The 134,619-nt window shown below is 49.6% G+C and overlaps 12 protein-coding genes across 18 annotated transcripts in view; 6 read left to right on the forward strand and 6 right to left on the reverse strand.

Moving 5' to 3' along the window:
* The window catches only part of SNX15 (sorting nexin 15), an 8,335-nt gene extending 2,300 nt beyond the window's left edge, over positions 1 to 6,035 (forward strand). The window contains exons 2-9 of one of the 2 annotated variants that reach the window (XM_059931955.1): positions 166 to 201; positions 420 to 540; positions 1,863 to 1,978; positions 2,081 to 2,249; positions 2,567 to 2,710; positions 3,582 to 3,668; positions 4,915 to 5,172; positions 5,466 to 6,035. In XM_059931955.1, the coding sequence (XP_059787938.1) occupies positions 166 to 201; positions 420 to 540; positions 1,863 to 1,978; positions 2,081 to 2,249; positions 2,567 to 2,710; positions 3,582 to 3,668; positions 4,915 to 5,172; positions 5,466 to 5,572 (1,038 nt within the window). In that variant the 3' untranslated portion in view covers positions 5,573 to 6,035. The remainder of the gene's footprint in view (positions 1 to 165; positions 202 to 419; positions 541 to 1,862; positions 1,979 to 2,080; positions 2,250 to 2,566; positions 2,711 to 3,581; positions 3,669 to 4,914; positions 5,173 to 5,465) is intronic. The other variant, XM_059931956.1, reaches the window with a different exon arrangement.
* Positions 6,036 to 6,436: 401 nt separating this feature from the next.
* Positions 6,437 to 9,401, forward strand: SAC3D1 (SAC3 domain containing 1). Of its 2 annotated transcripts, XM_059929801.1 has the most exons (3): positions 6,437 to 6,561; positions 6,689 to 7,328; positions 8,404 to 9,401. In XM_059929801.1, the coding sequence occupies exons 2-3, from the start codon at positions 6,755 to 6,757 to the stop codon at positions 8,904 to 8,906; spliced, it is 1,077 nt and encodes a 358-aa protein (XP_059785784.1). In that variant the 5' UTR covers positions 6,437 to 6,561; positions 6,689 to 6,754; the 3' UTR covers positions 8,907 to 9,401. The 2 variants fall into 2 exon arrangements, with proteins under 2 accessions (XP_059785784.1, XP_059785783.1); XM_059929800.1 differs by having other exon boundaries at positions 6,437 to 7,328.
* A 7-nt stretch (positions 9,402 to 9,408) lies between these two features.
* Positions 9,409 to 20,193, reverse strand: NAALADL1 (N-acetylated alpha-linked acidic dipeptidase like 1). Its single transcript, XM_059929799.1, has 18 exons — positions 19,994 to 20,193; positions 19,735 to 19,907; positions 19,531 to 19,652; positions 19,026 to 19,148; positions 16,903 to 17,186; positions 16,697 to 16,801; positions 15,905 to 15,990; positions 15,660 to 15,779; positions 12,656 to 12,741; positions 12,509 to 12,572; positions 12,356 to 12,423; positions 12,010 to 12,101; positions 11,838 to 11,928; positions 11,014 to 11,095; positions 10,756 to 10,929; positions 10,594 to 10,681; positions 10,391 to 10,483; positions 9,409 to 10,076 (listed from the first exon to the last, which is right to left on the reverse strand). The coding sequence occupies exons 1-18, from the start codon at positions 20,191 to 20,193 to the stop codon at positions 9,890 to 9,892; spliced, it is 2,238 nt and encodes a 745-aa protein (XP_059785782.1). The 3' UTR covers positions 9,409 to 9,889.
* A 20,234-nt stretch (positions 20,194 to 40,427) lies between these two features.
* On the reverse strand, positions 40,428 to 44,265 carry CDCA5 (cell division cycle associated 5). The gene is made up of 6 exons (XM_059929802.1): positions 44,130 to 44,265; positions 43,815 to 43,909; positions 43,668 to 43,733; positions 43,546 to 43,581; positions 40,749 to 41,186; positions 40,428 to 40,556 (listed from the first exon to the last, which is right to left on the reverse strand). The coding sequence occupies exons 1-6, from the start codon at positions 44,173 to 44,175 to the stop codon at positions 40,476 to 40,478; spliced, it is 762 nt and encodes a 253-aa protein (XP_059785785.1). The 5' UTR covers positions 44,176 to 44,265; the 3' UTR covers positions 40,428 to 40,475.
* A 111-nt stretch (positions 44,266 to 44,376) lies between these two features.
* ZFPL1 (zinc finger protein like 1) lies at positions 44,377 to 48,530 on the forward strand. 2 transcript variants are annotated; one of them, XM_059931958.1, is made up of 8 exons: positions 44,377 to 44,570; positions 44,888 to 44,997; positions 45,310 to 45,421; positions 46,627 to 46,820; positions 46,913 to 46,985; positions 47,060 to 47,206; positions 47,458 to 47,581; positions 48,071 to 48,530. In XM_059931958.1, exons 2-8 carry the CDS (start codon positions 44,896 to 44,898, stop codon positions 48,255 to 48,257), a joined length of 939 nt encoding a protein of 312 aa, XP_059787941.1. In that variant the 5' UTR covers positions 44,377 to 44,570; positions 44,888 to 44,895; the 3' UTR covers positions 48,258 to 48,530. The 2 variants fall into 2 exon arrangements, with proteins under 2 accessions (XP_059787941.1, XP_059787942.1); XM_059931959.1 differs by lacking the exon at positions 44,377 to 44,570 and adding an exon at positions 44,643 to 44,664.
* TMEM262 (transmembrane protein 262) lies at positions 48,503 to 54,228 on the reverse strand. Of its 2 annotated transcripts, none has more exons than XM_059931961.1 (4): positions 53,944 to 54,228; positions 48,963 to 49,243; positions 48,757 to 48,856; positions 48,503 to 48,656 (listed from the first exon to the last, which is right to left on the reverse strand). In XM_059931961.1, the coding sequence occupies exons 2-4, from the start codon at positions 49,134 to 49,136 to the stop codon at positions 48,580 to 48,582; spliced, it is 351 nt and encodes a 116-aa protein (XP_059787944.1). In that variant the 5' UTR covers positions 49,137 to 49,243; positions 53,944 to 54,228; the 3' UTR covers positions 48,503 to 48,579. The 2 variants fall into 2 exon arrangements, with proteins under 2 accessions (XP_059787944.1, XP_059787943.1); XM_059931960.1 differs by having other exon boundaries at positions 48,963 to 49,253.
* Positions 54,229 to 54,253: 25 nt separating this feature from the next.
* On the forward strand, positions 54,254 to 78,694 carry VPS51 (VPS51 subunit of GARP complex). Its single transcript, XM_059931957.1, has 10 exons — positions 54,254 to 54,524; positions 55,013 to 55,142; positions 74,650 to 74,796; positions 74,878 to 75,097; positions 75,204 to 75,921; positions 76,305 to 76,520; positions 76,718 to 76,936; positions 77,386 to 77,507; positions 77,599 to 77,686; positions 78,322 to 78,694. The coding sequence occupies exons 1-10, from the start codon at positions 54,300 to 54,302 to the stop codon at positions 78,580 to 78,582; spliced, it is 2,346 nt and encodes a 781-aa protein (XP_059787940.1). The 5' UTR covers positions 54,254 to 54,299; the 3' UTR covers positions 78,583 to 78,694.
* A 180-nt stretch (positions 78,695 to 78,874) lies between these two features.
* Positions 78,875 to 83,782, forward strand: TM7SF2 (transmembrane 7 superfamily member 2). Of its 2 annotated transcripts, XM_059931962.1 has the most exons (10): positions 78,875 to 79,076; positions 79,479 to 79,675; positions 79,777 to 79,831; positions 80,201 to 80,395; positions 80,475 to 80,578; positions 82,112 to 82,231; positions 82,318 to 82,486; positions 82,692 to 82,772; positions 82,861 to 82,983; positions 83,508 to 83,782. In XM_059931962.1, exons 1-10 carry the CDS (start codon positions 79,028 to 79,030, stop codon positions 83,666 to 83,668), a joined length of 1,254 nt encoding a protein of 417 aa, XP_059787945.1. In that variant the 5' UTR covers positions 78,875 to 79,027; the 3' UTR covers positions 83,669 to 83,782. The 2 variants fall into 2 exon arrangements, with proteins under 2 accessions (XP_059787945.1, XP_059787946.1); XM_059931963.1 differs by lacking the exon at positions 80,201 to 80,395.
* Positions 83,783 to 84,044: 262 nt separating this feature from the next.
* Positions 84,045 to 85,420, reverse strand: ZNHIT2 (zinc finger HIT-type containing 2). Its single transcript, XM_059931964.1, has one exon. The coding sequence runs from the start codon at positions 85,290 to 85,292 to the stop codon at positions 84,093 to 84,095; it is 1,200 nt and encodes a 399-aa protein (XP_059787947.1). The 5' UTR covers positions 85,293 to 85,420; the 3' UTR covers positions 84,045 to 84,092.
* A 2,248-nt stretch (positions 85,421 to 87,668) lies between these two features.
* On the reverse strand, positions 87,669 to 89,198 carry FAU (FAU ubiquitin like and ribosomal protein S30 fusion). The gene is made up of 5 exons (XM_059929805.1): positions 89,089 to 89,198; positions 88,738 to 88,820; positions 88,507 to 88,651; positions 88,008 to 88,063; positions 87,669 to 87,842 (listed from the first exon to the last, which is right to left on the reverse strand). The coding sequence occupies exons 2-5, from the start codon at positions 88,810 to 88,812 to the stop codon at positions 87,717 to 87,719; spliced, it is 402 nt and encodes a 133-aa protein (XP_059785788.1). The 5' UTR covers positions 88,813 to 88,820; positions 89,089 to 89,198; the 3' UTR covers positions 87,669 to 87,716.
* Positions 89,199 to 89,314: 116 nt separating this feature from the next.
* Positions 89,315 to 93,074, forward strand: MRPL49 (mitochondrial ribosomal protein L49). The gene is made up of 4 exons (XM_059931968.1): positions 89,315 to 89,436; positions 90,455 to 90,599; positions 91,421 to 91,545; positions 91,655 to 93,074. The coding sequence occupies exons 1-4, from the start codon at positions 89,359 to 89,361 to the stop codon at positions 91,799 to 91,801; spliced, it is 495 nt and encodes a 164-aa protein (XP_059787951.1). The 5' UTR covers positions 89,315 to 89,358; the 3' UTR covers positions 91,802 to 93,074.
* A 950-nt stretch (positions 93,075 to 94,024) lies between these two features.
* Positions 94,025 to 100,131, reverse strand: SYVN1 (synoviolin 1). 2 transcript variants are annotated; one of them, XM_059931965.1, is made up of 16 exons: positions 100,047 to 100,131; positions 99,061 to 99,209; positions 98,743 to 98,835; positions 98,501 to 98,653; positions 98,322 to 98,370; positions 97,803 to 97,906; positions 97,028 to 97,154; positions 96,831 to 96,930; positions 96,688 to 96,753; positions 96,476 to 96,592; positions 96,218 to 96,381; positions 95,803 to 95,931; positions 95,549 to 95,701; positions 95,275 to 95,461; positions 94,294 to 94,445; positions 94,025 to 94,217 (listed from the first exon to the last, which is right to left on the reverse strand). In XM_059931965.1, exons 2-16 carry the CDS (start codon positions 99,190 to 99,192, stop codon positions 94,111 to 94,113), a joined length of 1,833 nt encoding a protein of 610 aa, XP_059787948.1. In that variant the 5' UTR covers positions 99,193 to 99,209; positions 100,047 to 100,131; the 3' UTR covers positions 94,025 to 94,110. The 2 variants fall into 2 exon arrangements, with proteins under 2 accessions (XP_059787948.1, XP_059787950.1); XM_059931967.1 differs by lacking the exon at positions 100,047 to 100,131 and adding an exon at positions 99,848 to 100,013.
* Between the last annotated feature and the right edge of the window lie 34,488 nt (positions 100,132 to 134,619).

The following is a 134,619-nucleotide window of genomic DNA, read 5'->3' on the forward strand; positions in this document are numbered from 1 at the left end:
GCTAAAAGTTACACTCAAAGCCTTAAAGCCAGGACACCTTGATACCACTGGCCAAAGCGCTCTGCCCCTCTGAAGGTGGCTAGGAGGTGGCTCCGATTTTACAGGGTGATGGGGTGTCTGCAATGTCAATCTCTGGTCTCACTGGTTCTTAACTTTCTTCCTCAGTTCATCTCAAAGAGGGACCCGGAGGATGTCAAAGAGGTGAGCCTCCTGGGAGGAAGGGACCATTTCGCAATTCCAGATCTGGAAACAGTAAAGGGACGGGGGTAACTCTGCCAGGAGACCAGCCCCCTTCCTCTCTGGCCCTGGGAGGAGGGGGTGCTGTGCCCTAATGCACACACAGTGTGGGGCCAGGCTGGGGGTGGGGAAGGCCGCTTCCTACCGTTGTTCAGCCCTGTCAAGTCACGTGTCCCTCTTAGGTGGTGGTCTGGAAGCGGTACAGTGACTTTCGAAAGCTGCATGGAGACCTGGCCTATACCCACCGCAACCTCTTCCGCCGCCTGGAGGAGTTCCCTGCCTTCCCCCGCGCCCAGGTGTTTGGTGAGTCTTGATCCCAGCTTTCAGGCCAAAGATGGAGAGGGCATTGAGCAAAGGGGACCCCTGCTGGTGAGGGCTGGATAGAGGGACTCTGAAACTCCTGGCAAAGACGTGTTTCAGACAGCTGGAAGGGCCCTTAGAGATAGATGGCCTCATTTGACAGATGGGGAAACTGCTCTGCCCTTATTGTGTGTCGAGCCCTTTAACATTCCTGTTCTCATTAGCCCCATTTTCAAGGTGAGGAAACTGAGGCTCAGGGAGATGAAGGGGCTTGACCTGTAAGTGGCAGAACCTGAACTACAAGCCACAAGCCAGTGTTTCCTCTAGACCTGCGCTTGTCCAGAAATAGCAGCCACGGACCACCTGTGGTTGAGGAGCACCAGAGATGTGGCTAGTCTGAACTGAGATGTGCTGTCTGGTCAAATACACACTGAAAAAAGAATGTAAACTATCTCAGTAATTTACATATTGATTACATGTTCAAATGAGAATATTTTGGATATACTGGGTTAAATAGAGTGTATAATTAAAATGAACCTGTTTCTTTTTACTTTTGTAAAATGTGGCTTCTCGGGAATTCCCTGGTGGTCCAGTGGTTAGGACTTGGCACTTTCACTGCTGTGGTCCCGGGTTCGAGCCCTGGTCGGGGAACTAAGATCCCACAAGCTGGTGCAGCACGGCCAAAAAAAAGAAAATAGGTGGCTTCTAGAAAATAGTAAATTATATGTGAGGCTCATATTCCTTGTTACGTGTATCTCTAGACTCACAGGAGATGTTCTTTTGTAGCAAGGTGAAAGCTCGTTCCTGGCAGATTATGCCAGGTAATGGGAAGTACAGCAGGCTACCCACCCTGACAGCATGATAACTAGCCCAGAGTTAAATAACTCTGCATGATACCTAGACCAGAACAGTGAAACTGTAAAAATGGGGCCACTTGCTGTGTGACCTTGGGTGAGTCACCTCCCCTCTCTAAGTCTTACTTTCCTCCCTAATACATCAAAACCACCTGTAATTATTTGTTTCCTGTTGGTTGCCCGCTTCCCCCTGTCTAGGATGTGATATGCATGAGGGCAGAGACCTTGCTTCTCTCTCATTTACCTTCTGAACCTAGCACATAGTAGGTGCTCAACAAACATCTGGTAAACGGATGAATAGGGAGATTGGTCACTCCTTGCAAGACCCTCACCCCAGACTGAGCCAAGGAAGATTCCTAGGAGAATGGGAAGGGGGGCAGTGGGCTCCTCAGAACCAGGAAAAGTGGCCTGGGGGCCAGAAGCCCTTGTGGGTCACTGTTCTCTCCCTGCCCCTTGTCCTGGCGGGTGCAGGCCGGTTTGAAGCCTCGGTGATCGAGGAGCGGCGGAAGGGGGCCGAGGACTTGCTTCGCTTTACTGTGCACATCCCCGCACTCAACAACAGCCCCCAACTCAAGGAGTTCTTCCGGGTATGTGTACCTGCTCTTCGCCCGTCCCCCGCACCTGGGAAGCTTACCTGCCCACCAGGCTGCACCCTGTGACTCCCCCTGGCTGGTCTTTCTCTCCTGAAGGGTGGGGAGGTGACACGGCCCTCCGAGATGTCCAGAGACGTGCATATCCTGCCACCCCCTCTGATCCCCACACCGCCCCCTGATGAACCCCGGGTGCAGCCTCATGAGCCCTGGTTGCCCCAGCCGCTCCCCGCAGAGAGGAGGGGCCTCGAGGAGTTGGAGGTGCCAGGTACATGGGGTGGGAGAAGAAGCCAGGGCTGGAGGGCCCAGAGCATGTGTATATGGGGGGTGGGGACCACTCCCTCCTCAGTGAAAAGCCTGGGGTGTTTCCCAGCTCCTCTACCACCATCCTGCTGAGGAACTCTGCACAGGTCATTTTCCTTCTCTGGGCTTTAGCTTCTTAATCTGTAAAATGGGCACAAACCCTAAGAACGGGCTTATCTATGCCTGTGGTTGCTGGAAGGATACAGTGAGAGGGTAATTACATTTTGAAAGCTGGGAAATAATAAAAGCAGGCATGAATGTCCCCAATGATCTGTTCCTCAGTGGACCCCCTGCCATCCAGCCCTGCCCAGGAGGCCCTGGATCTCCTCTTTAACTGTGGGAGCATCGAGGAGGCGTCCAGTTCCCCCGGCCGAGGCCCCCTCACCGAGGCTGAGCTTGCCCTCTTTGACCCCTTCTCCAAGGAAGGTAACAAGTTGGGACAAGTGAGGGGTGGGGCGAGGGGGGGAGCTGGGCAGGAGGTCCTTAGGGGCAGGGAGGCAGAGGCGGGCACAGCCACTGGCTGGCCTGCGCCTTGCCCGTGTAAATCTGAGAAAGGCGGCCCCTGTGGGCGAAAGGCAGCCTTGGTGAGAATTAGAAGCAGTGCCCTTTCCCCCGCGCTGGCAAGCTGGATGGTCCTGTACAGTGAGCAACCACGGAGGAAGTGAGCCACTTCCCACCGTGGCATCTTCTCCCTGAGAAAGCTGTGGAACCAGCAGGGTGTCACCGTGCCCCGGGAGGGTTTCAGTTCCTTTGCTGGAAGCCCGAGGTGGGGATTCCTGGCTAGCTCGGGGTCTGGCTGTAGATCTTCTGCCAAGAGGCCCTGTTGGTCAAGGGAGGGGAGGTCTGGGCTCAGAGAACAGCAGAGGAGGCCCCTGGAGCAGCCACTGACATGTGAGGGCACCAGAGATGGAAGACCCCCCATGGAGGCCCTGGTCCTGAGCTCCTTGTCAGATCAGGGACTTGACCATGCCAGGCTCTGAGACACGGGGTCTTTCCGTTTTAAAATTCTCCAAGTTTATGCTGTTACTACGACTGGGGTATTGAAGTGGCTGATTGCACTTCCGGATCATCATGCAGCAGTTTCATTTTGAATTCCGCAGCAGTCTTTTTAAGCCCATTTTGTTGGCTTCCCTTGGTGACCTCTTGGGCAGGCCCTTAGCTTTCTGGGGTCCGATCCAAATCAGGACCTCAGTCTCCCATCCACGTTCCCACCAGCTCAGGCCTGACTGCCCTTGGCCATGGTGACAAGGGTGTGAGGACTGTCCTTTTACTCTTCTTGTTCTTCTTCCCCCCCCAGCCCCGCTCCCAGGGCTGGGGAAGGGAAAGAAGGGACTGGAGGGGAAAGGCAAGAGTGGTGTCACCATGGCTGATGAACCGGCCACAGGTAAGCGGGCATCCAGATACTCTGCCTTGCCCCAGCCAAGCCCCCTGGGGTACCCAGTGCCCAGATGCTTGGGCAGGAGCCTGTCAAGACTCCTCAAAGGCAGCTCCCATAAGACATTCCCTTGGCCCACGGACAAACTCCTAAATCCTTGCCCACACCAGGCCTGGAAGTGCACTTCACTCAGATGCTGCCTCCTACCCTTGCCCCACTTTGTGGGCACCTCCAGCCAGCCTTTCACCATCGGAATTCTCCAGGCGAGGAGCCGGAGCTCGTCTCTCTCTCTTCAGCACGTACACCAGGCTCTTGAGCTCAAGTACTAGGGCGTCCCAAGAACTCTTCCGTCTTCTGCTCCATTAGCAACACAGGGAGGGCTGTAGTCCAACTGGGAAGTGAGATGTCACCTCCCCTTCCTGTAAGAGGCCCCTGGTCTCCACATGGAGTCCCTTGGATAGGGTTGGAGAGAGGCCCACCCTTCCCTCTCCAGGCCGGTGGTGTGCAGTGGTGGTTCCTAGTCCTGCACCTTCCCTTCAAAGGCCCTTTCATCAAAGATTCACCAAATCTCTAGCCTTCTTTTGTGTAAGCTATGGAGGGCATCTTTAACCATCTCTTTGCCAGTCCTAGAGGATATAAGAGCCCTTCTCTCTGGAATGTGCGAATACCTACCACCCACTGTCTTCACATTTGGGGGCCTCAGCTGAAATTGTAAGACCTTAAAAAAGCCTTGAGATTTTCTGGATCCATTATTCTAAGATTACAAGGCTTGGAGCATTTCTACCCTTGACCTGGCATAGTTGGTCTAGCATCCTTCAGTTAAACTTTATGGAGGAAATTCTTGGATTTATAGGTCAAGCGTAGTCAGGACGGAAGTAGAACCAGTGACCCAGAGCTTGCAAACTAATGTTAATGTGTACCTAAAGAAAGAATTAGGCTACATTGTACATCTGAAACTTACATAATATTGTAAATCAATTATACCTTGAAAGAAAGAAAGAAAGGAGGAAAGAAAGAAAAAGAAAGAAGGAAAGGGAAACAATGAATTAGGGAGGTATGGCTGTTTTTACCAAAGTACACGAACTCCACCAATCAAATAGATCATGGCTAGTGTGCTATGTACAAGTGGCTTTTGGATTGCTCAGGCACTGAAGAACCCAGGACAGGTTGGTGGGCAAGAGAGGTCTGGGGATGGGCAGCAGGCCCTGGGAATAGGAGGTCCAGTCTGTCTTGAGTCCTCCATATCTGATTGCAGAAGGCGTAGGCCCCAGTCCTACCCACATGGGTGAGCTGGCAGCATTGGAGGCAGAATCTGAAAGACTGGACCAGGAACCCTGGGAGCCAGGAGGGCAGGCGGAGGAAGAGGACGAGGAAGGAGGACCCACCCCTGCCTATCTGAGCGAAGCCACAGAGCTCATTACCCAGGCCCTACGGGATGAGAAGGCAGGCGCCTACCCTGCAGCTTTGCAGGGCTACCGGGATGGTGTGCACATCCTGCTTCAGGGAGTTCCTGGTGAGCGGGACTGGAGGGTGGAGGGTCAGGCCTGGGGTACTGGATGGTGCAGTGAAGGGAGAGGAAAGTAAAAAACAAGCAAGTCAAGAATCAGAATTGCTCCTCACTGACCAATTGTATAACCTTGGGCTGTTTCTTTACCTCTTGTGGCCTCAGTTTTATTTGTAAAATGGGGAGAATATATCTGCCTCCCAGGGAGCAGGGAAAGACACATGGTGATGCTTTGAACTGTAAGGGGCTAGACCAGGGGTTCTGAACCCAGGTGCCTCCGCTGAGCCATTCTGTCTTCACAGGTGACCCATCACCTGCCCGCCGGGAGGGTGTGAAGAAGAAGGCGGCTGAGTACCTGAAGCGGGCAGAGGAAATCCTGCACCTGCATCTGTCCCAGCTCCCACCCTGAGACGGGAGAGGACCCTTTCCCAGGACTCTAGCTCCAGCACTGCCAGCCACCCTCTTCTCCTCTCCCTGGTGCCTGGCCTGATCTCCTGGTCTTGTAACTCCAGAGGCCATTTCTGTGTGTAACTGGACCAAGAATGAGACAAATAATGAATTCTCAGCTCCATGACCACACCTGCCACCTTGGAATCAGGGACTCACACGTCTGATCCTGCCTGTCTCTATCTTGATATGTGAGCAGCAGCTCTGGTCCCTAGGCTCTTTGTTTGTCCATCTAGAACCGGGGTCTACAAACTACGCCCCGCAGCCAAATATGGCCCACTGCCTTTTTTTTGTAAGGCCCACAAGCTAGAAGAGTTTTTACTTTTTTTTAATAGTTGAAAAAATTCAAAAGAATAATATTCTGTGGCAGGTGAAAATTACATGAAATGTAAGTAACTAAAAAATAAAAGTTTATTGGAACACAACCAGGCTCGTTTGTTTACGTGTTGTCTATGGTTGCTTTTTCACTACACCAGCAGAGTTGAATAGTTGCAGAGTTGACAGGTTACGACCTGTAAATCCCAGAACATTTACTGCTCTGGCCCTTTGCAGAAAAAGTTTGCTGACCCCTGATCTAGAAAATAGGGAGAAGAGTCTCCAGAGAAAGATAAGAGAATGACAGCAAGGCCCCTTGAGCCCGGTTATTGGGTGAAGAGGAACCAAAGCGGGTGCACGCACTTCAAGCCCAGTGGTTCAAAGCCAAACCGTGATGATTCAGAGGGCTGGAGCCTGGGAAGGCGTGGCCCCACTCCTGCCCCGCCTCTCCTACAAAGCGATTGGTTGCGGAAGGGACTACAAACCGGTGCATCATGGGAGTGCCCCAGACCGCAGAGTTGCATGATGTGCGGGCTTTAGCTGGGCCTGAGCGTGAGGAACAGTGTTGACCCTGAACTACAACGCAGAGCATCTCGGGAGGCCTGCTCGAAGATCTGTGGGAAGCGACAGGACTCGGTGAGAGAACGGCGGTGCCAAACGGGCGACGGGGATGCTTAGACCAGGGCGGGGAGGCGGGCCCGTCGGGGTCGGCCCCGCCCCGCCTCCCCTGAGCCTCCGCCGGCCTTGGCGTGCTCTCCCGCAGGATGGGGCGAGTGGCCGCACCTGTCCACCGGATGCTGAGCGCCCATCCTTCCCCCCGAGCCCACCCATGCCCGGCTACGAGCTGCCCGTGGGCACGTGCGTGGACATGTGTCCGGCCGCTGAGCGCGCCCAGCGCGAGAAAGAGCGCCGCCTGCACCGCTTCGAGGTAGCGCCGGGGTGTCGCGGGCACAGGCCCCGAGCCGATCCGCAGCGCACAGTGAAGGAGTACAGCCGGCCGGCCGCCGGGAAGATCCGGCCCCCACCGAGTCTGCTGCGTCCGCCGTCCGTGCTGCTGGCCACCGTGCGCTACCTGGCCAGCGAGGTGGTGGAGCGCACCGACGCGTCCCGCGCGGAGGTAGCCAGCTTCGTGGCGGACCGCTTGCGCGCCGTGCGGCTGGACCTGGCCCTGCAGGGCGCGGGCGACGTCGAGGCGGCGTTGGTGCTGGAAGCGGCGCTGGCAGTGCTGCTGGCAGTGGTGGCGCGGCTCGGACCCAGCACAGCGCACGGGCCGGCGGACCCGATGTTGCTGCAGGCCCAGGTGCAGGAGGGCTTTGGTTCTCTGCGGCGCTGCTATGCGCTGGGCGCCGGGCCCCACCCCCGCCAGGCCACCTTCCAGAGCCTCTTTCTGCTCTATAACCTAGGTGAGTCGGGGTCCCCGCGATAGAACAAGGGGCAGGCGGCCCTCTGTGAGGACAGTGGAGGCCGGGAAAGGAAGGAGAAGCTTTAAAACCTCACCAGTAGCTCCCTTTCCATCCCTGCCTCCTAAATGTGTATCTCAGCCAATGCACAAGATGCACGGAGCCCCTACTTGGACCTTCTGGCCTGTCTCTTCCCATTTTTGGGTCTCAGTTTTCTCGTTACAAAAGTGGAGGGGATGGGGTTAGAATGGGACAGTTGACCTAGATAGTGGTTTTCAAGCTTTTTTTTAAACCTCCAGTTCAGTCAGTGTTACAAAGCAGCCAAGAACACATATGCTAACAAACGTATCTGAAACAAAAGGTTCAAGACTAGATCTTTTCTATGGATGGATGGTTCATTTTAATAAATTCTATTTAATTGTAATAAAATGCTGTTGACTTCACAACCCACTAATGGGTCAGAAGCCTCAGTTTACAAAAAGTGACCCAAGTTTCCAGTGTCGTGATTCTCCTTGGAAGAGGAGCAGAGGCAGAATTTGAAAAAATAATTGCCTCACCAGGCGGACAGAGGAAGGTGTGGCAGAAGCAACTCCCAAACCTTGGGGCAGCTAGGGCAGTGGAGAAAGGACTGGGCTGGAAGTCAGAAAACTCAGATTTGGTTGGGTCAAGTTCTACTACATACAAACTCTAAGGCAGTCTGAGGCAAGTCATTAAATTATCTGGGCCTGTTTCCTTCCTCGGTAGACACTGCCTCACTTTATTATGAGGACCCAGACTATTTGAAGGGGTTCTGGAACCTCTGGCAACAAATTCTGATATGGCTTAGGAAGGAGCCAAGGGGGAAAGGGGGAGGGAGGGTGGGCTTGGCCTGGGGGAGGGGCGTGGCCAGACTGGGAGGTGGGGGTGGGGTGGGGAGTGAGGTAGGGTGATGAGCTCAGTGGAGGGCCCGAGGACGTGGCGTGCCTGAAGACCCGAGCAGGTGGGAGGGGAGATAGGGGGAGACCTAAGGGGATGGCACGGAAGGCGGGCCTGCTCCAGAAGGAATCAGCGTCCTCATTCAGGCTTCCCGCCCTCACAGGCTCGGTGGAGGCCCTTCACGAGATTCTGCAGCTGCCCACTGCCCTGCGTTCCTGCCCGGCCCTGCGCACTGCCCTGGCAGTCGACTCTGCCTTCCGCGAAGGCAACGCTGCACGCCTGTTTCGCCTGCTCCGGACCCTGCCCTACCTGCAGAGCTGCGCCGTGCAGTGCCATGTGGGCCGTGCCCGCCGGGGAGCCCTGGCCCGCCTCGCTCGTGCCCTGAGCACCCCCAAAGGCCAGACCTTGCCCCTGGGCTTCATGGTCCACCTGCTGGCCCTGGATGGGCCCAAGGAGGCACGGGACCTGTGCCAGGCCCATGGACTGCCCTTAGATGGACAGGAGAGAGTTGTGTTCCTGAGGGGTCGCTACACTGAGGAGGGGCTGCCACCTGCCGGGACCTGCCAAGTACTGGTGGGGAACAAGCTTGGAGGGCGTACCCTGGAAGAGGTGGTCACGGCAGAGGAGGAAGATGAGGCTGTGGACAGACCCAAGTCTGCGGCATGAGGAGGGCTGTGCAGTCTCCCAGAGCCCCAGGACTGGGGGCTGAAGTGCTCAGGTTTCTTTTTTCATGATTCCCACACAGTAAAAGGAACTCGTTGGGCATCCCTAGTGGCGCAGAGGTTAAGAATCCACCTGCCAACGCAGGGGACACGGGTTCGAGCCCTGGTCAGGGAAGATCCCACGTGCTGCGGAGCAACTAATCCCGTGCGCCACAACTACTGAGCCTGTGCTCTAGAGCCCGCGAACCACAACTACTGAGCCTGTGAGCCACAACTACTGAGCCCGAGCGCCACAACTACTGAAGCCCGTGCGCCTAGAGCCCATGCTCTGCAACAAGAGAAGCCACCGCAATGAGAAGCCCACGCACCACAACGAAGAGTAGCCCCCGTTCGCCGCAACTAGAGAAAGCCTGCACACAGCAACAAAGACCCAACGTGGCCAAAAATAAATAAATAAAATAAGTCTAAAAATAAATAAATAAATGAAAGGAACTTGTCTTGCAGGGACAACAGCTAGGCTCAATTTATTTGGGAAGGGCAGGGAGGAGTTGAGACATGCTAGGGGCGTGGGGGGAGAGGAACCCAAATTGGGTAATGCCCTATCCACCCTGGCCTCAGTTTCCCCACTGGTCGCTGAGGAGTAGCTCTGGTGGTCTCTGAGTTGACATCTAAGGTTGGCATTATGCGTCCCATGCTCACCCACCCACCACCAAGAGCAGTTGGTGGTTTTGCCATCCCCACCATCCCTATCTCCTGTTCACCCGCTGCCAACCAAGAGCCAGGAAGAGGGAAAGTTTCATCTGGGGCTTGTCACTCCCTTCAAGTGTCTGCACTGGTGGGGCCCTGAACTGTTGCCTCAGAAGTTTGAGAGGGTCCTGTGGTTGTGCCCTTTCCTAGCATCAGGAGAGACGGGGACACACTCAAAACTGGAGTGGGAGAGGGTTAGGATAAAGGGTGGGGATGGGAGCTGAAGAATGAGGGCTAGGGTCAGAGGTCAGCCACAGGCCTCAGGGTGGCTGCTGCGCCCTCCAGGGCCACCACCAGGATGCTGAGCTGCCTCTTCACCTCAGCCCAGGCTGCAGAGCCGGGGCCTGTGTTCATGGCCTTGGAGCAGGCATTGGACAGGCCCGGGAACGTGGCTGCAGAGCCGGTGCGGGGTGCCCAGAGCACATGGCTGACAGGAGAAATGGGGGAGGATCAGGACCATTCAGGGACCAGGAGAGAGGGGAGCTTCAGCCTGGAAGAGCTCCTGTATACAGCTAGGCACAAAAGCCCCTCTCCACTGGGGGTGCGAAGAGATGTAGGTTCTAGTCCCAGGGTGACCTTCACCGATTTGCCTCCCATCCTTTGAGCCTGACTCTCCAACTGTCTCAAGGGACGGGGTTGTGCTCTAAAGGCCAGCAAAACTGACATTTTCCTCCCTCCGGCGGGTGCCCATTACCCAGCCTCATCTCACTGCACCTCCCAAGAGCTTCAGGATAGGCTCACCTGTAGTAGCGTTCCTCTGGGAAGGCTCGCGAATTCAGGAAAGCCCGTTCCAAGAGCATCAGCTGGTCATTGAGCATCCGCACCTGCAGGGGGCTGGAGGTGACAGGGCCCTCTGGTCACCCTACAGCCAGCAGCCCAGCTGCCAGCCTGCATCCTGCCCTGGATGCCGCCCTCCCAGACAGCTGCTTGCAGCCCTTGCTCACTCGGGGGTGCCCTTCTGCAGTGCTGATATGTGTTGGCCCAACACCGTGGCTGCCTCCTCAAACTTCTCCACTGCGGTCACCAGAGGTCCTGTGGGGAACAGCCAGCATCTTAGCCCTGGGGGTGCAGGGCTCCCCATGCCCCAGTGTTGGGGGGCTCCGTACCCAGGCTGATGTTGTGCTGCTCCAACAGGCCACCAAGGTCCTGCTGGGCAGCCTGCAGAAAGCTGCGGAGGGTCTCGCTGTAGTCACTGACATTAAGAGGCAGGAAGAGGCTGTCACTGAGCCGGAGAAGCACACTACCCGCGGTCTGGGCCACGGCCTGATGGCTGCTGAAACCTTGCAGGAGGGGCGACAAGGCCAGGGCTCAGTCTTCAGCCCATCCTCCTCCAGCCTCAGGATGCCCCTTGCCCTCGTCCTCACCAGGGTCCACAAACTTGTCCACGTAATCAAAGGTGTCAAAGGCTGTGTGGTAGGTAGGGTAGATCCGGGCTGAGGTCTTGCTCTGGGGGAACAAGACCCAGAGGTGACAAGCTTGGGATGGGAAGTGGAAGGAAGTGTACAATGTAGAGACGTTATTTCAATTCAATTGTCACCACATCTGTGAGGAAGGTTCTAGGATTCCTACTTTACAGAGGTGGAAGCAGGCTCAGAGAGGTTAAGTAACCTTCCTGACATCACACAGCTAATAAGTGGCAAAGCTGGGTCAGGTGCCAGTTTCCCCTTTCAGATGAAGGAGAAGAACCTGGGGTTTGCAGTCAGACAAGAGGATTCAAATCCCAACTCCACCACTCAAGAGTGGTGTAGCCATGGAGGGGAGAAAGGGCCTTTTGGAGCATCAAACAGGGAGACAGGCTGGGCACTCTGCATCCCTTATCTCATTTTACCCTCAGACCACCCCTGTTTTATACTGTTATTTAATCTATTCTGAGATAAACATTTTAAGATCTCTGGAATCAGGATGCTTCTTACAGTCAGTGTCATCCTGCAACTAACTGACAGTGCTTTTTTTCCCTCCTGAATAGTGCATATCATAACAGTGCATCTTATACTCAGTTGTATCTTAAATTTGATAAAATAACATAGATGAGAGTGAACATGCTCAAGAGAGGTAAAGAAACTTGGCTGAGGTAGCACAGCTACTGAGTGATGGAGCCGGATGCAGTTTGCACTGGAGCAGCCCGAAGGAGAGGAGGGGGCTGGTGGAGCAAGGAACCGGGCTGGGGGATGGAGGGGTGTCCGCTTACCCGGTCATAGGTGTAGGCGATGTCCATGGAGGAGATGCCCAGGAAGTGAATGAAGGGTGCGTAGTCGCTGCCCGCACCCAGAGTGCCCAGGCTGCGGGAAGGAAGATGGTCAGGCTGCAGGGCGCTGGGCCCGCTCACCAGCCCGGAGTCCCCATCCCGGCCCTGGGCTCACCTGGGGACCAGGCCGTACACCGGGCTGCTACGGTTGGAATATCGGATCCAGTTGTCATAGATGCTGAGACTGCTGGGGCCTGGTGCGGGGATCTGAGGGGAGGGGGATCCAGTCTCGGGGCTGGCCCCTCCGCAGGCCCAACGATCAGGCTGGTCCTCCGCTCTGCCCACCCGAGTTTCCAGCCCACGCACAGTCCTGCGTGTCCTACAAGGCCCACCCCGCAGCCTCAGTCCCACCCCCAGCCCCTCTAATAAGTTACCAGCTCCAGCTCCGCCTACCCCGTGTAGCCCCGCCCCGCCCCGACCGTCCTCCTCCCGGCCCAGCTCCCAGCCCCTCCCATTTCCACCTGTTTGGTTGCAGAGAAGATGACGCTTTGGACCGGGGGCGTCCCCTGCGCCCTCAGGGTGGCATTGGCTGTGAGGGGATCCGAGAAAGACTCTATTCGGGCCCCGCCCTTTCGTTTCCCTCCTCCCCGAGTAAGCCCAGCCGCCCCTCATACCAAACACCGAGATGTCCACGTTGATGTAGGCTACGGCGCGCTCCTGCAGCTTGCTGAAGAGCTCCTGCAGGTGGATGGGACCCCGTCAGCCCCGCGCTGCCCTGCCCCGGAAATCCCCTCGAGCGCCGAGCTGCGGGGCTCGCTCACCTCCGTGAACTCTGTGGAGCCGATGAGCCCAAACTCCTCTGCCCCCCAGCTCGCAAACACGATTGATCTTCGGGGACGCCAGGTGCCTGGGGAGGGGGATAAAGGGCTGGAGGGCAAGATCCCTCGGATCCTGGGGTGGCTTAGGGGGAAGGTTGAGGATGTGGAGGGGAGGGAGGGCTGGAATGGGCGGGGCACAGGCGACTGGAGGTAGGTCCTGGCACCTCCCTGGCCAAGCCTTCCCTGAGGCTCCATCCTCCTTTTACCAGCGCCCCTCCTCTGCTGTGAAACCCCCCCCCCCCAACATTGTCGCCAACACCGATCTGCCTCCGTCAGGTGGTCCCTTCTGCCAGAATGCCCTATCCCCCTCTTCTCTCTGGCCGTGCTGATTAGAGGTCCCCCAACTCTCCTCCGTGCATCCTATGCAAAACTCTCCCCTAATCGTCTTCACTTGGTGATGATACGTTCACATTCTCCTTAGAGCGTTATCCATACTGAGCCAAATCCTTACAACACGTTGTGAGGGACAGACTATGACTGTCTCCATTGAGGAAACTGAGCCATAGAGAAGTTTAATGACTTGCCAGGATTACACAGCTGGTAGGCAGCAGAGCCAGGGTTCAAATCCAAGGCCTGGCTCCAGAGTCCAGGGGCTTAACCAATGCCCCACATTGCTTCTCATAGCTTCCCGCAGCCTGGCTTCCATCTCCAGTCTCTGTGCCCTCGCTGCTCTTGCCACAGGCCTCAGCCACCTCCCGGAAGCCTCCGAGGTCCTTGCTTGCCCCCTCACCTCCTTCAGACTCCCCCTCCCCCTCCACGGCACTATGGGCTCCTGGCTGTGCTCCCATCTCTGGATGCAACTCGGTCCCCTTTGATCATTCCTCATCTTTTTGTTTTAAACCAAAAATTTTTAAGTATAGGGACTTCCCTGGTGGCCCAGTGGTTAAGACTCCGCGCTTCTAATGCAGGGGGCCTGGGTTCGATACCTGGTCAGGGAACTAGATCCCTCATGCCGCAACTAAAAGATACTGAGTGCCACAACTAAGACCCGGTGCAGCCAAATAAATAAAATTAAAAAAAAATTTTTAGGGCTTCCCTGGTGGTGCAGTGGTTGAGAATCCGCCTGCCAATACAGGGGACACGGGTTCGAGCCCTGGTCTGGGAAGATCCCACATGCCGCAGAGCAACTGGGCCCGTGAGCCACAATTACTGAGCCTGCGCGTCTGGAGCCTGTGCTCCGCAGCAAGAGAGGCCGCGATAGTGAGAGGTCCGTGCACCGCGATGAAGAGTGGGCCCTGCTCGCTGCAACTAGAGAAAGCCCTGGCACAGAAACGAAGACCCAACACAGCCAAAAATAAATAAATTAATTAATTAATTTTAAAAAAATTTTTTAAATTTTATTTATTTATTTTTGGCTGTGTTGTGTCTTCATTGCTGCGCACAGTCTTTCTCTAGTTGCAGCGAGCAGAGGCTACTCTTCGTTGCAGTGTGCAGGCTTCTCATTGAAGTGACTTCTCTTGCTGCAGAGCACGGGCTCTAGGTGCGCGGGCTCGAGAGCGCAGGCTCAGTAGTTGTGACGCACGGGCTTAGTTGCTCCGTGGCCTGTGGGATCTTCCCGGACCAGGGCTCCAACCTGTGTGCCCTGCATTGGCAGGCAGATTCTTAACCACTGTGCCACCAGGGAAGCCCTAAAAAAAATTTTTAAGTATAAAATGATACATGCTTGCAATGAAAAATTCCCATTTTTTTCTGCCAAAAATGCATAAGATGAATCTAATCAGACAAACCCAAATTGAGGGACAGTCAACAAATTAAATATCAGGATCATGAAAGAAAGAACAGCTAAGAAACTATTACAAACGACCCATGCAACTACTACATGTGCAACGTGTGATCCTGGATTTGTTCTTGGACCAGAAATTTCTTTTGCTCTAAAAGTTATTGGAACAGGGGCTTCCGTGGTGGCGCAGTGGTTAAGAATCCGCCTGCCAATGCAGGGGTTCGAGCCCTGGTCCGGGAAGATCCCACATGCCGCGGAGCAACTAAGCCCGTGCGCCACGACTACTGAGCCTGCGCTCTAGAGCCCGCGAGCCACAACTACTGAGCCCATGCACCACAACTACCGAAGCCCGCACGCGTAGAGTCCGTGCTCCGCAACAAGAGAAGCCACCGCAATGAGAAGCCCGCGCACCGCAACAAAGAGTAGCCCCCCCTCGCCTCAACTAGACAAAGCCCGCGTGCTACAACGAAGACCCAATGCAGCCAAAAAAGTAAATAAAATAAAGTACTTTGCCCATTTAAAAACAAATAAAACAAAAGTTTTCAGAACAATTGGCAAAATTGTTAATTTCCTGATTCTGAGCATTGCACTGTGGTTAGGAAAGAAAATGTCCTCATTTTTAGGAAATATACAGCTCTGCCACCTGGTCCAGCTGCTGCTTCCCACATGCTGTGCCCTCCACCTGGATCTCCACCCCTACCGCTCCCAGAACTGCTGCCTCCCTGAGCTCTGGCTTGCATCTGGAAAGCCTGGTAGATATTTTTCCTTATAGCACGTTTCACAGTTGTCATTACAGCATGAACTCTGGTGTTCACTGGGGGATGTCCAGTGCCTAGAACTGACCTGGCACATAGTAGCCATGGGGGACATATGTGTTGAGTTGACGATTGTCTGTCACCCCTGCCTCAACTGGGCTGAGACTCCCTGAGGGCAGAGCCTGGGCACTGCCTCGCTCGAGGCCACATCTGGCCTCGCTTCATTGGAGAGGCCCAGGAAACCCTCAGAAGGTATTGCACAAGTTCCCTGTACCACACTGGGCTACTCGAGCGAGGCCAGGGCTGGTGTCCATGCACGTCTGCCCCCAGGGCCCTCAAGCTTCGCCCAAGTGGGCACTGGAGAATGAGAGAGAGGAGGGGGGACAGGACGCCCAAAAGCTCAGGGAGGACTGGGCTGGAGGTGACCTCCTGGGGAGAGAGTCCCTGGACCAGGGGAGCAGGATCCGCTCACCCTTCTTCAGCAGAGTCCCCAGGACGCGGGAGAGCTCCAGGAGGACAGCAGTGCCACTGCTGGGGTCCACGGCCCCGTGAACCCAGCTGTCCCGGTGGTTTCCATACAGCACGTAGCGGTCTGGCGGGAGGAGCAGAGTCAGACACCCAAGAGGAGGAGCCAGGGTGGGTAGAGGGGGTGTGGTCAGGGGCGCTCAGAGCAGGGCCGGGTCCTGGGGGCGCAGGCAGCAGTGAGGAGGCGCTCACCAGGCTCCACGGCCCCGCGGATGATCCCCAGGACGTTGGAGGAGTTCCGCAGCTCCAGGCGGTTGTAGACACTCACGTTCACCTGGCTGGGGGAGTGTAGGGATGTTAGGAGTCTTCCCCTCCACCAGTGTGGGAGAAACTGAGGCCCAGAGCAGGAAAGAGACCTGGCAAGGTCACTTGCCCAGAAATACCGGGAGAGACAGCGAGGCTAGAGCCCAGCTCTGCTGATTCCAATTCTCCTTTGTAGTCACTCACTTATTGGATACCTAGTGTATGCCAGTAGCGTACCAGGCTCTGGGCGATGACTGAGACAGACATGGACCCCACCCTCGTGGGGCCTCCCTCTCCTGAGGGAGGCAGACCCCAAGGAAGTGAACAACTGCAGGCAGTGAAGGGGCTCGGGAGGACACTGACAGGTATCTGGTGGCAGGTGGGGAGGTTAGTGCTGGCCAGGAATGACAGAGCGTGGGGAAGGATGTTCCCATCAGCAGGAACAGCAAGTGCAGAGGCCCTGATGTGGGAAGGAGCTTGGTGTGTTCAAGAGAGGGGGCGGCTGGAGAATGGAGGTCCAAGATGAGGTGGTGGGGGGACCCCACAGGGCCTTGTGGGGCACGCAGCTGTTTCACAGGCTTCCCCAAAGACAAGACAGATATTCTGGAATCAAGGAGGGGTTGGGAGACAGGAGAAAGGGAAAGGCCAGGCCTTGAAGTGAGCAGAGAGGAAACCAGGGGCAAGGAAGCATAACAAGGGAAGAGAAGGGGAGCGTTGGGGGAGGAGGGGGCCCCATCTCACCTGCCTGCTGGGAAGATACCATCAGAACGGAAGCCGGGCCCCAGCTTGTAGTCACAGCCCAGGGCTCCCTGCCAGGCAGCCGGGGCTGAGGTTCCCTGGAGGTTGCTGGGGAGGAGGGGGAGGCCCATCAGAGCAAATATGGGTGCGGGGGTTGAAGTTAGGGGGCCACTGGAGAGTGGGCAGGAGACCCCAGGGCAAAAGCTCACCAGAGAAGGACTTCTGCATCCTTGAAGCCAATGGGCTGAGTGGGAATTGGGGGAAATCCTGAGGCATTGTCAGAGTCCAGGCGGAAGGAGGAGGGGTTGGCTGGAAGGTAAGGAGTCAGGGGGTCCCCAAAATACTCAAAGTAGGAGCCTCGCTCCACCCCCGAGGGAGGAAGTCCCCAGGAGTGCGGGAAGGTCTCGTTCGGCAAGCTTTTCCCGTCGTTGATATCTGCAGGGTCCGTGTACACCAGCACCCCAGCCACCCCATACTTGGCAGCATTCACAGCCTGCAGAAGGCAGAGGAGACTGTGTTTAGGGGAGGGGCGAGAAGGGGGCACATCTTGTTCCTCTTCCTCCCTCCCTCACTGTGGAAGCCAGGACAGATCTGTCTTCCCACCGGCAAGATGATACACAAGTCATTTGTTGCTGTGCTGCTTGAGACAGCAAAAGACTGTTGAGCCTAGGCAATGGCTCATCAATCGGGTCATTAAATAAACTGAGGTACCCTACAGTGGAGTACTATGCAGCTGTATAAAAGAAGGAGGATGTGCTCCTAAACCCATGTTCATATGAGCCCTGTTCATAGTAGCCAAAAGGTGGAAACAACCCAACTGTCCATCACTGATGAATGGATAAGAAAAACCTAGTATATAACGTGCAAAGGAATATTACTCAGTCTTAAAAAGGAGTGAAGTTCTGATACATCAATGAACTTTGAAAACATTATGCTAAGTGAAATAAGCCAGACACAAAAGGACAAATATCACATGATTCCTCTTATGTGAGGTACCTAGATGAGGCAAATTCATAGAGACAGAAAGTCAAATAGAGGTTACCAGGGGCTGCAGAGGGAGAATAAGGGAGTTAGTGTTTAATGGGTACAGAGTTTCATTTGGAACCATGAAAGCATTCTGGAAATGGATAGTAGTGATGGTTGCACAATATTGTGAATATCCTTAATGCCATTGCATTGTACATTTTAAAAATGGTTAACCTGGTAAACTGGTAAAATATATGTTATATATATTTTAGGACAGTAAAAACAAAAAAGTACATTAAAAAGAAAAAAAATCAAGGACAGAGTTTATGTACCAATTGAGAATGATCTTCAGGATGTATTAAGGTGAAAAAAGCATAGCTCAGAGCAGTATTGTATGCTACTTTTATATAAAAGGAGAAGTAAGTAAGAATATATCTTCATATGTTCTTCTTCCCAAAGAAACTCTGGATACATATCCCATAAACAAACAAACAAGCTACCTTTTGGGAGGATGGCATTATGAGAAAACTTTTTCACTCTGTACTTTTTTTTTTTTTTTAACTGGAAGTTTCATAATCTGTATAATTCCACCACGCCTGTTCCCCTTTCTTTTCTTCTCTTTTCTTTCCATTTTTTTACCTCCAGCTCTTATCATGGGCACATCTTTTATTTATGTATTTATTTTACTTCTTTTTAAATTGTGATAAAGTACGCATAACATGAAATTTACTATCTTAACCATTTTAAAGCATACAGTTCAGTGGCATTAAGTATATTCCTACTATTGTGCTACCATCACCTCCATTCACCTCCAGAACTCTCTTCATTTTGCAGATTTGAAACTCTGGACCCACTAAAGACTAACTCCCTAGTCCCTGCTCCCACTCTATACCTCTTTATATTTAAAATAAATAAGTAAGTAAACATTTAAAAAAACACAGACATGTAACCCTCAGTCAAAATTTTGTGTTGAAAAGAAGCAAGTTGTTGAGGAGGGGACAGCAGGAGGGATTTAAGTCGAATGTTCAGAAGAACTACTTCACAGGAGGACTTAGACTTCCAGAATATCAAAGCTGAAAAATTTGCCCAATTCCTTTATTTCCCAAGGCTCAGGGAGGTTAGGGGAGATATCCAAGGTCACACAGCACCTAAGTGTTCTTTGGGCCAATCAATGGGCTAGAGCCTGGCTGGGCAGAGTGCCAAAGCAGGCCATTGGTGGGTGGAAGGAGTCCTTCACCCTCTCCTGCCCCGAGCCCAGGGCTGGCCTACCCCTCAGCCCTGCTCCATCCCCTTCCCTCGCACATCCTCCTGCCCACTGCCAGCCCCCCTCCCCACCCAGCCCCTTGCACTGGGGGCTGCTGCTTACCTTAGCCCTGCGCCCTACACCCCCATAGCGGGTCAGGACGATGCTATCTTGGAGTTTGATGCCCTGATGGTATAGCTCCATGAAGTCTTCTTCCGAGCCCCGGTTGGCATAGACGAGGAGGCCCTGTTCCCCAGAGAAGGTGACCCTTAGAGCCAGGCCCAGGAAAGAAGGGGAAAGGCTGAGTGGCAGGAGGAAGGATTTAGATTCTGTCCCCCAACCTCGCCTAGAGCTTATAAGCTCCCCAAGACAAAGTCACACCTGGTTTGCTCTGTGTCCAGGTACCCTGTATCAGGTCTGGCTTTGAGCAGGGCCCATTAGTGTTTGTTGAATAAGTGATGGGCAAAAGGAGTCGTAGTGGAGTGTGGAAGCAAGTAAATTCTGGGTGGGGCTGAGCCCCAGTTGAGGCGCTTTTCTTCAACTGCCCCTGGGTCAGGATGGGAGCAGCTGGGGTAGGAGCCAGCGGGAGCTGGGCCATGGCAGCAGGGAGGGGGTGTCCCAGGCCCACCTGCGGGGTTCCGGGGGGAGCATAGGCAGCATACGGTGGCACCACATTGGGGTCCCCCTGCTCCCCAGTCAGGTTCTCTTCACTTCGTTGGGAGGAGAAGAGGATGTCCCCAGCAGGACCCACTGTGGAGAGAGGGCAGTGTCCGGGTTGGGCCCGGCGGCTCCCCCGGCCCACAGGCCTCCCCAGGCCAGAGCAGGACCTCACCAACATCCGCACGGTTGGGCTGCTCCTGGCTGGGGAAGGACAGCAGCACTTCGTACTCAGAGGTCCCGGCTGAGTCCAGGCCTGACTCCGGGTCCTGCCAGCGCCGCAGTAGCAGCTGCACCAGTGCCTCATCCCGGGGGCTGGTGGCCAGGTGCGGCTCCTTGGAGAGTTCCCTGCAGGGTGGGCAGAGGGAAGGGTGGGCCCAGGGTCAGGGAGGAGCCTCTGGCAAACAGGAGGGGCACACGGGCAGGCCTCTCACCTAAGGTTCTCCCGGATCCTGTTGGCATCGAGCTGTCCCATGACAGCCTCAAGGATCTCCAGGTCCAGGTCCTGGGAGGCTGAGGCACTGGGGGCTGGCAGGTCAGTCCCCTTGGGGATGGCAAAGTGGCCCAGGATGATCCCCAGCCCCAAGAGGGCAGCGGCCCCCAGCACCCCTCCTAGCACCTTCACGCACTGCATCCTGCGGAGTCTTGGCCAGCTGCTGTGGCTCCTTATAGATGGGGTGTCAGGTCCAGTTAACCATTACCTAATAGGTGGCCCTGCCCTTTGGCCACTAGCTGGCAGGGAAAGTAAGGGAGTGTCCTGCAGGAAGGGCCAAGAGCTCTTCACATCCAGCTCGATTTCTGCAACATTCAGTTGGAAGAGACCTCCAAGGGGCATCAAACCCATACGTGGACGCTGAGGCTTGGAGAGGGACAAAGTTTCACCCACGGTCTCCCAGTAGGAGAGGCCAAGGTAGGACTAGAACTCAGCCCCTGTCTCCAGAGCGGGGCTGGGCCTGCTGCCCACCATCCCTGCCCCTGTTTCCCTGGTGTCATTCCATCTCCAGCACATCCAGCCCTGGCTACTTGACTGGGTTTTAAGTTCAAATCCCATCCTCTGCTAGACGTAAGTTGTGTGACCTTAGGCAATTCACTTAACTTCTCTGAGCCTGTTTTCTTAGCTGTAAAATGGGATAATAGAACCTATTTCACAAAACTGTGGTGCTGTTTTCATTAAACAAGGCCACATCTGTAAAAATGTCTAGCGTGGTGTTGGGCCCGTAGTAGGAACTCAGTACATTTTAGCCACTCCTGCCTCATCTGACCCCTTAAAATGCTAAGCCTAGAGCTAAGGGAAGAAGAGGGACTCAGAAGAATTCTCTGTAACTATCCTGCAGGGGTTCCAGTTTATGGGAGGAAGTGGGACTCTTAGAAAAGGAGACTGGGGACTTCCCTGGTGGTGCAGTGGTTAAGAGTCCGCCTGCCAACACAGGGGACACGGGTTCGAGCCCTGGTCCAGGAATGTCCCACATGCCACAGAGCGACTAAGCTTGCGAGCCCCCACTACTGAAGCCCGTGTGCCTGGAGCCCCTGCTCCGCAACAAGAGAAGCCACCGCAATGAGAGGCCCACGCACTGCAACGAAAAGTAGCCGCCAGTCGCTGCAACTAGATAAAGCCCGCGTGCAGCCACAAAGACACAACGCAGCCAAAAAGTAAATTAAATTAAAAAAAAAAAGGAAGACTGTTCTAGAGGACAGAGCCGGAGAAGCACACTTTCTTGACAAGCTGACCTCCATCCCCTGACCCTACCAGGAATCCATCCATCTATTCATCCATCCATCTATTCATTCATCCATCCATTCATTCATCCATCCATTCATTTATTCACTCCTTCACTCATACCTGAAAGCATCTTTCAGTTATTCAGCCCTATGCCACATCCATGCCAGGCCCTGGGGAAGCCAAGGTGCCCAGGAACTCAAGTCTAGCAAGGGAGTCAGATAGGCTTTGGGTTCAACCATGTGGTAAGCGCCCCTATAGAGGGAGGACCGACATGCTCCCAGTGGAGAGAATGACAAATTCTGTCCAGAAGGGAACACTTGAGGGGAATCTTCCAAGGATGAGAAGGTATTCAGCATGCAGAGAAGGCAAGTGGCAGGCCATCCTTACAGATGGCCTGGCATGTATAAGGGCTGAGAGGGAGAGAGAGCCACCAAGTACTCGGTATAAGCCTCTTTCAGACTTCATAGACAGCCAGACCGGGCTGGGAAGGTCTCTGGGGCTCAAGTGTGACTCCTTCCACCTGCCATGGCCTATCCTGCCTTGGGATTCTGCCCAGCCAGCCTGCAACACATTGGAGTTTTTTTGTTTGTTTGTTGTTTAAATATTTATTTATTTATTTATTTGGCTACATTGGGTCCTAGTTGCGGCGCATAGGCTTCCCCAGTTGCGGCACGCCGGCTTCTCTCTAGTTGTGGCACGCGGGCTCTCTAGTGGTGGTGCGTGGGCTCCAGAGTGCGCGGGCTCAGTAGTTGCAGCGTGCGGGCTTAGTTGCCCCTCAGAATGTGGGCTCTTAGTTCCCCAACCAGGGATAGAACCCGCATCCCCTGCATTAGAAAGCGGATTCTTAGCCACTGGACCACCAGGGACGTCCCCAGGCTGCAACCCATTGTTTGGCCCAAAGATGCCTGGAAATCTGGGGGAGCTGGGCATGGTAGACTTTGTGTGTGCACGTGTGTGTGTGTGTGTGTGATTTCACAGCACCCTCTCAGAGCAGCCCCCTTCCTACTGCTTGCAGCCCCATTCACCTGCACCACCGTACCCACGTCCCCTTGTGCTGGTTGGGAGGGTTAGCATGTTAGCGTGGCAGGACTAGGGGTAGGGTATAGTGTGATCAGGGACTTCAGGAAGGTGCACCAGAAAGCCACAGTCCTTGCAGAGCTGATTATCGGCACCCAGGGTATAATCTTATCAGAAGGCCATCGGTGTGGGGAGCACACACATTCCTTACGAGGGCACAGGAGGACACCCACAAGCAGGCAGCCAGCCAGACACCGAGCTCAGCTGATAAGCTGAGGAGCAGACATGGTGATGACACCATGAGGCAGCAGCTCCATGGTCCTGCCCCACCCTCTCCTGGAAGGAACATGTGAAGCCACAGACATGACATCTGGACAAGAGCATGTGACATCTGAGTGGGTGACACCGGAGAACTCTGGCTCAGGCTGTTGGAATCAGCTGATGTCTATGCTGCTGTAGGCACCAGACAATAACTTGATCAATCTTTTGTCCCCTTCTTGGCTGGGAAGATCGTACGGCCCCTCCCTGAACGTTTTGGCCTGTGAGTGTTGATGGAAATCCCTTCAGGGAGCTAACGCATTTGATTTCCTTTTTGTCTTCCCACCTCGCTCCCTCCATCACTCGGACTTGGAGAGTTCTTCCACCCCTACAGACAGCCGGTCCTTTGGTGCTAGCTCCTTTCCACTCTCCCTCACCTCCCACGTGTGCTTTCCTCCCTCCTCGCCCAGCCTGAGTCCCTTGCAAACCCTCTCCACCCCCTTGATCCTCTCTGTTTTGGTCACATTCACTGCAAAACCCCCGACCTGGTTACATCTGCCCCTCCACCTACTCTGCACCTGCACCCTTGACCCTGAATATGCCTGTGGAGTCAGATGACCTCACTCATCTCGCTTTAAGTTTACGATCCTAGACCTCGAACAGGCCCTCAGTACTGCCCGACAGTCCTACCGTCCTTCCCCGGTCCACGCTCCCTCCCGCACTTCTAGATGGCGGTTGCACATCCCCTCCTCTCTTCTCAAGCCTCCAACACATTCTCCTCCACCCTCACGCTCCGCTGATGACCGTGCTTCCTACTTCACTGAGAAAATCAGAGGGAACGTCACCGTGATGTGTGATCCACACGCCTGTCCGAGGCAGCCTCTCCCCTGTGCAGAGCCCACACCCTCGCTGCACAAGTCTCCCTGCCTTTAGTGGATCACTTCCATCCACCTAAAGCACCTGTTTATGGTGTTTAATACCATCTTTTAAAAAAATCTCTCAATTCCACTCGCTCCTCTAGGAACCGTCCCATTTTTCTGTCCCCTTTTATGATAAAACTCCTCGGAAGAGTGGACCATGCTGGTCTCCAGATCCTCTCCTCCTGTTCTTTTTTTTTTTTTTAATTAATTTATTAATTTATTTATTTTTGGCTGTGTTGGGTCTTCATTGCTGCGCGCGGGCTTTCTCTAGTTGCGGCGAGTGCGGGCTACTCTTTGTTGTGGTGCACGGGCTTCTCACTGCGGTGGCTTCTCTTGTTGCGGAGCATGGGCTCTAGATGCACAGGCTTCAGTAGTTGTGGCTCGCGGGCTCTAGAGTGCAGCCTCAGTAGTTGTGACGCACGGGCTTAGTTGCTCCGTGGCATGTGGGATCTTCCCGGACCAGGGCTCGAACCCGTGTCCCCTGCATTGGCAGGCGGATTCTTAACCACTGTGCCACCAGGGAAGCCCTCCCGTTCTTTCTTGAGGCTGCTCCATTCAGGCTTTACTCCACTAAAATTACTCTTGAAAACGTCCACTTTGCTCCATGTTGCTGGATCCAGTGGTCAGTTCTGTCCTCTCTTCTTACTTGATCCGGCAGCAGTGCTGGTCACAGCTGATCAAGAGTCCTTGGATCGCTTCTCTAGCTACACCCATTTCCCAAGCGATCTCCTGACTGTAAATTCCACTGTGGCCCCTCCCTCAGGTCCTCCATATCTCTGCTCAAATGTCACTTCTGCACGAGTGCCACTTTCTCTAAATTGTGTTCCTTCACCTCCCTCAGGCTTCCTCTCCGTCTCCCGCTTCATTTTTCTCCATTGCATCTATCACTATCTGACATTAATTATTCCTTATCTCCCCTCCTAGAATGTAAGTTCTACTGGGGCCTGGATCTTTGTTTTATTCATCGCTGAATCTCCAGAGCCAAGAGCAGTGCCTGGCACGTAGGAGGCACTCAACAAGTGCTTGTAGAATGGATGAAAAACTGACCCAAACGAGCTCAGTTCCTCCACCCTGGGCATTCGTACAGCTGTCTGATATTTAAGGAGTGTCCAGGGCAACCACAAGGGATACAAAAGGTGGGCACAGAACTCCTGGGAAACAGACCCCATCAGAACAAGCCTCAACAGGATTGCTGAGCCAGCCATGGGTGGGAGCCTGCATAGCACAGGGACTGTGGGATTTAACAGACCTCTAGGGCAGGATCTTTCTGAAGGATGATTCCCCGGGACGGAGGGTGACGCTGCCAGGCTGCAGGACAGGGGCCACCTTCTTGGGCAGGAATAGCTGGACCTTTAGGCTGGGCAGGAGTGGGGAGCCTGCTGGGAGCCTCTAGAAGTACCCCAACCCACTTCCACTGGGCCTCCGAAGCCAGTCGGAGGTTTGGGTAGATCCACTGGAGGTTGGCTTCAGAAGAGAGATGGGACCATGCGGACACAAGAGGCTGATTTGCCAACCTGGCCCCGGCGCCTTGATGGCATAGAGGCTGGAAGATCTGGCACAGCTTGTGACGGGACACAGTAGCCAGCTTTGACTAGTAGTTCTGGGGGAAATGTGTGTCTGAGTAATGCCCTGAGGCCCACACAGCTTTGCCTTGGGACTTCCCCTTGAGAAGGGCTTCCTGACTGGGCTGCAGAATTGCAGGGACGTGGCATCAACAAGAGTGGTTGTAGGGACTGAGCTCGGGGCAATGCTGGGGCCCTGGGCTGCTGGGCTGTGGCCAGGATGCATTTGGGACATCTGTCAGCACTTCTGTGGTTTAGACATAACTGGGGAGGGGGCTCTGTAACCGTCTCCATTTCCTGCAGCCAAGCAGCGTGGATGTCGCCACATGTGCCTGCTTTCCCAGGCTGAGATGCTGGAGGCTTTCAGAAAAAACTCTTTTTTTAAAAAAAATAAATCGTGGATTATTTATACAGCAATAAAAGAACAAACTACATTTACATACTCTCACCTGTAGCAACATGGATGAATCTCACAAACGTAAAGATGAGCAAATGAAGCCCGACACAAAAGATAATATATTGTAGAATTCCATTTATATGAAGATTCAACTCATATGAATTTATATGAAGTATATTAGTTATAGACTGTTGGAGGAGGTCATTGAGAGGACGTGACCGCCAGTTGACCCGTGAGCTGGACCGGGGCAACTGGGGGCTCCTCGCCCCTCCCCTGTCTTCAGAATGTCAGCTCTGCCCCACAGTTCCCACACTAGGAGCTGTTTTAAGGACGCAGCCTTGAGAGAGTAAGGTGGTGTTGAGACCGTCTGGACTGAATACCTGACCAAACCCAGTTAAAGCCTCTATATAAATTTTCAGGATTCTGGCAGGTGGATGCAGGGATCTACTCGTCTTTTGGAGTCCAAGACAAGCCTTGTATATAAGTTCCTTTGCTTATCAAAGCTGCCACCTATCTTGCCAAGGGTGGGGGGGCAGGTGGAGAAGGGATGGATTGGGAGTATGGGATTAGCAGATGCAAATTATTATTATATATAGAGTGGATAAACAACAAGGTCCTACTCTATAGCACAGGAACTATATTCAATATCCTGTGATAAAACCAGCCTAAGGCAGACACTCCCCACTGTCCAGGTTATAATCTGGTGCCAGCAGAGACTTCACAAGGAAGACAGAGCTGTTCCAATTATGTATGTCTTCTGTAGAGGGGATTACTGAGACAGGGAAGAAAAGTGCAAGAATTGGTCGCTGGTGCTACATGGTGGCAGCTTTGACATTTCTCTGGCTTCTACTTTACTTTTTAATTTTTTAAAAAAATTTATTTATTTTATTTTATTTATTTTTGGCTGCATCGGTTGCTGTGCGCGGGCTTTCTCTAGTTGCGGCGAGTGGAGGCTACTCTTCGTTGTGGTGCGTGGGCTTCTCATTGCGGTGGCTTCTCTTGTTGCAGAACACGGGCTCTAGGTGCATGGGCTTCAGTAGCTGCGGCACATGGGCTCAGTAGTTGTGGCTTGCGGGCTCTAGAGCGCAGGCTCAGTAGTTGTGGCACATGGGCTTAGTTGCTCCACGGCATGTGGGATCTTCCCAGACAAGGGATTGAACCCATGTCCCCTGCATTGGCAGGCAGATTCTTAACCACTGCGCCATCAGGGAAGTCCCTCCTTTATTTTTTAAATATTTACGATTCTCACCTGCCCTAATCCAATATTTATAAAAGAGGAAGTCTAGAGAAAAAAAAAAATATATATATATATATATATATATATCTCTTGTAATAAACCATATGGAAAAGAATATGAAAAAGAATATATATATGTATAACTGAATCACTTTGTTGTATAGAAATTAATACATTGTAAAACAACTATACTTCAATAAAATAAAAATTTAAAAACCTGCCACCTATCAAATGGGACCATGCTGATGACTGTATCTTGGTGATAGAAGCCCTTAAGTGCTTAAATTGATTTAATCATTTAGCTGCTGGTCCAGCTATCGCCCTCAATCTCAGTATCAGATGATTACCTTCAGGAAAATAGCAAGATGGCTGTACAGCTGGGTCACTGGTTGGCTAGGCCACTGGTGAAGAACCAATCAGGGAGAGGCCTGGGAGCCCTGGAGCCATCCAGGGGAGGAGGGTAGGGTCTTGGGAGAGGAGGAGAGCTCAGCTCAGCCTAAAGCTGTGACCAACTCAAACCTTCACTAATCAAGTGTGTCATCAGTTTTTGGCCTGGGCAAGGTCCCACGGGTCTGGTGTAAGTCAAACCCAGTCTGACAAGGGACCACAAACCTGGATTTCCATCCTCTTGGCTAGTGTCCCCCCTGTAGCGGGTATAAGGCAGAAAGATGGTCACAGTTCTTTCCATGTCATATTAGAGGATTCTGCCCAGTAAATAATACCACCCTGAGGGTTAATGGGGCTTTGCAAAAAATTGCCCTATAGCATATTGACTGATTTTGTATCTGATTTAGCAATCTTATTTCAGGTTTCCTTCCCTTTTTCCCCCTTGAATATATATATATATATAAAAATATGTGTGTGCCACTTTCTTGTATCCTCCTTTAAAGTGGATTTGTCATCTTGCTGGCTCTGTCATCTCCCTCATTAGGGGGTTAAAAAAAAAATCTAAAGCACATTCCTTGTCTAGTTGTATGGGAATTATTTCTAAGTTTTTGAATAGTCTACCTATACATTCTCTGTGTGTCTCTGTCTCTCTGTCTCTCTGTCTCTCTGTCTCTCTGTCTCTCTCTCTCTCTCTCTCTCGTTACATCAGTAATCAGGGGATGCTTAGAAAGGCTCCCTGGGGCTGGACAGAGTCTGAGGGCAGCAAGGCTGATGGGCACAAGCCTTGAGGGCCTGTCGGTGGCCAGGGCACAGTGACCACAGCTGGATACTCAGGCCTATGGATGGGGTGGGGGTGGGATCTATGACCCAGGACAGGGAGAGCCCCATTGGTGAAGGGAAGCAGGTCTCAAGGGAGGCCCCAGGAGGCCCTGGCTGCAGGTGGGAGCGGGAATTCAAATTCCAGAAGCACCTCCAGGCCTGAAGCATGTTGCGTGTTGGGCCCTTGGGAAGTTCTCACTACCCCCCCCCACCCATGACTTGACTGACAAGGAGGAAGAGACTTATCCAAGGCCACAGTGTGGAAAGTGGCTCTTCCCACCCCTCCCTAGTCTTCTGCCCTTTGGAATTAGACCTGGGGCTTCTGTCCTCCCAGGAGAGGGTGTGGCCCCCTTCCAGTTCCACCCCAGGGCTTATCACAGGGGCATTGATCTTGAGGCTGATAAGAGCCAGACCTGGAGCCTCCTGGGGGCGGGGGGCAGCTCAGGGCTGAGGGAGGTGGTGGATGTCAGAGGACCGCCTAGGGCCCAAGCTGGGAGCCCGTGGCCTCCTGCTCCACCTGATTCCCAGGGCCCACAGACTGGCAGGGGAGCCATGGATCAGCTGCGGAAACGTTTACTGCTGGGACTTGGAGAGGAGCGGCCAGAATGGTTTCCCAAGGAGATGTCCTATCTCAAGCCTTGGGCCTGGTTAGGGCTGACCATTGGTTTCCATTGTCACGGGCAGGGTCAGGCTGCAGGATGACCAGTTCTGCCTTCTGGGAGCCGGCTTGCTGCAGGCAAGGGGAGCCGGGTGAGCAATGCTGGGCAAATGTGTCCTCTCTCCCCACCCACGAGTGGGTGGAGGCCTGGGTACCTGGAACAGTGCCCCGTCTTGGGCGGCCTGGGCTCCCTCCTGGACGGCCTTCCCTTCCTCCAGGATGGCCTTCTCTCCCTTCAGGATGGCCTTTGCTTCCTCCTTCAGGCTCTCATACAAGGAGTTGGGCTGGAACGAAGGATTGCGGGGAACAGAGGTGGGTAGCTGACCCCAGGCAGGACTGCCTGCCACGTGCCCGCACGGGAGCTGGGCTGGGAGGCAGGGAGGAGGCACAGCCAAGGAAGGGGGTCCCGGGCTGAGGTCTCACCAGGTCTTGCAGCTTCTCCCCCAGCGCCAGGTTGTCTGCCTGGATAGTGCTCAGAGACTCCCGAAGCCTAGGGTTGGAAGAGAGACCCCCGTCAGGCCCCAGACTCTTGTCCTATGCAATGCTCCACACCCACAAAACACAGCTCTTGCATGAGCTGCGTGATCTGGCACAGCCAGGAGCCCAGGGTTTCACCAGGAGCCCCGTCTCACTCTGGCAAAGCTACAGGCAGGCAGGGAGGGAATTGTTCTCCCCATGTGACTTGCAGCAGGGGACTCAGACAAAGACGAATTGTGCTTTTCCTCTTCTTTAGCGAGGGAAAACCAGGCTGCTTCATCGCGTTTGCTAGGCTGCAAATCCTCTAAGGCAGCGTCGGGCTAGCCGCCCATCCCTCTGGGCTGCAGTGGGGGCAGTGGCAGGGCTCTGTGTGGAACTAGCCCTGCCTGAGCGCCCGGGTCAGCTGCGTACGAATAAAAGCGCTGACCACTCAGATCCATGGCTCTGGGAGCCACATGCAGCCCTGGGGAAAGGACTGTCACACTCCCCCCACTCCAAGACCTCTGTCTCCAGGTGGAGATCGGACCCCGGCATTGCCACTGACAGACATCGGCCATGGGACTCTGCAGACCTAAGCTCCAGAGCCAGACATCCAGAGAACAGACCCCCCCACCCCCCTTCTCCACAGACCAAACTACCCCTCAAGTCCTTGGACAATTAAAGATGGTGGTCCTGGGACTTCCCTGGTGGTCCAGTGGTTAAGAACCCACCTGCCAATGCAGGGGACATGGGTTCGATCCCTGGTCCGGGAAGATCCCACATGCTGTGGAGCAACTAAGCCCGTGCGCCACAACTACTGAGCCTGCGCTCTAGAGCCCACGAGCCACAACTACTGAGCCCATGTGCTGCAACTACTGAAGCCCACGCGCCTAGAGCCTGTGCTCCGCAACGAAGAGTAGCCCCCGCTCGCTGCAACTAGAGAAAGCCCGCGTGCAGCAACGAAGACCCAACACAGCCATAAATAAATAAATTAATTAATTAAAAAAAAAACAACCAATACCTATTAAAACAAAAAAGAGAGATGGCCGTCCCTTATAGGCAGCTGCATAGACTGCCCACTAACCAGGCATGTAGGCACATTGATGGGAAAGACCTGTGGCCCCCACTCCCGTGGGGCAGGTCCTGCTCACATACAAGGACACTGATGCTTGGGAGGGAAGGGACCTATTGGCCAGCAAGGGGGTCACCCAGAGTAGAACAGAGAGAAGGCAAGGGAAGGAAGAGGGCCAAGTGAAGGTGCCAACCCACAGCTGTCAAGCTCCAGGCCCTGACCTCCATCGGGGAAGGCCCTGTCACCCTCCTGTCCCCACCTGCCTCTGCCGGGCTCACCTCATGCAAACATTGTGCAAACAGCTCATTTCCTTGGAGGTCCGCTGGGGGCCCCAGTCTTCCTTATCCAGGAACTGGCACTCCTGGATCTCCAAGTCCCTGGGTGGGTGCATAATGAGGGTTGGACCAGAATCTGGAGGCTGGGGAGAGTGGGGTGGGCAGAGAGGGGAACCAAGCCCGAGGCCCAGGCTTCTTCAGTCCTGTCTGGGCCACACCCCCTGAACCCCGCCCCGGGCTGAGTCCCAGCCCAGGTCTGAATGCTGATGGCGGGGGAGCAGTACACTTTGCCCGCCTCCCCTCCGCAGCCTCACGCACGTTCACACGGCCTCACTCTGCAGGGTCTTTGGTGGGCTCTGTTGTGCTCAGGAGCGTAAACAGGAACGTGACGGTGGCTTCCTGTTGCAGGCCCAGCTTCTGCTCTGAAGAATCTGAAGAAGGTGGCTTTGGCAGAGAGGGTGCCCTGGTGACTGAAGTGGCATGAGGCTGGCAGCCCAAGAACCGGGGTCCTCCCACACCCAACAGCAAGACGGTGGAGTGCAATGGCTGGGTGTTCAGATCTCCATCCAGGCAGGAGAAGAATTTCTCTAGCCCTCCTGCCACCCCTGCCCTCTGCCTTGGGAGGTCCTGTCACCTCTGGGCCCTGCTCCCTGGAGACCTGAGGGTCTTCTGGCTTCTGCTCCCCAGCAGGCTTCTCCTCGGGCTCGGAGTGGGCTCTTTGTCCACCCCCGGGAGACTGAGGGAGACGGAAACTTGGCTGGTGAGCCATGTCCACCATCCCGCTGGCCTCCCCTTTCCAGACTCCCCTGGTTTTCTTGGGGCGGCCTCCAGCCTCGAGGACCTCCACCACCAGCTCTGTCCAGTAAACCAGATCCTTTAAAGTTTGGGTTGCCAGATTTAGCAAGTCAAAATAGGACACCCAGTGAAATGTGAATTTCAGAATAAATAGTGAGTCATATTTTTTAAGCATAAGTATATCCCAAACATTGCACAGACCATACTTATACTTTAAAAAGTTTGTTTTCCATCTGAAATTAAAATTTCACTGGGGTGTCCTGTGTTGTGTTTTCTTTTTTTTTTTTTTTTTTTGGTCACACCGTGTAGCTTGTGGGATCTTATTTCCCTGACCAGGGACTGAACCCAGGCCCTTGGCAGTGAAAGCGTCCAGTCCTAACCACTGGACCACCAGGGAATTCCCTGGGGTGTCCTGTGTCTTATCTGGCAACCCTACTAAAGCTACATGTTAACAGTATTTTGTAAAATGAATTTCTGCAAATGCAAGGTGTCAGGGTAGGGGGTGGGGGATAGAATGGCACTATTTAAAGGGATCCTATAGAAGCTTATAGGAAAGTGGGGACTCCCTCCCATTTTTGCTGCAGAAATCATCTACCAGTTGGGCACTGAGAAGCAAATAGTGTGGCATTCAAGACCCTGAACTATGGACACCCTTGTTTGTAACCCACCTACTATTCCACCGTCCTTGAACAAGCCTCTGCTCAGACGTGGCCAGGAGCTTCCCTTCCCAACACCACCCCAAATGTCCCCACCACCGTGCTCTCACCCACACTGTTCCCCCCCTCCCATTCCCTCCTGCCTTGGCAATCTGAACCTGGTCCACTCTTTTCTCTGCTGAGCAAAGATGGCACCTCCCCCGGGACCCCCTTAGATCCGTGGTGGAGCCGGAGCTGGGCTGAGCCTGAGGATGCTTCTGTCTCCACGAGGTGGTGTAAGATGTCCCACCAAGCAGGCTTGGAATAGCAGCTTCTCCCCAAGTCACAGAAAGCCGTAAGTCAACAAATGGAATCGTCACCATTTTTCGCTCTCCAATTTTTCAGAATCTTGTACACTTGCTGGCCAAAAGGTGAAGGACAATCCAACTGGAGAACAAATAGTGACCTCAGACGCGTCTTTCTTTACACTGAGCTCCACCTGGGCTTCGGAAAGTCCTGTGGGTTGTGGCAGGAATTCTATGCCATGTGCTCTCTGCATTACATCGAACCTTTCCAGATGGCGCCTGAAATACCACAGTCCTGTGCATGTGATGTAAACAGAATCTCATTGGCTGGCAGTGCCCGCAGAGGGCCTGTTACCCTGGGGACTCGCTGTGCCTCAGGGTAGACTGATTCTTGGAAGCAGGGAGCTCTGCCACCGGGTTTGATCTTTCCCAAAGGGATGCCGGCAACGTACAAGATCTACAAAACTAGCCAGACCCTTGCCCTGGTAACTTTGCTTTGGAAACTAGGCCTAAAGAAACAACTCCAAAGGAAATAAAAATAATTCACATGGAGGTCCACGGTAGCCGATTTACACCATGAAGAAAAACTGGAACCTGCCTAAAGGGCCCAAATGTAAGAAAAGGTAAGTAAACGATGACTTATGAACATGATAGAATACAATCCACTCTGAAGTTAATGGTCCCCAGTAAACACTGGTGGACCAACCACTGTCTGTGGGACAAGACTCGGGCTGGGCCCTGAGAACACACTGATAGATGATTGTGACCCGGTTCTGCCCAGGAGAAGCCCCCAGGGATGAAGGGGTGGCCCAGGCTCCTAGGTGACCACAGGGCAAGGACATGTGCCATCCAGAGGCCTGTACAGAAAACCTTGACCAAGAGAGGAGGGAGCCACTTGGCTTAGGAGCACCAGAAAGGCTCCACCGAGGGAGTCTTTGATCTGCTTGATCTACGAGTCGAGTCGGTATCTTGGCCGGAGAAGGAAGAAGGGCAAGTCAGAAGAGGGAATGGTTTGGGCAGGACGGTGCCAACAGGCATGGTGCGTCCAGGCGTGGGGTGCTCCCGCTAACTCCCAGGGTGAGCAGGCCTGGGCTGTGGCCCCCCAGGTGACAAGGAGGCATGGGAGGCCTTTGAGTGTTTGTCTGTGTGGGTTGTTTGGGCCGTAGCTGAGAGGATGGATGGGAGGAGGAGACCCTGGTGGCGGAAGCCCAGGGCCCTGGGGGTGAAGGAGAGGGGCACGCACAACTGCTGCCCATGACAAGTGTCTACACTGTGTTAGTACCAGGGATGGCGAGCATGGTCTGTACGTGCTACGTACCAATGCACCACACAGGGTTGCCAAATAAAATACAGGATGCCTGGTTAAATCTGAGTGCCATATAAACAGTGAGATTTATTTTAGTATGATCATGTCCCAAACATCGCATGGCAGGCACTTGTACTGCAAAATTACTCCTTGTTTATCGGAGTTTTGCTTATGCTAAACAAAAATTCGTTTATCTGACATTCAAATTTAACCAGGCATCCTGTATATTTTTATTTGTTACATCTGGCAACTCTAACACCATGCCCACCTGTTGGTACCCATCAGAGGAAACTGGGAGGCACGAACAGCTTCCTGGTTACCAGTTAGTAACCAGGAAGGATTGGAGAGGTGGATGACTAGAGATCTAGGTGTGTATCTGAACAATTAGAGATACAGGAAGTTGTAATAAGATAGGGAGTCGAGGGTCACTAGTTCTTTGACTTCCCTCTGTGCCCCCACCGGCCTTCAGCCTGGCGGTCTACCAGCTGACTGTATGCAAGCTCTCTCCCCGCAGTCCATGGAGCTCTTCCCCAGAGAATGCCTGGGGTTCCCTTGGTGCCCCCTCAGGGTCCCACTGGCCAAGCTCAGACAGGTGCTTAATTCAGATTTAGAGAGAAGACAGCTCGGAGCTGAAAATCCATAAACCCGGGTTCAAGTCCTGCTCTGCCGTTCAAAGGTGGGGCAGCCCCAGACACTCAGGCTCAGGTTCCTAGCCTGTAAAATGGGTATTCAACTCCACAAATATTTACAGAGCCCTGATTTTGTTCAAGGCCCTGCTCTGAATGTGGGGAGGATACAAAAAGGAATTTCCTCCTTTAAGGAGTCAGTCATGGACTGAGTACAAGAATACTAGCAGTCAGTTATTACACTCTACCAGGTGCTATGCATGTGACCATCAACCTGGAAAACAATCCCCAGAGCAATTCTGTAATAGAGGTAGAATTAGCCCCACTTGGGACTTCCCTGGTGGCGCAGTGATTAAGAATCCACCTGTCAATGCAGGGGACATGGGTTTGATCCCTTGTCCAGGAAGATCCCACATGCCGCGGAGCAACTAATCCCGTGCGCCACAGCTGCTGAGCCTGCGTTCTAGAGCCTGCGAGCCACAACTACTGAGCCCACGCGCCACAACTACTGAAGTCCACGCGCCTAGGGCCCGTGCTCTGGAACAAGAGAAGCCACCGCAATGAGAAGCCCACGCACCACAAGGAAGACCCAATGCAGCCAAAACGAAAGAAAGAAAGAAAGAAAATTAGCCCCACTTTTCATAAGAGAAAAGTGAGGCTTGAAGAAGCTAAGTGACTTGCCTATAATCTCAGAAGACTCAAAGCCAGGGTTCAGACCCAGGGCTACCCGAGTCTCAACCTGATGGCTGTCAGAGAGTTTGACAACTTGCCAGCCAGGAGATGGAAATACTTGAGGGGAAGGCAGCCTGCTTGAAGCCCATATGTTGGGAGGACCACCCGGGCCTTGGGCCAAGTCCTCACCTGAAGGTTGGCGGTTGCAGAGGCTCAGGACTCAGGGTGAGGAGGTGAGGGCCATGGGCCGGGTAGGGAGCTGTCCTGTGGAAGAGGGAGGGTGCAGCCCACTCCCAGGGCCATGGGGGTCAGTGTGAGCCCTGGGGCTGGAGCCAGGATTCATGCTGGGGGAGGCAGAGGCCCCATACCCGAGCGCAGGCCACCCAGGGGCCACTGCTCCTGACTCCACCTGCACCTCTCTCTCCTCCAGGGCACCCAGAAGCTCTCAGCCCCCAGCTCCTACAGGAGGGTGTGAGCTGCTGTGGACCAGGCTGGAGGGAAACCACCATCCCTATTCATCCATGACGCGCCCGGATGCTGGGGGGACAGAGACAAATACAATTCTGCCTCCACCCTCGGAGCTAAGACTACCGTGTAAATGTGTGTGCCCAACAGACAGACTCAAGCTTACAGGAGCTGTGAGAGAGGTCTGGGAGTTAGAAAGGAGGGAGTGGTCAGGTTTCCCTGAAAACAACTATTGTCCACTGAGCACATATCACGTACTAAGCACTTTACCTGTATCGTTCCCTCTCTCACCGAAACCCCATGAGGTGGGGACAGGTATCCCCCACTTTTCCAAAGTTCACTTTATGCCAGTCACTTTTACAAAAGACCTAACATTAGCACCTGTTTTTGCTAATCGAAAGAAATCTGAAGACAATTTTCATTTTTAGGAAAAAAGCGAAAATAGCATCCAGCATCAGTTTTGCAGCGTGCCGGTACAGAGGCAGCTCACATCCTGAGCAGCCAGAGTGGCCCCGCCAAGCTCTTCCACCGGGAACTGCACTTGACATCTCAGCATTGTGAACATCTGTGCTTTAACCTCGATTTATTTTGTGTATCCGATAGCAAGCTGTTGTGACCTAAGGTAAATTGCGTCTTTGCTTACGCCATTTCGGCTTACAAAAGGTTCACAGGAATGCTCTACTTTCAGATAGCGGGGAAACCTGTACTATTATTGTTCCCATTTTACAGATAAGGAAACTGAGGCGCAGAGAAATTAATTAAATTGCCTGGGGTCTCACATCTAGAAACTGGCAGCGCCAGGATCCAAACTCCATTGAACTCTGGAATCTGTGCTGTTACCCATCATGCTGTCACTGCAGAAGGGACAGGCAGGTAGGAAAGACTGAGCAGAGGTGACGCTTGAGCCAAAGCCAAACCTAATCTAGTCAGGACTCAGCAGGTGAGACAGGATTGGGAAGAGTAAGTGAGGCAGACAGCAGTCTGAGCAAAGGCTGGGAGGCGAGGACCTTACAGCAGCTCAGGGTCTGCACTGGTTCTGTGGGCCTTAGACTGGAGACGTGGCCACCAGCCTCACTCTGGAGTCCTCATGAGCCCTGCCAAGCAGTCTGGAGCAACAGGGCTCTGGGTTGCAAACAAGAGAAAACAACATTGGTTAATTTGAGCAAAAAAGGACTTTATTGGAAGGATACTAGGGAGTCGCGGAACTCATAGAACAGACTCAAAGGGCAGGAAGTATGGGATGCTGGCTGCCAGGACCACGTGAGGACCCTGCCACAGGAGCCAACTGTAGTGTTCTGCCATCTCCACACTGGACGGCAGAGGCCCAGGGCTGCCGCTGGACACGTGAGGCCACCACCTCGCTGAATCCTCAATTATCCTTCCCTGTCTTCCTGGTCCTCGTTCCAGGTCCTCATGAAAAATCTGATTGGCTGAGCTCAGGTGAGATGCCTATGTCCTGGTTGCTGGGATCAGGGGGAGCAAGTGTCTGGCCTCTTCATGTCCATGGAGGGAAGTGGCGTCTTGCAGTCAGCGCATTTGTAGAGGTTGAGACTGGGCAGCCAAAACCCAATAACCATCCATTACATGACTGCATGGACAATGCGAAGTCACCAAAGGGTTGTTTTTTTTTTTTTGCTTTATTGCGGCAAGGTACATAAAGTTTACTGTTTTAAGTGTACAGCTCAGTAGCATTCAGCACACTCGCATTGCTGTGCAACCATCACCATCATCCACCTCCAGAACTTTTTCATCTTCCCAAAGTGAAACTCTGTCCCTGTTAAACAAGAACTCCCCATTCCCCCCTGCCCCAGTCCCTGGCACCTACCATCCTACTTTCTGTCTTTATGAATTTGACTGTTTTAGGTATCTCATATAAATGGAGTCATACAATATTTGGCCTTTTGTGTCTCATTTCACTTAGCATGTTTTCAAGGTTCATCCATGTTGTAGCACGTGGCAGAACATCATTCCTTTTGAAGGCTGAATATTCTATTGTACCTCTATATTGCATTTTGTTTATCCATTCATCCATTGATGGATATTTGTGTTATTTCCACCTTTTGGCAATTGTAAATAATGCTGCTATGAACATGGGTGTACAAATATCTTAAGACCCTGCTTTCAATTCTTTTGGGTATCGTACCCAGAAATGAATTGTATCAAAGCGTTTTAAGTAGGGGAGAAACAGCATCATATTTTTGTCTCCTAGAAAACTCATTCTGGCCGCAGTGTGGACAGTTTGGAGAGGTGAGAGTAAAGGGAAGAAGACCCACTAGGCCAGAGCAACTGTCCAGTGGCCATGGGGATGGAGGGATGTTGAGAGTGGGGCTGATGGGATGGGGTAAAGGAGAGGGTAGGGCTGCAGAGGCCCCCCAGTTTCCTGGCTTGTGCGACTCAGGTCAGCTGGTGGTGTTGCTAACATCAGGGGGAGCACAGGAAAAGGCAAGCTGGTGGATGAGCTGAATTTGCGATGACTTCTGAACTGAGATACAATTTTTTGTTTTTTTTTTTTAACATCTTTTGAGATACAGTTTTAGAAGACAGTTCTAGATTCCAGTTTGAAGCCCAGGAGAGGTATGGTTTGGAGATAGACTAGCAAGTCTTGAGCAAGGAGGCGGCCCAGAGAGAGCAAGCAGATTGGAAAGAGGGTCCAGGACTGGACCTGGGTGTCCTGATATTTCAGGGGAATCCAAGAAAGAGGGGCCAGCAATGCCATGGCCCCAAGAAAGTGTTCTCCGCCAAGGCTACAGAGGCCCGAGTCTTTAGCACTGGGCATTAGGGGGTCACTGGTTACTTCTGCCCAAGCAGTAAATGGAGTGATGAGGGCACCCAAAGCAAATGAAACAGAAGCAGAAAGCAACTTTTGAACATTTTTCAAGGAGCTTAACCTTGAAAGGCATAATAGTAGCTGAAAACAGATGCTGGACAAAACTTTTTGGTTAGGATTAGGGTGGTTGTTTTTAACAATAAAATGAACATAAGCCTGTTTAAGACTTGTAGGAGAAAGAGGAACAAGGTCTCAGAGATGAGGGAATTGGATCAAAAGCCAAAATGCGAAGCTTGGCCTTGAAAAGAGAAGCCTGCTCTCCTCTGGGTAAGGGAAGGAGGTAGAAGTGGGGAGGTTTAGGGAGAATTAAAAGAACTTAAAGGCTTTAATTTGTTCTAAGGACTAGGAGGCAAGGACAAGCGTAGGAAGGATGAGGGGAAGGACAGTGGTTGTGACACCTGCATCAAGGTGCACATATGTCCCTGGGCCTCCTCTGGCCAAGTGCGGTAATTCCTGGGAATCGCACCTTTGACTAGCTCCCCAGGGGGTTCCGCACCCACTGCTGTAGAGCACCCCGGTTGGGCCAGTGTGTGAGGAACTGGCTCCTTCACGGGAGTCTGTCAGGGAGAGGGGGCGGGGAATAAGAGCCGGACTCAGGGTGGGCTGGAGGGTTGGTTCCCAGGCACTAAGCGAAGCTCTTAGCAGCCTCACCCCAGACCGACTTCTTTCCTCCTGGGACAGGCGGGTACGGGGCTCCCCTTCTTAGAGGAGTGGGTGAGTGACTGGACAGAAAAAACAGACCTGGGGGTGGGGTGGGGGTGGGAGTGATCTACCACAGGCTACTGGAGGCCAGGCTGGCGGCCCCCCGTACAAAGGGACAACCCTGGTGACACAGCCCAAAGAAGGCACGGCTTCCTGGGCCCCACACCTTCAGCTCTGCCTTTGACCCAACAAAAGAAACAGTGTATGAACAGGCAGAAACTCTTTAATTGTTGTTTTCTTTAAAAAACAAACCCCAGTTTTTCCTTAAACTCCATTCTTAGTTTTTCAGGGACAGAGAGAAGTTTGCAGTCATGACATCAACTCAACATCATTTGGCTACTCCCGATTCTGCAGGACTAAGACATTTCCCAGGAGTTGTCCCGCCAGCCAGCGAGGACGAGACTCTTCAGGACTCCTAGGCCTTGCAAAGAGTTTAACTAGCACCCACCAGGCCTGTGCCATTTCAGGACCCTAACCAAGCAAGCGCTCATCTTCCCTGATATTCTCTGCTATCCACTAGCCTCTCCACACTCCTCTTATCCCCTACTTCCGTGAACCTGTAAACATCAAAAGGCACAAAGGCCTGGGCTATGGCGGAAGTTGTGGTTGGGCAGCCTTTGAAAGCTCACCTTTTAACAATATTGAGAAAAGAGAAACAGGGGCTAGGGGAGTGGGGATCCCCAGAGACAATGAGATGACCCCACCCTCCCCCTAGTTCAACTCCTAGCACCTACCTCAGGCAGTGTCCTCCTGTGAGAGCACACTAAGGAAGCTGAAAGTTAAAACTGCTATCAACCCTGGCCCCTTTCTGGCACATGAGAAAAGCTTCCTAGAACTTTACGAAATGCTAATGTCACCAGGACCATTCAACTCCTAAGTTCTTCTTCTAGAGCTAAGTAGACGCTGTACACTTTGTTTTGTATAAAACAGGTATGAGTGATAAGAGGGGGCGCCTCCTGCCATGGGCCCCTTCCTGCCCTCTGCAGTTATCAGCCCAGATGCCCTGAGCCTCAGGTTCTGGGGGGTCTGGGGACACCTCCTCTCCCCAAGCAGCCACTGCTCCATCAGCCTGCATTTAACCGAACATCTCAGCAACAGCACACGGAACTATAAAACACAGCTTCTGTGCAGCAGACATTTACGATCTGAGACCCAACCAAGGCTTCCCTCCCTCCTTCAAAACTTAAGACTATAGGCTGAATATTCTGCCTCTTCCTCACAGATAGAATTGTCTCCAATCCATGGCGACAGTCCTCCCGGACCATCTACAGAATCTAAGAGGAAACCCAAGCCTCGTTACCTAGATGCGCTCATGGCTGGGAACCAAGCCCCAGCAGAGGCAACTCAGTAGAGAAAGCCCGAGGCTGGCTGTGGCCCTCGGCATCCATCTCTGCTGGGGCTGCTGCAGGGCGGCCACATTTCCCCACAAGAGCAGAGGTGCTCTCTCTCACCCCCAGCCCCCAGCCCTTTAACCTCTTCTGGCTGGGCCAGTGATTCCTACTCCCTAGTCTGAGGCCCGACTGGAAACCGGCTGGGATACTCTGGGACGTAGTGGGGAAAGGATGGTAGGTGACTGACTACAGACAGGACACCAGTGCGGGCCTGGGCCAGGCGGGCCCCGTTTCCTCAAGCTGAAACGGCTGCTGCCGCTGTGCCAGCCCTCAGAGGACAGGCCTCATGTGCAGCAACAGCGCGTGCACAGGTAACAAGACCAGGGGAGGGGACCCCAAGTGTCTTCTCCACAGGGAGAGGGGACTATGTACAGGGGGAAAAGGGGAGTCTGGCCAGGGACACCCCCACTTCATCTCATTCAACCAGGAGATCAAACTGCTCAGCAGCTTCAAACTCAGCATTCATGGCCGCGGCCCACTCATCCAGCTCCGATTTCTGGGGGAAGAGAAATGGGGGCAGGTGAGTGGAGAAGCGGGCACGTTGGCTGGAGCATTTCCACCCATACCCTGCAGGCGCCGCCTTTCCCCCGTGACAGCCAGGGCCGAGCCCCGGCCCTGCACGTGTCCCAGTGCGTCTCCCCGTGTGTCTGGCGTGATGGCAGAGGAAGGCCCCCTGCCCCTCACTCACCAAGATCTCCGGCACCTTCCTCTTCTTTCGTTTCTCTTTCACGGCCGGGGGAGAGATTCCAGGGAGAGTTGTGTCTGGGGCCCAGGGCTTCACAGGGACCCTGGAGACCTCAGTTAACTTTGAACCCACCACAGGTGAGACTCCAGCCAAGTCTTCTGTCGCCAGCAGCCCCTCAAAGCCAAAGCAGGACCGGCGGCCTGGGGTGGAGGTGGCGGCAGAGCCAAGAGTCTCCAGGCGGCTGTAGGATCGCCTGACTTTCTTTGACATTTCCAAGTCTCTGGCGTCCAGGTCTCCTTCCCCGGAGTCGGACTCAACATTCAGGGAGCACAGCACAGGAGTGGAAGCGGAGGTGACAGGGACACTGCATGTCTGGAAGAGGTCCTCCCGAGTAGGCTCCTTGCTAGGAGGGTTGTTTTCTTTCTCCAAAAAAACAGCGATCTGTACCAGGACAGAAGAGAGAACGCCTCCCTGTTACTTGGCTGTGTTACTTACTTCAAGAAAGGCCCAAGGAGATTTAGGGCAGAAGGAAAGACCCACAGGACCTAAAATGTCCATCCAGTCAATACATCCTTATTGGTCACCTGCCAGGCACCGGCAGTACAGCAGGGAAGAAAACAAAGAAGACCCCCGTCTCCACAGTGCTTCCACTCTGGTGGGGAAATAGAGGATAGGGAGAATCATGTCGCATGTTAAGCACTTTGGAAAAAAACAACAGGATTGAGCATACTGGGTGGGGGAGGGGTTTGGAATTTTAAGTAGGTGTAGGTCAGTGTAGGCCTCACTGAGGCAGCATTTGAGCTATGACTTGAAGGAGATGAGGGAGTAAGTCATCTGGAGGAGAAATGTTCTAGGCAGAGAGAACAGAAGGTGCAAAAGTCCTGAGGTGAAAGTGTGCCAGTCAGGGTCAAGGAACAATAGGGCTAGTGTGGCTGAAGTGAGAGGGAGTGAGGCGAGGAACTGAGCATGGGGTTTGAGAGGTAATGGGGGCGTTACAGGGCATTTTGCTGGCCACTGTCAGGGGAGACCCATGGAGACCCTTGCTCCGAGACCCAGGAAGCCATGGCAAGGTTCTGAACAGGAAAGCACTTAATCTGACATGTGTATTAAGAGGTTCACACACTGGCTTCTCATAGTTCCAATCTCAGCTGAAACACTGCCTCCTCAGGGAGACCAGCCCCTCCTGACCTCTGCTAGTCACCCTCTGTCACAATGACCTCTTTCCCGCACAGTGAGCCTCACTATCTGCTTGTGGCTGTTCGCTGGGTGACTGTGACGCCAACTAGAATGTGCGTGTCACGTGTGAGCGTCTTCATCTGTCTGGTCGACCTTGCCTGTGCCCAACACCTGCAGCAGGGCCCTGCATGGAGCCGGTGTTCCATAAATAATCACTGAATTAACTTCCACAAACTTGACACTGAGCTTTGTGACAGCCAAGACAAGGTGAGAAACAAGACAAATTTAGGGACCCTTGTGGTTTAATAGAATTATATTGATGATCAAGAGAGACATTTCCTGGCTACAGATTCTGGGGAATCTGCCCCATGAGTCTTAGTAAAAGGGATGCTGAACAAAATGGGAGTCACCCAGACGACTTCTTCTTCAATCCCTACAGCCAAGCAGTCATCGAAGTCCTGGCGCATTCTTTGTTCAATATCTCATGAATCTATCATTCAACCAAAAAGAAAGAGTGGCCACCACAGGGGAGACAGAAGTCCCTGCCCCTAAGACAACAAACATGCAAACAAAATACTCTCGGCTATTCATAAAGCCTATGGAGGAATACATCAGGAAGGCTTCGGGGAGGAAGTGTCCTGTGAGCTGAGTCCTGTGTGACGGGTGGTCACGCGGTGAGCCAGGGGAAGGAGGAGCACTCTGCCTTTACCTAACTTCAGGCTCCCACCATCTCACTTCGGGATTCCTTTCATGCCCGCCCACCTGGTCTGGGGGTCCCCAGAAGGCTTTCTGCAATCCATTCTCCACCCAGACCCTAAAGAGATCTTTCTAAAACACCCAAGCCTGCCTCAGTCACTACCTTAAGACTCTCCAAAGCTGCCCACAGAACAAAGGATGAAGTCGAAGCTCATCCTCATGCCTCATCAGGATCTGCTCTGGCTTGGCACACTCCCTCCCCTGACAAGGTCTGGGGCAGACACACCAAAGCTGCTGTTCCCCAAACCTCATGCTTTTCCTTGTGGACTCCAGGCATCTGCAAACACAGCTTCCATTGCCTAGAACACTCCTAACTTGTCTTCAAAGACTCAGTTTAAACACTTCTTCTGCGAAACATTCCCTGAGCTACCTGGTCTGGGTTAGGTGCCTTTACAGCATCTAGTACTTTCTTTATTGCGGTCCTCAGCACACTGTGTTATCACTTATTTGTCTTTCTCCCCACTTGACTGTAAGCCCCGTGAGCCACTCAAAGGCAGTTGGTATTTCTCATTCATTATATCTTCAGGTACAATCTTCTTCTAATGAGACATCCTTAACAATAACTTCTGCTAAAACAGTTAAGGACATTATACTACACTGAGAACAACAGACGAGGAAGAAGAAAGTAGTTAAGACACAGCTCAACTTTTAAAGGAAAATGGTAGAGAATACAGGGCATCTATAGCTAAACGCACCAAGTGTGCAGGAAGTAAGCAAGACTGGTGACACGTGTAGGTGTCCAAAGGCAAATTGTTTCAAATACAGCAAATAGCTCCCTGGGCAGACGTGAGCAGCCATTATATTCCGCCCCAGCTCTAGACTGTCTGTCCTGGATTCCCCTTAACTAAGAAAATGAAAATGAACTTACCCGGGGGCTCCTTCGAGGCGAGTGAACAGACGGGATCTGTGGAGACAACACTAGTTGATCACATCAACACTAGTTGATCCCAGTTCTGGCTCCCCACCTACAATCCCTCTCTCTGCCCTCACCTCTACGGTGTGGGCCACGATCTTCTTCAAGACGATGGGCTTTCTGACTGGAGCCTCCTGGGGTGCCTGGAGAAGAGGGGTGAACTTGAGCTCTACATTAGCCCAGGGGCCTCCGGGGCAGGAGGAACTGAGGAACCCGGGGCTCACCTTAGGCCAGATTTCCGGGAGGATGCTTGGGAGATCAGAGCCTGATTTCCGCTGGGACCTCCGCAGAGACTGGGTGGGAGTTGGGGCGCTGGGCCCTGGAAAGAGAAAAATTTAGCAGGTAGGGGAGGACTCTAGACCCCAGAGTCTAGAGAACAGGTGCTGAAGAGAGCGAGAGAAGGTTCCCAAACAGGCCCCTTGGGGGCGCCTTCTCGGGCTGGGGACGAGCCTCCTAGGGCGGTGGAGGGAGGGCCTTCCTCACCGAACTGCGTCCCACAAACGGCTCAGCCCCATCTCTCCCGCGCGCCCTCCGCTCACCGGAGCACTGGGCGGCCCCTCCGGACCGGGTTCGCCTCTCAGACATGTCTAGCCTTGGTCTCGATATCTACTGCCGCAGCCGCCGCCGCCGCCGCCGCCGCCAGGGCTCGCGCCAACGCGAAGTGCAAACGTTCGAATTACCCGCCTTACCCGGGAGGAAGCGGAAGTGACGTAAGGCGGGAGGGCCGCGGAGCTCTGGTCACCCCTTTTCCACCCGCCTCCACGTCTAGCGTCTGCAGGGGCGGGGCCAGAGGCGCGCAGTGTCATCAGCGCGCGCCGCACCCGGAAGAGACGTGGCAGTGGAGGGATAATCGGAGGGTTCTGAGCTGGAGGGAGCTGAGCGAGAACTCGACTGAGTGCTGTGTGACCTTCCGCGCCTCGGACCGGCGCTCGCGCCCGTGGGGACGGGTGCCGCAGCCGATTAGTAACACAGAGAGTGGGGTCTGTGGGGAAGGTGGGGGCGGGGCTTGGAGGGGGTGGGGCTCGGGAGGGGCCCCTGGGGGCGGGGCCGGTGGTATCGGAGAGACTGATGGAGGTGCCTGGCCAGGGTTGGGATGCGGGAGGAATCTGGGGTCTCCGGAGGCGGGATTTATGCAGGGGGCGTGGCCGGAATTGAGAGGGACGGTGGGCAGGAGTTTGGGGTTGGGGCGAGTACGAGAGGTGTCTAGGGCAGGTAAGAGTGGAAACAACTGGGCTGGTGAGTGCGTTGTGGCGGCCACCAGAACCTGGCTCCCTGCCAACTCAGACCCCTTCCTCAGGGTCGACTATGGGGCTTTGCAAGTGCCCCAAGAGGAAGGTGACCAACCTATTCTGCTTCGAACACCGGGTCAACGTCTGCGAGCACTGCCTGGTAGCCAATCACGCCAAGGTGGGTGTTCAGGGGAGCGGCTGAGCAGGGCACTAGCTGGGCAGGTAGTATTGACTTCCTCCAAATCCATGAAGGGCCTGGCCCTAGAATGGAAGCTCCACAAGGACAAGGACTTAGTTTATTTTGTTCACTGTTGTATCCCCAGTGCTTAAGTCAGAGTCTGGCACAGGGTGTGTGCTCAATAAATGTTTATTGATTGGTCAAACAGAAGGATGAATCTCCTCTGTGATGAGAGGAAAAAAGGCATCTGGGCTTTGGGGAGATGGGCTGTGGAGTTCTTGCTCCAGTTGTGACCTCTTTCTCCCACTTCAGTGCATCGTCCAGTCCTACCTGCAGTGGCTCCAAGATAGCGATTACAACCCCAATTGCCGCCTCTGCAACATACCCCTGGCCGCCCGGGAGACGACCCGCCTGGTCTGTTATGGTGAGGCCTGGGCACCTTATGGGGGGATCAGGACAGGCCCAGCGTGACCAGCTTCCAGGCACTCCCCAGGCAGCAGGACAGTGACCTCTCAAGCCTGGGAGGCTAGAGCCCCAGATTCTGGTCCAGCTAGGTTACTTACCTGCTGTGTGAGCTCAGGCAAGTCATTTCCCCTTTCGAGGCCTTAGTGTTTTTCCCTAAAAATTAAAGCTCCTAGCTTCTTCCCTGCCAATCTCTAGGGTTGAGCGAGAGCCAGTCAAACTTGTGGGTGTGGTTGTAGCTGTGAGCAGTAGCATACCAGCAGTGAGCTGAAAGCATGGGGCTTTCAGACATTCAGGATCCATTTCTGATTCCAAGATTAAACAGAGAGGAACTGCATTCCTCACAGTAAGGTCAGCTAAAAGAAGTCAGCAGGGGCATGTGTCATGACCTTGACCTGACTCTGGTGTAAGAGCCTTAGCTCCACTTTTTGAAGGAACTAGTGTAAAAGAGTGCGCTCCATGTATGTGTTTCTCACTGTGAGTGTGTTTATATGTGCATGAATTGAACGTGCATTGTGTCTTTACGTAAGTGTTAGTGTATTCATTAGTACTATGGGTGAATGAATGGGTAACTGTTGTATGTGAACATATAAGCACAGGTGTGTTGTGGGGTTGCAGGAGAATTCCTGGGTGAGGGTGCTTGAGTGTTAGCAAACGTGAGTGTATAGATGTGTGAGAGTTAGTGTGCCCGTATGTGTGGATGTAGGGGATGGCACCTGTGTTTGACTACATGTATATAAACACGTGTATATCTGTGCCCATGGATGTGTACACCCATACGTGTGCCTGTGTCTATGTCTAGTAACCTTTTCTGAAACTGTTCTTGATGAGCTGTTAGCCCAATGAGCTTGTGATGAGTGCAAGTCCAGAGAGGACTCATGGAAAGGGTCGGTGGCATCTTCTCCCCACCCCCACCCCCACCCCCTAGTGGGCTGGGAAGCTTGGTAGCATCTGCCTTGACTTAGTCAGATAGTGGTGGCCAGGAAGGCCAAAGTCTTAGGGAATACTGATGAAGTGGACTTGGGGTGGGGATGGGCAGGAGAAGGCCCTGGGCTTACACTTATGTGTGCATGTTATCTCTGCAGCAGGCTGGGGGCTCTTGCTGGGCTAGGGGTCCTAAGTGTCTTCTTCTTCATATCTTTCCTCCACTACTTCATGGGCCCTCAGATCTCTTCCACTGGGCCTGCCTCAATGAACGTGCTGCCCAGCTACCCCAAAACACAGCACCTGCTGGCTACCAGTGCCCCAGCTGCAGTGGCCCCATCTTCCCTCCAACCAACCTGGCCGGCCCCGTGGCCTCCGCACTGAGAGAGAAGCTGGCCACAGTCAACTGGGCCCGGGCAGGACTGGGTCTTCCTCTGGTGAGAGCCTGTCTCCCCTGGGTCCCACCTGGGCCAGGTGGGTGGGTGGGGACAGCACTGGGCAGGCTGGTGACATCTGTTCTTTCCTCCAGATTGACGAGGTGGTGAGCCCAGAGCCTGAGCCCCTCAACACTTCCGACTTCTCTGACTGGTCCAGCTTTAATGGTAAGTGGTGGTCTCCACCTGCTATTGGGGCCCTTGCCTCCCTGTTCTGCTGACAGCTCTCTTCCTGCCCATAGCCAGTGGTAGCGCCAAACAAGAGGAGATAGCCAGCGCTTCTGCTGCCCCAGCCTTCTACAGCCAAGTCCCCCGGCCCCCCGCTTCCCCGAGCCGACCCGAGCAGCACACGGTGATCCACATGAGCAATCCCGAGTCTTTGACTCACGGTGAGCCGGGGAATTGTCCAGGCCAGAGGAGGAGAGAACGGGAGTGGGGTGCTTTGCGTGGAGGGAGCTCGGGGGTCTGGACACCCACCCACAGGGACCCTTCCTCACTCCATCACAGACGTTACCTCCCCACAATTCCGAGATGCTCTGTTAGGCTGAGAAGGGCCGGGATCTCCTGCCCTCCCCTCTCCCCACCACGCTATGGGCCCGTTTTCCTGAGCCTGTGGATGCCGGTGGCTCTGCCCCTGCAGCCTCAGCCCCAAGGAAGGTGTATGACACGCGGGATGATGACCGGGCACCAGGCCTCCATGGGGATTGTGACGATGACAAGTACCGTCGCCGGCCTGCCCTGGGCTGGCTGGCCCAGCTGCTCAGGTACATGGGGTCAGGTGGGGCAGGATGCCAGGAAGGGGGAGGAGGGGAAGTGAGAGCCAGAGACCCTGGCAGGACGATTTCATGACAAAAGGGGCTTGTTCTGGGTAATAATGGGACCTGGTATAGGGGCTGTGCACTGAAGCCTGGGCTTGGGTCTGCCCCCCTCAGAGTGTTCCCTTGCGCGCTACGTATGAGATTCGGACTCGGGCTCTTTGAGGCCCCTTCCTGCTCTGACACCCCCCGATCTTTGTGACTCTCCTTATGCCCGACACATTCCAGTTTCAGAACACAGTTGTTGCCTCAGCTGGTTTGAGCTGCACAGTCAGCCTGGTAGTGGGCAGGCGCAGGGATGACCACCCTTGAGGAAACCAGGCTCAGGGATGGTGGCGCTGGGGCCGGAAGACGAGCGTCATGGCTGGGGCTCCTCTCCCGGCTGCAGGGGCCGCCAGGGACTGGAGGCCTGACCTGACTTCCCCCTCGTCCCCCCAGGAGCCGGGCTGGGTCTCGTAAGCGGCCGCTGACCCTGCTCCAGCGGGCAGGGCTGCTGCTGCTCCTGGGGCTGCTGGGCTTCCTGGCCCTCCTCGTGCTCATGTCTCGCCTGGGCCGGGCTGCGGCTGACAGCGATCCCAACCTGGACCCGCTCATGAACCCTCACATCCGTGTGGGTCCCTCCTGAGCCCTTGCTTATGGCTGGGCCAGCCTAGGAGCTGGGGGGCCTGAGGGTGGGTAGGGGAGGAGGTCCGGGGGCCCTTCTCTGCTCCTCTTCCTCAAGGCTGAGACAGTAAGATCCCAGGCCCAAAGCCAAGTCCACCAGAGTGGCTGCAGGCTAGGCCTGGGGTTCCTGCAGACTAAACATTTGTCTTGACCTGCTCCTCCTGGGTCTCCAGCTTTCCCTCTCCCTCCCCCAAAGGAGCTGACAGGTGGAAATAAATGACAGACTTTATTAAAACACCCGAAGCAGGCTTTTCCTTCCCCCTTCTCAGCCTGGGCCCCAGGCCTCAGTGGTTCTCTTCCCGGTACTGAATGGCCAGAAACTCCAGGGACAGGCGGTTGAAAAACATGGCTCCGTTGAGCACTGGGCAGAGGAGAGAGCCCCCATCAGCCTTCCCTGCCCCCTCCTTGCTGCATCTCAGGGTTCCAGAGCTCCCCCCTCCCCCTGCGTACACCCTACTCACTCAGGATGGTCAGTGAAAAGCATCGACGAAACTTGTCCTGTGTCATCTCAGCGTAGAGTGACCCCACGGCGGCCCAGCAGATGCCGATCACCTGGGAGAACTGTAGGCCCCATCCCGTGGGAGAGTGGCCCCCTGACACAACAGGGGGGTTTCCATCAGCCCCTGGGCCTCCCCTGACCAGCCCTCGAGCCCCTGCCCTGGCCTACCATCAGGACAACTGTGTAGCGGAAGCTCATGCGGTCATAGTGGTGGGTGACGCAGAAGTTGTGCACGTCGCTGGCGAAGACGGCCAGGTGTATGAAGAAGAGCATCAGTGCAGCCATGGTGAGAATCATGCCTTGTGGGAAGAAGAGCACGGCCACGCGGTCCCGCCACCGCATCCTGGCGGCAGCACAGACTCAAGGCAGATGGTACAGCTTGAACAAGCGGACACTGCCCAGGAGGAGCAGCCGACTCCTCCGGTTCTGAAGCGCACAGTCTGGAATAGCTGTAGGATTCTAGAATCAGGAGGACGTAGAGAACAAGATTCTAGAGCACAGGCTGTTTCCAGCCAATACAAGAGTGTTTCATGGGTGGCCAGGGCAGCTCTGAATTGTCGAGGGGGGCTGGGCTAAAGGTACAGAGCAGCAGGGCCCTAGCGTGTTGAGGGAGGGACAGCGTACCTCACCATCCCAGCCCACACACTTTGTGTTCTTGGGCGAATCTTCTCACTAAGTCCTCAACAGTTCCACACAGGAGGTAGTGTGGGCACATTCTGCACATGAAGAACTGGGGCTCAGAAAAGCGAAGGGGGGACTTCCCTGGTGGTGCAGTGGTTAAGAATCTGCCTGCCAATGCAGGGGACACAGGTTTGAGCCCTGGTCCAGGGAGATCCCACATGCCATGGAGCAACTAAGCCCGTGTGCCACAACTACTGAGCCTGTGCTCTAGAGCCCGTAAGCCACAGCTATTGAAGCCCACGTGCCTAGAGCCCATGCTCCACAACAAGAGAAGCCATCAGAATGAGAAGCACGCGCACCACAACGAAGAGTAGCCCCCGCTCGCCGCAACTAGAGAAGGCCCGCGCACAACAACGAAGACCCAACGCAGCCAAAAAAAAAAAAAAAAAAAAGTGAAGGGGCATGTAGGTCCTCAGCAAGTCTTAGGCAGATGAGAGGTCAGGTGTAATCTCTCCTAATGAGATCTCTCCAGTAGAACTGGAGGATATAACCAGGTGAGGGCAGGCCTGGGCTGGATCACAAGCTCCAAGTATTTGTTCCAACCCCTAATGGGGAGGAAGTAAGGGAAGGGACAACAGATTCTCCATAGCTGTCCCAGGACCTTCCCACATCCTCCCCAGGTGGGCCCTGGAGAGCAACTGGCTTTTCCATCTTCTCCCCAGATGTTCTTCCAACACATGATGCTGACCAGCTCTCCCCTCTGCTGCCTTCCAGCACTCAGCATCTTAACACTCATTGTCTCTACCATTCCAAGAGTCCCATGAGAAAGCTGGGACTGGTGGCACAAATCCTATTTTACACACAAGACTGGGGCACAGAGAGGGATTGTCAGCTCAAGTTTTCGCAGCCAGTGAGTGAGGGAATCAGTACTAAGACTAATATCCACTTCTACCCGAGGCTGTGGAATGGGCAGGGACAATTAGATGCCAAGAAAAAAACATTTCCTCTGTACATGTGAGAGGTGAGAACTCCAGGACTGTCAACAAAATAAGTCAGAAAACTGGCCAGAAATGGTGTGGAGGGACAAGCAAACTCCCAGGAACTAAAGTACTGTAGAAGAAGAGTTGATGTTGAACTTGGCCAGCCCCATTGCCTCCTGCTTGACTGTCTGCCCCAGAAGTCAGGTCCCAGGTCAGGTCAAGACCGGAAGTCTCCTGCCTGGAAGCAGTAAGGTTGAATAAAGCCTGACACCAGCATCCATTATTGCTGCCCAGTGTCATTAATCACAAGAGACCCTCAGACCCCCATCTTAACACATTGAAGGGGTGATGCCCGATGCCCAGCTGTGTTCACACTATTGAAACAATTGTTTGCACTTTAGTTCTCATTTGAATACAAACGAACTTTTTTTTTTTTTTTTTTTGGAGTCAGGAAGGCCTGTAGAGGGAGCTTTCTTTTTTTTTTAATTAATTAACTTATTTATTTACTTATTTTTGGCTGTGTTGGGTCTTCGTTTCTGTGCGAGGGCTTTCTCTAGTTGTGGCAAGTGGGGGCCACTCTTCATCGCGGTGCGTGGGCCTCTCACTATCGCGGCCTCTCTTGTTGCGGAGCACAGGCTCCAGACGCGCAGGCTCAGTAATTGTGGCTCACGGGCTTAGTTGCTCCACAGCATGTGGGATCTTCCCAGACCAGGGCTCGAACCCGTGTCCCCTGCATTGGCAGGCAGATTCTCAACCACTGCGCCACCAGGGAAGCCCCAAACGAACGTTTTTATGTTAGGGCTCCTACCTCAATGTCATTTAAAAGAATTACCCCCGTAGTGTATGAATATGTTCTTGTAAAAGATTTGCATCATACACAGGCATACAGAGGAGAATGTACCAGTCTCCCCCCTCCACCCCCACACCTACAGAGGTAACCCCTTCAACAGTTCGGTGAGTGGGCATCTTTTGAGTGCCTTCTTTTTAAAAAAAATTTTTTATAAATTTATCATTATTATTATTTTTAATTTATTTGTTTTATTTATTTATTTTTGGCTGCGTTGGATCTTCGTTGCTGCGGGCGGGCTTTCTCTAGCTGCCGCGAGTGGGGGCTACTCGTTGCGGTGTGCAGGCTTCTCATTGTAGTGGCTTCTCTTGTTGCGGAGCACGGGCTCCAGGCACATGGGCTTCAGTAGTTGTGGCACGCGGGCTCTAGAGCGCAGGCTCAGTAGTTGTGGCGCATGGGCTTAGTTGCTCTGCGGCATGTGGGATCTTCCTGTACCAGGACTTGAACCCGTGTCCCCTGCATTGGCAGGCGGATTCTTAGCCACTGTGCCACCAGTGAAGCCCTGAGTCCCTTCTTGATGTAAATTCATACACCTACGTGTACATCTACATGCATAATTTAAAAAACAAAATCACACCATATGTACTGTCAAAGTATAATTTTCAGAAAGTTAAAAACATGATATCTAAATAAAGAATAAGCATGTAACTAAGATGTATTAACTCATCGGAGAAGGGGTTCCCCCTCAGTAAGGTAGTAATGCATCTTGAGGAGCTGGATATTGATAGGCATTTAAAGAGGAGTATTAGAACATGATTACTAGGTTAGATACAAAATTGGCAGGTGTGCTACAGGGCAAACAAACCAAATTTTGAGGTTGTTTTTCCATTGGATATAGATGTTTTGCATCTCTTTGGGACAATATCTAAATAGCAAGATCAAACAAATGTACACTCCTATAGGTAATTAAATAATCCTTGGGCAGGCTTGTGAAACAATGCCCCAGTATGATATTGGAAGGTCATGCTACTGTCTGTATTCCAAATTTTGGATAATTTTTCTTAACAGTATTCTGCAACTTTTTTTTTTGAAGTTTATAGATTTCTTGGAGTAGATCTACATCTTTATACTCTTTTTAAAGAATATATTTATTTATTCAGGCTGCGCTGGGGCTTAGTTGCGGCATGCAGGATCTTCGTTGCAGCATGTTTAGTTTCGGCATGTGGGATCTTTAGTTGTGGCACGCGGACTTCTTAGTTGCGGCATGAGAACTCTTAGTTGCAGCAGGCATGTGGGATCTAGTTCCCTGACCAGGGATCGAACCCGGGCCCCCTGCATTGGGAGCGCAGAATCCCACCCACTGGACCACCAGGGAAGCCCCTAAATCTTTATACTCTTTTCTTCATTTTTCTTAAGATTATAGCTTGATAAGCTTAAATCTTCATGTATATTTTTTATACAGCCTCTGAGTATCCCATAGAGTCAGGGGTCAGCAAACTTCTGTGAAAAACAAGATAGTACATGTTACAGGTTTTGCCAGCCGTACGTCTCTGTTGCAATGACTCAACTCTGCTGTTGGAGTTAAAAGTAGGCATAGGGCTTCCCTGGTGGTGCAGTGGTTAAGAATCTGCCTGCCAATGCAGGGGACGTGTTTGAGCCCTGGTCTGGGAAGATCCCACATGCCGCGGAGCAACTACACCCGTGTGCCACAACTACTGAGCGTGCACTCTAGAGCCCGCGAGCTACAACTACTGAGCCCACGTGCCACAACTACTGGAGCCTGCGTGCCACAACTACTGGAGCCCACGTGCCACAACTACTGAAGCCCGCATGCCTAGAGCCCGTGCTCCGCAACAAGAGAAGCCACCGCAATGAGAAGCCCGTGCACCACAATGAAGAGTAGCCCCCACTCGCCGCAACTAGAGAAAGCCCATGTGCAGCAATGAAGACCCAAGGCAGCCAAAAATAAATAAATTAAAAAACAAAAAGTAGGCATAGATAATATGTAAATGCATGGGCATGGACGTGTTCCCATGGACACTGAAATATGAATTTCATATGATTTTCACATCATTAAATGCCATTATTTTTTTTCAACCATTCAAAAATGAAAAATAAAAAAGCTTACAGGCCATATGGAAACAGGTGGTGGGCTGTGTTTGGCTGGCAGGACCCCTGCCAAAGAATAAAGTGGTTTCCATTCCATCCCTGGCCCCCCAGCCCATCATAAGTGATGTTTCAAGGACCACATTGACACAGTCTTTTTCTCCTTTTCATCCATTCAAACTCAGCGTGTCTCAATTTGAACTGCAAGTCTTTCCCTATCTTCAGCTCTTCACCTGGGTGAACAGCTGTACCTTTGTCCCAATTGGAAACCTGATAATTATCCTCAACATCTCCACCTAACCCCTCAGTCAGCACATCCCATCAGTCACTTAAGATGTGCCAACTGTGTCTTCTAAGCAGCGTATAATAGGAGTTCTCAAGTTCAAGTGCACCAGAATTACTTGACTTAAAAAAAATAAGCTAGGTCTGAGGGGAGCCCAGAGTCTTTGCAACGCACGTCAAGTAATTCTGAAGGCAATTCTGATGCACGTCAGAGGACCAGGCCTTGAGAAACACTGCGCTAGAGGCACTGTGCAGCACTGTACATGCATTTAATCCTCACAGCCCCCTTGTGAAATATGTACCCCAATATTAGGAATAGGGGAAACTGAGCTGCTACCCCCGTAACAAGGCAGTGGCAGGATGCCAGACATACCCTCTCTGGCTCCACGGCCCGCGCTCCGTCCACTGCATCTAGGGACATATTCCGCAGGCCCTTGTCTGCGGGGGTGCAGGGCTGGAAGCCACGACTCGTCCTCCTTCTGGGAGGACAGCGACTCGACCAGTTCCACAAAATCCTTCCTGCGAAGCTGGGGGAACCCAGGGCTCTGGCGGAACCTCTTCGCTCAGGGAGGAAAGGTGCGGGGGAACTCCAGTCTCGAAGGACCCAGGGCTTCAGGGGGACGTTTCACCTGAAGGACTGCCTTGTTTCAACAACAACTTTATGGCTCCCGGAAGTACCTCCTCCCTAGCCCCTGCCCAGCCTCACGCCCGTGGGCGGCACTTGGAGCCATGGCGGCGGCAGCCGCAGGACGTGGCCCGGGCTCTGGACCTGGGGACTCCCCAGAGGGACCCGAAGCGGAGGCTCCGGAGCGTCGGCGGAAGGCGCACGGGATGCTGAAGCTTTACTACGGCCTCTCGGAGGTGGAGGCGGCGGGGCGCCCCGCGGGGCCGGACCCCTTGGACCCTATAGATCTTAATGGGGCGCACTTCGACCCGGAAGTGTATCTGGACAAGGTGTGTGTATAGGGAGGGGGAACAGGCCCCCGATATATTGTACCCCACATCACGCCTGCGACTTTGTTGGGGGGGAGGGTGGGGCGAGGGAAGAGGGGTTCGTAAAAGCAGGATGACCCTGGGCCGGGCAATAGGGGCAGAGCTGGAAGATAAGGGGTCGTGGGCAGACTTGGACTGGCCTGAGATGGTGCGAAGTCTGAGGTCTCCTGGGCTGATGTTCTGATAGACCCGCTGTAGGGGGCGTGGCCCAGGCGCTGACAGGCATAGGACTGGGCCTTGGTTGAATCTGAGGATTTCAAATGCCGACAAACCCCAAATAGGGTCTGACCTGGTAACTCCTGAGCTATGCCACTTATAGGTTCTTTGTCTGAGATTCCTGACAGGGGTGGGATCAGGGTTTTCTTGCACCAAAAGCCTACCAGTTAGGGGCAAGGCTGGGGGACATGAGTGCCCCCTGTCCTGGATACTAACCACCTAATTTCCTCCAGCTGCGAAGAGAGTGCCCACTGGCCCAGCTGATGGACAGTGAGACGGACATGGTGCGGCAGATCCGGGCTCTAGACAGCGACATGCAGACCCTGGTCTATGAGAACTACAACAAGTTCATCTCAGCCACAGGTGATTCCTACTGGGGAGCACTCCTCACAGTCCCACATCCGCCAGTTTCTCCTGTGTTGGGGAAGCCAGCAGAGGATTTAGACAGAGCAGACCCAGATTCTAGTCCTGCCCTGACACTAATCCACTCTCATCTTTCTCTCTCAGAGCTTTCATGGTTTGATGACTACTGAGGTGATAAGTGTTCTCAGAGGGTTGTTTTGAGGACCAAAGGGGAGAAAAGGACAAAATGAAATTTTAAAAAGAAATGAATTTACCTGAAGCACTTAGAATCTCTGACACTAAGGATGCCTCAGTAATGGTTAGTTTCTCTCGTTAGTGGTAGCTTTCTTCTCTGGTTCAGGTCTATCTCGAGAATGGGCTTCTCTCTCTCTCTTTCACTCTCTCTTTTTTTTTTTCTTTCTTTTCTTCCTTTCTCTCTCCTTCTTTCCTTCCTTCCTTCCCCTTTCCCCTTTTCCCCTTTCCCCTTCCCCCTTCTCCCCTTCCTTTCTCTCTTTTTAAATGAAGCAGAGATAGAGAAAATGTATGACATTAAGGGACAAACGTCATATAAAGGTGTTTTTTTTTCCCTTCTGTCCTCTTTATTCTCTATTCAAGATGGTACTAGACAATGTTCAGTATCATCCACACTAGCTTCTGTCCTGTGTTGGTGAAATGCACTGTTCAGATTTTTGGGACCGACATGTACTTAGTCCTAGAGGCAGATCCTGCAGGTCTACCTGCAGTCTATGGGAATGTCTGTACTCTGAGTGAAATGAAATGAACAGAAGAATGGGGTGACCTGACTGTTGTTTTAAAAGGACCCCTCTGTCCACTTTGTTGAGAGTGGACTATAGGGAGGCAAGGATGGCAGAGACACCCATTAGGAGGCTATTATAACAGTCCAGGCAAGATGCTGGTTGTATGGACCAGGGTGGTAACCGTGGAAAAGTAGAATGGCTCAATATTCTTAAAAATTTGTTAGTTGAGGGATCTGGAATTCAGAGAAGGCTGGAACTTGAGGTACATGGAACAAGATGAGATCTCCTGGGGGGAGTGTACAGAAAGAAGAGGTCTGAGGACAGAAGCCTGGGGCATCCTAACATTTCAGAAGTCATGAAAAGAAGGAAAATCTCACAAATCTTCTTTCTCAAAGAAACAAACATTTGGGAAAGTTTGAGAACAACCCAGACCATGGGTGTCTTAGAAGATAAATGAAGAAGGCATTCCAAGAAATGGAATTGATAAGCTTGACCAATACATTAGCTCATGGAGTGCTCATCAGTGGTGCAAGAGAGGGAAAAACTGCAGAAGCAAAGTCCTCAGGAAAGAGGGAGGGGATTGAGCAGTGCACATTGGAGAGGCTGGCCTTAACAGAAGGTCAAGAGCTCATCTACTGTAGCAGGAGGGAAAGCAGACTGTGGGCAGAGCCAGTCAGGCGGATAGGTGTGGTAGAGTTTAACTGGAGACCTTTCAGAATGCATTAAGGAATTTTCCATTTATCTAAAGAGTACTTAGCTAATCAAAGTGTTTAGACAAATGAGTGATGTGATTTGTGTTTTGAAAAGATCCCTCTTGTCCCTACCTACATTGAAAGGAATAGATTGGAGAGGTGGCTGGAGTGAGGCCATTTCAGTAGTCCAGATCAGAGATTCTGGGCGCTAACACCAGGATGATAATGGTAGAGATGGACACTGAGGAGTAAATTAAGAAGTGTTAGGGGGCAGCATTGACAGGACATGGTGTTGAGGAGCTTTGGGTGTACAGAATGACCCAAGTTTCAACTTGAACACTGGATGGTGGATATGGTACCCAAGAAACTGCAAGAAGATCAGGTGTAGGAAAAGGAACATAATGAGCTAGGCTTGGTTTTGTTTTGTTTTTTTAAGGAGAGCAAGGCATGAAATAAACCTGGATGAGCCTGTGGGGCCAGATCATGAAGGCCTTTGTAGACAAAATAAGAAGGATTTTGGTCTTAATCATAAGAACTCTAGAGATCCATGTCAGATAATCACAGCACCTCAGTATGGAAGGAAGCTTGAGGGGGTCTAGTCCAATCCACCTCTTCTTTCCTCAGAGTATCTCTAAGGAGTAGCCTTCTGACTCATGCTAGAAGTGGGGAACCTTTACCTAGTGGTGAGAACTCATACCTCTGAGGCTAAGGGAGCTAGGTTTTGAGGTTTTGGAGCTGTGCATAAGGAGCTAACAAGAAGGCAGATGCATATGTGGCTCTGGAGCTCAGAAGAGAGATCTGAGCTGGAGGAATAAGCCTTGGAGGCAGCTGTGAAGAGGAGGAGAGTTTAAAGGGAAGTGTGGGCAGGGTTGCTCCAGAATGGGATAGAGCCTGAGAAAAGGAGAGAGCCCAGGACAGAGCTTGGAGGAACGCCTCCGTTTGATGGCCATGGGGAGGAGGAGGGTGAGCCTGCGATGGAGACAGGAGTGGTCATAGAGGGAGAGTGGTGTCAGTATGAATATACGTTAATTCAGCTGATTCATTCATTTATTCAATCGCTTGTCAAATATTTGCCTGTATGCCAAGTACTATTCTAGGCACCAGGGATATAGCAGTAAATAAGACAGTTTCTCAGCTGTCACAGAACATACGTTCTAGAGAAAGAGACAGATAATGAAGAAAGAAAATTAGATCAGTTCACTTCAACAAGAGCTCTGGAGAAAATGAAACAGGATAATATATTAGAGAGTGGGTGGTTGGGACTGATATAGAGAGAGTGGCAGAGAAAGGCTTTTCTAAAGAGTCACAGTTAAGGTGAATGATGAAAAGTTGACGATGGGAGGATTTGAGGGCAGAGTGGCCCAGGCTGAGGAAACAACTTGTGCAAAGGCCCTGGAAACTCTACGACCAGAGCAGGGAAAGCAAGAGTGTGGGGGTGAAGGGAGCGAGGTCTGACTGCATAGGATATACAACAGGGGTGGTGAGGTTTTTCTTTTCTTTTCTTTTCTTCTTTTTTTTTAGGTTTTTCTGAAAAGACCAAAAAGTAAATATTTTAGGGTTTGTGGGCCATCTGGTTTCTGTCACAACTACTCATCTCTGCCATTATCATGAAAGCAACTACAGACAGTATAAATGAATGAGCATGGCTGTATTCCAGCAAAACTCATTTACAAAAACAGCCCTGGCATCCAGAGTGACATCAGCAAAAATAGTGGAGTAAGTGCATTTGAAAATATCCCCTCCATAAAAGCAACCCTAAAACTGGCCACAGTGGTTAGAATAAGCTTTCTTAGAACTCTGGAAAGTAACCAAAGGTGTGCAGCAATCAGAGGAGCATTTATTCAAAAAAAAGAGCTGAATCGTGGTAAAAATAATGAATCCTATGGTATTTTAGCTTGTCCTAGCCCCACCATTTCCTCTCCAGCTTAGCAGTAGCCTTGAAAAATAGCCCATACTCCTAATAGTAGAGGGAGCAGAACAAAGCTGGAGTTCTTTCAAAGCCTCATGCCCAAAGAATTGTCATTATTTAACCTGTCTGGTGGTTTCCTAAAACAGTCCACCTCATAGGTTTGTCTTGACCTGGAGGTCACCCAGTGCTAAAAGTCTCTCACCAGAGTTGTTTGTCAAAAACAATTACAGGCAAATGTTGTGTCTGTCTGAAGTGATAGATAACACTTGGGCAAACAGTAGTACTAACCCAAAAGCTTAAAAGGAAAAGCTGAGGAATGAGATGTCCCTAGGGGCTTTGACAAGCTCTGACACATTATTAGGAATCTTGAAGGCCACAAATGTGTAGGGTAGTACACATACTTAAGAAAGACCTGAGGGACTTCCCTGGTGGCGCAGTGGTTAAGAATCCACCTGTCAGGGCTTCCCTGGCAGCGCGGTGGTTAAGAATCCGCCTGCCAATGCAGGAGACACAGGTTTGAGCCCTGATCCAGGAAGATCCCACATGCTGCAGAGCAACTAAGCCCGTGTGCCACAACTACTGAGCCTGCACTCTAGAGCCCACGAGCCACAACTACTGAGCCCGCATGCCACCACTACTGAAGCCCACATGCCTAGAGCCCGTGCTCCCAACAAGAAAAGCCACCACAATGAGAAGCCTGTGCACCGCAACGAAGAGTAGCCCCCGCTCGCCACAACCAGAGAAAAGCCTGCATACAGCAACAAAGACCCAACACAGCCAAAAAAAAAAAAAAAACACCTGCCAGTGCAGGGGACACGGGTTCGAGCCCTGGTCTGGGAAGATCCCACATGCCACGGAGCAGCTAAGCCAGTGTACCCCAACTACTGAGCCTGCGCTCTAGAGCCTGCGAGCCACAGCTACTGTGCCCGCACACCCTGGAGCCTGTGCTCAGCAACAAAGAGAAGCCACCTCAATGAGAAGCCCGCGCACCACAACAAAGAGTAGCTCCCACTCGCTGCAACTAGAGAAAGCCTGTGCACAGCAATGAAGACCCAACACAGCCAAAAATAAATAAATAAAATAAATTTATTGAAAAAAAAAAAAGAAAAGAAAGAAAGAAAGACCTGAGAAAGTCCTAAGCTCTCACTTCCGGCTTACTTCAGGCTCAGTGCAAGCAGGAAGTGAAGGTTAAGGGAGAGTTGTAAACCTCCTGGCTCAGTGTTTAAGGTATGCCCCAACACACACACACACACACACACACACACACACAGCTTCTCAGTAAATACTAGGAGATGTATTAGTTCTAGATATTTAAGGAGATCCTTGTCCAGTCCTTAGCTAATCACTAAGCTAACCAAGTAAAGGTTTCAGTGGCTATACACAACAAAGAATATAAACTTTACAGAGTTGGTTCAGAAACTAATTAGTACAGGTTTAGTAACTCTGAAAAATAATTAGACAAACAATAGCAACAAGCAGCAACAACAAACCCTGGGGAGGAGAGAGGATCTGATTTCTAGAGTTGCCATGTTATATCAGTATTATCTAACATGTCTGTTTTTTCAATAAAAATTTATGAGACATGCAAATAAAGTAGAAAATCTGACCCATACACAAGAAAAAGCAGTAGAAACTGTCCCTGAAGGAGCCCAGACGTTGAATTTACAATGTAAAGATTTAAATCCACTATTTTAAATATGTTCAAAGACCTACAGGAAGCTGTATCTAAAGAACTAAAGGAAGGCATAAGAATGTTTCACCAAATACAGAATATCAAAGAGAAGAAATTATTTAACAAAAGAACCAACTAGAAATGATGAAGTACCGCAATGAAAATGAGAAATTCACTAGAGGGTCTCTATAACAGATTTGAACAAGCAGAGAAAGAATCAGCAAACTTCAAGATAGGTCAGTTGAAATTATTCAGTGTGAGGAATAGAAAGAAAAAAGGATGAAGAAAATTGAACAGAGCCTTAGAGACATGTGGGACACCAAGTGTACCCACATATGCATAATGGGAAGAGTGAGAGGAGAGAGAAAATAGCAGAAGGAATATATGAAGAAATAATGGCCCAAACCTACCCAAATTTACTGAAAAACATTAATCTACACATCCAAGAAGCACAGCAATCTCCAAGTGGGATAAATGCAGGAAGATTCACACCTAGGCATATCACATTGAAACTGTCAAAAAAAAAAAAAGACAGACAGAAACTTGAAAGCATCAAGAGAAAAGTGACTCATCACATACAAGTGATACTCAATAAGATTAACAGCTGATTTCCCGTCAGAAACCGTGGAGGTCAGAAGACAGTGGATTCACATTTCAAAGTGCTGAATGAAAAAAATGTCAACCAAGAATTCTATACCCAGTAAAAATATCCGGTAAAAAAGAAAGAGAGGGACTTCCTTGGTGGCACAGTGGATAAGACTCTGCGCTCCCAATACAGGGGGCCCCGGTTCGATCCCTGGTCAGGGAACTAGATCCCACATGCATGCCACAACTAAGAGTTTGCATGCCACAACTAAGGAGCCCATGTGCCTCAACAAAGGAGCTGGTGAGCCGCAACTAAAGGAGCCTTGAAGCCGCAACTTAGGAGCCCACCTGCCGCAACTAAGGAGCCCACGTGCTGCAACTAAGACCCGGTGCAACTAACTAACTAACTAACAATAAATAAATATTTTTTAAAAAAAGAAAGAAATTAAGACATTCGCAGATAAGTAAAAACCAAGAGAGTTCATTATTAGCAGATCTTTACAAGTAAAACTAATTTATTAATAATTATATATAATAGCAAGTTTAACTGGTTAATACTAGGCAATATTTATTGAGTGTTTAATATAAAACTACACTGATCAAACTGCTTACATATATTAATTAATTTAATTCTTACACATCTATGAAGTAGTTAACTATATCTCCATTTTACAGATAGGGAAACTGAGGTAATGAGATGCTAAATAACTTGGTCAAAATTTTATAGATAAGACATAATGTTTAATGCCTTGTTTCAAACAAGTCAAAAACAAGTCCAAAAATAACTTTAAAAAGTCAGATTTTTTTGTTCTAGTACCTGTAGTAGCTTTTGAAAGAACTGCATTTCTATAAAAGACAAACATTATACGTAATAAATAAATCCCTAAATGAATAATTTTTATGTTAGACTATTGTTTAACCAGTGAAAAATAAAATCATAACAATCAGAGAGTAGACAAATAGACTAAAATAAAATCATAACAATCAGAGAGTAGACAAATAGACTAAAAAAATACTGCCATAAAGGAGAAATAATAATTCAAGAAAATCTAATAACCTGGGACCACTTGGTGTTGGGACCACTTGGTGTAGGAACCAACAGCTCTATCAACATCTACAGTCACTGGCAAATCATTATCTTTGCAAAAAGTTTATAAAGTTTATCCAGAGTTAAGAAAACAGTCTAAATTACATCCACAATATTATATTTAAGAAAATAGAGGCAAGGTTTATATAGTCAAAACATATTTAATGAAAACCCCTGCCACTCACTTCCTACAGGGGAAAAAAATCCTTAGTATTTGTGTGAGTGTCCTATGGTTGCTATAACAAACTGTCACAATTTTGGTGGCTTAAAATAACAGAAAATTAAAAAAAAATAACAAATTATGGTCTCATAGTTCTGGAGGCCAGAAGTTCAAAATCAAGTTGTCAGCAGGGCTGCACTCCCTTCAAAGGCTGTAGGGGAGAATCTTTCATGCCTCTTCCAGGTTCTGGTTGACTTCAAACATTTCTTGCAGTTGCACCACTCTAATCTCTGCCTCTGTCTCCACATGGCCTTCTCCTGTGTCTGTGTCTTTATTTCTTTAATGTCAGGTGACAGTGAGGTGGCTAGATGATAGGTCAGATTTTGCCCTCTAGTCCCATTAGTTGTGGCTGGGAGTGAAGAGGTGGCAGTCGATGACTTTATGGTATAAAACCTTTCTATTGCAGAAGAGAGACTTGTGGATCAGGAATTGGAATATGGCTGGGGCAGGTAACAGTGCTTTGACACTTGCTAGTATTGGAGGGTCTCCTGCTAAGGTGGGAGCCGGCTTTGGCTCACTGTAGGGACAAGGACACTGGCAGTGGCAGTTCTTACTGGCGTGAGCCCTCGTGAAGGCTGCCATTTTCTCACCAATATCTGGCCCCACATAACAGCCTGTAGGCTTCTGTCAATTGAGTAGAATTGAGTCCATAAATAAACCTGTACATCTGTGGTCAGTTAATTTTTTTATAAGGGTGCCACAGTTATTCAACAGAGAGAATAGGTTTTTCAACACATGGTTGGGATACCTGGATAGCCATATCAAAAGATTGAAATTGGATCCCTACCTCACACGCTATACAAAAATTGACTCAAAATGGATCATAGACCTAAATATAACAGCTAAAACTAAACACTCTTAGAAGAAAACATGGGTGTAAATCTTCATGTCCTTGGATTAGACAAGAGTTTGTTAGATATGACACTGTGATTTGTGATTTATAATAAGAAATATACATTTGGTCTTTGTCCACCATCCCTGGCATAGCTCCTAACCCCTTGTAATTTCCTATATAAGAGCCTTGTTAACAACATTTAGTTTTGTTCCCAGTTGCTGAAATAGCTCTAGTGAAATAAAGTGACATGGATGTCTTTTGGTATTTATATAACAAGCCCTTTTCAACCACACCTGAGTTTACGTTAATGAGGTGATCTTTGGAAAACTCCTAGATAACCCAAGGATGGGGGCAGGTTGCCAGCAGAACCAACCATGTGATTAGAGGGTTGGAACTTTCAGCCCCACCCCCCAGACCTCCAGGAAGGGGAGAGGGGCTGGGGATTGAATTCAGTCACCAATGGCTCATGGTTTAATCAATTATGTCTATGTAGTGAAGTCTCCATAAACACCCAAAAGGATGGGTTGGTGAACCATGTGGAGGTGTTGGGAAAGTAGCATGCCCAGAGAGGACATGGAAACTCTATACCCCTTCCCACATACCTTGCCCTATACATCTCTCCCATCTAGCTGTTCCTGAGTTGTTTCCTTTTGTAATAAACCAGTAATCTAGTAAGTAAACTGTTTCCCTGAGTTTGCTGAGCTGCTCTAACAAATTAATTGAACCTGAGGAGGGGGTCATGGGAACCTCCAATTTAGAGCCAATCAGTCAGAATCATAGCTGACAGCCTGGACTTGTGATTGAAATCTAAAGTGAGGGAGGATAGTTTTGTGGGACTGAGTCCTTAACCTATGAGATCTGATGCTAACTCCCGGTAGATGGTGTCAGAATTAAGTTAGATGGTGTCAGAATTAAGTTAAGTCATAGGATGCCCAGCTGATGTCACAGAATTCCTTGATAAGTGGAAAACCCACACATCTGGTGAAGGATGTGAAGTAGTGTTGAGAGTAGAGACACACAGGAGTGGGTTTTTACTTTATAGACACCAAAAGCACAAGTAATCAAAGGAAAAAAATCGGATAAATTGAACTTAATCAAAATTAAAATCTTGTGCTTCAAAGGACACTATAGAGAAAGTGAAAGGACAGTTCACAGAACGGGAGAAAATATTTGCAAATCATATAGCTAATAAGGGTCTAATGTCCAGAATATGTAAAGAACTTTGATTAAGTCAGCACTAAAAAGACAAATAACCCTGTTTAAAAATGGGCATGGGCTTCCCTGGTGGCGCAGTTGTTAAGAGTCTGCCTGCCAATGCAGGGGACATGGGTTCGAGCCCTGGTCTGGGAAGATCCCACATGCCTCAGAGCAACTAAGCCCATGCACCACAACCACTGAGCCTGCGCTCTAGAGCCCGCGAGCCGCAACTACTGAGCCCACATGCTACAACTACTGAAGCCCACGCGCCTAGAGCCCGTGCTTCGCAACAAGAGAAGCCACCGCAATGAGAAGCCTGTGCACCACAACAAAGAGTAGTCCCCACTCACCGCAACTAGAGAAAGCCCGCACGCAGCAATGAAGACTCAATGCAGCCGAAAATAAATAAATAAAATAAATAAATTTTTTTTAAAATGGGCAAAAAATTTGAATAGACATTTCTCCAAAGAAGATATACAGATGACCAACTAGCACATGTAGAGGTGCTCAACATCATTAGTTATTAGGGAAATGCAAATCAAAACCACAATGAGATACCACTGCACACCCACTAGGTTTTCCAGAAAATGGAATAAAACAAATGTTGGTGAAGATGTGGAGGATTTGGAACCCTCTACATTCCTGGTGGGAATGCAAAATGGTGTACCCGAAAACAGTTTGGCCATTCTTCAAAAGGCTAAGCATGGAGTTATCATGAGGCCCAGCAGTTCCACTCCTAGGAATATACCAAAGAGAACTGAAAACATATGTTTACAAAAACACATACACAATTGTTCATAGCAGCTTTATTCATAACAGCCAAAGAGTGAAAGTAGTCCAAATGGCCACCAATTGATGAATGGAAAACAGGTGTGGTCTATCCATACAAGGAAATATTATTCTGCCATAAAAAACTATGATGTGGGCTTCCCTGGTGGCGCAGTGGTTGAGAGTCTGCCTGCCAGTGCAGGGGACACGGGTTCGAGCCCTGGTCTGGGAGGATCCCACATGCCGCGGAGCGGCTGGGCCCGTGAGCCACAACTGCTGAGCTTGCACGTCTGGAGCCTGTGCTCCACAACAAGAGAGGCCGCGATAGTGAGAGGCCCGCGCACCGCGATGAAGAGTGGCCCCCACTTGCCGCAACAAGCGAGGGCCCTCGCACAGAAACGAAGACCCAACACAGCCGTAAATAAATAAATAAATAAAAATTATTAAAAAAAAAAAGAAAAAAGAAAAATATCCCCCAGGAATATGAAAACAAAAGACTAGATTCCAGAATAATTACTGTGAATGTACAGGGAGCATATCTCTTTAAAAAAAAAAAAAAAAAAGTATGATGTACCGATACATGCTACAACTTAGATGAGCCTTGAAAACATGCTAAGTGAAAGAAGCCAGACACAAAAGGCCGCATACTGTATGTAATTCCATTTATTTTATTTTTTGGTATTATTATTTATTTATTTAACTTATTTTTGACTTCGTCGGGTCTTAGTTGTGGCATGTGGGATTTTTGTTGAGGCGTGCACGATTTTTCGTCATGGCGTGCGGGCTCTTCCTTATGGTGCGTGGGCTTCTCTCTAGTTGTGGCGTGCGACTTTTCTCTTCTCTAGTTGTGGTGCGCAGACTCCAGGGCGGGTGGGCTCTGTAGTTGTGGTGCGTGGGTTCCAGAGCACGTGGGCTCTGTAGTTTGTGGCACGTGGGCTTAGTTGCCCCACGGCATGTGGGATCTTAGTTCCCTGACCAGGGATCGAACCCACCTCCCCTGCATTGTAAGGCAGATCCTTTACCATTGGACCACCAGGGAAGTCCCTAATTCCATGTATTTTAAATGTACAGAATAGGCAAATCCATGGAGACAGAAAACAGATGAATGGTTGCCAGGGACAGAGGTGAGAAACAGGGAGTGACTACTAAGGGATACAAGGTTTCTTTTTGGGGTGATGAAATATTATTGAATTGGATAGTAATATTGGTTGTGCAATCTTGTGAATATAATAAATATACTAAGAACCACTGAATTTTATGCTATGTCAATTATAGCCCAGTTGAAAATCAAAAAGCCAAACAGCTATCAAGCCAGGTTGGACCCGCAGGGTATATACTTTGCCAACCTTTGGCCTAGACACTGCATTTGTTTATGCAATAATGCGTTTATCTGTTCCAAAACTGGAAAGGTCCCAAAGGTTGTATAGTGAAAAGCCTCTTCCCATTCCTTTCCCCAGGTAAAGACAAAGCAATCTTTAACGGTACACTTTATTGAAGATTACCAGAAAAGCGCACAGGTCGTAGTGGCCAGCGCCGGGAATTTCACAGATGGAACACTTCTGCGCAGTCAGCACCCACGTCAGTCAACAGCATGACCAACAAGGCCCCCTCCAGCCGCCTACCAGTTACCACCCACGCTCCTCCCAAGGAGAGTTTGCCCTGGTTGCAAACTGCTTATCTTAGCAAGCTTGAAAGAGTTCAGGGACGTACAGTGTAGTCTTTATTACTCAGTGGTGTGGATGTTTTTTGTTTTGCCGTGCTGCAACTTTTATTTCCATTTCAATGGCTCTGTGGCTGTGCATTCAACAGCAATGCCACCAGTACTAGGTTTTCTTTTATTCTGTTTTAATGACAACTTAGCTTTTGGATTTTTTTTTTCCCTTTGAAAGTCAGATTCAAGTTTCCTTTCTGATGTAGTACCTAAATGTCATGGTCCCAAACACCCACTCCAAAACGAATCTGCTCCTCTGATGGTAGCATTTGACAGACCTGGAAGGAGGTTGTGTCATAGGTTAGATGGTTTGTAAGCAAAAACAAGAATTCACTGGGGGGAAGACGAAACGCCTCATGAACTTCCAAGCCTCTTCATGATCGTCAGCCCGTGAGCCTTCTGGTACCTGAGCTTCCATCTTCTGCCTTTGCTCTGCTTTTATTCAGTTGTTTTTTTTTTGTTGTTGTTTTTTTGGCTGCGTTGGGTCTTCGTTGCTGTGCCTGGGCTTTCTCTAGTTGGCAGCAAGTGGGGGCTACTCTTAGTTGCGGTGTCCGGGCTTCTCATTGTGGTGGCTTCTCTTGTTGCAGAGCACAGGCTCTAGGCGCACAGGCTTCCGTAGTTGTGGCTCGAGAGCTCTTGAGCACAGGCTCAGTAGTTGTGGTGCACAGGCTTAGTTGCTCCAAGGCATGTGGGATCTTCCCAGACCAGGGATCGAACCTGTGTCCCCTGTGTTGGCAGGCAGATTCTTAACCACTGCGTCACCAGGGAAGTCCCTTTTATTCAGTTTTTAACTGCAGGCACTGTCCGTGCTATGTCCATTAATTCATTGTTTGTGAATTGGCAACCCAGTCACCATTTTCCAAAAAAATATAAGCAACTCCAACCAGTAGCCCCAAAGAGTAGTACAGATGTTTCATATTATGCGACTTTATTTTTTTAGTTACCTTCCTCTCTGTGGGATCTAAGAAGGGTGAATGGTCTTGTCCCGTAGACTGTGTTGCTAACATCAGAAGTTCATTTTGTGATTCTTGGTCTACCTCTTCATGTAATTTTTTTTTTAATCTCTTAATTGTTCTGCAGGTGTTAGCTCTGTGAGTTCTTCTTGTGCATTTTTTTTGTTTGTTTTTTTCAGCTATTTTTTCCCTGCATATTTTATGTCTGTTCCTTTTTATTGTCATTGTCATTGATGTTTTTCTCCTCACTTTGCCCAAGTTGGGTTGCTGCCCCAATCCTGCTAGAGAACATTCCCACAGTCCAGGAGCCACACACAGGCCAGGTGTGGGTGTGCGAAGGCTCACAAGTGACTGCTGTTAGATATTGCCATATTCTTTTCCACAAAAAATGACCTGTTTGCACAACCACCAGCAAATAGGAGAACAGCTCTTTCCATACACCCTGGCCAACACTAAGTTACCAAAATTTTCAATCTTTGACAATCTGAAAAGTAGTATCTCTGTAGTTTTTTTTTAATAAGATTTTTTTTTACATATTTATTTATTTGGTTGCACCAGGTCTTAGTTGCTGCACGTGGGCTCCTTAGTTGCGGCAGGCGGGCTCCTTAGTTGCGGCAGGCAGTCTCCTTAGTTGCAGCTCATCAGCTCCTTAGTTGCGGCATGCGGGCTTCTTAGTTGTGGCATGCGAACTCTTAGTTGTGGCATGCATGTGGGATCTAATTCCCTGATCAGGAATGGAACCTGGGCCCCTTGCATTGGGAGCACAGAGTCTTATCCACTGTGCCACCAGGGAAGTCCCTCTGTGTAGTTTTAATTTAATTTCTCTTGTGAGGTTGAACATTCTTTGTATGCTTAAGAGCTGTTTGATATCCTTGTCTGTGATGTCCTTTTCCTATTTTTCTATAGAGTTGTTTCCTTCTTCTTTTTTTTGACTGTGCTGCGCAGTTTGTGGGATCTTAGTTCCCCAACCAGGGGTTGAACCCAGGCCCCAGCAGTGAAAGTGCCAAGTCCTAACCACTAGACCTCCAAGGAACTCCTGAATTGTTCTTTTTCATAATGATTTGTAAGAGTTCTTCACATATTAGGGAAAAGTAGCCCTGTATGGTATGATTTGCAGTTCTTTTAAAGTTTGTTTTGATTTAACTCATGGTGGTTTTTGTTGATCAAACAATTTTATTAATCTCTTCTTTTTTTTTTTTTAATTTATTTATTTTATTTATCTTTGGCCATGTTGGGTCTTCATTTCTGTGTGAGGGCTTTCTCTAGTTGTGGCAAGTGGGGGCCACTCTTCATCGCGGTGCGCGGGCCTCTCACTATTGCGGCCTCTCTTGTTGCGGAGCACAGGCTCCAGACGTGCAGGCTCAGTAATTGTGGCTCACGGGCCTAGTTGCTCCACGGCATGTGGGATCTTCCCAGACCAGGGCTCGAACCCGTGTCCCCTGCATTGGCAGGCAGATTCTCAACCACTGCACCACCAGGGAAACCCTAATCTCTTCTGAGTTTGAGGTGTTTCTAAGCAAGACCTTTTCCATTCCTAATATTATTTTTAAATTCTCCCTGACTTTCTTCATGTACTTTTGTGATTACATTTTAAAATCACATTTAAACTTTGATCCCTCTGCTCTGTGTGTGTGTATAAGGTGTGAGGTCTGAGTCCAACTATATTTTTATTTCAAATGGCTTTCCAGTTGTCCCAACACTATTTAATAATTCATCTTTTCCGCACTGACTTGAAATGTTACCTTTATCATAATAGTAAATTTCTTTATGTTTCTGGATTTTTGAAAAACCTTCTGTTTTGTTCAATTTATCTCTAATTGTTCATGTACCAGTGCCACACACTTTAAGTTACTGTAGCTATAAAACTGCACGTTTTAAATTCTAGTAAGGCTAGTTACTTCTTACTCTTTTTCGCTTCCAAATTTTAGTTCCCCCTTCTTATTTTCCCACCTGTTCATCAAATTATACTTTAAAAAAAAAAGGAGGGGGGTCTCTTAAAATTTTACTGGATCAAGTTAAATTTCTAGGGAGAATCAACATCTTAGGTTTGGGGGCTTCCTGTACAAGAATGTGGTATGTCTTTACACTTCTTCAGGCCTTCTAGTATGTTCCTCAGTTAGCTTATAAAGGTTTCTTTATGTAAATGTTGAACATTTCTTAAATTTATTTCTAGATACTTTGATCTTTTAAAATTGCTATTTTAAATGGGTCATTTTCTACTGTATCTTCTTATTAGTATGTGTGAATGTTGTTGCTTAATTCTATAGATTTTTTATATTAATTTCACGTTCAGTCACCTTACTAAATTCTCTTTTGTTTGTAGTAGTATTTTCAGTGATTTTTTTTTAGAGTTTTCAATTTATGCAATTATATCATCTGCAAATAGTGATAATTTTACCTCCTTTGCAATTTTTGTATCTCTGTAATATATTACCTGAGTCTAATTGTGGTGGCTTAGTACCCCAGAGCAACGTTAGACAGCAGTGGTGATCGTGACCCTCCTTGCCATGTTTCTGATTTTAGTGGGAATTGCTTCTAGCATTGCCTCATTAAACCCGATGCTGGTGTTTGGAGGTTAGGGAAATATTCAGCTGTTCATATTTTATTGAGAGTTTTTACAAAAATCAAGAATAGATGTTGAATTGTCTTTCTTTCATCTCTTAATGTGGTGAATTATTATCAAGGTCCTCTCATATTGAGCTGTCCTTGCATTCCTGAAATAAAAACCATTTGGACATATTTGTCAATTATTCTTTTAATACATTGCTGGATTCTGTTTGTTAATTTATATGTGTATCTCCATTTATTTAATTTATGTAATTAATGTATCTATGCATCTCAATTCATAAGATATGAATGTGTCACTTTCATTTTTGAGCTATTTTTGTCACATTTTTGTATCAGTGTTATGTTTCTTCCACAAAGTTAATGTGAACGCTTTTCTAATTTTCTCTGCTTGAGTACTGCTTACACAGAGCTTTGGAATGAGCTGTCCTTCAGAGCTATGGCAGCACCCCCATGACATCCTCTGGCACCTTTGTGTGGGGGGGAAGGAGAATCTTTCTTTTTGTTTTTTTTTTTTAATTTTTAAATTTTTGGCTGCATTGGGTCTTCATTGCTGCACGTGGGCTTTCTCTAGTTGCGGTGAGCGGGGGCTACTCTGTTGCGGTGCGCGGGCTTCTCATTGCGGTGGCTTCTCTTGTTGCGGAGCATGGGCTCTAGGTGTGCGGGCTTCAGTAGTTGCAGCATGTGGGCTCAGTAGTTGTGGCTCACGGCTCTAGAGCGCAGGCTCAGTAGTTGTGGCACACGGGCTTAGTTGCTCCATGGCATCTGGGATCTTTCCAGACCAGGGCTTGAACTCGTGTCCCCTGCATTGGCAGGCAGATTCTTAACCACTGCACCACCAAGGAAGTCCTGGAGAATCTTTCTTTGACAACATTCTCAATTCTCTCTGTTCATGTGTTCTTGCTTTTCTGGAATCCATTTAGGTAAATTATGTTTTTTTGTGGCAAATTATCCATTTCATCTAGGTTTTCAATTTCTTTACACGGAATTGAGCTAAGTTGTATCTTGTGATTTTTAAAATATCTGTGTATTTGTGATTGTTTCTCCCCTTATTTCTTATTTTGTGTATGTTTTTTTCCCCATTTAAAGATTAGGGTAGCTTGCATTTTATGTATTTTGTTTTTCATTTTTTTTCAGTGACCCTGATCTTTGATCTATTTATTAGTTCTCCCATTTAAAAAAATAAATTAATTTCTGCTTTTACCTTTATTAATTCCTTCTCTCTGCTTTCTTTTTTATTTTTCTGCTTTCTTTTTCTGGTTTCTTTTGTAGTGCTTTTTCTAACTTCTTGAGTTGAATGTTTATTCTAATTAGTACTATAAGAATTTAAGACTGGTTTCCTCTGAACATTGCTTCAGCTATATCCTATAGGTTCTTATAGTGTTTTCATTGTTATTTTTTACATATACAGAAATTTCAGTTTTGATTTCCTTTTTGATCCAGTAGTTGATAATAATGAGGTTTTCTCTAAATAGTGGGATCTCTTTATTTTCTAGTTTTGTTATTAATCTCTAATTTCATTGCATTGTGATCAGGGAATGCTTTCTGTACCATTTAGTTTCTTTTCTTCTGTAAATTTATTGAGATTTTCTTTATGACCTAATATGTGGTAAGGTTTTGGTGTATTTTATGGAATCTTGAAAAGAATGAAAATCAAATACGTCTTCCATATTAATGATATTATTTAGGACTTCTGTAGCTTCATTTGGTTTTTGTCCTTTTGGTCTGTCATGGATTGACAGAAGTGGATTAAAGTCTCCTACAATACATATGTTTCTGCTTCATCCTCATTGCTTTCCTTTATGCATATTGATGGTGAGTTCCAGAGTGGAATTAGGGAAATTAGTTGGGAAATGTTAGTAGTAGTTGGACAAGAGATGATGGTGGCTTGGAAAGAAAATGTTGGAGGTAAACCTTATGCAACTTGCCAATGGACTGAATGTAAGGTAAAGGAGAGATAAGAATCAAAGATGACTCTTAAGAAATGGCCAGGAGGGCTTCCCTGGTGGCACAGTGGTTAAGAATCCGCCTGCCAATGCAGGGGACACAGGTTCGAGCCCTGGTCCGGGAAGATCCCACATGCCATGGAGCAACTAAGCCTGCAAGCCACAACTACTGAGCCTGAGCTCTAGAGCCTGTGAGCCACAACTACTGAGCCCGTGTGCCACAACTACTGAAGCCTGCATGCCTGGAGCCTGTGCTCCGCAACAAGAGAAGCCACTGCAATGAGAGGCCTGCGCACCACAACCAAGAGTGACCCCCGCTCGCCGCAACTAGAGAAAAGCCGGCGTGCAGCAACGAAGACCCAATGCAGCCAAAAATAAATAAATAAAATTAATTAATTTTCAAAAATAAGTAAAGAAATAAATGAACAGGAGCCAAAATGGAAAAGGTTAGTGGAGGGACAGGTTTGGGGAAAGTCAAGAATTCTGTTTTGTGTATGGACACCAAGGGGGGAAGTGGTGGGGAGGGGTGGTGGTGGGACGAACTGGGGGATTGGGATTGACATATATACACTAATATGTATAAAATACATAACTAATAAGAACCTGCTGTATAAAAATAAATAAAATGAAATTCAAAAATTCAAAAAAAAATTCTGTTTTCGACATATCATATTTGAGGTGCCTGTTTGCCATTCACATCAGGGTATTAAGTAAGTTGTTAGGCAGGGCTTTGGTCAGGACTGGAGGCAGAAATGTCCAAGTCATCACAGCCGTGGGACAGGATGAGACTCCCTCAGGGATCTATTCACTCTGCAGGTTTGGAAGGAGTTGATGTTTGCCTGTATTTTCTCTGTGAAGTGTGAATCAAGGTCACCATTTGAGAAATGGGGGCACGTATTGGCGTTTTGAGGACTGAGGACAAAATGTTATTTTGGAAAATGGAAACACAGACTCACTAGAAAGTTTGGAAGGACAGCTGACCAGTATGCAGTGCTGCTTTGGGACTTAAAGTCCTAACTTTAAAGGGAGGCCAGTTGGTATGATTTTGTGGCTCATTTTCAGCTGTCATTCTTAGGGAGTGGGTTGGTAATTGGGCTTAACCTGTGGTAGGGTTCTGCCGACAAATAATGGGGGCCGGGGGGCAAGAGATGCAAGGGGGCTTGCAAATGGGTGCTGATGCTCGTGGAGGACCACAGATTCTAAGAGGAGTGAGGAAGGAAGTGCAGCCATGAGAGGTATTGCAAACAGTGACCAAGTGGTAGGGCCACTGGGTCTGGAGTTACTGAAAAGGCCAAAGGATTGTTAGAGTGGGGTCAACAGGGTGAATGATCAGAATTACAGAAGGTGGTGAGGCTTGAAGTTAAGGTTTTAGAGGATGCAGTTCTTAGCAAGGGCAGGGAGAGGGTGGCACAGATGAGGCAGATGCAAGAATGCATGGAGTAGGGACTCCTCTGGTGGCGAAGTGGTTGGGAATCCGCCTGCTAATGCAGGGGACACGGGTTCAATCCCTGGTCTGGGAAGATCCCACATGCCGCGGAGCAACTAAGCCCGTGCGCCACAGCTACTGAGCCTGCGCTGTAGAGCCCGCGAGCCACAATTACTGAGCCCATGCGCCACAACTACTGAAGCCCGTGCGCCTAGAGCCCATGCTCGGCAACAAGAGAAGCCACTGCAATGAGAAGCCCGCACACTGCAACGAAGAGTAGCCCCCGCTCTCTGCAACTAGAGAAAGCCCGTGCACAGCAACGTAGACCCAACGCAGCCAAAAATAAATACATAAAATAAATAAATTTATTTAAAAAAAAAAAAAAAAGAATGGATGGATGGAGTTGAGGAGGTCAGCAAACGGAGAGTCAAGAATGTCCAAAGGCTCATCCTTGTGTATGCTGATGTCCACAAGGAGGTGTGGCCGTGATCTGGAACTGAGGGGCGTGGCAAAGAGGACAGTAGGGATGGCAACAGGAAGGGGTGTAGTTTGATGTCATGGTCTTCAAAGAAGCTGGGGTCTCAAAGGGAGGAGGAGTAGAAGCTATCTAGAAGTGTTAAGGGGCCAGGCCCTGAGGCACCTGGGTTGAAAGGAAGAACGGCCTCCTTAGGCAGGTTTCTGTCAGGACAAAAGGGAAAGAACCCTTCAGAGAAGGTCAACCATGTTCCAGAAGGCAGAGTGAAAGGGTTAGGGAGGTCTGGGAAAGAGGTAAGATTGAACAAGTATTTACTGTCTGCGCCATGGCAGGCAGGGTGCTGGGCATGGAGGATGCCCTTGGGAATGAGCAGCAGGTCCCTGCCAAGTGCCCTGTGCCCTCCTTTGGATCTGGGCATCTTCTGAGATCAAGGACTGCGGCTTCATGGGCATCTCCCCACTGCACTGGGACTAGGGGCACACATGGGGTGCTCAGAAAACGTCTGCTGCACTGACATAATGACACCTCACCCCCATTTATAGTGACCAAGCACCACTGCAGTCCTTTTCAAGCACCTAATCATCAATGTGACCCTCGAGGAGTGAGCTCAGGCGCGTTTGGGGAGGGGGCACCTGTGTGTGAGGGCATTTGGACTACCTCTCAAGCTGAGTGTTCTGTCTGCACCCCTAGTCATCCTCCTTTCCCTCTCCTGCGCCCTTGTCCTCCTAGACACCATCCGGAAGATGAAGAACGATTTCCGGAAGATGGAGGATGAGATGGACCGGTTGGCCACCAACATGGCAGTGATCACGGACTTCAGCGCGCGCATCAGTGCCACGCTGCAGGACCGCCACGAGCGCATCACCAAGCTGGCAGGTGCGGCCCGCCCCAGAGCTGGTGCTAAAGTGGGCCACCCCCAGGGCGTTGGGGCTAACACCACCTCCCCCTGTCCCCCAGGGGTCCACGCGCTGCTACGAAAGCTGCAGTTCCTCTTCGAGCTGCCCTCGCGCCTCACCAAGTGCGTGGAGCTGGGCGCCTACGGGCAGGCGGTGCGCTACCAAGGCCGCGCGCGGGCCGTGCTGCAGCAGTACCAGCACCTGCCCTCATTCCGCGCCATCCAGGACGACTGCCAGGTCATCACGGCCCGCCTGGCCCAGCAGCTACGGCAGCGCTTCAGGTGTGGGCTCTGGGCCCTCATGCCACACCCGCTGGTCTCCTGGGTCTGCCCCCCCACGCCCCGAATTCTGTCTTCTTGCCCTTCACCTCCCTCTCCCTTCCCGCAGGGAGGGCGGCTCCGGCGCCCCGGAGCAAGCCGAGTGCGTGGAGCTGCTGCTGGCCCTGGGCGAGCCTGCGGAGGAGCTGTGCGAGGAGTTCCTGGCTCACGGCCGAGGGCGGCTGGAGGAGGAGCTGAGGAGCCTGGAGGCGGAGCTGGGGCCCTCCCCTCCGGCTCCCGACGTGCTAGAGTTCACTGACCGCGGCGGCAGCGGCTTCGTCGGGGGCCTCTGCCAGGTGGCGGCGGCCTACCAGGAGCTGTTTGCGGCCCAGGGCCCGGCGGGTGCCGAGAAGCTGGCAGCCTTTGCGCGGGAGCTGGGCAGCCGCTACTTCGCGCTGGTGGAGCGGCGGCTGGCTCAGGAGCAGGGTGGCAGTGACAACTCGCTGCTCGTGCGGGCGCTGGACCGCTTCCACCGGCGCCTGCGGGCGCCCGGGGCCCTGCTGGCCGCTGCCGGGCTGGCAGAGGCCGCCACGGGGATCGTGGAGCGAGTGGCCCGCGAGCGCCTGGGCCAGCACCTGCAGGGCCTGCAGTCGGCCTTCCTGGGCTGCCTGACGGACGTGCGGCAGGCGCTGGCCGCCCCTCGAGTTGCTGGGAAGGAAGGCCCCGGCCTGGCCGAGCTGCTGGCCAACGTGGCCAGCTCCACCCTGAGCCACATTAAGGCCTCGCTGGCCTCTGTGCACCTCTTCACTGCCAAGGAGGTGTCTTTCTCCAACAAGCCCTACTTCCGGGTACGATCTTTCCCTGGGCATCCTTTTTCTTTCCTTTTCAGGGCATTCTTTTGTTTATCTTGCATGCAGGTTGGCAGCTACCAGGGCACACAGTCCTTGCCCCAGGCAGTCTGAATGTGATTTCAGGCTGCCTTGAGGAAGGCTGGCACAGCCTGGAGGGGTGGGGCAGGCTCTGAGGGCATCTGCAAGCAGGGTCCCCAGTGCTGGCTTTGCCCCCCTGCACTCCCTTCCCACAGCAGGGGAGCTGCTGGGGGTTCTGGAATGCGGGGTGAAACTGTCCCTTGGAGAGAGGCCAGGGCACTTCGAGTCCCAGTAGAAGGTCACTAGCAGCCTCTGCCTGGGAGGTTGGACCTGCTGTGTATCTGGGGCGCTCCTCCTCACAGGGCGAGTTCTGCAGCCAGGGTGTCCGTGAGAACCTCATCGTGGGCTTCATCCGCTCCATGTGCCAGACAGCTCAGAACTTCTGTGATAGCCCCGGGGAGAAGGGGGGTGCCACGCCACCTGCCCTGCTCCTCCTGCTCTCCCGCCTCTGCCTGGACTACGAGACCGCCACCATCTCCTACATCCTCACCCTCACCGATGAACAGTTTCTGGTGCAGGTGAACTGCTAGCTCATAGCAGGGTGGGGGGGTGATGCTAGGAACACAGGAGGCTGGGCAGTGCCCTCATGGTCAGGGCTGCCTGTGCCCAACTCAGCCTGCCCCTTGCCCAACCTGTGCTCAGCTCCTGGTGGGCAGTGGCTGCAGAGCTGCCCCCAGTACCCACTGCCTGTCTGTCCTCTGCATCCCTGGCTCAGGACCAGTCTCCAGTGACACCCGTGAGCACACTGTGTGCGGAGGCCAGGGAGACGGCACGGCGGCTGCTAACCCACTATGTGAAGGTGCAGGGCCTAGTCATATCGCAGATGCTGCGCAAGAGTGTGGAGACACGGGACTGGCTCAGTACCCTGGAGCCTCGGAACGTGCGTGCTGTCATGAAGCGGGTGGTGGAGGACACGACAGCTATCGACGTGCAGGTGCTGCCCTGGGCTGGCCAGGGGAACTCTGATGTGGGCTGGGGGTGCTGGGGGAACAGCTCTCTGAGGATCATGACAGGAGGGGCCAGGCAGTGCCTGCATCTACGGCCTTCCTCCAGCCATGGTGGCATCCTCACCCGCATTTCACCTAGGAGGAGGCAGGTGAGGCGCAGAGTCACCCAGGAAATCAGGTCAGGGTTGGCCCTGAAGATTTGGCCTCAGTACCAACTCTTATGTTCCACTTTTGCCCCACTCCACTGGTTCTGTAAATAGTGACTGGGTACCAACTAGGTACAGGCCCTAACTACCCTGTGGTTTTTATAACGGTTGTGATTCTTATAACAAATGAGTGTGTAACTTAGGGCATCCTTGGCCCTTGCCCAAGGCACCTGGTGGGCTGGATGTTCCCCATGCCCTGGCCTCCTTGCAGTTCCTCCTTCCACCACCAGGTGGGGCTCCTGTATGAGGAGGGTGTCCGCAAGGCCCAGAGCAGCGACTCTAGCAAGAGGACCTTCTCCGTTTACAGCAGCTCTCGGCAGCAGGGCCGTTATGCACCCAGCTACACACCCAGGTCTGGCTGGTCAGGGTAGGCGCAGGGAGGATGGAAAAAGGAGGATCGGGATGCAGGGGTGGGCTCTGATTGCTTGTCTCCTCCCATTCAGTGCCCCAATGGACACCAACCTCTTGAGCAACATCCAGAAGCTGTTCTCTGAGCGTATTGACGTGTTCAGTCCTGTGGAGTTCAATAAGGTCCGAAGTCCACAGTGACCCTGCCTTGCCAGGGCCCCTTGGGAAGGTTGGCTGAAGCAGCCCCGCATTGGCCCAGGGAGCCCTAGGACTCTGACTCCCCCCCCCCACCCCAGTCTCTGTTTCTGAGGGATGTTTCTAGGAGTGAGTGGTCATCCAGAGCCCCACCATCACCATCTCATAGCCCTCTGCCCTGATCTTGGTGTGCCCTCAGCCCGCGTCTGGGTGATAATCTAGTATACCTCTTGGCCCTTGTCCTTATCCCCACCATAGCCCTGGGTCCTCCCCAGGGATTCCTAGTCACACCGTGGGCCCTGCCCCAACCCAGCCTGTGCTCGGGGACCTGATACTCTCCCTCCAACTTAGTAAGCTTTTCCCCTCCCCATGTCAATGCTGACCCCCATCTCTGCCTCAGGTTGCTGGGCCCTCCCTGTCTGCTCCCCTCCAGATGATGGGGCCAACCTTGTATTGTCCCTCCCTCTTACCTGGGTCCTGGGACTTTCCACCCCATCACAGCTACTGGCATTTTGCTGTCTCCTTGGCCCCTGCACAGAACGTGGGTGCCCTTCCTCGGGGATCTAGTACCCCTCCCCAACACCTGCTGTAGTGGATCTGCATCCCTGTGTCCCTACCTGCAGGTGTCGGTGCTGACCGGCATCATCAAAATCAGCCTGAAGACACTGCTGGAGTGTGTGCGACTGCGCACCTTTGGGCGCTTCGGGCTGCAGCAGGTGCAGGTGGACTGCCACTTCTTGCAGCTCTACCTGTGGCGCTTTGTGGCTGATGAGGAGCTTGTGCACCTGCTGCTGGACGAAGTGGTGGCCTCAGCTGCCCTGCGCTGCCCAGACCCAGTGCCCATGGAACCCAGTGTCGTCGAGGTCATCTGTGAGCGTGGCTAGGCCCGGTCACCCCAATCCGCTCATCCCCTGGTGTCCCGACCTGGTGTCCCGCCCTGGTGGCCCTTCCCCTCGGGGCCTCAAGACCTGCCTAATAAAGACGTGTTGTCTCCTGCTCCTTGTCGCCTGCCTGGGCGGGGCTTGGGGGGGGAGGAGGGAGGTGGAGCTGTGAGCCTGAGACTACAGAGGCGGCTTTGGAGGCGTTCCTGTTGGTCTCGCCCCTGAGAGACGATTGGCTGACCTGCTGGGCCCAGGATGGGCCGGGGGCGGGTCCATTTAAAGACCTCGGGACAAAAGCGGTCGCTGTCTGTGCTCCGTGCAGACAGGTGCAAGCCCAGCTGGGCTGGATCCTCCGCGTCACCGAGCCCATCTGCTGGGGGATGGGGTGGGCTGTGTTTCCTTGACGGATTTTTGAGTGCCCCCAGCCCCCGGCGGAGCGGAGGAGACCATGGCCCCTCAGGGCTCCCAGGCCGAGCTGGAATTCGGAGGACCCCTGGGTAATGGGGCAGAGAGAGGGGGTACTTGGGGCCAGAGCTATGCGAGGGAGAACTGCAGGGTTGAGCTATGAGCGGGGATGGGGGCAGGATCTGAGGATGAAAGGCTTTGAGGGGTATCGGGAGTCAGAGGATCTAGGAGTTTGCGGGGGAGCGTCTGGAGAGGGGGCTGAGGAGGAACCAGGTCCGGCGGCTGCAGAGCAGGGGGTTTGTGGCATGGAGGACCGGGCGGACTAGGGGGAAGAGGAGCAGGATCCTCGAGGGGACCAAGACAGAAGTCAGAGAAGGGGGCCGAGGGCGGAGTCCGGGATGTGGAAGACGGCGACGGGAATGCTGAGGGGGCCGCCTGCGGGGGTCCGGGAGAGTTGGAGAGCGGACCCCCGCCGCGACTGCCCCCTTCCCCAGGCGCTGCGGCGCTGCTGCTGCTGCTTCCCGCCACCATGTTCCACCTGCTGCTGGTAGCCCGCTCGGGCCCGGCGCGCCTCCTGGGTCCCCCCCCTTACCTGCCGGAACTCGAGGAGCTGTGGAGCCCGTGGGCGCTGTTGCTGTGTCTCACCTGGCTCGGCCTGCAGGCGGCGCTCTACCTCTTGCCGGCGCGCAAGGTGCGGACGCGGCTCGCGGACGCGCGGGGGAGGCGGGCGGAGAGAGGGGCTTGGCGAGAAGAAAGACACCCTCAACCCTTAGCACCCTTTTGTGCCCACAGGTGGCCGAGGGGCAGGAACTGAAGGACAAGAGTCGACTGCGCTACCCCATTAACGGTGCTTGGGGGCTGGGTTCTTGCGCGGAGTTGTGGGGATGGGGGTGGAGCCCCAGGCCCGGTGGGGAGGTCTATGGAGATGAGCCCGCGACCCCAATTTCTATTTTGTGCCTCTTTACGCCCAGGACAGACGTAGGGGGTTCCACTGGCTCCCTCCACACCCCTCCTCCCTCCACTCCCAGCATTGCTGCCACTCTATGCACCAGAGAAGTGGCTGGGGTGACCCTAACGGCTTGGGACAAGGTCTGCGACCTCCCTGGGCTTTAGGCTGTGTGCGTGTGTGTGTGTGTGCGTGCGCGCGTGTGTATTTGGGGGTGGGGCGGAGGGGGAGGGGCGCAATCCCCAGGTCTCACTGTGTGCTGTGGTTCAGGCTTCCAGGCCCTGGTGCTGACAGCCCTGTTGGTGGGCCTGGGGGTGTCAGCCGGGCTGCCCCTGAGCGCGCTCCCGGAAATGCTCCTGCCCTTGGCCTTTGCGGCCACCCTCACCGCCTTCATCTTCAGCCTCCTTCTCTATCTGAAGGCTCTGGTAGCCCCTGCCTCTGCCCTGGCACCCGGGGGGAACTCAGGTGAGAGGAGTCCCAGTAGGGTGTGGATGCAGGCAGATGGGGGTGCTTGCTTGCACCTCACCCTCCCATTATTCTCCAGGCAATCCCATTTACGACTTTTTCCTGGGACGGGAGCTCAACCCGCGCATCTGTTCCTTTGACTTCAAATATTTCTGCGAACTGCGGCCTGGCCTCATCGGCTGGGTATGCTGGGCCTGGCTAAGTGGGCCTCCAGCCAGGAGGAGGGGTGGGATGGGTGAGCAGTGCCTGGGCTGCGCAGGGCCAATACTGTGCTGACATAAATCATTAATCGTTCATTCCACAAATATTTGTTGAGTCCATCATGTGCCCAAGCACTGCTCTAAGTACTGGGAGACAAAAGAAAGAAAAGTTACAGGAAAGAAAGAAAAAAATCTCTGTCTTCATGAAGCCTACATTCTAGCGGGAAAGATAGACAAAAAATAAGTAAAATATGTATCGCATGTCAGGGGACGCTAAGTGCTATGGGGAAAAAGTGAGGGAGTTAGGAGAGCAGGTGCAATTATAAATAAAGCGGTCAAGCGCAAAATCTATTTCGAGGAGAAGAGAGAGTGATCCTGTGCTGCTTGCTGGTCAAAGCGGTGCAGAACTTCAAACTGGTCACTGGGTTTAGCAACCTGTCACTGGTAGCCTTGAAAACAGGCCAACTGTGTTTTTTTTGGTTATAATCACCCATACTGGACTGTGGTCAAGATTTCCTGAAGGGTTTCTTGAACAAGGTCCCTGTCACCCTGGAAACTACCTCATCCAGAGACGGGAGGAGTGCTGGGCGCCCGTCACAGATCTGGTCTTCAAGGCTGTTTCCTCATCATGTGTGAAATGGGATAAAGTAAGAGCTTCCTCCCAAGATTGTTGTGAGGATTAGAGGTGGTAACCTGATTGGCAGCCTCAAGCCCAGTGCTACCAGAATGGGGGTGCTCAGTATAGGCTGGCTGCCAGCTCATCATTATCGAGCACTTACTAGGTGCTTAGTGCTTCACACACATTATGGTCCATGATGATCTCCCTTTTCTACATGGAGGTGGGGAAAATAGGCTTTAGAGAGGGTAAGCAGCTTGCCCAGGTGGCGAAGCTGAGATTCAAAACCAGGTCTGTTTTTTTTTTTTTTTTTTTTTTTAATTTTATTTATTTATTTATTTATGGCTGTGTTGGGTCTTCGTTTCTTTGCGAGGGCTTTCTCTCTAGTTGCGGCAAGTGGGGGCCACTCTTCATCGCGGTGCGCGGGCCTCTATCGCGGCCTCTCCTGTTGCGGAGCACAGGCTCCAGACGCGCAGGCTCAGTAATTGTGGCTCACGGGCCCAGTTGCTCCGTGGCATGTGGGATCTTCCCAGACCAGGGCTCAAACCCGTGTCCCCTGCACTGGCAGGCAGATTCTCAACCACTGCGCCACCAGGGAAGCCCAAAACCAGGTCTGTTTTAACTCTCAAACCTGAAGTGTGCAGTTTCTCCCAACAGTGCTCTCCCAAAGGGAACACTACAGGACACGGCAAGAGAAAACAGGTCAGGAGGTGGTCCAGTGCAGTCTCTGTGCCCCTGGGTACAGGGGCTGGAGCCACTCAACAAAGGCCTGGAGAGTTAGTGACGGACAGCTGAGAGAAGGGCACAGGCGGGCCACTGCCTTTCCAGGCGCTGCACCTCACCTCTGTGGAGACGAACTGGGAACAGACTGCCCTGTCTCACCCGCTGTGCAACCCCCAGGTCCTCATCAACCTGGCCTTGCTGATGCAGGAAGCAGAACTTCGGGGGAGTCCCTCACTGGCCATGTGGCTGGTCAATGGCTTCCAGCTACTATATGTGGGTGATGCACTTTGGCACGAGGTGAGGCAGGACTGGGCTAGGGAGGGAGAGGGTGCCTGAGGACCTCGTGGGGACTAAGCCAGTGTGTCTGGGTCCTGTCCCTGCAGGAGGCGGTCCTCACCACCATGGACATCATACACGACGGGTTTGGCTTCATGCTGGCCTTTGGGGACCTCGCCTGGGTACCCTTCACCTACAGCCTGCAGGCCCAGTTCCTGCTGTACCACCCAGAGCCCCTGGGGTTGCCCCTGGCCTCGGTCATCTGCCTCATCAATGGTCAGTCAGGAAGGGGAAGCGTTCTCCCTCCCCCTTTCATTCGTTCACTATTTATTCAGCACCCACTAGGTAGGTGCTAAGCCTCACACCCTTCTTTAAAGCCAAGGGCTGGGTCCTGGGTCTCCTGGCAGACTGAGTCTGGGCTGTGGGTAGTTGGTCAGGGTCAGACAGAGGCCCCTGACTGCCTGCTCACGCTTTCTCCCAGCTGTTGGTTACTACATCTTCCGTGGAGCCAATTCTCAGAAAAACACCTTCCGGAAGAATCCTTCTGATCCCAGAGTGGCTGGTGAGCTGGGTTTCTGGGGTGCCATGAAGCGAGGTCGGGCAGCTGGACTTCCAGGGGGTCCCCCATCCCACTACGTGTCTTTCCCCAGACCTTGAGACCATCTCTACAGCCACAGGGCGACGGCTGCTGGTGTCTGGGTGGTGGGGTATGGTCCGCCATCCCAACTACCTTGGAGACCTCATCATGGCTCTGGCCTGGTCCTTGCCCTGCGGTGAGTGGTTTGGGTTGGCGCACGGCAGGGGCCGTTAAGTGTGTGAGGGGCAGAGGTGGAGTGGTGAGCACAGGATGCCCAGTCTGGGTGTGGAATGGAGAACAGGGCTGCACCCCTGTTTTTTTATTTTTTATTTTTTTTTTTTCTTTTTACATTGGTGACCATCCTGGAAGATGGGCTACCATATGCTCTAATATAAGGTATAGTGCCAAATTCTGGGGATTTGTGGGGAGAGAGGGCTCATTCACCAAAGCAGGCCCTGGAGTTGGGGTGCGGCATCAGAGGGGAGTGGCATTAACACTGTACTTGGGAGGGATGCGCTAAGTGGAGGTAGTCAGGGAGCTGGGGATGGACTCAGGGTGTGTCTGGGCCAGACCTCTGTGACAGCCTCGCACGCCAGCACTCCCTGCAGACCTTGGACCTTTCACCATGGAGCCCTGATGGCCCCGTGAGCCGTTAGCTTTGGAAAACTTTGTGAACTGGGGGGCTGGCTGAGTGGTCAAGAGAGACCCCTTTCCCCACAGGGGTGTCCCACCTGTTGCCCTACTTCTACCTCCTTTACTTCACTGCGCTGTTGGTACACCGTGAGGCCCGGGATGAGCAGCAGTGTCTGCAGAAGTATGGCCTGGCCTGGCACGCATACTGCCGGCGTGTGCCCTATCGAATCGTGCCCTACATCTACTGAAGCAGCTCCACGTGTCCCAGGTCGGGCCACGTGCCCACCCAGCTGCCAGCACACCCAGCACCAGGAGCCTGGACTCACCTGGCACTCAAGGGCCTGCACCCTACCCTGCTCTGAGCTCCGACAGGCAGGGGTGAACAGCCTGATAGGTGGTTGGAGCAAAAGGGGAAAACGAAGCCAAAATGGAGTGGAGGGGCTGCTCTTCCTCCTTGGATAAACATCTGGAACGTTTGGTGCTGCTTCTCTCCCTTTCTGGGGCCAGGTTGTTTAAAAACTGGCTGGGTCAGCCCCCATCAGGGAGAAGCTGACAGGTGGTCTGTGGGCCCAAGCGTTTGGGGGTGGGTGGCACAACAGCTGTCACTCAGAAATGGGCACTGGCGACAGGGCAGACCAGTCACAGCTTTATTAATGACAAAGAGTGTCCAGTTCAGCCAAGGAGCTCCTCAATGAGAGTCCTCCGGGCAGGTGGCAGGGGGCCTCCCCAAAGCTGCTCCAGCTCCCCAGTGAGGGCTGCCACCTCCACGGCTGCCACAGTGTGGGCTCGGTGGGCCCTGGCGCAGTCTAGAGCCAGGGGTGTGAGGGCCTCCTCATTTTCGTTGATCCAAGACAGCAGGAACTGGCACTTCTTTCGGGCCCGGTAGAGGCGATCTCGTTCCTCAGGGGCCACAGCTTGTTTCCGGGCCCGGCCCAGGGTCTGTGCCAAGTCCCCCAGTGCTGCCAACGTGTAGCCTTTCTGGTTGGCCGGGTCCTCGCCCAGCAGGATGCGGGCGGCCTCGCGCATGGCGCCCCGTGTGCCCAGGGGTCCGGGGGGATGCTCGCCTGCTTCCAGCACGTGGGCTGCGGCCTGCAGGGCCTCCTCGGTAGAGGCGAAGACTTGCTGGGCGCCCAGGACTCCAGAAACGCTGAGCAGCGTGGCACAGAAGTCAGAGAGCAGTGCCTCGTCGCCGCCGTGATACAGGGCAAGAGTGTGTGCGTAGGCGAACAGCACGTTGGGCAGCTGGAAGCGCACAAGCGGCGACGCCCGGCCCCTGCTCAGGCTGGCCAGCGTGGGGAGCCGGGTGGGCACGGCAGGAGGGCAGGCCCCGGGGACGTCTCCGAGAACTGGTTCGGCAGCCGCAGGCTCATCCTTCTCGGGTTCCGGTGGCGTCCTCGCAGGGGAGGGCTCCAGCTCCTCGGCGTCACAGCCTGGGGCATCACCCAGCTCCTCCAGAAGCCGCGGCCCGGCGCCGCGACCCCACCACCAAGGCCGCCACGGGGGCAGCAGCCGCCCGGCCTCGCCTCGGCTCAGCAGCCGCTCGAAGGCCGCCTTCTCGGCCGGGGCCAGCCGCTCCCAGAGTCCTGAGAGGCCGCCGGGCGCCGGCCCAGGCCTGAGGCCTGCGTCCTCGGGCTCGTCCTCGGTCTCACGTTGCTGACGCAGCCGGAGTAGGGCGCTGGCCAGGCGGCTGGGAGAGGCGCTGCGGCCGCGCAGCTCTCCCAGCACCTGGTCACGGTAGAAGTCTTCGGCGCAGGTGCCATGCGCCCGGTAGCAGCGCAGCGAGCAGTAGGGCACGTTACAGCGAGGGCAGGTGTAGCGCGCTGGCTGGGCCTCCCCGGCGGGGCAGAAACCACAAGGCCCGGGCGGCTCCATGGCAACTGGCGCCGCACACCACCCGGGAACGCACAAGGGCAGCAGACCGGAAACTTCCGGCGCTTCTCGGTTACTTCCGCCTCTTTGCGGGGCCGACGGAGCGCTTAGTCAAAGCTCTTCGAGGACTCTCGTCAGTTTCCGCCCGCACTCGGAAGCCAAGCCCCGCCCCTCTCTTGAGCCGCGCTTGGGCATGCGCCGGAACCGGTGGGGAGGTACGAGCTCAGTCCCGGGCTTCGGCGGAGCGCGGCCCTGCGCGGTGGGAGCGCAGGGAAAGTGCGTCCGGCGGACGCTTCGCCGGTACCAGCTCGCCCCCTAGTGGTTTCCTTTTTAGCACTATAAAGCGCTGCGGCAAAACCCAGTCTTTGCTAACCTTAATCTACTCTGGGCCACTAATTGTGCCAAGCCCATGGGAGATGAGGCGTCCCTGCGCTGAAGGGGCAGCCATTCTACTAGGGGACACAGACAAAGGGGAGAGTGGAAGAAGGCCAAGGTGGGGTACCTAGCCTAGACTGGGTGTGCTGGGGGCATTTCCCCTCTTGAGAAGAAGCATTAACAAATATTTGAGCTGCTTGACTTCCTCATCCAACTTTAAAGTGCAAACTTCACACTAGGCGGCGAAAACACACTGAAGAGCAAAATGAGATGAGGTGCCTGCCCTAATGGAGCTCACAGTTTGTGGTAGAGTGCGGGTGACGACTCACAACCTGTGCCAAGCGCTGCGAAGCCCTGATCCATGGCACCCCTAAAAGCTCGCTCTGGTTCTTTGGTCCCTCACCTCACTCATATTCAGCCCTACCTCTAGTCAGCTCTGCCTTCAAAATACCTTGTCTCTATCTCAATTTGGATCATGTTTCCCTACCAAGATCTGGATGGATTTGAAGAGTCTGCTCATTTTTGCAGCCCCTTCACCACTGGTGGTCTAAGCTACTTGCTCAACTGGATGACACCAGCTTAACTGGTTTCCTTTTTTCTTGCCAGCCCTCCAGGAAAGTCAGCCAGAGAAAATACTAGATCAAAAGTCAGATCACATCAGGCCCTTGCTTAAAACCCTGACCTGTACCTGGACTCAAACCAAACTCTCTCCACATCTGACAAGACCCTGCAGGATCTGCCACACCTTGGCACACAGGTTTCTTGGCTGGAACTCTCACCATCTCACCGCTTGATCAGCTCCTGTTTCAGGTCTCACACATCCCATCGTCAGAGACCTCCCCTAGCTTATCTGTCCACCTGTCACACTCCCTTTTATTACAGCACCCTGCTTACTTTCTGAGGCCATTAACACTTGTAACTAGTTTCCTTGCTTTCCTCACAAGAATCTAAACTCCTAAAACGGATGGGGGCCAATGTTTTTCTAGGAAGCTCACTGTAGAACTCAAAAATAGCCAATTTATTTGTGCACTTTCTAGAATGCAGGTGCTGATCTAAGCACTTTACGTAAAATTCTCAAAGCAACTCTCAAGAGATGGCAGTGGACTTCCCTGGTGGTCCAGTAGCTAGGACTTGGCGCTTTCACTGCTGGGGCCCGGGGTTGATCCCTAGTCGGGGAACTAAGATTTCACATGCTGTGTGGCGCAGCCCAAAGAGTCAGCCAGCTAGTGAATAAATGGAACAAGGATCCAAACTCAAGGCAGTCCCAAGTCTAGAGCCCAAGGTCTTTACCCCATAGTATGCTGTATTCCAAGAACCAGCAGGTTCAAACAGCTTAGCAGAATGAACAAATGGGTATGCATGTGTCGCTAGGAGGAAACTTGAATCAGTCCCAGAGAACTCCAATTCTGAGAACACTGAAACAATCAACTGAGCCACCTCACCTGTGATTAGGTTAGCAAGGCCCATCAGGTAATCAGAACAAACACGATCACTGCAGTACTAATGTAATCAGGCAATACTTTCTGAAGCTGGGGCAGACCAGATTCCTGGTCTGGATTCTACTAAAGCCACAGCTGGTTCCAAGTGCAGGGAAATGCTAGACTGGTGTTCCATGATACATTTTCTACTCAATCAATCTCCTCCTCTCCATTGCTGCCGCTATAAAACCTCTCCCACCACGATGATTCCTGCTATCTTCTGTTTAAAAGAAAAAGACCGAAAATAAGAAAGTATTTGGAAGTTAATTATCAAGTTATTTGGCATGGGATTGGAATTTTCCTCAACTCTCCACCTGAAGGGCTGGCATTTATGGTTACCAGTTTTCACAGGAATCTTCTTTTTGTAGTTTACCACTCCTCCACCTCCACCCACAAATCCCTGCCAAGCTGCTAACTCCTGACACCGCCAAGAAAACCAAAATGAGGCCTCACTGTTCTTCATACCACCAGCCTTAGAAGCCACATCTCTCCCTGAGGCTCTATACATGAAGATGAAACCATGAGATGATTGGGCTAAGTGACTTTATTAGAGAAAGCCAAGATGACAACAGACTTAAGAGTTGGCATTGGGGCCCTTCTTCTTGCCAAAGGTAGGCACAACATTGACAAAGCGCCGGTTGTACTGCATACGTCTCTTGGCCCGGCCCGTCTTCTTCTTCTTTTTCTCTTGTTTGGCCACCTGGGAAAAGTGAGGGATGATCAAACCTGGGTTGTCTCTTCCATGCCTTCCCTCAGGTTCATCGCCAGGAAGGGAGAAAGCAAACAGGGCAAGAGCCAAGGGTTTTGGCTTAGCCGTGCCAGTAGAAAACAAAGTCCAAACAACACCACTAATACTCTCACTTACCTTCGGTGTCTGACCTCTTACTTTCCCGGCTCGGGCCAGGGAACCATGGACTTTACCTGTGATAGGAAAGGAGGACAGCAAGCAGTTAGAACAAGAAGGCCCCACCCAGCAGAACCCTTTCTCCCTCAACTCAAGTTTAAACGCAAGATGGGCCCAACAGGGAATGAAAACAAAGTCACAGAGATTTGAATTCTAAGAATGTCTAGTCTGGTACATTCTGGGGTGTCACTTCAGAATTTTCCAGCTACTGACCTTAAGACCTAAAGAGCACTGTGGAGATCTGGTCCAACCTCCTAGTTTTAGGGAGTAAATTGGGACACAGACAAGGATCTTATCTAGTAAGTGACTGAAATAGAATGACACTCTGGCTCAGTCTCCCACGGACCTCTCAAAAGTTCGTTCTGAGAGAGGTAAACAGGAAGAACCACCCTGGATTGAGAACACACCCTACACCCATGAGCTTACAAAGCAGTTCACAACACAGACCTCCCCAACTCACCTCCAAGCATGCGGCCGGCTACTTCCAGAGTGCTCAGAGCCTCCACCCCACACTGGCCCAGGGAAGCCTCGTCCTCTAGGGGCGTGCCTGCCATGAGCAGGACTTGATCTTCTGGAGCGATGCCCTCCAACGAGGCTACATGAGCCTACAGGGAAAAACGAGACTCAGCGTTCCCGCGGCGGGCGAGGATGAAAAACACAAAAGACCCCAGGGAGCACCACGGAGCCTTACCTTGATCTGGGCGACCGTCTCCTGGCCGGTCACCTCGAGAGTGTGTAGCTCCTGGGCGCGGACAAAGAGCTGCATATTGGCGACTGAAAAAAAAAGGGGGGGGGGTGCTTTTAAGAGAAGAAATACTCTGGGCGAGAAGAGGGTCAGGAAATGGGTGGCGGGCCGGGGACGACGGCGCCAAGAAGTAGGTGGTCTCGGGGTCTCACGTGGGTAAGGCCGGGTCTGCCAGGGAGGTCCGACAGGGACTGGCCCGGGCCCCAGAGCAGCCCTTCTTCCCCTGTTTTTCCCGCGTCCTCTAACCTCGCGGCCAACCTGCGAGCCCTTCGGCTCCATCCGTGGCACAAACCTTACCTGAACCGCGGATACCGCTGCCGCTACCGCGAAGATGGAGTCGAGAAAGAGGAAGGAGCGAGGGCGCGCACGACCTCACCGCCTGCTGCGTGTCACGTCACTGTTGAGCGACCGCCAAGGCCTCTGACTTTTGTACCGCCCTAGGCCGCCTGGCTCCGCCTCTTTGTGCTTTGCGCAGGCGTTCTCTAGGTCCCGGGGGCCGGGCGAGCCGGAAGGGGTGGGGCCAGGCTGGTTGCGCGCGCAGAAAGCGAGTGTACGGGGGAGTTCAAGATGGCAGCGACCATGTTTCGGGCTGTGCAGCGGGGCTGGAGAACCGGTGTCCCGCCGGGCTGCGGGCTGCGGCGACTGGTGAGAACGCTGAGCGTGAAGCTGGGGGCAGAGGGCGGGGTGGAGGCTCACTGTATTTCTTGTAGTCTTAAAACCGCGTCCCTACTTAGGGGGCACTTTTCTGGAGCTCAGTTGAAAGATTGACAGGGAAGGTGGCAGGGCCTGGAGCGCGTTTCGGAGTGCGGGGCTTGAAATATGATTGGAGTACAACTTAAGTTAGTTAGAACTGGGGGTGCTGCACATAGACTCTCGCTGCCTAGTATTTTGAAGGGGAAACCGTACCAGAGTGTGGGAATTGGCCCCAGCTCGTTGGCGACACTTCTGAGAACCTGGGACTCGCGATATATAGGCCACTTCATCTTCTCATTCTCATTGTAACCCTGGGGCCTATCAGGAGTCCAGGGTATCTGCTGGGAGAAGTATGGGAGGACAGACTCCGGAATGTGACCTTAGGTAGATTGTTTGCTAATGTCTTAATCTTTCTTGGATGTACACAGGGGGGTAATAAAATACCTAATTTGTCGAATTAAACGAATTAAGTGAAAACAGTGCGTGTAAGCACTTAGTGCCTGGTGGTGTCCATATGAGGCTGAAACATTCCAGGTGAGGGAGGGTCACATCGGATGAGTGTGAGTGGGAAATTATCACGATTGCTGAAAGAGCATAACCCAGAACTAGAATATTTAAGTAGAATCTTCACAGGAAACTTTAAAATACTGAAAAATGCCGTATTGGTCCCACTTACGGTTACTCAGCTTTTCAGATGTATACACACACTTCTGAGTCCCACAGAAATCCTAAGAGAGGCAGGCCCTTCCGAGTTCCTGAACTTCATTTTCAGTCCCACTTGTACCCTGCACCCTGGCAAACTGAAGTCTGGTGCTTTCCTACCTCCAACCTTTTGTTTATACTATTCTCTCTGCTTGTCATGTTTCCTTTTTCTACTTAACTGAAGTTCTCCCTGTTCTGGGGTGGTGGGTGGGGCGTGGGGGATGGGTAGGCTGATGGAGAGATTTTTTTTTTCCCCCCTCGGAGCCAGACCCAGGGGCCTCCTGATTACCCCAGCTTCGTGGAGTCTGTGGATGAATACCGTTTTGTGGAGCGCCTGTTACCCCCCACCAGCATCCCAAAGCCCCCAAAGCATGAACATTATCCCACTCCTAGTGGCTGGCAGCCCCCCAGAGGTGAGCTGGGTGATGGGGATGGCTTGAAGGCTGCAGGGAAACATCCCCCTCCCTAGAGGTCTATCTGCCCTGGCTGAGGCTCTGGACTCCCCAGAAGGTTCAGGACTTGTGTTGAGATCTCTCAGAGCTAGCATCTGTCTTACGTTCAACAAAGGGCCCAGGATTGGAGACCTGTTTTGCTAGTACCCATCCATCCACACTACTGGGGTGAGGTCTTCCCATGTGGGAAAAGTGAAGCATAGAAGACCCAAGAATTTGGACCCCCACCTCCACCCCCGGCCATAATTGAGAACACAGCTTGGGAGGTGGGCAGTTCTGGGTCCAAATTTGGCTTTGCTATCCATTGCCAGTGTGGTTGAGTTAGTCACTTAGCTTCTCCCAACCTCAGTTTCAGCAAAATAGAGATCATCTGCTCAGCACATAAAGCATGTCATGCAGAGCCCAGCCTGTGGCAGGTGTTCAGTTCTTATAAACCCCCATCCCTTTGTGACAGAGATTGATTTTAGCCTCCCTGACCCAGTGGAGAAGGGCAAGGATTGGCTCCAGAGGGGGACTCAAAGATCCCGGGAGGCATAGCCCTGACCTTATTTCTTCTTGAGCACCTTCTGGTGCCAGGCCTGTGCTCGGCCTTGAGGTACCAGGGTGAACAAGCTGGTCCTGGCTCTAAACTTAGGGAAAGAGCAGGTCTCCTGATCTGAAGTCTGGAGGTGGCTTTGCGGTTAGGTTCACTGACCCCCTGCACACTCTGAGGAGAAAGGTCTTGGCTGAGGTGAGATGAAGTTTGGGAACATTTGACTTATCACTGTCTCTCTCTGTCATAGACCCCCCACCCAACCAGCCCTACTTTGTGCGACGCTCTCGTATGCACAACATCCCAGTCTACAAGGACATCACGCATGGAAACCGTCAGATGACTGTGATCCGGAAGGTGGAGGGGGACATTTGGGTAAGTGGGTGGGTGGGTCAGGGTCCGATTCTGACCTTTCAGGGCTGAAGGGATGGGAACCCTCTAGAGGGAAAGGTCTGACCAGGCCTGACTCATCATCTTCCCCCAGGCCCTGCAGAAGGATGTGGAAGATTTCCTGAGCCCGCTGCTGGGGAAGACACCTATCACCCAGGTCAATGAGGTGACAGGTACCCTTCGGGTCAAGGGCTACTTTGACCAGCAGCTCAAAGCCTGGCTTCTGGAGAAGGGCTTCTGAAGCCCAGCTGAGCAGCCTGCATGACCAGTGTTCCCCTGCGACTGGAGTGCCGGGGATCTCAGGAGGGAAGTGGCTATTGAGGCAGCTAGGGGAAAGGGGCACAGAGACCAGGGTGAGGGCCGTGGAGCAGGCCTTGTTTGCATAAAGGAGGAAATGGGATTCTGTATAGGTGCCAGCACTGGGGGAGGGCTGTCTAATATTGGAGACCCACCAGGAACAGCCAAGCTAGGGGGGAGCATTAATTCCCCCACCCCCCCCACTTTGGCATGTTCCTGCTTTCCCTTCATTGGAGCTCCTTGGACTCAGCTATTCAAGCTGTAGAGGTTGTTGATTGCCCCTCTGTTGGAAGCAGTAGCCCAGCCCAGTTTACAGGAGGGTAGCACAGGGCAGACCCATTGGGTACATTCCTTCCTTGGCCCGCAGACCCTCACTGCGGCAAAAAATCCCTGAGCCCTTGCTCTAGGTCAGACCTGACTTGGTAGAGGCTACAGAGAACACAACACGACTCAGACGTGGGTCCTGGAGGTCTTCAGTTCCAAGTGTAGTGCACGTCAGCCCCTCGGCTCATTCCTTTTACCCATGGAGAGGCAAAAAGGCCAGTTACCTCTATTCCATTCCATATTAAGAGTTGGGTCTGACTGGGTTTCCAGCTCCAGCAAATTAATTGATTAGCTTTAGCTAGTCTGCCCACAAGGGGCTCCTCGAGCGCTCCTAGCAGCCCAGCACAGGGCCATCCTTCCCAGGTTGCTGACCTAGTATCAAGGCTGGACAGGGGGTTTGCAGGCAGGAAGATGTGACCTTTTGTCCCTGCCATCCCATCCCACCCCACCCCACCCCAGCCAAGGAACCTTCACACTTGCCTCATCCTTGGGAGTCACAAGGGCCAAAGGCCCGAGTTCCCACCCCACCTCAGCGGCAAGCTGGCTTAAGACAGTGTTCAGAGCCTGGCTCCCCTACTTGCTCTGACCTAAGGCAGGGTACTTAACCTTTCTGGGGTTCAGTTTCTTCATATGTAAAATGGGTATATCGTCCTAATACCTTAATATTCAACATTGTGCCCAAGAACAGTGCTGGCTTGTGTAAGTAAACCCTCACTCCTGGAGATTCCAGGCCACTCTCGAGTCTACGGCCTGGGTTAAGAAAAAGGAGCGTGGCACACTGATCCTATCACACCAGTTCCACCAGTCATTAATGCAAGTTTTTATTTGGCTGTATATACAATTTAAGCTATTAAAATTTGTACAATATTTACAAATTAAATAATCATCTGAAACTGTCTCCAGCAACTCCTGTAACACAACACCAAGGGGCAAAAGACAGGGGCAGGCAACGCCTTGGCTCCTGTCATCCCCACCTGGCCCAGAGCCTTTTCTAAACTGGAAAGACAGGGAGCTTGGCACTCCTGCTCCCCTTTCCTGGGGTCAAGCATTCAAATTCAAAGACAAAATTTAAGCCAAAAGACAATAGCAAGGAAGTAATTCCAATTCTTCTAAACTCAAGAAAAATTCTGTAAGTTAAGAAGTTGCCTTCTGTAGGTTCTGGGGCTTGCAGTGGTTCAGAAGCAGACACAAGAGCCCTCAGCCTAGAGTGAGACTGCACAGTGGCTGCTGGGTGAGACCAGGGACGGTCTCACCTTAGACAAACTGCAGGGAGAAAAGGGCCTGGGGGGGAGGGGCAGAGCAGGGCCCTTCAGTGCTGCCGGCCTGCTCCTCCACCCTAGACACTCCTTTCCCTGAGTTGTGTGGTTGCCAGTAAGACATGGAAATGCCACAGGGCACAAGGGGCACAGCCACCACCACAAAGGGCTCCTGGGGAGTTCAGGTAAGAAAAGGACATCAGTACCAGTCTTGGTGGGTGGGCCCAGGAGCAAGTTCCTGGCCTACCTCCAGCCCCTTGAGTCCACACTTGGGAACGGGAGCTAATACTGTTCGGCACTGCAGCGTGACTCCACACACAAGGGGGGCTCGGAGGGACTCCCCTTCTCCCAGACGGGGTTGGGGGGGGGGTCAGAGGGCTTCTCAGACACTGCACCTTTCTGCCTTCGTGGCCCCAGCAGAACACAGGGCTGAAGGGTTGGAGAGGAAGGCTGGAACTGACCCAAGATCCCCATGGCTGCCCGGGACTGTAAGGGCTGGAGTCAACTGGGGCCTCAGGCCTCTTTCCACTTGGTCAGATGCCACCTCCTCTGTCTCAGAGCTGGGGGTTACTACTCCCTGGTGCACATAGAGAGGGAGCTGGCACTTGGTGGCAGGACGTGTTCCAGCGAGGACTGCTCAAGAGTGGGGGCAGGGGCCAGGACTGGGGCAGTGTCAGTGGGCAACAGGGGACTCCAACTTCTGCAGGCGACGGCGGCGGAGCTCTGCTGCGTCAGGCTCCCCATCCTCAGGCAGCTCCTCGGTGCCCGCGGACTCAGGAGCTGGGGACAGAGAGGTCCAGGAGCGGAACCCAGAGAAGTCCCCCGCCCCACCCCGCTGTAGGCTGACCGCAACTACCTGGAGGCTTTTCAGGTTCAGGGGCTGGTGGAGAGGCTCCCAGGGATGGGGTGGTGGCCTCAGAGCTGGGGGTGCTGGTGGAGAAGGCGGCAGCGACAGCTGTAGGGGCAGTCTCCTCAGTGGGGTTGGCTGAGGTGGCAGGCCGGGGGGGCCTAGGAAGAGAAGGGACAAGAGGAGGGCCTTGGCATCCTGGCACGACTGGAGAGATTCTGCCCTCCGTGAGCCTTGCAGGGTGCACTCCAGCGCTGATGTGCCTTGCAGCCCCAGTGACCGGCAGACACGACTGAACACATGTTGAATGAATTCTTGGAATTCTATACCACCAATTGATTGTAAACCACTTGCAGGGAGGGACCGCTGGCCTTGTTCACTGTTACACTGCAGAGTTGCCACTCTGAGATGCCAGGCACCTTCTAGAGTACCAACTAAGACTGCACTGAATAACAAAAAGCACACAAGTCTCAGAGTCAAGCTCCCCTCCAAGTCTGTACCGACACTGCTGGGTGCCAGGCACTTTGTATATGTCCCCTGCGAATAGGAATTAGAACTCTATTCAAATAAGGTAATGAAGGTCACAGAGCAAGTGAGTAATAAGATCAGGACTTGAACTCGGGCCAAGCTGGCTCCAAGTGACTTTGTATTTGCTGTCTCAGATCAGGGGCAGTGATTCCCAGTCAAAGTGTCACCCTGTGTCAAGAGAGTATACATGATTAAAGTACTGGGAATTATATAAAAGGACAAGACTCAAGGATAGCTCTCTAATAAACACCACTCCTCCTTAGATCCAGACAGGCCTTCTGCAGTGGGAGGATAAAAAGGCACCAAGAATCCCGACACCTTGGGTGTGCCTACAGATAGAATGCCTGAATCGACAGGTATCACAGGGTGGCAGGGGAGAAAAAGGCCCAGAACCACTGCTCGGGGCCTTCTCTCGGCAGCCCCACACCCCTGCTGCCCACCCTGGCCCCCGTGTAGACGCACCCGAGGGAGGCGAGCACGGTGAGGTACTGGTTGATCTGCAGCATGGCGGCATCCAGCAGCGTGTGGATGTTGCGCAGGCTCTGTAGCCGGGCCTCCAGGTGCTGCCGCTCGTGGCCTTCCAGAGCCCGCAGCTCCTCTGGGGTCAGCCCAGCAAAGCCGGCAGGAGGCACAGGCATCGGGGGGAAGGCTGGAGAGAGAGAGAGGCTCAGCCTGGGCTGCCTGGGCCTGACACCCCCCCACCTCCCAAAACCACCCCAAGAGCTGCCCAGCTTACCAAAGGGTGGAGGCAGTGGCATGCCCATCCAGGGGGGAGGGAAGGGGAAGCCTGGGGCGGGGCCAGCGTCAGGGGCGGAGGCCGAGCCAGGTGCTGGGGCAGAGGCAGCAGAACCAGCTGTGGTTGTGGCTGCTCCACTGGGCCGAGAAAGGGCTGCGAAAGAGCAAGAACAGGAAGTTAGTTTGTGCTGAGGGGGCTCTGCTTCCCTTCCTTCCACCGCGCTACCTGGCTGGTGCGCTACCCAAAAGACTCACCTGCACTGGTGGACGGAGGGGCCACAGCGTCTCCGGAGCTGGGGGGAGGTGGGACAGGAGGAAAGGGGCCCATGGGGGGCCACAGCGGGAACATGCCTGGAGGGAAGGGAGGCAGGAGGCCCTGGGCGACTGCAGAGAGAGGACGGGGTGGTGAGAAAAGGTCCAAACTGAGATAGAGCCAGATCGCACGCAAGGGACCGGGTGTTGGGGCTCTGTCCTCTGCTCCCACAGGCTCTCTCTGAGCCCAGCACGGATCATACATGACCGCGATCATCTGTGTCTCTTCCTGTGACCAGCCCCCCGGCCCCAGACTGAGCTTCGAGGGCAGGGACTCTGATTCACCTCCGCATTTCCCACTCCCAGTCTGGGGAGAGAACCCAGCAGTGTGCTGGATGGCCAGATGAGGGCCACTCACAGTTGGGGGGCTGGGGCAGGAGTGGCGGGGGGTGGGGGGCAGGTGGTGGCCCCTGATCCGCGGGCTCAGGGGGCGGCGGTGACTGGGTCGGCAGCGACGCCCGAAGGACATCCATACGGCAGGTGGGGCAGGTCTGCTGCCGCTGGAACCAGGAGCGCAGGCAGCTGGGGGTCAAGACCAGGCAACAGTTAGCAGGCGCCTAGGGGTCTGCCTTCCGAAGCCGCTCCCTGACGTGCAGGCTGCTCAGGGCATCCCCACCTGGTGTGGAAAATGTGGCTGCAGGGCAGTCTCTTGGCACCAGTCACCATCTCTTCTCGGCAGATGATGCAGACGTTGTCCATCGCCTGGAGTTCCTCTGGGGTGGCGTCTGGATACCTGGTTAGGACAGACCGAGGACACGTCAAGACCAGAGCTGGAGGCAGGGGCACCTGGGCAGAGCTTGGGCGAGCAGCTAGGACAGGCCCACTTACAGTGTGTTCATGTTGCGGATAGCTCGGCGAGACATGATGGCATCTGTCACAGCTTTCTTGAACTGCCTGAAAAGACAGTTTCAGTAGAAGGAGGGAGACGGAGGGGAGGGGTCAGAGCTGTGGCAGGGCAGGGCTAGGCTCACCTCATGGCCAGGTACATAGGCCGGATGGCAAAGAGAGGGAAAGTGTGCACCTTGATCATGATGGTCATGAAAGCCATGTACAGCAGAACCTTGATAAAGCCTGGGGGCAAGGGGTGCAGAGAGCGGCAGGTCACAGGACCTGGTAGGCAGGGCTGGGGACACTGGTGCAGGTCAGGGGAGGTCCAGGCTCGTCTCACCTGTAAACAGCTCCGTGTAGAGCATGTACACGGCCTTATTGTCCCAGGGATTCTCGCTCTGGAGGTCCACAGAGTGCAGCACGTACTTGATGAAGATGGTGAGCACCATAGTCATCAGAATGGCATACTGGGGGCGGGGGACGGACATAAGAACACAGGCCCCGTGCTCCAGCCGAACTGCTGTCCCCAGGCCTGTGCACAGCGGAGTGCCACGGTACAAGCACAGGCTTGGACACAGCCGGGGGCCTCCTAGCTTCTCCACTCACTAGCTAGTGTGACTTTCAGCAACTCGTAGACCTCTCTGAACCTCAGTTTGCTTGTCTGTAAATGACAGAATTAACTGTTCCTTTATAACAACGTTGTTTTGCTGATTAAAAGAGATGCAGGTCAAGTGCTCAGCACAGGGCCTGGCATACAGTAAGCACTCAACAGACGTGAACTGTTGTCACTGGACACGTTCTTCCTCTGCTGGGGACACACCTCCCCAGCTGTCCATCAAGCTAATTCCTTCTGTCCATCAACAGCCAGCTCCTCTGGCATCAACTTCCGGGAAGCCTTCCCTGAGCGCCAGGTCAGGGCTCCTCCTCCACACGCGCCTTTCTGTGCCGTCCCCACTCTCCTAGGAGTGTGTAGAGGGCAGGGGCTGGGACTGACTGATGGCTGCTCCTTGGTGGCCCACACGAGCTGGCCACAGAGCAGGTGCTCGATAAAGGTTTGTCAGGGCACAACAGTGCCACCTTGGGCTTGTCCTCCCAACCTCCCAAGCCAGTTTTACCTCAAAGCCAAACACCAGCTGCACAGAGGCCCCACGGGTCAGGATGCTGTGATAGGCATGGCTGACGAAGAGGAAGTCCAGGATACCCAGGAGGAACATAAGGGCTGTGGGGACCCCCCAAATGGGAGGTTGGTGGGGTCAGCCCAGGGCCTGACAGCCACTTCCTGCTCTAAGACAGCTCCCACCCTCAAGCCCACCATGGCCCCAGCCATCTAGTCAGGTGGGCACACTCCATTGAACCCGGCCCCCTGGGAACTCCAGTTCTGCCTAGGGGTGGCCCAGGCTCCAGGTGAGGAGGCAAAGAGCTAAGGGGCTAGGCAGCTGAGAAGCCCTGGAGTGGAACAGGCAGAGATGATGCAAATTAACTTCCTAAATTATCTTTCCTGTACAGCTGAGGGCCGAGGGCAGCCTGTGCTCTATGGTATAGGTCCACGGTTAGTGACTTTTCATGTTCCAGTCCTTCATGGTGCCTCTTCTCCCTCCAGCTCCCTCCTCTCCACTCCCATGGGTCTCACTCACAGACAATGCGGCAGTGAAAGAGCCAGGAGATATTGGGGCTGCGTTCCATCTGAGGCAGAGGAGAGAGGGGGCCCGTCAGCAAGGCTGGGGCTCACCCCATGTCCCCACCCCAGCCCTCACTCCACAAGCCTGCCCTCCAGCCCTCTGTCTGCTCCAGAGAACCTCCCGACCCAACTCACAAAATCCACACGGTCCTCAGCCAGCCAGTGAAAACACTTGAGGAAGAGAAGGAGAGTGAAGAGCGCAACAAAGCGGGGGCTGAAGTCATCCCGAAAAACAGTGAAGGCCAGACAAGTCTCAGTGACAGCATACCAGGAGCGTTCCAGAAGATGCTGGAGGTTGGGCAAGGAATGATGTGGAACTCAGACATTCTGTTTGCCCAGCTCCCTGCCCCTCACCTTGGGAGCCATGAACATCTCACCTCCATCTCTGCTGCCCTCAGCTGTCCGAAGAACACCTTGCCCATCACCTTGCCCAAGAGGAAGACAAGGACGAAGGCCTGGATGTACAGGACCTAGGAGGGAGGAGAGGCTATGGTTTGAGGTCACTTTCTGCTTTGCTCTGTCCGGGGCTCATCATTCAGGAACCTCTCCACATCCCCATCACAATTTGTTCAAAGTTAGGCCTGGCAGCTACTTCACTTGTCTCCCACTTACCTGACCTTTAGCCCCGCCCCTGTCTCAAACAGACTCCTCCTTCCCTCCCAGGAAGCTCCTCCCTCCCTGAGCCCTGAACTCACTGCCATGCTGGGGCTAGACTTGGTCAAGTACACCACGGTGGGGTAGAACTGGTGCTTGAGGTAGTAGGCATGAGCCACCACGGCCCCGGTCAGCGCCAGGCTGGCCGCCATCATCACGGCGGTGCGGAACATTGCCCTGGCCTCGGGACCTGCAGGGGGAAAGAACTGTGTGACGCCCGTGCTGTGCACACCTAGCACAGTGCCTGAGACGCAGTGCGAATAAACAGGAGAAACAAAAGGAAACCTCACTTCGTCCTCACCATCATCGCATCAAGAATAGCATATACTCCCCCATTTTACAAATTAGAAGACTGAGACTCAAAGGGGTTAAGTGATCACACTGACGCAAGGCCAGCAGCCTGGGTTAGTCTTGTTTCAAATCTAGGGCTCTTTCCACGCCGCCTGCCAGACCGCCGCCTCCAGGGAAGAATGAGGAAAGGCAGCAGAGTCGGAGGAGGAGGGAACTGCTCCCGGTGCCCCTAAAGTGACGGTGATGGAGTGGGATGCAAAAGAAGAAATCTCCCGCAGTGGGAACGTGCGGCCTGGACCGGGAGAAGCCAAGGCGCTGGGGGGCGCAGCCGGGCAGGCGACAGCGCTGGTGACAGCTCCGCCAGGGTGGGCAGCTCCGACGCGCGCCCCGCGGGAGCGGGCGGGGTACGTCAGCCTGGAACCCTGGCGCTCCCCAACCCCCGGGGCAGTGACAACTCGGGGCACCGGAGAAACGGCCGACCGTCAGGATGCAGAGGCGGGACGGAGAGGGACCCGGGTCGCCTCCACGGTCGCGCACCTGTAAACGCCAGGAGCTGCGAGCGTCGCAGGCGGGGCCGGGCCTCTGAGAGCGGCCGCGCGGGCGCCTGTCTAGGGCCAGCTGACAGGCCGAAAGCGGGCGGCGGGGCTGAGGGGGCGCGCCGACCCCGGAGACCTGAAGGGGAAAGATCTAGGTCCTGACTCCAACCCCAACCCGGGCCCGACCCCTGCCCACTCACCAGGAGCCCAGCGCCGCGAGCCCGCTCAAACCCCGCGACTGCGGAGGCGACCCCGGTTAACAACACTCCCCACCCACTGCGAGCCGGAACTTCGGGGGTGAGACACCTCACTTCCGGCGGGGCGGGGCGGGGAATGGATCGTACCAAGTGCCGCCTTTCCTTGCCCGCGCAGCGCGCTCCCCGCGGTGCCGGGAACAGTAGTCCCACCACCCAACTGGGGTTCGTGCTCACGGTTCGAGCGACAGATGGGAGAGGTGGTCTAAGCGGAATAGGGCAACCCGGAGAGGATTAGAGACTCCCTATTAGTCACAGATGGTATCGTCTCCGCCTCTGAGTGGACTCAACCTAGCGGAGGACTCTCAAAGCGGCTGGATTGGCGGGGGGTGGGGGGGCATTGTGCGGGCCGTACCATTTGGAGGGGTGAGTATGCAAGGGACAGACATTAAAGGTCTAAGAGAAATAAAGTGTCTTAGAGACTCATTCCAGGGGGATTCACAACAGTCTGACAAATCAGATGCTTTCTAAGAGAACTGGATGCAGGAAAGAAACATATGTCTCCTCTTAGATCACCCCCAAATTGTGTGGGAGTGAGTTGGGTCCCCGTGGCTGCTACTGATTGCTCGAAATAGAGTTACGCGGACCAATAAGAAAAAGAAAGGAAAATCGCTGGCCTATAGAAAGAGAAAAGCAGGTGAGTGGTTGCTAGGGGCGGAAGGTAGCGTTGCCTAGGGCTAGGTCCAACCCGGGTGGGCAGAGAGTAGAAAAGGCGCAATCTGTGGGCGGGTGTTCCTCTTCTGCCCCAGGGGACGTTTGCTGCGCTACGAAAGGGAGCTGTGCCTGCGACTGAGTAGAAGGCAGACCTTTCATTCCGGATAATCTTGGGATGGGAGTGTTCTGTGCAAAGGGATGGATTTCAACGTCGCATGCCCGCACCCCTCCCCAAGCCTACAGCTTTGCTGTCCTTATATCATTCAGTCCTGGGCCGTAGGCGCAGCTTCCCCTGGTCTTGGCTGTCTATGTCTCCGCAGCCAACCCAGTCGGCTCATTGACAGAATGGAGCTAATGCACCCACTTTGTGCCTTGCGTTTTCCTCCATCATCTAATTTAATCATCAGTCACTAAAGTTAATAAGCTAGGTGGTGCTATCCTCATTTTACGTGGGACCAATTGAGGTTCAGAAATTTAACAAGTCCTGGGATTGGCACCAGATCTCTCTGACCCTATATTCGCGTACCGTTAACCTCAATCACCTTTACCACCACCTGTTGACCTGAATTGGCCTGACCAGTTTAGCTTGTAACCTGTCACTGAGTTGGCTCCCCCATAAGTCCGTCTATGACTGTCTAGTGACTACGTCCAGTAGCCAGCTTTCAGTTCTTGCCTGACTCAACCTCTCTCTCCTTCTTAAAAGTCTCCTCCCTGAGCTTCTGTCTCCTCCCACATGCCTCTGCTTTTCTCCCCAGCTATGTCTCTGTCCCCTTCCTTTTACTTAAATGCTGTCCACATTGGCCACTTCTGTCTGCTTTCCCTGCATGATCCTCTCTGCTCCTGTGGTTTCAATACCCCTGCCCTGTTGCTGATGACTCCCATGTGAGGTCTTCATCTGGGCTCTCTCCTGCTTTGAAAAAAATTCAGTGTCCCTAGTCCTCCACCCCAACCCCAGCTCCAGAAACGTGGGCATCACACTCACCATCTCCCTCTCTATCTGCCCCCCACATCCGAACTGGTAATTAAGTTATTTATTCAGTTGTCTGCAAATACGTATCCCATGCTGCCTGTTCTAGTAACTCAGTGAACAAAGCAAAGATCTTTGCCTTTGTGAAGTTTCACCCTAGTAGATGTGGTGGACAATAATATACATAATGTAAGTGCATTATCCAATATGTTGGAAGGTAATAAGTGCTGTAGGGGAAAAGTAGAGCAGAACAAAGGGGACCAGGAGTGTGGTGGGGTGCTCGAAGCAGGTTGCAGTATCAGCGAGAAGATGACATTTGAGCAAAGAGTTGAAGGAGCTGAGTGGATGTCTGGGTAGAGTTGCAGCTAGGTAAGGGTGGACCAGTCCTGGTTTGTTGGAGGAGGTGAGTGTGGCTGGAGTAGAAATAGCAAAAGGGTGAGTAGTAGGAGAGGGGGGCAGGGCCAGAAGGTGTTGGCCATTATAGGGACTTTGATTTTTACCCTGAGTGACATGATGAGCCATTGGAGGGTGTTGAGTAGAGGTGTAACATGTCCTACTTAGGTCTAAAAGGATCACTCCAGCTCCTGTGCTGTGGGATGTTGTGGGGTGGAGGACAAGGGTTTGGAGCAAGGAGATCAATTAGGAGGCTCTTGCAGTATATCAGGCAAGATACTGGCTTAAAAAAATGCACAACGTGAGAGTTGCAAGTTAAGTTGTATTCGGGTCAAAGTAAGGACTGCACCCCAAGAGACAGCATTTCAGATAGCTCTGAGAAGCTGCTCCGAGGAGGCAAAGGGGGGGGAACCCAGTTATATAGAAGTTTTGTAACAAAGGGCAGGTAGTCTGAACATCAAAAGATTATTGTTAATTAAAGAAAACCAGATATATCAAGTTAAGGAATTTAGTGCTTTTCTATGTATGGGAAGATGCAAGAGTCTGGGCTCACTGAAATCATTCCTTTGATATGCACCTCAGCTATCTGGGGCCAGTATCCTGTGTTTTCACATCCTGAGTTTCCTCAGGGCTCACTGGCTCATGTTGGATGGCTGCAATCGTTGATGGCTGTGACATCCTTTGTTTACTGATATGGCAGGAAATATTCCATATATAAATATTCCATTTATCAATATGAAGTTCTATTGAGTCTACCTCCTGAGTGTCTCTAGAATTTATTCTTTCTCTTCCATCTTCATCTCCTAGGCCTAGTTCAGACCAGCATTATCTCATGCTTGGGCAAATGCAACAGTCACCTAACTGATCTCCTTTCCTACACTCTCCTCCCTATTAACTGTCCAAGCAGTGGCAAAAAAGATCCTCTGACACCTCAGTACATATCTTGCCTCCCTTTCCCAAACACTGCCCTTCAGGCCTATGCCCCATTTCTGAGGGGTCCCGATGCACCATACATACCATGACCCAAGTGGGACCCTCAACTTTTTTTTTTTTTTTTTTTTTTTTTTAGAAATTCACGTTCTTTTATTTATTTATTTATTTATTTATTTATGACTGTGTTGAGTCTTCCTTTCTGTGCGAGGCCTTTCTCTAGTTGCGGCAAGTGGGGACCACTCTTCATTGCGGTGCGTGGGCCTCTCACCATCGCGGCCTCTCTTGTTGCGGAGCACAGGCTCCAGACGCGCAGGCTCAGTAATTGTGGCTCACGGGCCCAGTTGCTCCGTGGCATGTGGGATCTTCCCAGACCAGGGCTCGAACCCGTGTCCCCTGCATTGGCAGGCAGATTCTCAACCACTGCACCACCAGGGAAGCCCCGGGACCCTCAACTTTAAAAAAAAAAAAAAATTAATTAATTTTAGGGGGCTGCGTTGGGTCTTCGTTGCTGCACGTGGGCTTTCTCTAGTTGTGGCGAGTGGGGGCTACTCTTCGTTGCAGCACGCAGGCTTCTCCTTGCAGTGGCTTCTCTTGTTGAGGAGCACAGGCTCTAGGCGCACGGGCTTCAGTAGTTGTGGCATGCAGGCTCAGTAGCTGTGGCACGCGGGCTTAGTTGCTCTGCGGCATGTGGGATCTTCCCAGACCTGGGATAGAACGTGTGTCCCCTGCACTGGCAGGCGGATTCTTTTTTTTTTTTTTTAATAAATTTATTTACTTTATTTATTTATTTTTGGCCGCGTTGGGTCTTCATTGCTGCGCACAGGCTTTCTCTAGTTGCGGTGAGTGGGGGCTACTCTTCGTTGCTGCGGTGCGTGGGCTTCTCATTGTGGTGGCTTCTCTTGTTGCGGAGCATGGGTTCTAGGCACATGGGCTTCAGTAGTTGCGGCACGCAGGCTCAGTAGTTGTGGCTCACAGGCTCTAGAGCACAGGCTCAGTAGTTTTGGCGCACGGGCTTAGTTGCTCCACGGCATGTGGGATCTTCCCAGACCAGGGCTCAAACCCATGTCCCCTGCATTGGCAGGTGGATTCTCAACCAGTGCGCCACCAGGGAAGCCCTGGCAGGCAGATTCTTTATCCACTGCACCACCAGGGAAGTCCGACTCTCACCTTTTGTATAGGCCTTTCCTTCTCCAAAGACTGTCTTTCTCTTCAATTATCAACACAGTAAACATTGCTTAACTCCTCAGTCTGGATGGTGGCCCCTTCCATGTGTTCCCACAATGCTTTGTGTTTCCCCCATCATGGGGCTTAGCACCCTGTGCTGACATTGGCAATGGACTTAAATCTCACTTGCAGAGGCCCTGAGCTTAAGGATGGAGGCCTGAGTCTTTTTTCCTCACACTGAACAGAAGAAGTAGATTTCCAAGCAAAGAATATCACCAGTGTTAAAGAAGGTCATTTTATTATGATAAAGGGGTCAGTCAATCAAGAAGACATATAACAATCCTAAACATTTGTGCACCTAATAACAGAGCTTCAAATTACAAGTAACAACTGATTGAATTGCAGGGAGATATAGGGAAATCCATAATAATAGTCAAAGATTTTAATAATCTTCTTTCATTAATTGATAGAACAACAAGTAGGCAGAAAATCAGCAAGGATCGAGTAGACTTGAGCAATACTATCAACCACTGGACCTGATTAACATTTACAGAACACTTCACCCAACAAGAGCAGAATACATGTTTTTCTTAAATGCACATAAAACATTTACCATGACACACATATTTGGGGACATTAAACAAGACTCAATAAATTTAAAAGAATTCAACCCACATAAAGTATTTCTATGACCGCAATGGAATTAACTTAGAAATCAATAAGAGAAAGATGCCTGGAAAATCCCAAAATTTTTGGAAACAAAACACTTCTAAGTAAGTAATGGATTAAAGAATAAATCAAAAGGGAAACTAGAAAGTATTTTTAACTTAGTAAAAATGAAAACACACATAATAGAATTTGTGGGATTCCACTAAAGAATTTGGGGGAAATTTATAGTCCTAAATTCTTATATTAGAAAAGAAGAAAGGACTGCTTATGACCTCAGCTTCCACCTTAAGAAACTAGAAAGAGAAGAAAAAAATCAAACCCCAAATAAGCAAAATAAACGAAGTAATTAACTCCAAAAAGGAAATCAATGAAATAGAAAACAGAAACAAAAAATAGAGAAAATCAAAGAAACCAAAAGCTGGTTCCTTGAAAAGATCAATAAAATTGACAGACTTCCTAACCAGATTGATCAGGAAAAAAAGAAAAAGATACAAATTACCAATATCAGGATTGAGAGAGGTGACATCTCTATAGATTCTACAGATATTAAAAGGGTAATAGGGAGTATCATGAACAATTTTATGCCAATAAATTAGACAAATTCTAAGATGAGGAGCAAGGCAAGGGTGTCTGCTTTTCCCACTTCCACTCAACATTATACTGGAGGTCCTTGCCAGGGCAATAAAGCAAGAAAAAAAAGCATACAGATTTTAAAAGAAGAAATAAAACTGTCTTGGTTCACAGACAACATAATTTTCTATACATATAATCCTAAGGAAGCCACAAAAAAGTTTCTAGAACTAACAAGTGAGTTCAGCAAGGTTGTAGGATAAAAAGTCAATATACAAAAGAAATTGCATTTCTAAATACAGTAAACAATCAGAAATTTAAAAATTTAAAATACTACTTATAGAGCATTAAAATATGAAATGCTTAATGATAAAATTAATGTAAAAATATGCAAGACTTATACAGTGAAAAGTATAAAACATTGCCAAGAGAAATTACATATCTAAGTAAATGGAGAGGTATACTGTGTCTGTGGATCAGAACACTTAACACTTCTATGATGCCAATAAAATAGAGAAGATTAATGAAGTTCAAAGCTGGCTCTTTGAATAAGCTAATAGGCAAAATTCTGGCAAGACTGATCAAGAACATAAAGTGAAGGTAAAAATAAACAATATAATGAATGAAAAAGGGAGATAACCACAGACACAATGGAGATTTAAAAATAATAAGTGTGGGGACTTCCCTGGTGGCGTAGTGGTTAAGAATCCACCTTCCAATGCAGGGCACGCAGGTTCAATCCCTGGTCAGGGAACTAGATCCCACATGCATGCTACGACTAAGAGTTCGCATGCCACAACTAAGGAGCCCGCCTGACGCAATTAAGACCCGGCAGCAACCAAAAAAAAAAAGAATATTCATCCTCTAACAAAAAAAAATAATAAGAGTGTAGTAGGTGCAATTTTATGGTGACAAATTTGAAAACTTAGGTGAAAGTAACAATTTCCTAGAAAACAAAAGATGTGTAAAACTGACCCAACATGAAATAGAAAACATGACTAGACCAATAAATATACTTTTTAAAGTTGCTAAGAGAGTAGATATACTTTTTTGATATTTATTTATTTATTTGGCCGTGCTGGGTCTTAGTTGTGGCACACGGGATCTTCGTTGCAGCAGGCGGATCTTTAGTTGCGGCATGTGGGATCTAGTTCCCTGACCAGGGATGGAACCCGGGCCCCCGGCATTGGGAGCGCAGAGTCTTAACCTCTGGACCACCAAAGAAGTCCCTCATGCCTGTTTCATAGATGAGGAAACTGAGGTACAGAAAAGTTAAGTGACTTGCCCAAGGTTTGCACAGCTAATAGGGAAAGGCAAAGTCAGGATTTAAAGCAGGCAGTGTGATCCCACAGCCCCCCTCTCACCCTGTGTACTTTGTAACATGTCCATTTTCTCAATCCCCGTGACAACGTGTTGTTTCATTCATGAGAAAGCGGAGGCTCAGAGAGGCTAAGGGTCTTGGCCCCAGTCACCCTGGAGAGTGGCTGAGCTGGGCCTGTCTGGCTGTCTGACGCACCACAGCCCTCCTAGCCAGCTGCCAGGTCCCACTGCCTGGCCCCCACCCCCCAGTGCCTGTGAGGAGTTCCACCCCCCAATCCAAGCAGTGTCAGGGGGCTGAGTCATTCCCAACAGTCTCTGGGCAAAGCCGGGGAACAGCCACCACAAGGCTAGACAGACTGGCCGTCCTCGGAGGGCAGAGCAGGATCAGGAGCCCAAGTCTCTGCCCGCTGCAGGGTGCAGGCAGCCAGGTGTGAGGCCATGGCAGGACGCAACTCGGGCCACCATGGGCTTCAGGGAAAGAGACATACATTACAGGGGACAGGTCCAGGAACAGCACCTATCACCCAAGTCTAGTACAGACAAAGAAAGGTGTGGCTTGGGCAGACAGCTGGCACCCGGCCAATCAACACACTTTTCTGGAACCTTTTATGTGTCAGACACGGGGCTGGGTGCTGGGAACTCAGTTGTGAGCAAAAAGACACCTTCCGCCCTCCTGAGCCTTCTTGCCCAGGGTAAGAAATCTGGGGCACAAAACCTTTCCTCCTACTTCTCGCTTGCTCCTGTCTCCTTCCCCTTAGAATAGATGGAGTTTCCCTCTTCCCATGGATTCAGTTGTTTTTTCATCCAACAAGTATATAGTGAGTCCCCGCCATCAGCCAGGCCTTGTTCTAAGTGTAGAGAATGCATTTGTGAACAAAATAGATAAAAATCCCTGCCCTCACGGAGCGTACGGTCAATAAAAGACAACAAATACACAAGGAAACACATAGGGAAGTGAGGACTTTGGGAAATCAAGAGGGTAGGGGAGGTGGAGCAGATGAGGAGGACCCTGAGTGTTTGAAAGGAGGACAGCCAGTTCTCTCTGAGCAGGAGGTGTGTACAGATGTGGATTCAGGTAGATTCAGGAGCAGGAAAAGAGAAAGAGTGTTGGAGGTGAGGAGTGAGAAGTTGTGATTAGTTATCTCAGAAAGAGGGAGTAGGAACTTTGTATCGAGCTGCAGAAGGAGTGCCAGGAAGCATGAGTGTCCAAAGAATTTTATGACCTTAAGGCCCCGAGTTCAAAGGGAAGCAACCCTCTGGTTATCTGATTTGTTTTCTCCTCTGTTGCAGGTACTAAGTAGGTGGATGGAAGGGTTCAGCCAGAGTTGGAGTCTCCTAGGTGTGGTAGTTTTAGGATATGTCCATACATTCATGATACCTCTCTTTTCAAGAGGTGGACCCTAATTCCCCTCCCCTTGAGTATAAGCTGGACTCAGTGATTTGCTCCTAACGAATAGAATAAAAGTGATGGTGTGAGACTTTGGAGGCTTGGTCACGAGAGGCACTTTGGCTTCCTGCTTGCTCTGTCTTGGGTCAATCGCTCTGGAGGAAGCCAGCCGCCATGGCATGAAGACACTCAAGCAGCCCTATGGACAGGTCCACATGCGGAGGAACTGAGGCCAACAGCCAACAGCAATGGCAGTGACCCCCTGGGAAGGGGATCCTCCAGCCTCAGCCAGGCATTCAGACGACTGCAGCTCTGGCCAACTTCACTACAAATCTCATGAGAGACTGTGAGTCAGAACCTCCCAGCTAAGTTGCTCCTGAATTCCTGACCCACAGAACAGCGAGATGAAATGCTTTTTGAAAAAATTTAAGCCCCAAAGTTCTGGGGTAATTTTTACACAACAATAGTTAACTAATACACCAGGTGTCTTGGATAGAGTGAGGAGCGATTGGAGGGTGGGCTTCTACCGGGTAATTCAAGAACCCAGGCTCCTTGCATCTGGTGGCCCTACCATTCCCTAGGGACCCTTGGAGTTACCTGGAAATCTTCTGCATTTGGCTGGAAGTCAAATGACAGTGAGGCAGATCGTAAGAGAGGGAGGTTTTCAAAGGCCATACCTGGTAATGAATAATAAAAAGTAATGAAAAATGGGATGAGGAAGTGACTTTTAAGATGGAACCAAAAGATGATTAGAAGGTAGGAAGGGAGAAAGGAAGAAAGATCAGTGGGAAGACCTCTGGCCTGAAAGTCTGGATGTATTTTATTTTTGAGCTCGTGGATTATTACATAGGCATATGGGAGTCCACGGATTTTTTTTAAATTTTTATTTATTTATTTATGGCTGTGTTGGGTCTTCATTTCTGTGCGAGGGCTCTCTCCAGTTGCGGCGAGCGGAGGCCACTCTTCATCGCGGTGCGCGGGCCTCTCACTATCGCGGCCTCTCTTGTTGCGGAGCGCAGGCTCCAGACGCGCAGGCTCAGTAGTTGTGGCTCACGGGCCCAGCTGCTCCGCGGCATGTGGGATCTTCCCAGACCAGGGCTCGAACCCGTGTCTCCTGCATTGGCAGGCAGATTCTCCGCCACTGCACCACCAGGGAGGCCCTGGGTGTATTTTAGTAAGTAAAGAGAATCCCAGCGTGACTGGAGCTTGGGGAGAGAGGCTGAGAATGGCCGAAAATGAGTCTGAGGAGGTGGGTGGAGCCAGATGGCGCAGGGTCTGGTAAAACAGCCTCTTAGGACTTTATTCAGGGTCAGTGGGAAGAAACTGCGGGTTTCCGCAGGAGATAGCTGAGCGGATCTGGACAGAGCGCCGGCCTGGAGGAGGGAGGGGAGCATCAGTTGGAGCCGGAAGAGTGGTCAGGAAGCTGATGCAGCCGCTCAGGGGGAGATAAAGACAGCCCGCTCTGGGCTGGGCGGGGTGGACGGAGATGCTGCAGGTACGAAGGGCCAGGAGGCAGCATTTGATTAAGTGTGTGTGTGTGTGTGTGTGTGTGTGTGTGTGTGTGTGGAGCGGGGGGAGCGGGAGGGAAAGGGCCCCAGCAGGCCCAGTCTTCTATGTGGAAGGTAGAATTATTCTCAAGGACAGGGGAATCCCAGAGACAGCAGGTTTACAGGCAGCATGTTGAGTTCACTTTGTAAAATAATGCAATATTTGATACGTACAAAATAATTGATGTCAAATATACATAAGCAATAGAGTGAAATAATAAACACCCAACTTGAGAAACAGACTATTAGCAACATCGCCGTCTCCCATCACGTCTCCCTGTCTCCCACCACAAGATACCACACCCCCAATTTTATTATTTTTATTTTTTAAAATACCTTTATATAGTGTATTCCTTCAGATGTATCTTTTTTTTTAATTTAATTTTTTTATTTTTTGGCCGAGCCACTCGGCATATGAGATCTTAGTTCGCAACCAGGGATGGAACCCGCACCCCCTGCAGGGGAAGCGGGGAGTCTTAACCACTGGACCGCCAGGGAAGTCCCCTATTATTTTTAAATATTAATTATTTTTAAACTCATTACCTTGCTTTTATTTTTCTCATAAACCCAAGTGGTTATTTTATTATAAATATGCTTACAAAAATGTTCCAGTTAATCATTGAAAGGATTTTCTTTTTCAGTGCAAAATTTTTTTAATATACATTTATTTATTTATTTTTTTGCTGCGTTGGCTCTTCATTGCTGCACACGGGCTTTCTCTAGTTGCAGAGAGCGGGGGCTACTCTTCCTTGTGGTGGGCAGGCTTCTCATGGTAGTGGCTTCTCTTGTTGCGGAGCACAGGCTCTAGGCTCACGGGCTCAGAAGTTGTGGCACACGGGCTCAGTAGTTGTGGCTCACGGGCTCTAGAGCGCAGGCTCAGTAGTTGTGGTGCACGGGTTTAGTTGCTCCGCAGCATGTGGGGTCTTCCAGGACCAGAGCTCGAACCGGTGTCCCCTGCATTGGCAGGCAGATTCTTAACCACTGCGCCACCAGGGAAGTCCCTTCAGTGCAAAATTGACTGCACTCCAGGTAAAGCTGCCAATAACTTGATCCACCTCAGCAACTGGCTCAGACTTTCTGCCCAGCCACTGCCCCTCCCATTGCTTTAACCACTTGTCACCTTCTGCCCCATGGGATCTGTATCACTGGGCAAGGCAAGATGTGCCTCGGCATTCATTGAGATGGTGCACTTTTTCTCCTCTAATCTATTAAAGAGGTAAATTACATTAATTTCCTTGTCTCTAACCTTGCAGTTTTGGAGTAAATCCAACTTGGGCACCGTGTGTTATCTTGTCTATATATTACCAGGTTCAGTTTAATAATTTGCTTAGGATATTTTACATCCGTGTCTATGAGCCTGCAGTACTTCTTTCTTTTTTAGCTTTTGGTATCAAGTATGCTACCTTTATGACATGTGAGAGGGAAGGTCCCTCTTTTTATATACCCTGGCAGGATTTGTACAAGATAGAATTATTTGTTCTTTGAATGTTCGATTAATCTTACTGTTGGAGCCATATAGGCCTGGGGTTTTCTTTGTGATAAGATTAAAAAAATTTTATTTTATTGAAGTGTAGTTGATTTACAATGTTGTGTTAGTTACTACTATACAGCAAAGTGATTCAATTATACATATATATACATTCTTTTTTCAAAATATGCTTTTCCATTATGCTTTATCATAGGATCTTTTTTTTTTTTTTTTTTTATGTCTGAAACATTTATATTAACATATTCCCATACATATTTCCATACAAATACAAATATGATTTTTAGAAATTTCATGTAATGTCTGAAACATTTATATTAACATATTTCCATACATATTTCCATACAAATACAAATATAAGATTTTTAGAAATTTCATGTAATGTCTGAAACATTTATATTAACATATTTCCATACAAATAACCCAATGAAAGTTTAGTATTAGTTGTTTTGTTTGTTTTTTTATACTGCAGGTTCTTATTAGGCATCAGTTTTATACACATCAGTGTATACATGTCAATCCCAATCGCCCAATTCAGCACACCACCATCCCCACCCCACCGCAGTTTTCCCCCCTTTGTGTCCATATGTCCATTCTCTACATCTGTGTCTCAACTTCTGCCCTGCAAACTGGCTCATCTGTACCATTTTTCTAGGTTCCGCATACATGCATTAATATACGATATTTGTTTTTCTCTTTCTGACTTACTTCACTCTGTATGACAGTCTCTAGATCCATCCACGTCTCAACAAATGACTCAATTTCGTTCCTTTTTATGGCTGAGTAATATTCCATTGTATATATGTACCACATCTTCTTTATCCATTCGTCTGTTGATGGGCATTTAGGTTGCTTCCATGACCTGGCTATTGTAAATAGTGCTGCAATGAACATTCGGGTGCATGTGTCTTTTTGAATTACGGTTTTCCCTGGGTATATGCCCAGTAGTGGGATTGCTGGGTCATATGGTAATTCTATTTTTAGTTTTTTAAGGAACCTCCATATTGATCTCCATAGTGGCTGTATCAATTTACATTCCCACCAACAGTGCAAGAGGGTTCCCTTTTCACCACACCCTCTCCAGCATTTGTTGTTTGTAGATTTTCTGATGATGCCCATTCTAACAGGAGTGAGGTGATACCTCATTGTAGTTTTGATTTGCATTTCTCTAATAATTAGTGATGTTGAGCATCTTTTCATGTGCTTCGTGGCCATCTGTATGTCTTCTTTGGAGAAATGTCTATTTAGGTCTTCTGCCCATTTTTGGATTGGGGTGTTTGTTTCTTTGATATTGAGCTGAATGAGCTGTTTATATATTTTGGAGATTAATCCTTTGTCCGTTGATTCATTTGCAAATATTTTCTCCCATTCTGAGGGTTGTCTTTTCGTCTTGTTTATGGTTTCCTTTGCTGTGCAAAAGCTTTGAAGTTTCATTAGGTCCCACTTGTTTATTTTTGTTTTTATTTCCATTACTCTAGGAGGTGGATCAAAAAAGATCTTGCTGTGATTTATGTCAAAGAGTGTTCTTCCTATGTTTTCCTCTAAGAGTTTTATAGTGTCCAGTCTTATATTTAGGTCTCTAATCCATTTTGAGTTTATTTTTGTGTATGGTGTTAGGGAGTATTCTAATTTCATTCTTTTACATGTAGCTGTCCAGTTTTCCCAGCACCACTTATTGAAGAGACTGTCTTTTCTCCATTGTATATCTTTGCCTCCTTTGTCATAGATTAGTTGACCATAGGTGCGTGGGTTAATGTCTGGGCTTTCTATCTTGTTCCATTGATCTATGTTTCTGTTTTTGTGCCAGTACCATATTGTCTTGATTACTGTAGCTTTGTAGTATAGTCTGAAGTCAGGGAGTCTGATTCCTCCAGCTCCATTTTTTTGCCTCAAGACTGCTTTGCCTATTCGGGGTCTTTTGTGTCTCCATACAAATTTTAAGATGATTTGTTCTAGCTCAGTAAAAAATGCCATTGGTAATTTGATAGGGATTGCATTGAATCTGTAGATTGCTTTGGGTAGTATACTCATTTTCACAATGTTGATTCTTCCAATCCAAGAACATGGTATATCTCTCCATCTGTTGGTATCATCTTTAATTTCTTTCATCAGTGTCTTATAGTTTTCTGCATACAGGTCTTTTGTCTCCCTAGGTAGGTTTATTCCTAGGTATTTTATTCTTTTTGTTGCAATGGTAAATGGGAGTGTTTCCATAATTTCTCTTTCAGATTTTTCATCATTAGTGTATAGGAATGCAAGAGATTTCTGTGCATTAATTTTGTATCCTGCAACTTTACCATATTCATTAATTAGCTCTAGCAGTTTTCTGGTGGCAGTTTTAGGATTCTCTATGTATAGTATCATGTCATCCGCAAACAGTGACAGTTTTACTTCTTCTTTTCCAATTTGTATTCCTTTTATTTCTTTTTCTTCTCTGATTGCCGTGGCTAGGACTTCCAAAACTATGTTGAATAATAGTGGTGAGAGTGGACATCCTTGTCTCGTTCCTGATCTTAGAGGAAATGCTTTCAGTTTTTCACCATTGAGAATGATGTTTGCTGTGGGTTTGTCATATATGGCCTTTATTATGTTGAGGTAGCTTCCCTCTATGCCCACTTTCTGGAGAGTTTTTATCAGAAATGGGTGTTGAATTTTGTCAAAAGCTTTTTCTGCATCTATTGAGATGATCATATGGTTTTTATTCTTCAATTTGTTAATATGGTGTATCACATTGATTGATTTGCGTATATTGAAGAATCCTTGCATCCCTGGGATAAATCCCACTTGATCGTGGTGTATGATCCTTTTAATGTGTTGTTGGATTCTGTTTGCTAGTATTTTGTTGAGGATTTTTGCATCTATATTCATCAGTGATATTGGTCTGTAATTTTCTTTTTTTGTAGTGTCTTTGTCTGGTTTTGGTATCAGGGTGATGGTGGCCTCATAGAATGAGTTTGGGAGTGTTCCTTCCTCTGCAATTTTTTGGAAGAGTTTGAGAAGGATGGGTGTTAGCTCTTCTCTAAATGTTTGATAGAATTCACCTGTGAAGCCGTCTGGTCCTGGACTTTTGTTTGTTGGAAGATTTTTAATCACAGTTTCAATTTCATTACTTGTGATTGGTCTGTTCATATTTTCTATTTCTTCCTGGTTCAGTCTTGGAAGGTTATACCTTTCTAAGAATTTGTCCATTTCTTCCAGGTTGTCCATTTTATTGGCATAAAGTTGCTTGTAGTAGTCTCTTAGGATGCTTTGTATTTCTGCAGTGTCTGTTGTAACTTCTCCTTTTTCATTTCTGATTTTATTGATTTGAGTCCTCTCCCTCTTTTTCTTGATGAGCCTGGCTAATGGCTTATCAATTTTGTTTATCTTCTCAAAGAACCAACTTTTAGTTTTATTGATCTTTGCTATTGTTTTCTTTGTTTCTATTTCATTTATTTCTGCTCTGATCTTTATGATTTCTTTCCTTCTGCTAACTTTGGGTTTTGTTTGTTCTTCTTTCTCTAGTTTCTTTAAGTGTAAGGTTAGATTGTTTACTTGAGCTTTTTCTTGTTTCTTTAGGTAGGCTTGTATAGCTATAAACTTCCCTCTTAGAACTGCTTTTGCTGCATCCCATAGGTTTTGGGTCGTCGTGTTTTCATTGTCATTTGTCTCTAGGTATTTTTTGATTTCCTCTTTGATTTCTTCAGTGATCTCTTGGTTATTTAGTAACGTATTGTTTAGCCTCCATGTGTTTGTCCTTTTTACGTTTTTTTCCCTGTAATTCATTTCTAATCTCATAGCGTTGTGGTCAGAAAAGATGCTTGATATGATTTCAATTTTCTTAAATTTACTGAGGCTTGATTTGTGACCCAAGGTGTGATCTATCTTGGAGAATGTTCCGTGCGCACTTGAGAAGAACGTGTAATCTGCTGTTTTTGGATGGAATGTCCGATATATATCAATTAAATCTATCTGGTCTATTGTGTCATTTAAAGCTTCTGTTTCCTTATTTATTTTCATTTTGGATGATCTGTCCATTGGTGTAAGTGAGGTGTTAAAGTCCCCCACTATTATTGTGTTACTGTCGATTTCCTCTTTTATAGCTGTTAGCAGTTGCCTTATGTATTGAGGTGCTCCTATGTTGGGTGCATATATATTTATAATTGTTATATCTTCTTCTTGGATTGATCCCTGGATCATTATGTAGTGTCCTTCCTTGTCTCTTGTAACATTCTTTATTTTAAAGTCTATTTTATCTGATATGAGTATAGCTACTCCAGCTTTCTTTTGATTTCCATTTGCATGGAATATCTTTTTCCATCCCCTCACTTTCAGTCTGTATGTGTCCCTAGGTCTAAAGTGGGTCTCTTGTAGACAGCATATATATGGGTCTTGTTTTTGTATCCATTCAGCCAGTCTATGTCTTTTGGTTGGGGCATTTAATCCATTCACGTTTAAGGTAATAATCGATATGTATGTTCCTATGACCATTTTCTTAATTGTTTTGGGTTTGTTTTTGTAGGTCCTTTTCTTCTCTTGTGTTTCCCACTTAGAGAAGTTCCTTTAGCATTTGTTGTAGAGCTGGTTTGGTGGTGCTGAATTCTCTTAGCTTTTGCTTGTCTGTAAAGCTTTTGATTTCTCCATCAAATCTAAATGAGATCCTTGCTGGGTAGAGTAATCTTGGTTGTAGGTTCTTCCCTTTCATCACTTTAAGTATATCATGCCACTCCCTTCTGGCTTGCAGAGTTTCTGCTGAGAAATCAGCTGTTAACCTTATGGGAGTTCCCTTGTATGTTATTTGTCGTTTTTCCCTTACTGCTTTCAATAATTTTTCTTTGTCTTTAATTTTTGCCACTTTGATTACTATGTGTCTCGGCGTGTTTCTCCTTGGGTTTATCCTGTATGGGACTCTCTGTGCTTCCTGGACTTGGGTGGCTATTTCCTTTCCCATGTTAGGGAAGTTTTCGACTATAATCTCTTCAAATATTTTCTCTGGTCCTTTCTCTCTCTCTTCTCCTTCTGGGACCCCTATAATGCGAATGTTGTTGCGTTTAATGTTGTCCCAGAGGTCTCTTAGGCTGTCTTCATTTCTTTTCATTCTTTTTTCTTTAGTCTGTTCCGCGGCAGTGAATTCCATCATTCTGTCTTCCAGGTCACTTATCCGTTCTTCTGCCTCAGTTATTCTGCTATTGATTCCTTCTAGTGTAGTTTTCATTTCAGTTATTGTATTGGTCATCTCTGTTTGTTTGTTCTTTAATTCTTCTAGGTCTTTGTTAATCATTTCTTGCATCTTCTCAATCTTTGCCTCCATTCTTATTCCAAGGTCCTGGATCATCTTCACTATCATTATTCTGAATTCTTTTTCTGGAAGGTTGCCTATCTCCACTTCATTTAGTTGTTTTTCTGGGGTTTTATCTTGTTCCTTCATCTGCGACATAGCCCTCTGCCTTTTCATCTTCTCTATCTTTCTGTCCATAGGATCTTGAATATAGTTCTCTGTGCTGTACAGCAGGACCTTGTTGTTTATCCATTCTATATCTTTGAGGTAAGATTTTATCTACTGATTCAATTTGTTTAATATTATAGGACTAATCAGGATGTATATTTCTACTTGTTTTAGTTTTGCTGAGTTTTATTTTTCTACAGGGACTTGTCTATCTTTATATAAATTTAAATATAAACAGTTAAATTGTATAAAATATAAAAGTTGGCATAAAGGTGTTCATAATATCTTCATATTTTTATTGTCGAACCTATCTCCCTTTTTATTCCTGTTATTGTTAATTTATGCCTTCTCTTTTATTAATTTTTTTATTTTCATTTTTTGTTGTGCCTTCTCTTTTAAAAATTACTCTGAATGCATCTTGCCAGAGGTTTGTCCATTTTATTGGTATCATCAAAGAACCAAATTTTGACTTTTCTGGTTCTTTCCATTAGTATATGTTTTCTATTAATTTCTGCTCTTTATTACTTTATTCCTTCTATTTTTAATTAGGTATATTTTTCTGCTCTTTTTAAAAAGATACTTATTTTGAAATAACTTTAGAGTTACATAAAATTGCAAAAACAGTGCAGAATTCCTGTATACCCTTCACCAAACTTCTTTTAATGGGAACATCTTACACAAGCATATGACAGTTGTTGAAGCTAGGAAATTAACAGCGATATACTGGTATTAGCTAATCGATATATCTTATTTTAATTGTGCCAGTGGTCCCACTAATGCCCTTTTCCTGGTCCAGGATCCAATCCAGGATTCCAAATTGCATGTAATCGGTTATTCATTGTTGTGTAGTAAATACCCTAAAACTCAGCAGCTTAAAACAACAAACATTTATTATCTCCTAGTTTCTGTGGATCAGGAATTTGGGAGCTGCTTAGCTGGGTAGTTCTTGCTCAGGGTCTCTGATGACATTGTACTCATGATGTCAGCCAGGACTGAGGTCATCTGACCTCTTAACCAGACTGGGGGATCTGCTGTCAAGATGGCTTATTCACGGAAGAGCAGGAGGCCTTGGTACCTCACCACGTGGGTCTCTCTGTAGTGACGCTTGAGTGGCCTCATGACAAGGCAGCTGGCTTCTCCCAGAGAAAGTAAGGTTGAAGTTGCAAAGTCTTTTATGATCTAGCTTCAGAAATCACAGGGTGTCATTTCCACAACGTTCTATTGGTAAACGGGTCAACCCTATTCCATGAATACCAGGCTCACTCGGAGGCCACCTGGGAGGCTGGCTACCACAGCTGCCCTGTCTCCTTGGTCTTCTCCAATCTGGAACAATATCTCAGATTTCTTTTTCTTCTATGAACTTGACACCTGTGAAAAGTATTGGCCAGTTATTTTGTAGAGTATCCCTCAGTTTGGATTTATCAGATGTTTTGTAATGATTACTTTGAGGTTATTCATTTGGGAGAAGAATAAAACAGAAGTGGGGACTTCGCTGGTGGTGCAGTGGTTAAGAATCCGCCTGCCAATGCAGGGGACACGGGTTCGAGCCCTGGTCCGGGAAGATCCCACATGCCATTAAGCCTGTGCGCCACAACCACTGAAGCCCGCTCACCCTAGAGTCTGCCTGCCGCAACTACTGAGCCTGCGCACCGCAACTACTGAGCCTGCGTGCCACAACTAATGAAGCCTGCACGCCTAGAGCCTGTGCTCTGCAACAAGAGACGCCACCGAAATAAGAAGCCTGCGCACCGCAGTGAAGAGTAGCTCCTGCTTGCTGCAGCAAGAGAAAGCCTGCGGCAGCAACAAAGACCCAACACAGCCAAAAATAAATAAAATTTTAAAAAGAAAGAATAAAACGGAAGTGATGTGTGCTTCTCAGTGAATCATATTGGATGGTATATGATGTTGGTTTGTTTTATTACTGGTCATGTTAACATTGATCACTTGGTTAGGGTGGTGTCTGCCAGGTTTCTCCACTGTAAACTTACTCTTTTCCCATTTGTGATTAGTAAACATCATGGGGGGAGATACTTTGAGTTTATGCAAATATCTTGTTTCTCATCATACTTTTGTTTACTAACTTTAGCATCCATCAATGATTCACGCCTGCAACAATTACTACTGTGGTATTTGCTTAAGGTGAATTTATTTATTTATTTGTTTTTGAATTTTATTTATTTTTTATACCGCAGGTTTTTATTACCTATCTATTTTATACATATTAGTGTATACATGTCAATCCCAATCTCCCAATTCATCCCCCGCCCCCCACAGCTTTCCCCCTGTGGTGTCCATATGTTTGTTCTCTACATCTGTGTCTCTATTTCTGCCTTGCAAACCAGTTCATCTGTACATTTTTCTAGATTCCACATATATGCATTAATATATGATATTTGTTTTTCTCTTTCTGACTTACTTCACTCTGTATGACAGTCTCTAGGTCCACTCACGTCTCTACAAATAACCCAATTTCATTCCTTTTTATGGCTGAGTAATATTCCATTGTATACATGTACCACATCTTTATCCGTTTGTCTGTCGATGGGCATTTATGTTGCTACTATGACCTGGATATTGTAAATAGTGCTGCAATGAACATTGGGGTGCATGTGTCTTTTTGAATTATGGTTTTCTCTGGGTATATGCCCAGTAATGGAATTGCTGGGTCATATGGTAATTCTATTTTTAGTTTTTTAAGGAACCTCCATACTGTACTCCATAGTGGCTGTACCAATTTACATTTCCACCAACAGTGTAGGAGGGTTCCCTTTTCTCCACACCCTCTCCAGCATTTGTTGTTTGTAGATTATCTGATGATGCCCATTCTAACCAGTGTGAGGTGATACCTCATTGTAGTTTTGATTTGTATTTCTCTAATAATTAGTGATGTTGAGCAGCTTTTCATGTGCCTCTTGGCCATCTGTATGTCTTCTTTGGAGAAATGTCTATTTAGGTCTTCTGCCCATTTTTTGATTGGGTTGTTTGTTTTTTTAATATTAAGCTGCATGAGCTGTTTATATATTTTGGAGATTAATTCTTTGTTGATTTGTTTGCAAATATTTTCTCACATTCTGAGGGTTGTCTTTTTGTCTTGTTTAAAGTTTCCTTTGCTGTGCAAAAGCTTTTAAGTTTCATTAGGTCCCATTTGTTTATTTTTGTTTTTATTTCCATTACTCTAGGAGGTGGGTCAAAAAAGATCTTGCTGTGATTTATGTCAAAGAGTGTTCTTCCTATGTTTTCCTCTAAGAGTTTTATAGTGTCTGGTCTTACATTTAGGTCTTTCACCCATTTTGAGTTTATTTTTGTGTATGGTGTTAGGGAGTGCTGTAATTTCATTCTTTTACATGTAGCGGTCCAGTTTTCCCAGCACCACTTATTGAAGACACTGTCTTTTCTCCATTGTATATCCTTGCCTTCTTGTCATAGATTAGTTGACCATAGGTGTGTGGGTTTACCTCTGGGCTTTCTATTCTGTTCCATTGATCTATATTTCTGTTTTTGTGCCAGTACCATTCTCTTTTGATTACTGTAGCTTTGTAGTATAGTCTGAAGTCAGGGAGTCTGATTCCTCCAGCTCCGTCTTTTTCCCTCAAGATTGCTTTTGCTATGCGGGGTCTTTTGTGTCTCCATACAAATTTAAGTTTGTTTTGTTCTAGTTCTGTAAAAAATGCCACTGGTAATTTGATAGGGATTGCATTGAATCTGTAGATTGCTTTGTGTAGTATAATCATTTTCACAATATTGATTCTTCCAATCCAAGAACATGGTATATCTCTCCATCTGTTTGTGTCATCTTTTATTTCTTTCATCAGTGTCTTATAGTTTTCTTAGTACAGGTCTTTTACCTCCTTAGGTAGGTTTATTCCTAGTTATTTTATTCTTTTTGTTGCAATGGTGAATGGGATTGTTTCCTTAATTTCTCTTTCTGATCTTTCATTGTTAGTGTATAGCAATGCCAGAGATTTCTGTCCATTAATTTTGTATCCTGTAACTTTACCAAATTCATTGATTAGCTCTAGTAGTTTTCTGGTGGCATCTTTAGGATTCTCAATGTATAGTATCTTGTTATCTGCAGACAGTGACAGTTTTACTTCTTCTTTTCCAATTTGTATTCCTTTCATTTCTTTTTCTTCTCTGACTGCCATGGCTAGGACTTCCAAAACTATGTTGAATAATAGTGGTGAGAGTGGACATCCTTGCCTTGTTCCTAATCTTAGAGGAAATGCTTTCAGTTTTTCACCATTGAGAATGATGTTTGCTGTGGGTTTGTCGTATATGGCCTTTATTATGTTGAGGTAGGTTCCCTCTATGGCCACTTTCTGGAGAGTTTTTATCATAAATGGGTGTTGAATTTTGTCAAAAGCTTTTTCTGCATCTATTGAGATCATCATATGGTTTTTATTCTTCAATTTGTTAATATGGTGTATCACATTGATTGATTTGCATATATTGAAGAATCCTTGCATCCCTGGGATAAATCCCACTTGATCATGGTGTATGACCCTTTTAATGTGCTGTTGGATTCTGTTTGCTAGTATTTTGTTGAGGATTTTTGCATCTATGTTCATCAGTGATATTGGTCTGTAATTTTCTTTTTTTGTAGCATCTTTGTCTGGTTTTGGTATCAAGGTGATGGCGGCCTCGTAGAATGAGTTTGGGAGCGCTCCTTCCTCTGCAACTTTTTGGAAGATTTTGAGAAGGATGGGTGTTAGCTCTTCTCTAAATGTGTGATAGAATTCACCTGTGAAGCCATCTGGTCCTGGACTTTTGTTTGTTGGAAGATTTTTAATCACAGTTTCAATTTCATTACTTGTGATTGGTCTGTTCATATTTTCTATTTCTTCCTGGTTCAGCCTTGGAAGGTTATATCTTTCTAAGAATTTGTCCATTTCTTCCAGGTTGTCCATTTTATTGGCATAGAGTTGCTTGTAGTAGTCTCTTATGATGCTTTGTATTTCTGCAGTGTCTGTTGTAACTTCTCCTTTTTCATTTCTAATTTTATTGATTTGAGTCCTCTCCCTCTTTTTCTTGATGAGTCTGGCTAAAGGTTTATCAATTTTGTTTATCTTCTCAAAGAACCAGCTTTTAGTTTTATTGATCTTTGCTACTGTTTTTTTTTTGTTTCTATTTCATTTATTTCTGCTCTGATCTTTATGATTTCTTGCTCTTCTTTCTCTAGTTCCTTTAGGTGTAAGGTTAGATTGTTTATTTGAGATTTTTTCTTGTTTCTTGAGGTAGGCTTGTATTGCTATAAACTTCCCTCTTAGAGCTGCTTTTCCTGCATCCCTTAGGTTTTGGATCGTCGTGTTTTCATTGTCATTTGTCTCTAGGTATTTTCTGATTTCCTCTTTGATTTCTTCAGTGATCTCTTGGTTATTTAGTAACGTATTGTTTAGCCTCCATCTGTTTGTGTTTTTTATGTTTTTTCCCCTGTAATTGATTTCTAATCTCATAGCATTGTGGTTGGAAAAGATGCTTGACATGATTTCAATTTTCTTAAATTTACTGAGGCTTGATTTGTGACCCAAGATGTGATCTATCCTGGAGAATGTTCTGTGCGCACTTGAGAAGAAAGTGTAATCTGCTGTTTTTGGATGGAATGTCCTATAAATATCAGTTAAATCTATCTGGTCTATTGTGTCATTTAAAGCCTCTGTTTCCTTATTAATTTTCTGTCTGGATGATCTGTCCATTGGTGTAAGTGAGGTGTTAAAGTCCCCCACTATTACTGTGTTACTGTCAATTTCCTCTTTTATAGCTGTTAACATTTGCCTTATGTATTGAGGTGCTCCTATGTTGGGTGCATATATATTTATAATTGTTATACCCTCTTCTTGAATTGATCCCTTGATCATTATGTAGTGTCCTTCCTTGTCTCTTGTAACATTCTTTAGTTTAAAGTCTATTTTATCTGATATGAGTATTGCTACTCCAGCTTTCTTTTGATTTCCATTTGCATGGAATATCTTTTCCCATCCCCTCACTTTCAGTCTGTATGTATCCTTAGGTCTAAAGCCGGTCTCTTTTTTTTTTTTTTTTTTTTTTTTTTAAACTAATCTATTTTATTTACTTATTTTTGGCTGCATTGGGTCTTCATTGCTGTGTGCTGGCTTTCTCTAGTTGCGGCGAGCGGGGGCCACTCTTTGTTGCGGTGCGCGGGTTTCTCACTGCGGTGGCCTCCCCTGTTGCAGAGCACGGGCTCCAGGCTCGCAGGCTCAGTAGTTGTGGCTCGCGGGCTCTAGAGTGCAGGCTCAGTAGTTGTGGCGCACGGGCCCAGTTGCTCCACGGCATGCGGGATCCTCCCGGACCAGGGCTCGAACCCATGTCCCCTGCACTGGCAGGCGGACTCTCAACCACTGCGCCACCAGGGAAGCCCTAAAGCCGGTCTCTTGTAGACAGCATATATATGGGTCTTGTTTTTGTATCCATTCAGCGAGCCTTTGTCTTTTGGTTGGAGCAGTTAATCCATTCACATTTAAGGTAATTATCAATATGTATGTTCCTATTTCCATTTTCTTAATTGTTTTGTGTTTGTTTTTGTAGGTCCTTTTCTTCTCTTTTGTTTCCCACTTAGAGAAGTTCCTTTAGCATTTGTTGTAGAGCTGGTTTGGTGGTGCTGAATTCTCTTAGCTTTTGCTTGTCTGTAAAGCTTTTGATTTCTGTGTCGAATCTGAATGAGATCCTTGCACGGTAGAGTAATCTTGGTTGTAGGTTCTTCTCTTTCATCACTTTAAGTATATCACACCACTCCCTTCTGGCTTGTAGAGTTTCTGCTGAGAAATCAGCTGTTAACCTTATGGGAGTTCCCTTGTATGTTATTTGTCATTTTTCCCTTGTTGCTTTTAATAATTTTTCTTTATCTTTAATTTTTGTCAATTTGATTACTCTGTGTCTTGGCATGTTTCTCCTTGGGTTTATCCTGCCTGGGACTCTCTGTGCTTCCTGGACTTGGGTGACTATTTCCTTTCCCATGTTAGGGAAGTTTTCAACTATAATCTCTTCAAATATTTTCTCGGGTCCTTCCTCTCTCTCTTCTCCTTCTGGGACCTCTATAATGTGAATGTTGGTGTGCTTAATGTTGTCCCAGAGGTCTCTTAGGCTGTCTTCATTTCTTTTCATTCTTTTTTCTTTATTATGTTCCACAACAGTGAATTCCACCATTCTGTCTTCCAGGTCACTTATCTGTTCTTATGCCTCAGTTATTCTGCTATTGATTCCTTCTAGTGTATTTTTCACTTCAGTTATTGTATTGTTTATCTCTGTTTGTTTGTTCTTTAATTCTTCTAGGTGTTTGTTCTTTAATTCTTCTAGGTCTTTGTTAAACATTTCTTGCATCTTCTTGATCTTTTCAAATTTATTTATTTATTTTTATCTTTGGTTGAGTTGGGTCTTCGTTGCTGTGCATGGGCTTTCTCTAGTTGTGGCGAGTGGGGGCTACTCTTCCTTGCAGTGCACGGGCTTCTCATTCTGGTGGCTTCTCTTGTTGCAGAGCATGGGCTCCAGACATGCAGACTCAGTAGTTGTGGCTCACAGGCTCTAGAGCACAGGTTCAGTAGTTGTGGCACTCAGGCTTATTTGCTCCGAGGCATGTGAGATCTTCCCAGACCAGGGCTCAAACCCGTGTCCCCTGCATTGGCAGGTGGATTCTTAACCACTGCACCACTAGGGGAGTCCCTTAACCATTTTAAAAGGTACGATTCAGTGTATTAGGTAGATTCACATTGTACAACCCTCACCACCATCCATCCATAAAACTTTTTTCCTCTTGCAAAACAAATTCTGTACCCATTAAACAATAACCCCCCAATTCCCTCTCTCCTCAGCCCCTGGCAACCACCATTCTACTTTCTGTCTTTATAAATTTGACTACTTCATACAATTTTTTTAAAAGTCTTTATTGAGGTATCATTCATATACCATATAATTTACTCCGGTGAAGTGTACAATTGAATGGTTTTTAGTATATTCACAAAGTTGTGCAACCAACACCACAATCCAAGTTCAGACCAGGGAAGTCCCTATTGTTGAGTTTTAAGAGTTCTTTGTATATATTGAATAACAGTCCTTTATCAGATATCTCTTTTGCAAATATTTTCTCCCTGTCTGTTGCTTATCTCTCATTCTATTGACATTGTCTTTTGCAGAGCAAGAGTTTTTCATTTTCATGAAGTCCAGTTTATCAATTGTTTTTTCACAGATCATGCCTTTGGTTTGGTATTTGAAAGGTCATGGCCTTATACCTTAAACTAATACAATGTTTTTGTTGTTTTTTTTAAAGATTTTTTAATTTTTGATGTGGACCATTTTTAAAGTCTCTATAGAATTTGTTACAATATTGCTTCTGTTTTATGTTTTTGGCCTTTCAGCCGTGAGGCATGTGGGATCTTAGCTCCCCTACCAGGGATTGAACCCACACCCCGTGCATTGGAAGGCAAAGTCTTTTTTTTTTTTTTAATATTTATTTATTTTATTTATTTTGGCTGCACCAGGTCTTAGTTGCAGCATTTGGGATCTTTAGTTGTGGCATGGGGACTTCTTAGTTGCGGCACGCGGGGTCTAGTTCCCTGACCAAGGATCAAACCCGGGCCCCCTGCATTGGGAGAGCGGAGTCTTACCCACTGGACCACCAGGGAAGTCCTGGAAGGCAAAGTCTTAACCACTGGACCATCAAGGAAGTCCCGTAATACAATGTTATATGTCATTTATATCTCAATATAACTGGAGGAAATAAGTCATGGCCAAACCCTAGGTCTATGATCCATTTTCAGTTAATTTTTGTAAAGGGTATAAGGTCTGTGTCTAGATTCCTTTTTTTTTTTTTTTTTTTTGCATGTGGATGTCCAGCTGTTCCAATACAATTTGTTGAAAAGAGTATCGTTTCTCCATTGTATTGCCTTTGCTTCTTTTCAAAGATAAGTTGACTATATTTATGTGGGTTTATTTTGGGCTCTCTAGTCTGTCCCACTGATCTATTTTCTATTATTTGCCAATACTATACTCTCTTGATTACCTTTTTAGTAAGTTTTAGAATCAAGTAGTGTCAGTCCTCCAACTTTGTGCTTGTCCTTCAATTATTATGTTGGCTACTCTGGGTCTTTTGCTTTCCATATAGACTTTAGAATCAGTTTGTTGATATCCACAAATCAGTGTGTTGATATGGGGGGTGGGGTGGGGGTAAGGGGTGTATTATTCAGCCACTGTTTTGTCAGAGGTTGTGCTTAAGCCCCTGTGTTGGAGAGGCTTCTGCCCTGTGTCGATAGGTGTGTATGTGGCTTGGGGAATATTTTCAACTGCCCCACATCCTGCTCTGGTTGCCCCTGAGTGGGTACAGCCTAGTATATGTGCACATCCTTCCCAAGCCCCAGGGTAGGCTGTGATCCAAGGAGGGCTCTTCCTGGCTGTCTCTCTCCCTGATTCCCTCTTAAATGTTCAGTTGCTGTGCCATTTTACTTGTTGATACTAGTATCTTAATTGCCCTCCACGAAAATATCGAAGATATATATCATTTTGTTTGATAATACTAATAGTTAGTTCCTTCAGGCAAAATGATGGAGCTCTTTATCTTTATGGCCTGCCTTTCCACCTGGGCAGAACCTCTGCCCCACCCTACAGAAACTGGGGGTGGGGAAAGCAGTCCATTTTCCATGAGTGACACCCCTGCTCTACAAGCTGGTGGGAGTGGGAGATAGTAGCCCCTGGTCTTCTTGACTTTTCTCTCCTGGCATGGAATCTCTGTCCTAGGAGAGAGCTGGGGCATAGGCCATGGGGATCCAGTATTTTAAGCCTGTCATACCCAGACAGTAGAGCTTCTTGCCTGCAAGTGTGGGTTGTGTGGGGGAAGAGATGACCTGTCCTCTTTTTCTGCACCTGCCTGGAACAGAGCTTCCACAATGGGGAGATGAGAAACACTGACGGCCTGCCCTTCCTGAGGTGAAAGCTTAGCTCTACACTGACACATTGGACTGGAGTGGGAGAGGGTGCCCCCTGCTTTCTTGGCTGCCCAGAGGGGGAAGAAAGAGAAAGCAGTGGGTGGTAGCTCAAATACCATAGACTCTCACTGTTTTTTTTAATTGAAGTATAGTTGGTTTACAATATTGTGTTAGTTTCAGGTGTACAGTATAGAGATACAGTATTTTTGCAGATTATACTCCATCATAGGTTATTACAAGATAATGGGTATAGTGCTCTGTGCTGTATAGTATATCTTTGTTGCAATCTCACTGTTCTTAGCAAGATTTCCTTAAATGAACGCTTCTGCGTTTGCTGGGTATGCCTTTAGGATAACCTCCAGACTAAATAATTGGGTTAAAAAAACTTTTTTTTCTAGTTTAATAGTTGTTTTACTGAGGAGAATTTCAACTGAACTCCTCATTCTGCTATTCTGAAAATCAATCTTAAGATTTAAAAAATTTTCTTGTTCCCATGGTTGTTTTCCTCTTGTCATTTATTTGCTATATATGTGCTTTCCCCCTGTTTTCTTGAAAAATTAGCTAGTTGTCTGTCTATTTGTTAATTTTTCCAAATATTCAGGCCTAATTTTTGTTCTCTACTGCATTAATCTTTACTTTATCTTTATTCTTTCCATCTTTGTGCTTTATTTTGGTTTACTTTGATGTTCTTTTTCTAGTTTTCTTAGAGCTGGGAATTAAACTCATTTCTTTTCATTCTTTTACTTTTAATGATATAAGTGTTTAATCCCATGAATGTTATTCTAATCATTGCTTTAAATGTATCTCATAGGGCTTCCCTGGTTGCTCAGTGGTTAAGAATCCGCCTGCCAATGCAGGGGACACCGGTTTGAGCCCTGGTCCGGGAAGATCCCACATGCTGTGGAGCAACTAAGCCCGTGCACCACAACTACTGAGCCTGTGTTCTAGAGCCCCTGAGCCACAACCACTGAGCCCACATGCCACAACTACTGAAGGCCATGCGCCTAGAGCCCATGCTCCGCAACAAGAGAAGCCACCATAATGAGAAGCCTGTGCACTGCAATGAAAAGTAGCCCCCACTCGCCACAACTAGAGAAAGCCCGCACGCAGCAACAAAGACCCAATGCAGCCAGAAATAAATGAATAAATAAATTTATTTTAAAAAATGTAACTCATAGAATCTGATATGTAGTATTTTCATTATCATTATTTTTGGGAATTTTGTATTCCAGTTTTTCACCTAATTAATTTTGTTTTTGTCTTTGTTAATGATTTCTCATTTTATTACATTCTGCTCAGAGAATATTGTTTATAATATTTCCATTTTATTCAACTTACTGATGATTTCTTTGTGACCTAATATATTATTAATGTTTTGTGGATATTTTGTTTCTTTGGATTTGTGGTTGTTTTTTTCAGCGGGAAGTTTCCTCAGTTGATGTGTACTGGATTTCATTTTCTATTTTTTGGTTTTTAATAATAGTTCCAAATGGATCTGTTACTTCTCTTCTTGTTCATTTTTTTGTGGTATTGGGGTGCTTTACAAGATTCCTAGCTCTATAGCACACTCTTATGTCAATATAGCAAAGTCCAGACACTTCAGTGGATTTTAATTTGTTTGTCTGGTTAGGGAAAGGGGTTTGTGTCCTCCAGTTTTTTTGTTTGTTTCTCTTTTGTCTTGCAAGACCCTAAATTTTTCCCTTTTGCTTTTTCCCCCTTCATCACTCAATTGCCCAAAGACTCTTCGACCATTTGGTGTTTTTTTTTCCTTTCCCAGAACCTATGTATTTTAAAGACTGACGCTTCAAATCCCACATATTTTTTAGTCCCTTCCCTGTAGTCTACACGCTGATCTCCCAGGACATTTTCCTATTATTTACAGACTGCAGAGGACGTCGTCTTCCTGATGGAGGTTCTAGATCGACCTTGGGCCCCGTTGCCAACTCCCCTCTTCTGTCTCTTCCCCGTTTATCTTGGTACAGAGCCTGGTGGCAGGGCTGTGTGGGGCTGGAGCGCAAGAGGTCCGCACAGCCCTGTGGGGGGCTTTCTTTTTATTTACAGTTATTTTGAAGTTTGGACATTCTCTGCTTTCAAGTTATGCTGAGGCTACGGCAGAGTTTTATTTCCCATTCTTGTTTCGATTTGCTTGGGAAGGAAGCACTGAGAGATGGGGCCATAGGCAGCCGCCCCGGAAGTCCCGCTACTTTTCCTTTGAAACTTAAAAAAAAGTTACAAAGGAACTTTCTTTTTTTTTTTAATTTGGCTGCGTTCGTTCCCGTACCAGAGGTTGAACCTGAGCCCTCAGCAGTGAAGGTGCAGAGTCCTACCAAGTGGACCGCCAGGTAATTCCCCTTCCTTTGTAACTTTTTTTAAAAAATATTTATTTATTTAGGCTGTGCTGTGTCTTAGTTGTGGCACGTGGACTTCTCAGTTGCAACATGCATGCTGGGATCTAGTTCCCTGACCAGGGATCGAACCCGGGCCCCCTGCATTGGGAGCCCGGAGTCTTACCCATCGGACCACTAGGGAAGTCCCTCCTTTGTAAGTTTTTTTTTTAATTAATTGATTAATTAATTTATTTTTATTTTTGGCTCCGTTGCATCTTTGCTGCTGCGCGCGGGCCCTCTCCAGTTGCGGTGAGAGGGGGATACTCTTTGTTGCCCTGCCCAGGCTTCTCATTGCGGTGGCTTCTCTTGCTGCGGAGCACAGGCTCTAGGCCCGTGGGCTCAGTAGTTGTGGCTCGCAGGCTCTAGAGCGCAGGCTCAGTAGTTGTGGCGCACGGGCTTAGCTGCTCCGCAGCATGTGGGACCTTCCCAGACCTGGGCTGGAGCCCGTGTCCCCTGCATTGGCAGGCAGATTCTTAACCACTGCGCAACCAGGGAAGTCCCCCTCCTTTGTAACTTTTAAAGACGGAGTTTAGCTCATTTGTTTGGACCCTTTCTTATTTTCCAATATATGCACTTGAGGTCATAAATTTCTCTCTAAGAATTTTTAGCTGGGTCCTCCAACATGGATATATGACATTTTCATTACGACTGTAATCTAAAACAACACAAATTTATAATCTATTTTCTAATATCTGTTGTGTTTTTTTTTCTCTTGGCCCAGACATCTCATAAAATGTTTCTTAATTTCAAAATAAGTAGGATTTTTTTTTAAAAATCTGTTTGTTGGCGATGTTTAACTTAATTATATTGTGGTAAAAAGAAAAAAACACAGACTGAATGATTTTAACTTTTTGAAATTAGTTCAGTTGCCTGATGATCTAGAATTTGATCGATTTATTGGAAAATGTTCTGCATACGCTGTTCTGCATTTAGGTGCAATGGTCCACTAGGTCAAATTTGTTAACCATATTCTTCATATCTTTTATATCCTTGCTAATTTTTTTTTTTTTTTTTGCCTGCATGTGACATAGAATCTACAAATAAGATTGTGATTTAATCTGCTTTTCCTTGTGGTTCTATTCTATATATATATATAAACATATCTTTATTGCTTGTTGATCTTATTTTTAAGAATAAATAAACTTAAAATTGCTATGTATTTTAAAAATCACTAAGTAAGCATGCTCTTTCTCCCTAGTAATGCTTTTAACCTGAAATTTATTTTTTTCTGATACTGATACTGTATAGCTATTCCAGCTTTTAGTAAGCATTTGCCTGATATTTTTTCCATCCTTCTACTTCCAAACTTTTTATATCCTTATATTTATATGTATCTTTTATAAATACAGGCATACGTCAGAGATATTGTGTGTTTGGTTCCAGACTACTGCAGTAAAGTGAATATTACAATAAAGCAAGTCACAAATTTTTTGGTTTTCCAGTGCATATAAAAGTTATGTTACACTCTGTGAGGTAACAGTTTCTGAGACATTGCATATCTCAGGGTTAAAAGGAATTCAGATTCAAGTGTTTTTATCTTTTAGCAGCTAAAATGATTCCTGTGTCTCTGGAAAATGCTGAATAAAAAAAAAAAGAAGAAGTTATTAACATTTATCATCTTATGATACACTGATTTGAAATAATATATTGGAAGATCACTTGCAATTAATTGTACTTTGTAATAACATGCCCTGTCTTCTTACTGTTGTATTTTTATGTCAATAAATTGGTAATAAAAAAAAAAGTTATGTTACACTCTGCTATTGTCTATTAAGTGTGCAATAGTATTATGTCTAAAAAAATGTACATACCCTTAATTTAAAAATACTTTATTGCTAAAAAATGGTAACCATCATCTGAGCCTTCAGGGAGTCATAGTCTTTTTGAAATAGCGACATCAAAAATCACTGATCACAGGGACTTCTCTGGTGGTGCAGTGGTTAAGAATCTACCTGCCAATGCAGGGGACACAGGTTTGAGCCCTGGTCCAGGAAGATCCCACATGCTGCGCAGCAACTAAGCCCGTGCGCCACAACGACTGAACCTGCGCTCTAGAGCCCACGTGCCACGACTACTGAGGCCGCATGCCACAACTACTGAAGCCCGCCTGCTCTAGGGCCTGTGTGCTGCAACTACTGAGCCCGCGTGCTGCAACTAGTGAAGCCTGCGCATCTAGAACCTGTGCTTCACAACAAGAGAGGCCACCACAATGAGAAGCCCGTGCACCACAACGAGGAGTAGCCCCTGCTTGCTGCAACTGGAGAAAACCCACACGCAGCAAGGAAGACCCAACGGAGCCAAAAAAAAAAAAAAAAGAATCAGTGATCACAGATCACCATAACAAATATAATAATAATGAAACAGTTTGAAGTTTTGCAAGAATTACCAAAATGTGACACAAAGACACGAAGTGAGCGAATCCTGTTGAAAAAATTATGCTGATAGACTAGCTCGACACATGGTTGTGATAGAAGAAACGTTCACATATTGAGGTGTGGGGAAGTCATTCTGGCTTATACATGAGTTAACTTGAATTTGATGCTAACAAAAACAGCCTGTTTGTGGCCTATCAAACATACATTGTACATCTGCTTTAATTATTAAATAAAAAGACACATTGACCAGAAATAAAGAATGTCCATGTTTCATGTTTAAAATAATGATTAAATGCCTCTCTTCCTGGGATGTCAATGCTGGTCCTCCTTTGGATGATAAGACCGGTTCCTAGGTGCCAAGGCCGTACTGACTTGTTGTGTACTAACTGGTCTGTTTTTTTTTTTTTGAAACCGTGAAGAAATGTATTCCTGATTTGTTTAATGTTCTTTGTTCTGGCAAGATATAAAACCATGCTGAAAATTATGCTTCTCCGGAGCAGTTGCTCAGAGTAATCTGGAAAGCTGGCTTCCGGGCTCTAGCCCTCAGTTTGGCTCAAATAAAACTCTTTTCTAGGGTATTCCCTGGTGGTCCAATGGTTAGGACTCCACACTTCCACTGCCAGGGGCAACTAAGATCCCACAACTAAGATCCTGCAAGCCGTGTGATGCAGCCAAGAAAAAAACAAACAAAAAAACAAAAACAAACCAACTCTTCTATTCCTATTATAGATTGTTTATTCATTATTTTGGTTGACAGTTGTCACAAACCTTCGATTTGTAAAAAATGCAATATCTGTGAAGTGCAATAAGGCAAAATGCAGTAAATGGACATATGCCTCTAGCTTGTAGTGCAATTATTTTACAAATAGTATATTAGTTAGCTCAGTAGAAATTATGCTGTGATAAATGTAGTAGGCAGAATAATGACCTCCCAAATATGTGCACGTCCCAATTCCTGGAACCCATGAACATATTATCTTACACGGCAAAAGGGACTTCACAGATATGATTAAGGACCTTGAGATGGCGAGATTATCCTGGATTATCCAGGTGGGCTCAATGTAATCACAAGGGTCCTTAAAAGTGGAAAAGGGGTCAGGGTCAGAAGATGCTATTCTGCTGTCTTTGAAAATGGAGGAAGGAGGCCACAAGCCAAGGAATGTGGTGGCCACCAGAAGGAATTAAACCTTGCTGACACCTTGATTTTAGCAGAGTGAGACCCACTTTGGACTTCTGGCCTCCAGAACTATAAGATAATAGATTTGTATTATTTTAAGCCACTGAGTTTGTGGTAATTTGTTACAGCAGCAAATAGAAATCCAGTACAATAATACCCAACTCCAAAATCTCAGTGGCTTTCAAAAACAAGTTTATTTTTTGTTAGAGGAATTAGAGAAAATGTTATTTAACAAGAGTCTCCTTTTAAAAAAAAAAAATTGAGGGCTTCTCTGGTGGTGCAGTGGTTAGGAATCCGCCTGCCAATGCAGGGGACATGAGTTCGAGCCCTGGTCCGGGAAGATCCCACATGCCACAGAGCAACTAAGCCCGCGAGCTACAACTACTGAACCCGCGAGCCACAACTACTGAGCCTGCGAGCCACAACTACTGAAGCCCGTGTGCCTAGAGCCCATGCTTCGCAGCTAAGGGAAACCACCGCAATGAGAAGCCCGCGCACTGCAACGAAGAGTAGCCCCCGCTCGCTGCAACTAGAGAAAGCCGGTGCACAGGAATGAAGACCCAACGCAGCCAAACGTAAATAAGTAAATAAAATTTTAAAAAAAGAAGACTGTAAAATAATATTTTTAAAAAATTGAATTATAGTTGATTTACAATGTTTCAGGTGTACAGCAAAGTGATTCAGTTATACATATATTCTTTTTCAAAATGTTTATTTCGTATTCATATTCCATGTCCTTTACTGTTTAGCTTTGGGTCTGCTCCATGTCTTCTTTATTCCAGACCCCAGGCTAGAAAGGCTGCCACTACCTGGGGTACACCTGACCTGGGGCAGATGGAAAAGAGGAAGTGCAGAACCACCTTGGAGTTCTTAAAGCTAAACCATTTCTGCTCAAATTCCGCTGACTGAAGCAAACCATGTGAGTAAGCGTACACGGAGTAGGGAGTAGCATCCTCCCAGAAGGAAGGACACCTTGTCCTATTGGGAGGGGGCAGCATGTATGAGGGTCCTGGGGCAACTGGGGGTGGGGGTGGGGATGGGGGAGGATAGGGTTGACAGAAGAACTGAAAGAAGCTGCTGTAGCTGGAGGATGGTGATGGAGGGGCAGGGTCAGGGTGCAGTTGGAGAGATGAGCAAGGGCCTTGTAAACCATTCATTCATCCAACAAATGTGAGCAACACGCTTACACAGCAGGCTCTGAGTCAAGGCTGGGGGTTTGGGGACTGACAAAGCTGACAAGGTCCCTGTTCTTTTTTTTTTTTTTTGGCCACGCTGTGTGGCATGTGGGATCTTAGTTCCCCCACCAGAGATGAACCCGCACCGCCTGAAGTGGAAGTGCAGAGTCTCAACCACTGGACCACCAGGGTAGTCCAAGGTCCCTGTCCTGAAGGCACTGACCTGGTGGGAAGAACGCATGAGAAGTAAGTATTGTAAATAAGGAAGCAAGATGATTGCAGACAGTGATCAAATAAGTGCTATAGTTAAAACTTTGTGCTTTATTATAAGGACTATTTTTAAAAGATCATTCCAGCTCTAGAAAGAGCTGGGAGCACAGGAAGTTGGGAGACTATTTAGGAGAGTGTTGACATAGTCCAGGCAGGAGGTGAGGCTGCTTTGGCCAAGGGAGGCAGTGGGGAGGAGAGGCAGGCATGGATTAGCGAGAGATTTTTGAGCTAGAATCCATAAGATTCGGTGATAAATTTGATGTTGGGGGCAAGAAAGAAGGTAGAAATACTTCCGAATACTCATCTGAGAGAACACTGCCCAGTGAGGGGAAGGAAGAAGCAGCCTGACAGAATCTCCCCCCAAAGCAGACCTACTGTGTGCTTCTACTTACATCAAGTTTTAAAACAGGTAGGGCTTCCCTGGTGGCGCAGTGGTTGAGAATCTGCCTGCTAATGCAGGGGACACGGGTTCGGGCCCCGGTCTGGGAAGATCCCACATGCCACGGAGCAGCTGGGCCCGTGAGCCACAACTGCTGAGCCTGCGCGTCTGGAGCCTGTGCCCCGCAACGGGAGGGGCCGCGATAGTGAAAGGCCCGCGCACCGCGATGAAGAGCGGTCCCTGCACCGCGATGAAGAGTGGCCCCCGCTTGCCGCAACTAGAGAAAGCCCTCGCACGAACCGAAGACCCAAC

Source organism: Balaenoptera ricei, chromosome 8 (genome assembly GCF_028023285.1).
Source record: "Balaenoptera ricei isolate mBalRic1 chromosome 8, mBalRic1.hap2, whole genome shotgun sequence".
In the NCBI taxonomy this organism is placed as follows: domain Eukaryota; kingdom Metazoa; phylum Chordata; class Mammalia; order Artiodactyla; family Balaenopteridae; genus Balaenoptera; species Balaenoptera ricei.

What these genes read in the sequence shown, in the direction of transcription:
- ZNHIT2 (XM_059931964.1), bottom strand. Translation starts at nt 85,292, where the DNA reads ATGGAGCCGCCCGGGCCTTGTGGTTTCTGCCCCGCCGGGGAGGCCCAG.
- ZFPL1 (XM_059931958.1), top strand. Translation starts at nt 44,896, where the DNA reads ATGGGGCTTTGCAAGTGCCCCAAGAGGAAGGTGACCAACCTATTCTGC. An exon ending in GACCCGCCTGGTCTGTTATG is followed by an intron (nt 45,422 to 46,626) that starts GTGAGGCCTGGG and finishes ATGGGCCCTCAG; the next exon opens with ATCTCTTCCACTGGGCCTGC. An exon ending in TCCCGAGTCTTTGACTCACG is followed by an intron (nt 47,207 to 47,457) that starts GTGAGCCGGGGA and finishes CTGCCCCTGCAG; the next exon opens with CCTCAGCCCCAAGGAAGGTG.
- SAC3D1 (XM_059929800.1), top strand. Translation starts at nt 6,596, where the DNA reads ATGCTTAGACCAGGGCGGGGAGGCGGGCCCGTCGGGGTCGGCCCCGCC. An exon ending in CTTTCTGCTCTATAACCTAG is followed by an intron (nt 7,329 to 8,403) that starts GTGAGTCGGGGT and finishes CCGCCCTCACAG; the next exon opens with GCTCGGTGGAGGCCCTTCAC.
- VPS51 (XM_059931957.1), top strand. Translation starts at nt 54,300, where the DNA reads ATGGCGGCGGCAGCCGCAGGACGTGGCCCGGGCTCTGGACCTGGGGAC. An exon ending in GCACCCAGCTACACACCCAG is followed by an intron (nt 77,508 to 77,598) that starts GTCTGGCTGGTC and finishes CCTCCCATTCAG; the next exon opens with TGCCCCAATGGACACCAACC. An exon ending in GTCCTGTGGAGTTCAATAAG is followed by an intron (nt 77,687 to 78,321) that starts GTCCGAAGTCCA and finishes CCCTACCTGCAG; the next exon opens with GTGTCGGTGCTGACCGGCAT.
- NAALADL1 (XM_059929799.1), bottom strand. Translation starts at nt 20,193, where the DNA reads ATGCAGTGCGTGAAGGTGCTAGGAGGGGTGCTGGGGGCCGCTGCCCTC. An exon ending in CTCCCCCCGGAACCCCGCAG is followed by an intron (nt 19,149 to 19,530) that starts GTGGGCCTGGGA and finishes TCTGGGGAACAG; the next exon opens with GGCCTCCTCGTCTATGCCAA. An exon ending in GGGGACTCTGCTGAAGAAGG is followed by an intron (nt 12,742 to 15,659) that starts GTGAGCGGATCC and finishes CCCCCTCCCCAG; the next exon opens with GCACCTGGCGTCCCCGAAGA.
- MRPL49 (XM_059931968.1), top strand. Translation starts at nt 89,359, where the DNA reads ATGGCAGCGACCATGTTTCGGGCTGTGCAGCGGGGCTGGAGAACCGGT. An exon ending in GCTGCGGGCTGCGGCGACTG is followed by an intron (nt 89,437 to 90,454) that starts GTGAGAACGCTG and finishes CCTCGGAGCCAG; the next exon opens with ACCCAGGGGCCTCCTGATTA. An exon ending in AGGTGGAGGGGGACATTTGG is followed by an intron (nt 91,546 to 91,654) that starts GTAAGTGGGTGG and finishes ATCTTCCCCCAG; the next exon opens with GCCCTGCAGAAGGATGTGGA.
- FAU (XM_059929805.1), bottom strand. Translation starts at nt 88,812, where the DNA reads ATGCAGCTCTTTGTCCGCGCCCAGGAGCTACACACTCTCGAGGTGACC. An exon ending in AGCCGGCCGCATGCTTGGAG is followed by an intron (nt 88,064 to 88,506) that starts GTGAGTTGGGGA and finishes TTCCTATCACAG; the next exon opens with GTAAAGTCCATGGTTCCCTG. An exon ending in TAAGAGGTCAGACACCGAAG is followed by an intron (nt 87,843 to 88,007) that starts GTAAGTGAGAGT and finishes CACTTTTCCCAG; the next exon opens with GTGGCCAAACAAGAGAAAAA.
- CDCA5 (XM_059929802.1), bottom strand. Translation starts at nt 44,175, where the DNA reads ATGTCTGAGAGGCGAACCCGGTCCGGAGGGGCCGCCCAGTGCTCCG. An exon ending in AGGGGCCGCCCAGTGCTCCG is followed by an intron (nt 43,910 to 44,129) that starts GTGAGCGGAGGG and finishes TTCTCTTTCCAG; the next exon opens with GGCCCAGCGCCCCAACTCCC. An exon ending in GGAAGGTGCCGGAGATCTTG is followed by an intron (nt 40,557 to 40,748) that starts GTGAGTGAGGGG and finishes CTCTTCCCCCAG; the next exon opens with AAATCGGAGCTGGATGAGTG.
- TM7SF2 (XM_059931962.1), top strand. Translation starts at nt 79,028, where the DNA reads ATGGCCCCTCAGGGCTCCCAGGCCGAGCTGGAATTCGGAGGACCCCTG. An exon ending in ACCTCTTGCCGGCGCGCAAG is followed by an intron (nt 79,676 to 79,776) that starts GTGCGGACGCGG and finishes TTGTGCCCACAG; the next exon opens with GTGGCCGAGGGGCAGGAACT. An exon ending in GTGATGCACTTTGGCACGAG is followed by an intron (nt 82,232 to 82,317) that starts GTGAGGCAGGAC and finishes CTGTCCCTGCAG; the next exon opens with GAGGCGGTCCTCACCACCAT.
- SYVN1 (XM_059931965.1), bottom strand. Translation starts at nt 99,192, where the DNA reads ATGTTCCGCACCGCCGTGATGATGGCGGCCAGCCTGGCGCTGACCGGG. An exon ending in AGCTGGTGTTTGGCTTTGAG is followed by an intron (nt 97,155 to 97,802) that starts GTAAAACTGGCT and finishes CCCCGCCCCCAG; the next exon opens with TATGCCATTCTGATGACTAT. An exon ending in GCCACTGCCTCCACCCTTTG is followed by an intron (nt 95,462 to 95,548) that starts GTAAGCTGGGCA and finishes CTCTCTCTCCAG; the next exon opens with CCTTCCCCCCGATGCCTGTG.
- TMEM262 (XM_059931961.1), bottom strand. Translation starts at nt 49,136, where the DNA reads ATGCGGTGGCGGGACCGCGTGGCCGTGCTCTTCTTCCCACAAGGCATG. An exon ending in GCTACACAGTTGTCCTGATG is followed by an intron (nt 48,857 to 48,962) that starts GTAGGCCAGGGC and finishes TGGGGCCTACAG; the next exon opens with TTCTCCCAGGTGATCGGCAT. An exon ending in CTTTTCACTGACCATCCTGA is followed by an intron (nt 48,657 to 48,756) that starts GTGAGTAGGGTG and finishes TCCTCTGCCCAG; the next exon opens with TGCTCAACGGAGCCATGTTT.